General features: G+C 38.4%; 5 protein-coding genes across 7 annotated transcripts; 3 read left to right on the top strand and 2 right to left on the bottom strand.

The window, feature by feature from the left end:
• The first annotated feature begins 3,386 nt into the window (after nt 1–3,386).
• On the top strand, nt 3,387–8,591 carry LOC130078579 (myb/SANT-like DNA-binding domain-containing protein 2). Its single transcript, XM_056244130.1, has 4 exons — nt 3,387–3,854; nt 4,803–5,058; nt 5,926–5,989; nt 7,231–8,591. Exons 1-4 carry the CDS (start codon nt 3,414–3,416, stop codon nt 8,093–8,095), a joined length of 1,626 nt encoding a protein of 541 aa, XP_056100105.1. The 5' UTR covers nt 3,387–3,413; the 3' UTR covers nt 8,096–8,591.
• A 6,614-nt stretch (nt 8,592–15,205) lies between these two features.
• esama (endothelial cell adhesion molecule a) lies at nt 15,206–69,315 on the top strand. 2 transcript variants are annotated; one of them, XM_056244124.1, is made up of 7 exons: nt 15,206–15,609; nt 59,606–59,748; nt 63,571–63,772; nt 64,028–64,183; nt 65,036–65,158; nt 65,970–66,099; nt 67,829–69,315. In XM_056244124.1, exons 1-7 carry the CDS (start codon nt 15,540–15,542, stop codon nt 68,280–68,282), a joined length of 1,278 nt encoding a protein of 425 aa, XP_056100099.1. In that variant the 5' UTR covers nt 15,206–15,539; the 3' UTR covers nt 68,283–69,315. The 2 variants fall into 2 exon arrangements, with proteins under 2 accessions (XP_056100099.1, XP_056100100.1); XM_056244125.1 differs by lacking the exon at nt 15,206–15,609 and adding an exon at nt 59,346–59,464.
• A 1,414-nt stretch (nt 69,316–70,729) lies between these two features.
• Nucleotides 70,730–80,584, bottom strand: fez1 (fasciculation and elongation protein zeta 1 (zygin I)). Of its 2 annotated transcripts, none has more exons than XM_056244133.1 (10): nt 80,296–80,584; nt 78,143–78,512; nt 76,553–76,604; nt 74,756–74,842; nt 74,265–74,430; nt 73,584–73,858; nt 72,761–72,841; nt 72,560–72,635; nt 72,298–72,363; nt 70,730–71,467 (listed from the first exon to the last, which is right to left on the bottom strand). In XM_056244133.1, the coding sequence occupies exons 2-10, from the start codon at nt 78,457–78,459 to the stop codon at nt 71,451–71,453; spliced, it is 1,137 nt and encodes a 378-aa protein (XP_056100108.1). In that variant the 5' UTR covers nt 78,460–78,512; nt 80,296–80,584; the 3' UTR covers nt 70,730–71,450. The 2 variants fall into 2 exon arrangements, with proteins under 2 accessions (XP_056100108.1, XP_056100107.1); XM_056244132.1 differs by having other exon boundaries at nt 76,553–76,652; nt 80,296–80,583.
• A 6,152-nt stretch (nt 80,585–86,736) lies between these two features.
• vps26bl (vacuolar protein sorting 26 homolog B, like) lies at nt 86,737–91,838 on the bottom strand. The gene is made up of 6 exons (XM_056244128.1): nt 91,376–91,838; nt 89,959–90,115; nt 89,646–89,810; nt 89,321–89,496; nt 87,497–87,639; nt 86,737–87,321 (listed from the first exon to the last, which is right to left on the bottom strand). Exons 1-6 carry the CDS (start codon nt 91,596–91,598, stop codon nt 87,187–87,189), a joined length of 999 nt encoding a protein of 332 aa, XP_056100103.1. The 5' UTR covers nt 91,599–91,838; the 3' UTR covers nt 86,737–87,186.
• A 1,287-nt stretch (nt 91,839–93,125) lies between these two features.
• foxo1b (forkhead box O1 b) lies at nt 93,126–121,202 on the top strand. The gene is made up of 3 exons (XM_056244129.1): nt 93,126–93,884; nt 119,036–119,227; nt 119,750–121,202. The coding sequence occupies exons 1-3, from the start codon at nt 93,330–93,332 to the stop codon at nt 120,899–120,901; spliced, it is 1,899 nt and encodes a 632-aa protein (XP_056100104.1). The 5' UTR covers nt 93,126–93,329; the 3' UTR covers nt 120,902–121,202.
• The last annotated feature ends 3,560 nt before the right edge of the window (nt 121,203–124,762 follow it).

The following is a 124,762-nucleotide window of genomic DNA, read 5'->3' on the forward strand; positions in this document are numbered from 1 at the left end:
TTTGAAGATGGCTGTAAAAAGCTCCAATCATTGACGACTCACTCATACAAAAAAGAGCGCAAGTATCTATCAGTATAGCTGGCAGAATTTCTGGATTCTGGAACGAAATGGAGATCCGAATCAACTCTCTTTATGTCAAGTAAAAGCTCTTGGGTTTTTAGGCTTGGTATGTCTTATAGGTGAAAGTATGGAAGGGCACTGCAGGAGGAATCTTGGCAGAGCACACTTTGTCGGACAAGTAGCACATCTGTGACCCTGTAGGGGGTCAGTCAGCACGGACACCCTGAAGATCCAAAATTGCTTCCTAGCAACCATCATGCCATGCAGAGGTTGTGTATGAAAACATCCTCACCTCCAAAACTAGCTAAAAAAAAAATCACAATTTGCACTAATTGACTGTGAATGCATGTGCGAATTTGTGTTCGTAGGGGATAAACGGAAATATCTCTGCCCATTAGACATTATGCAAATAAGCACTTTGGGCTTTATAAAATGCTAAGGAATTTTGTCTGCCAATCCTAAAAGCAATCTCTCAGACACAAATTCACTTAAATGCTTCCAGCATCTTTACTAAAATGCTAAATTATGAAATAATAATCATAATTATCTTCGCTTTCTCAACGCCCCTTAATGTGTCAGAGGGTCATTACAATTTCTCTCACATTCAGCCATTTAAAGGGCTTTCGTGACTTCGCTGATGATAAAAAAAAGTGCTTGATTTCACGAAGCCGTTGAGTTACTATGTGATCTGACTAAGAAGTGCTCCTCTTAATGTCGGCAAGACGTTTAGAAATGCCTCTAGAGCGAGTCTAATCAGAAGGCCATGCTTCTGATCATGAGCAAACATATCCATTCCCTCATTAAGCTGAAGGTATGGCAATGCATGGGCTGTGGGGTATAATATGCATATGCTAAGAGATTCCCATTTTAGATTTGCATTCACAAATATAATGTCCAGTTTTGTAGTACAAAGCCAATTTTTACAATACGAGGTTGCGGCTCTTTATTATTCATATTCATCATGGTTGAGGGATTCTTTATAATGCATCTTGATGAGAAATGAACACCTTAGGCTAAATCCATACACAATTGAATCATACGCATGGGTTTGCTCTTAATTTGTAAAATAATAGCAAATATTAGCTTAGGATTCTTTTATATTTTTGTAATAAAAAGTTATAAGGAAAACAAACTGATAGCTTTATCAGGATGTATGCAGCTACAGCTTAGTATTCAGGTTCCATCGCCATATGCTCATGAAAATCTTTGCATTAACATACTGGTACTTTTAGAAACTCAAGAGAAGACACAATCTTGTCATCTTTGGGTTTTTTAAAGGTTATACTGTCTCCTGACTCTACATCTAACCTTTAGCAGACATCAAACACAATGAAGTTGTCAGAAAACATTCAGATACGGATAGAAAATGGTGTCAGGACAGTTCACTATTCTTAGGACGGGTTATAACCTTTGACCTTAAATAGACTCTGTTAAATCACAGCTGTGAGGCTGCAACTCAGTTAAGCTATATTCCCTATAGGATGACATAGGTAAGATTTTTTTACCCAGCACAAATAAATAACTCGACAGTGTTAAGTGATTCATGCAGGCTTCTGTGGGTATAACAAATTTCTTCTCCAATACACATTTGTGGCTGCCAGAATCAAAACTTGTTAATGACAAACTACATTATACTGAATTAAACAGGACATAAAAAAGAAGATACCAGCAAAATAGGGAATCTAAAGCTGTTATTTTATGCGTAGCATTTTATTATAAAAGAAAAGAAAATGGTGTGATTACATGCATTATTTTATTAAAAACACAGGCAAAATGCATATTTGACAAACGTTTACTCATTTAATTATATTCCTTGTGGGTAAAACGCATCCAAGTAATAAAATTTGTCAACTCTGTTGTTGCCACTTTGACAAACTCTATCAGACGCAGTCTTACAGTCTATGGACGCAAGGCAGAATGAAACGATGAGCAACCCCGCCTAGTGGTCAGCAGTGGTACTATCGCTTGTAATATACAGGTAATGGAAAGTATAATAGACATATTGCAGCAAAGGAAAATACGCATCCCAAAAATGGGTAATTAATTGTAATATTTAAATAATAGTTAATGTTTTACATATATAATTATAATTTGTGTTAAATACAAAAGAGATTTTGCTGCTGCAACAGTTACACTGATGACATGGTAAATCTGAGTGACCTGCAAGACAGGTTAATCTCAGTGGTCAGTTTTTGAAACAGACATCACATTACAATGTCTTGAATAAATACAAATAGCCTACTGTGAACAAAAACTTTTTTGCCTCTTCTGTTACACAGGTCTACATCAATTATGTCGTAGATCAAATTGTCTATCAATGAATAGAGTAGTAGGCCTATACTCTTTTCTAGGCTATTTCAGAATCACTGTATCATGATACCATCGATATGATGGACAAAATTGTATTGTAGTTGCGAGTACACCTGCAGAGCCCTATGCGATTATTCTTGCCTCACTAAAATGTCGCAAATTGTCCTACTTTTTGGTGTTATGGAAATGGCCACCCTACCTGTCAAATTTATATTATTATTACATAACATCCGTGCTGTTGGTCAGAAAACAGTTTTCTTGTTCTTTTGATAGCACTTATTTAACAGTGTTAAAAATCAAGATATTTTAAATATTATATTGGTTAACTAACTTACATTTTTAAGGCCACCAACAGTGGCCTTAAACAGATTGAAAGCCCTGTCAGTCTGGAGTCTGGAACTTTAGAACAGACCGACAGAGTTTACTTTCCTTCTCAGAGCATTATGTAATCCAGTCCAGCTTCAGCCCAGGTTTTCAATTTCCAGCTACCGTAATGAAACAAGAGAAACACGACACGATGCGAATGATTTTGGGAGCAAAACACATGACTTAAACTTCAAACCTACATTATGCTACAAATAAAATACTCACTGCATTCCTTCCGTTTGCAAAAGGAAACACTGACGCTTCGACTTTCTTAAAATCTGCTAGCCTATTTGCAACAGCCAAATCGGCTTTCACTCCGTTCACAAGGAAGAACGGCGCGAACTTGGTCAAGCGCGGAGTGATACAAACGGCGATGCGTCCCAATGCGGGTATCTTTTGTATCAGCACTATTTAATATATATTTAATATTATTATTAATATTATACTTAAAAACAGTTACATTAATTCAAATTATACCTCCAAACTGTCTATATAAAAATATCCCTTTAATTACCTATAATATTTTGTATTTAATATTATTATTAGCTATAATGTAACATAAAGTATCAAGCAAACATGATAACGTTGAACTGTCATTATGAAGCTGTCAATCTCGCTTGGAATGAGCGCGCGTGCGCGCTTCCTCTCTGCCCCCTCCCCTTAGCAACAGAGGCAAGATGGCGGCCCCCAGTAACGCCGAGCGTTCTCCTGATATATCGGTGCCTCTGAAGATTCCCAAAACCGAGGTTCCTTCCCCAGAATCCGAGGATCTAAGTGACAGCAACCAATACCATTCCAACCCCTCCACCCCTAACAGATTCTCTCCTCTGAACGTCGGGGCTTCGCTGTCCGGGGGCGCAGGCCGGAGTGGATCGGCCTCTGCATCCAACAGCTTCACCGCTTGTCGAGGCATGTCGTGGACACCGTCCGAAACAAACGCGCTGATCGCCGTGTGGGGCAACGAGAGGCTGGCGGAGGCGCGGATGCAGCAGCTGGAGGTGGCCGGGACGGTGTTTTCTGGCAAGGCGCCGGGACCAGCGATGTACGAGCGGGTGTCCAGAGCGCTGTCAGAGCTGGGTTATGAAAGGACCCCATCCCAGTGTCGAGAGAGGATGAAGGTAAATAACACATCGAAACACATGGCTGTCACTCGGATATGCTCAGAAACGTGTTGTCATGTTTGTTTGGCAGTTTGTTTTTGTTACATAGTGCTTTGGTGAAGCTGTCAAAATCAAAACACTGTCTGTCTCCCCTCAGGGCAGGCAGGCTTATTAGACCGATGGCTGTCAGTTGTGAACATGGAGTTGTTGTCATGTGTATGGAAGATGGTCTCTGCTCCACAGAGCTTTGGTGAAGATGACAAAATGGCTGTGATTAGGGCATTCAACTTTAGAAATCACATAATATTCACATATAAGCACAAAAGCTTAATTGTCCGTACTGCCTGCTTCAGCATATACCTGTGAAATCACATATGCTACCCACCACAACATGAAAGTAATTTTCATCATATATATAATTTTACATTTAAATTAATCTTTTTTCTTTATTAATTTTGCATAGTAATATATTTCATATATATATATATATATATATATATATATATATATGTGTGTGTGTGTGTGTGTGTGTATATATATATATAAAGGTTGGTTTGAAATCAATATGATCAGGTTATTGTTACACCACACCAACTGAATAGCCTATGTCTGAATATGCATGTGTCCCTGCTATATAGTATGCAAAAAGCGGTATGTCAAATTTGTATGATGTCCGAGACTCTGAGTTAGTATCTAGTGTGCACATTTGTATTTCATAAGGCCATGCAAGCTGAGGTGCTATCAGATTTGAGAAGTTAATCAAGGAAATTGAGCGTGTCTTTTTAAGTGCGAGTCAGTGCTTTTTAAGGGTTTAAGTATTAGAAAGTAGTTATTCACGGTTTATAAGGAGCAAGTGCTTATTTGTTAGCCTATATATTCCTCAGAATCGGTTCAAATACAGTGTTCAATCTTCACGTATATTACTGCTTTTATAAACATGACCTTGATCCCTGTGGTCCTCTGCAGACACTTAGAAGGTGTTATAGCCGAGTGAAGGAGCATGGCATTGGGAAGAGGAAGAGCAGTTACTCCATCGAGCAGCTGGAGAAGGTGTTTGGGCAGGGCGGCTGGGATTCCCAAAGCTGTCAGCCTGTGCTGATCAACAGCAGCGGCCTCTACCAGGAGATGGAGTCAGACGGCAGTACTATGGAGGACTACTCTCAGGAGGACTGGTGCAATCAGGACCTTTCTGCGGCCTTCAATGAAGGAGACATAGAGACAGGTGAAAGCAATAATCTTTGAAGTGTAAATAAGTTTAAAGTCACAGATGTAATATCCTCTGTCTTTAAAAAGGAGATGGTTAAAAATCAAGGCAGGCAACCAAAAAGAGTCCTACTTGATTTCTGCTTCCACAGAATTCCTCATGAAGCTCCACTGATTTCCAGAAAATTGTATTACATATTTTTACATACAGTGTTCAAAACGTATTCTTTTTTTACTTTTATTACTTTTATTCAGCAAGTACACATTAAATTGATCAAAAGTGAATATTAAAATAATATTGAAGACTTTTACATTGTTACAAAAAATCGAATTAATATACTATTCTTTTTGAACTCTCTATTCATCAAAGAATCCTAAAAAATGCATCACGATTTTCACAAAACCATTGATAATAAAAAATGTGTCTTGAGCACCAAATCTACATATTAAAATGATTTCTGAAGGATCACGTGACACTGAAGACTGGAGTAAATGACTGATGAAAATTCAACTCAATAATTTCAACAATGAATTACATTTTAAAAATATATTAAAATAAACAGTTATTTTAAATTGCAATAATATTTCACAAAAGTACTGTATTTTTGATCAAATAAATACTATAGACGTCTTTCAAAAAGCCTAAATTATTAACAGTATTTATTATCAATATTACATATTTATTCATATATATGTGTAATATGAATGAACATTTTTGGATGTTTTTCTGCAATAAATTACTTCCACAGATTTCCAATTTTCTACTAAAATGTTATAAAAGTGTGCCATTTGGACCTAGTTATCAACCTGAATCTGTGAAAAAAATCTGATGCCACAAAAATGTGTATTTCTAATATCTCATATAATTCAATCTTGTCTTTCACAGACGAGAACCAGCTTCCAAAAACTAGAGTTCTTCAGATAAGACTGGAGCCATCTGAGCACACCCAGTAAGTTTGAACCAGTGTTCTATTTCCCAATATGTTTAAAGGTGCAGTGTGTGATTTTTAGCGACATCTAGCGGTTCGGTTGCGAGTTTGCACTAAGGGCTCAGCCCACTGCTCACCCCTCCCTTTCGAAGAAGCTACGGTGGCTAAAACGGGACAAACATATCGTCGTCTGAGACAGCAGAGAATAGCCAGAGTAAGCCAAGAGTGTGTAACATTGTCACTGTTTCTTTACCACAGTCCATTATAAACCACATCATGGATAAAGTTTACAAAGCCATAGTCAGGTGAGGATCAAGGGTCTTAATATATAATATAATAATAGTAATCAGCTGATTGTCTCACAAACGTAACCAGCACATTTCTCCCCACATAGCAAACCCATAATACAGCGAGGGAGAAGAACCACATGAAACTATGCAACTATATAGTTTTTCTAACAGGGTAGTAAAAGTTTAGCTGGCTAATATGAGCTGTTACTGTGGCTGAGCTGGTTAAAGCGTAAAGCCTTGTTTAAACTCGACGCTTCCGCATGATATGAGCCCAAAGGTGCGCACGGCAAAAATGACATGATTGTAACAGCGCGCGCCTCCGCATCCCTTAGACACCATTTACTACACACAATAGGCTTTTTTTCTCTGATTTTGAAAACTCTTCGCGATCAACTTAAAATGCTTCCAAGATCGACTTGTCGACCGCGATCGACGGGTTAGTGATCCCTGTAACATACTGTTTTACGGTCAATGACAAGAGTACTAATCAGCTGTCTCACGAACATAACCAGCACATTTATCCCCACATAGCAAAGCCATAACACAGCGAGGGAGAAGAACTAAGTTACATGAAACAGTCCAACTACATATTTACACCACTGACAAGGGAAAAGTCACTACTCACGGTGTTTATGGCTAGCTTCTAGGTTTCTGCGGCTTCTCTTTCAAGGTAGTGACGAAACGCGCTCTGTAACGCTGTTTGTTCGCGTTCGGCTACTGTAGAAACATGACGTCACAATATGTCGACCTTCATAGAAGGGGGTGCCCGCGGTTATGTAGATATAAATGTCTCATTCTAAGGTAATAAAAACATTACGGTTTATTAAATAAGTTCTTTATACACCACTGAAAACATAGTTATGGATGACATATTGCATTTCTGTTAATAGATACTCAATTTTTTTACACATTGCACCTTTAAATATTCCGAGTATTTCTCCTCACGTCCTCCTCTCCTTATGCTTTCTACAGACGCCAGGAAGTGATGCAGAACGTGATGCGTATCCTCGAGTCAGTAGAGGTCAAATGGGAGCACTTTCAGACATGGACTGACTTCTCTCGCCTCCACCTGTCCAATAAGCTGGCCATCTTCGGAGTGGGCTACAACACGCGGTGGCGAGAGGAGATCCGCTACCACTACGCGGAGATCAGCTCGCAGGTCCCTCTGGGAAAAAGACTACGGGAATACTTCAACCCTGAGAAGGTCGAGGGCAGGGTTATCATGACCAAGGTGCAGAAGATGAACTGGAAAAACGTGTATTATAAATTCCTCGACATCACTATCAGCGAAGCTCGCTGTTTGGAGCTGCACATGGAGGTGGACTGGATCCCGATCGCACAGACGAGAGCGGCAGGGTGCAGCAACAGCTCCCAGTACCTCCTGCCAGGGGGCATCCCAAAAACATACGGCCTGTACGCCATAGGCTACGAGGAGACCAGCGGGTCCAATTCGTCTAGCACAGAGGACAAGTCCTCATCCTCGCAGGAAGAGGAGGAGACGGACCATTGCGAGAGCGTAGAGAAGGACAAGAGGACATCAGCCAAAGTCACTTACTGTTACCTCGGCATTTCAGAGGAGAGGACGCTACAGCAATGTCTGTTCCAGCACTTTCAGACTTCAGGCAAACACTATGGACGAGGGGAGCCTTCAGCCATAACCAGGTTCCTGCAGGACAACTGCACCGGCCAGGCCAGGGAAAGCACCCTCTCTGGATTACACATCTACATTAAGTTTATCGAGGTGGAGCTGGACTTTCTCTCCGCCGGATCTTTATTGGAATGTTTAGAGACTGCGATCGGTTATTCGTTAAAGTTCAACAAGAAGAATGTGCTGTAACATTTGCCAATTAAGCTTTTTAAAGCCAGGAAATTGAAATATAGACTTGAACTCAAAGTATTTATGTGGTATGTCAGGCACAGTCTGTTCCGAAAGGAGCGGTAGTCTCCTTTGCAGTACCGTAATTGTCTTTATCAGGGAGCGTAAACGGGAGCAAACTGCCTTTATTTAAATCTCTCGAGCCATTGCAACAGAGATCCAAATGCAGGAACTGTCCGAAAAAAAGAATCCTCAACGAGAACTCTTAATTAATCTAAGTATAAAGTCTATCTACATAGAAGTATAAATACATATATATATATTTAAGAGTATATATTGATATTGTCAAGCATTCCAGCATTTTCAACTATAACATTCGAAGAATGTTTTTCATAAACCGTTTATCAATATTTGTTTTTTATTTGTGAGCTCACACAGTGTCTTTATGTATGATTGTTTCCAGGTCACAGTCTTGTTTACATGTTTGGAAGGACAAAAAATAAATTGATGAAATTAAGTGCTGTTCATTTACTTTTTTAGTCATTTTTTTCTCTTTTTTGTATGGTTTTTTTATTTATTCAAACCTTTCAAAATAACACAATAATGTTAATTGAATGTTAAATTCATCTTAAATTAGTTTTCTGCACCACATTTCGAGCACTTGATATGGTCTTTTTTGTGACCAGCAGGTGGTAGTAAAGATCTGTGAGTGGCTGAAAGAATAAGTGTCCATTAATGTCATTCTAGAATAGTGAATTATGTATTATAAATACTACTTATAGGGCCTAAGTAGTGCATGTCAAAGTACCTGTCAAACATTTGAAGTAAAGTGCTTTTTGTAATTCTTAAAACATGCAATACTTTAGTTCAATTTGACCCTGATGCAGTGAATTATACCCCAAATCAGGAGACAGTATCGTTCGTGTATTATTTAACATAATGTGTACTTTCTCTTTGTAATGCTGCTTGTGTAGTAAAGCTCTTTTATGGTGTTGCAAAGGTAGTTGGAGTGCTGGCGTTGGTCGAGCATGTGCTAAGAGAATCAATAATTCAAACACAAAGACTAATTTCCCTGCTTAGCCTGTCATATGAGATGAGTTTCTCCCTCGGCCAGGAAACAAAAACACTCCCAATGGAGGTTGCTACACTTTATCTAACCCCAAACATTTATTATTTGCTTTACTGATTGATTTATCTGGTTTAAAAATATTGGATGATGACTAAAATATATTTATTTCACCTTGTTCATAACACCTTTATCTCATGGGTATTTATTCAATCCTTGTGGTTTTTCCTTCAAATCTTTTTAAATCATTATTTAGCTTTTCAAACCGGAACCATTGATAACAGTGAACAAAATGTTCTAATATTACTTGTGTTCTTAAAAATAAAGTACAAAAGTCATGAGAATTACATCTATGAGAACCCTGGTGGGGAAAAAATATGCTAAGTGTACTTGCAGCCAGACTAATAATCAGTATACTTGAAGTGTACTATTTTGAAACAACTAATTTTGTACTAAGCATATTTTAGTTGTAATTAAATTGTAGTAAAGCATAACTTTAAGTGTATTTTTTTGTGTTTAAGTGAACAACTTCAAGGATAGCCTATTTAGTATAGGCTACTTTAATGCCTGTGTAGGACTGCTTGATTAGTGATATTAAAGTGAACTTTATTTGTGTTACAAGTAAATTTTCATTACGAGTGTCTTTGAAACATACAAGCAATATACCATAAGTTATTTATATATATTTTTTAATTTTATTTATTTTGTTTTCGACTTTAATTAGGGAAGGACAGTAGCTAGACAGGAAGTGAGGTGGGAGAGAGAGAGAGAGAGAGAGAGAGAGAGAGAGAGAGAGAGAGAGAGAGAGAGAGAGAGAGAGAGAGAGAGAGAGAGAGAGAGAGAGAGAGAGAGAGAGAGAGAGAGAGAGAGAGAGAGAGGAGGGATTGGACCAGGAAAGGTCCACGAGTAGCGACTCGAACTCAACTCGGGTCTCCCGAAGCACATGTCGCCGGTGCACTTGCCCACGAGGCTATCGTGGTGTGATATATTTGAGTCAAACTATAGGCTTCAATAACAAATGTACATTATTAGATAAATGAAACTTAGCTACTTTGTACAAAATACTATTGTATACTATAATGTACACTCACCTAAAGGATTATTAGGAACACCATATACTGTGTTTGACCCCCTTTCACCTTCAGAACTGCCTTAATTCTACGTGGCATTGATTTAACAAGGTGCTGAAAGCATTCTTTAGAAATGTTGGCCCATATTGATAGGATAGCATCTTGCAGTTGATGGAGATTTGTGGGATGCACATCCAGGGCACGAAGCTCCCGTTCCACCACATCCCAAAGATGCTCTATTGGGTTGAGATCTGGTGACTGTGTGGGGGCCATTTTAGTACAGTGAACTCATTAGCATGTTCAAGAAACCAATTTAAAATGATTCGAGCTTAAGTTTGTGACATGGTGCATTATCCTGCTGGAAGTAGCCATCAGATGATGGGTACATGGTGGCCATAAAGGGATGGACATGGTCAGAAACAAACGATGCCCAATTGGCACTAAGGGGACTAAAGTGTGCCAAGAAAACATCCCCCACACCATTACACCACCACCACCAGCCTGCACAGTGGTAACAAGGCATGATGGATCCATGTTCTCATTCTGTTTACGCCAAATTCTGACTCTACCATCTGAATGTCTCAACAGAAATCGAGACTCATCAGACCAGGCAACATTTTTCCAGTCTTCAACTGTCCAATTTTGGTGAGCTCTTGCAAACTGTAGCCTCTTTTCCCTATTTGTAGTGGAGATGAGTGGTACCCGGTGGGGTCTTCTGCTGTTGTAGCCCATCCGCCTCAAGGTTGTGCGTGTTGTGGCTTCACAAATGCTTTGCTGCATACCTCGGTTGTAACGAGTGGTTATTTCAGTCAAAGTTGCTCTTCTATCAGCTTGAATCAATCGGCCCATTCTCCTCTGACCTCTAGCATCAACAAGGCATTTTCGCCCACAGGACTGCCGCATACTGGATGTTTTTCCCTTTTCACACCATTCTTTGTAAACCCTAGAAATGGTTGTGCGTGAAAATCCCAGTAACTGAGCAGATTGTAAATACTCAGACCGGCCCGTCTGGCACCAACAACCATGCCACGCTCAAAATTGCTTAAATCACCTTTCTTTCCCATTCTGACATTCAGTTTGGAGTTCAGGAGATTGTCTTGACCAGGACCACACCCCTAAATGCATTGAAGCAACTGCCATGTGATTGGTTGATTAGATAATTGCAATATTGAGAAATTGAACAGGTGTTCCTAATAATCCTTTAGGTGAGTGTATTTTGAAAGTATACTTTCAATGCGTTGTTACAATGATAATTTCCAGCACACAGTTAAAATATACCAAAAATATATTTTTAATAAAGTGCAAATAAAACTAAAAAATAAGTGCATTTTAAAAAAATAAACTGAATTTTCACTTCAAGTATTTTTTTAAGTATATTTTTAGAAAATATACTAAAGTACAAATATTTTAAAGTGTGTTAAAAGCTGTATTATGAAAATAGGTAAAAGCATGATGCTAATAAACTTTTTAATATATTTAAAGATAGTACAATTTTTTTTAGTATATGTTGAGGTGTTTAAAGATGTGATTGGGCCAGCCCAGTGTCCATCAAGAAAAGAACCAATGGGCCGCTGATCTACGTTTTTCATGGGCCGGTCTGTCAAAAAAAAAAAAAAAAAAAAACTAACACTGACTTTTTTTGACCAATGCATTACACCGGCACTAACCCAGGGCCGCCAATTAAGCAAAAGAAAACAAAATGAATGGGCCGGTATGCCAGATTACCAGTCCAGGCCTGCTGTCAAGGTCCTTGAGTAGAAAGTTGTAACGTCAGTCAGGGGATAATTTTGGTTGCAGGGGTTGCATTTTGCAATGAAATAAATGAAAGTCGGGTTGACGTGAGAACCCGACGTCGGTTCGACGTCAAAACCTGACATGACGGTTTGACGTCAACCCGATTTTCATTTTCAACCACAATACAACATCTGTCCAACGTTGCAGATTAACGTCAATCTGACATTGGACATAAACCTGATTTTTAAATTCAACGTTGGGTTTGGTCTTCTAAATGCGAATTTTGTCATTGTTTTGGAGCACACTAGCTTATAGATAACAATAAGGCTAACATCTTCATACTAAAAGCCAAAAAACTTTTCATAGAGACTTTAAATAGGGCACTATTTGAGGGAACAGCCATTTGGGCGTCCTGAACCATTGTGGACGTTATTGCATTTATTCAATCTCACATTCAATCCCACTACTGGAACTGTGTTCTAGAAATAATTTTGATATTGATATGAGGGTGGATAGATTCAGAGGCATAAGGTAGCCTACTGTAAGTATTACATACAACAATGCAACAATAATAAAACAATGCATTGATGCTTCTGATACTTAAGTACTTCTGTACTTTTACTTAAAGCTGCAGTCCGCAATTTTTCCTCTTTGTCGCCATCTCTGTTAGAAATCTGCAATTGCAGTTATTCGCGGAATTATCAATAGTACTTCGACACGGCACAGCGCGGATGAACACAATGTTTGAGGAGAGTGTGCGGCTGTCAGGCCGGTGTGGATACAGTCATTCAGAATCACAGATTATTCTTTTTGGAAGTATGACCAACATAATAATTTTCATTTAATTTAACATCCACTTTTGTTCTGGTTCGGACACTGCAGTAAATCGCGCTGATTAAATCTAAAAATCACTTATCATATCACGCTAAACCATGCAAATTATACTTTGTTGTCAAATTGTTAATGTTAACAATGCCAGCATTGCGTGTCTACATGTAATGTCCTTCCGATATGTATCCTTATTTTCGCATGGGTCCTGCAGTCTCTTTTTTTCTGTAGCCACTCCGAAGTCCGAACGAAGTCTTTTGCATTTTACAGCGGGTGAATCTCTAGTTGTCACTGGTGATCGTCGTTTGAACCTTTCTGGATCCGCCATGAAATTGATGAGTTTAATTATATCAAGTGCTGTGAGAAAAGGCTATAAATCTCCACCTCCAACATCCTCACACGCAATATAGCCTACTAGCCGAGACTCCTCCTTTATGTGAGATGTGACGTAATGACGTAAAGACATGCTCAAATCTCCCGTGGAAATCCACCAGAGTTAAAAACATTATAACAAGCTTACCGCTTTGAATCGAGCTTTGAGGGCAAGCAGATAGTTTTGAACACTGGCTGGTTATGTATTTTCTCAAATATGTATTTTGGATCATTTTTAACCCAAAAAAAGCTACGGACTGCAGCTTTAAGTAAAAATCGGTCTTTACAACTTTTACTTGTAACGGAGTAATTTTTGACCAGTAGTATCTGTACTTTCACTCAAATAAGGAAGTTGTGTACTTTGTCCACCTCTCTCTCTCTCTCTCTCTCTCTGTGTGTGTGTGTGTGTGTGGAGAGAGAAAGAGGGAGACATAATAATTTTTCTTATTTATCCATCAGTTTCTGATTTAAACCTAGATTTTTATGTAGGTTCTCCTAGTATATACTATTATATTATATTATATTATAGAATAACAATAAAACTAATAATTATTCACAAATAAAATAAAGTTAAATTAACGAGTCACTATGCAAATTCATTCAGATTCATGTTCCCTATATAACTTTAAACAATGACGATAAAAAAATAGGAAACCAATTGTCAATTAAAATCCGTAATCCTCATGTTTTTTCATGCTTATCTCCTGGTTGTTTATGGGTGAGCTATGTATGTGGTCATAAATGATGATGATGGACCTTAATCACTGCAGCTCATGTTCACGTCATTATCTGTTCTATTTGCTTGTCTGGGAGCTGTGAGATGATTGTGGCTCTGAATTTGTTCTTGTGTGTAACTGTGTGACTAACAGCACTGACCTTTGGTCTGACGTAGGTTTTACAGCTCTGAATTGGTCAGTTTTGCCTTGGGAATGGCCAATAAGACCAATATCCTTTTGATCTGTTGTGTTTGTGTCTTTTTTAATAGTCGTTTATAGAATAAAAAAAAACGACCCTCTGTGTCAGGGCGTGTTATATTGTAGTTTAAACATCTGTTTATTCTATAATCCCATACACCCCAGCTCACCCTGTTCTTTGAATTTTGTCTGGATGCAGTTTGCCTGAGGTGCTCGAGCGCATTTAAGTTATTAGCTTTGACTGCAAAACCACATGATCGTGTCCGAGTGGCCCAGGGTGTAATCACAGAACTGAGCTCATCCGCCCCTAATAATCCAGCAGTCCGACTGCATCCACCTCAGCCCTGTTTCCATGGCAACACGCCATCCTAAAGAAACAGGAGTGAGGAGGTATTCACCTCCGAGGGCTGAGGCCACTGTACCGCCGTGACAAGCCCCACTCCCTGTCCTGTTGCATTATCATTTCAAGAGAAATGCACAACATTAGTGCTGCTGTCCCGTCTTACTGAACAACACTAGAGCAGCCTGAGTGTGTTTTTATTGGTCTTCGGTCTTTTAAAGAGTTAAATGAAACTTGGAAAGTCAACCTGGGTAACAGATACCATGTGGCATGAACTGTGACTGCAGTCATAGTCATATATTAACCATAAGTATATGTACATGAATTACTGATCTGTGAACATTATATAATGTTTTGATAATGACTTGTAGTGAAAGGGAAACGAAATAGTAATGAAAGTATTAAAGTGTTACCCGTATTAGTTTTTAAAAACACAATAAACATACTTATAATCATACATTAAATGGTATCATTAAATCTATCTATCTATCTATCTATCTATCTATCTATCTATCTATCTATCTATCTATCTATCTATCTATCTATCTATCTATCTATCTATCTATCTATCTATCTATCTATCTATCTATCTGTCTATCTATCTATCTATCTATCTATCTATCTATCTATCTATCTATCTATCTATCTATCTATCTATCTATCTATCTATCTGTCTGTCTGTTTTTTTTTTTTTTTTTTTTGCAGACTTCACCTGTAACAGAAGCGATGACGTGTCAGTGCACGCAGGGGGGGGGGCGTTGCGCGCGAGTGCAGGTGCATTCATCTCGGACTGAACTATACTGTGTTCACCGCACTCTCGTTGTTGGCTGTGTAGTGCGTAGAGAAACTCTCGCACTCTCTGAGAGAATTCACTGGGAAATACGCCGCGAAACAAACGGACACTTGTTCGGTCTCATACCACTGAATTCTGAGGAGTCAAAGATGATTTCTGCTAGGATTATGTAGTAGCGTCGGTCTTCTCACGGTGAACATCGTTGGTTCTGAGGAGAACACATAGTTTCAGGACACTTGAAAGAGTCCTAGTTCTTTGATTAGTTTGTAGATAACTGTTATCTACTTCACGCGCAGCAGTGAATACGGACGAGCGCGCGCAGAGCGGACACTCTTCACATGCTGAGCCATGGAGACGCTAACTGCAGCGAAACTTCACACCTGCCTGCCAATATTCACATTTCTCTGCTGTATTTCAGGTAGGCTGCTTCTAAACCACTATATTTACTATTTCTGTGTGCTTTGGTTATGTAAATACTTAATGTTTTCACGAACTGGGTAGTTCGGTTTCATTCAAGATGTTTCCAGAGTCCAACGATTAAAAAACAAAACAACTAAGTCAACATTACAAGTCAACAGTATGACTAATATATATTGTTAAAAAAAAAATCATGTTGCCTACATATTTTTTGGTTTTATTGGCTGTTTCCAGTCCAAATGTAAAAACTGTAAGCCATAAATTGATCAGCAATGTAGGTTATTAAAGGCGCCTGCTAGTTAAACTACACGTTAAAACAATGTTTATATATTATTTTATTTATGATTGTGTGTGTGTGTGTGTGTGTACCTTACTATATCTGGGGGACAAATTTGTACCCAGAAGTGACCAAAATCTCCAAAAACCTCTCTGGACATCCTCATTTGTAAATCTGGTATAAAAATAAAGTAATTAAAGTTTTTTTTTTTAAATGTATGTTGATATTTTTGTGTGATGGGTAGGCTATAGGGTTAGTGTAAGGGGATAGAGACAGTTAAGTAGGCTACAGTATAAAAACCATTACTTCTATTGAATCTCCAAGTAAATGTGTGTGTATTGTAATATTAATATAACATGTAATTAATATAGGCCTAATTAAAAAATGTCTTATTATTTTGCTTATTTTGTTATACTTGTTTAGTCTCTTTCCTCCCACTTGGTATTAAATGAACATAACACATAGCCATTAGGCTATGTGTTATGTTATATATGTGTTATATATTACTACCTGGTGTCGCACATATATAATGTGTTATTTATTACTACCTGGTGTCGCACATTAGTAAAGGTAAACCCTTGAGTCACATGCCCTTATAAAACACTGTTATCTAAACATTTCCATGAGTAGGCTAGTTTCATCCTGGGTGTGGTCATCTGCTGCTTACGGAATCATTTGACAAGCTGCTTTTCTGGGCAATAATGTCATTTTCCTTGAATTATTCTATGTGTGAAGTATAAACAATTGGCATTGTTTGGATCTGAGTGCCGTATGTAGTAATACTGTAGCAGTTGTAAGGAACAGGATCTGACTTATGGGAGTACTGAGATTACTTATCATTGTTTTCTCATGCAAACATGCACAGAGCCACACATTTTGCAGGTGCGTCCTCTTCTCTCCAGTGCCTGGAAATGAGGGACGTGGGTGAAAATGAAATGGGTTAACAGCTCGGTATTTCCTTGACTTGATTAGGAACAAAAAATGGACAAAACTTGATCAGTGTTGATCTGTGATGGAGGCAAGTGAGAAATAGTGAAATGACTTAATACTAATTGTCTGTAATACTGTAACCGCAGGAAAAGTTTGAACTGAATGTGAAATCTAGAGCTGCAGGTCTCACGTTTGTAGTGCAAACCAAGGATTTACTAAACCCTCTGGAATTAAATAGCTCAGAAAAATTCCATCGCCGGTTTCTGTGTTAAGCCCAGGTGGCAGGGATAAAATTAGTTCAGAAGAACATCATAAGTTACTGTAATCCTGCATTGCTTTGGTAGCGTGTACAAGTCAAAGCTTGGCTTTTGGTAAAAGCCCTTGTTGGCCTTTTGGCGACACTGGTAAGAACAAAGTAATTTCAGGGGTAATTCAAAAGGTTTCATTTGTCCTGTCTTTATGTTTAGATCTAGAAGAACAAAGCAACAACTCCAAGTTCCAACAGCAATGACTGCTGCTCTAGAATCTAACTGAAAACTTTGTTGATTTTAAGTGTCCGAAAAAGTATGTGGCCACTTAAGCCACACTTAAAATGTCTGAATGTCTTTGCATCAGATTACAAAATATCAGATTAAGTGGTATTTCTTTGAAGAAAGCTTTTTTTTTTTCAACTATCTGTTAGCCTAAATAAAAAAAAGATTGTCATGTTTAAAATGTTAAAAGAATAGATTTATTGTTTAAAATTAAGACAAAAAGTATTTGGACACTTTCATGTCCATAATTAATGCGACCATCTAAACCTGTATGAAATTTAGAGGGACTGACTTCATAAATCCACTAAAACTCACTTTAAGAAATAATTTTAAATATTTGAAAGTATCAGAAAAGTTGGTTCTTCTGAGAAATGCTTTAGCATCATTTGTTAGCAAATGCCATTTGGTTTGACAACACAGAAGCGTTGCGCTGTTACACCATGCGAAATCTCGAGGCCCAAGGAAATGAATAGTTGAATAAATTATTTATATTGGTTTGTTTGTTGCGCACAAAAAGTATTCTCGTTGCTTGATAAACTTAAGATTGAGCCACTGTAGTCACTTGGACTATTTTAACAATGTCTTTAACTTTTCTTGGCCGGCAAGTTTCGATCCCTTAGAAGCCTATGGAGGAGTGATCCAGCTCTCAGATTTAATCAAAAATATCTTAATTTGTGTTCCGAAGATGAACGAAAGTCTTACGGGGTTGGAACAACATCAGGGTGAGTAATTACTGACAGAATTTTCATTTTGGGGTGAACTATCCCTTTAAGTGTCCAAACACATTTTGGGCTCATTGCAGTTTTCATTTTTGCCATGTTTGTTAGGGTTTGAGATGTGGGTTGTGTTGTGTATCAGGATGTCCCATATACGGAAGCGAGAGGAGTCCCTCTCTCAGTGCTGTGTCCCCAGAGGAACGTGCTCAGTGCGGTATGGGGTCATGAGAAAACTAGTGGGCGACTTTCCCAACTCTCTTCTTGGCCTATTGACATTCTTGGAAATACACTTACACATAATGTGTAATGGCATCATAATCCATTTTTAAAAAGACATGCCACATCCTATTGGAGAAGTGGTTTCACTATATTTCGATGGCCCCTTTAATACATTCTGTTGGCTATATAAGCAATGTTGCACCTACATGTCTTCTAACTCTCATTAGAGTGTTAGTATAGTAGTAGACTGGTAGGGTTAGGGTTAGAATAAGCTACTTATAGTCAACAGAATGTTCAAAAGGGACCATCAAAATAAAGTGTTACCAGAGATGTTTTTACATCACAGAGCTTGTACAGTGATGATGTTGTAGAACAGTTGTACTTATTTATAGTAACTGCACCCACATAACGCAATTTGTCCTTTGATGTGCCATTGTATTATTGTGTTGACAAAGCACGATAAAGTAAGAATAAACATTCCACTATTACACACATAAATCTAGTTGTATAGAACTATGGTCAGTATAGAACCACAGTGGCCTAAATCTTTATTAAGAAAAATAAATAAATCAATATATTTGAGTGAATTATTATTATTTTTAAATTGGATAAGATCATATAGTCCTAGTGCAGCTCAGAACACCAATGTGTGTCTGTCCATTTATCATTCAATTTAACTTGACGTGGTGTTGTGGCAGGCTGTCGGGCCGATGTATCAGTTTAGATACTGAACTCATGCAGGGTGACGGTGTGTTGATGCTTTTACTCTGCTCTCTGTCTGGTCTAACAGGAATCTATGTAACAATTCATGACTTGAGACACTGAGGTCAGACGCAGAGACTCCTTCCTGTCATCTCTCAGACACAGATTATATAATAATGTATATTATAATAATATCTTAATGAGAGAAACAGAGTGTGATGCATTTCAGAGCCAACACCTATGTCTTATTCACTAGCAACTTACAGTCCAGTTTAACCAAGCCATGCATATTTAAATTAAGGCAAATTGCAATTTTTTGTAGTATCTTTGCACCATTTCCTAATTTGCATAATTCCTTTAGAGAACGTTGAAACAACACAGACAGCGCGTGCAAATGAATGTCAGCTGGTGCAATTAATTCTTGAAGTTCCATTGTGTCTTGTAAAGAAGACTTGCAAATCGTTATATGAAACCAATTAATTTAAATAATATTCATATTGGATATTGCATTCCTATTACCATAACAATATTGATTTTCTTTTGATAACTTAGCATCAAAACTATTGACATGAAACTAAATGAATCCTGAAAATCCAGTTAATACAACTCAGGCGAAGAGTAATCTTATTGAGCTAGCTGAGCGCCTGTAGAGGAAGTGACAGAGTAATTACCACTGCTGAAATCCAGTGTAATCTCATATGGCTGGTCAGGAATCATCCAGTCCTGAAATGCAGTGACAGCAACTTTCTGTCTGTCTGCCAGATCGTTCCTTTGTACCTGGAGTTCTCTGTTTGCACTGTCAGAAATGTTTTAACTTAAAACATTGACCTAATATGGTAGCATCTAAAATTGTATTCTAGTGAAAAATATTGTATTATCATAGAATATAGTACCTAGGACACAATCATTTTTAGGATTGTTTTTTTTTTATGTTGTGAGAATTGTTCTTTTTGCTGCAGAAGCCTTGTGCCAAATTCTAACCGTCATATAACCTCATACTTGACTGACTTGGAACGCTCTACAGCAGCTCCATGCACTTTTGACAACACTTCATGAGAGGGCTGCCCCCTAATAGTAGACCAAACTTTAATTAGTCAGTCGCAGAAAAGAAAAAAAAAATCTTCAGGAAGTCACACACAGTCTGTGACAGGCAGATAGTTAAAGGCAGGGTAGGCAGGTTTTTTCTAAAAAAAACTTTTTCCCAAATTTGTTTAAACTGTCTTTATATACCAATACATAATTAAAATGTAAGTACTCTGAAAAGGAGAGTATAAAAATCGACTGTCTGTAGTCCTCTCAGGGCTGCAATAAACACAGCTACTTATTCCATTCACTCCCACCCCCTCCCTTCTGGGCTCCTTCCAAAGCCACGCCCCCAAAACACATGAACGCGCGACGCGTTTACCAGTGCCGAGCAGAGAGGAGCGCAGTGCATGTAGTGACATTATGTCAGAATCACATGTAATAAAATACCTAACTTTATTATTATGCATATAAACAACTAACATGGCTGTTAGTACTCACTATCAAGCTAGCATATCGATACTGGTAAAGTTTAAAATATATATTGAGTTTGATTCGGTAACGAGCTAGTAACACAAGGCAAAGCTAAAAACAGGTTGCATTGATGCACGTTTTCCCGTTACCATCAGTTACACTGTGATGAAGGTGAATTTCGTGTAAGATTCATAACATATACGGTGTTTTGCATGTAAGAGCTTCCATGATGAAAGCACTGTTGGCTCTGATGAGGACTACACTCCGGAGACAAGTACCGCATCGTCGGCTCAAGGACAGGTCCGGGGTCGAGGGCGAAGCAGAATACTCTCTTCCTTTTTTTGCCTTGTTTGCCTTCGCTGACTGGATGCAGGTACTGGGAATTTTGACTGCTCTTTCTCTGCCATAATTGTGATTCTTCCTAGCTTCCGGCCGGTACGTGCCTCTTCCCCTCCTCGAGTCAAACGGGTGCGCGCATGTGGGCAGCTCCTGTAGCAGCAGGGGTGGTAGCCATGGTAGCGAGGGAGAGTGACAGTCGCCCAGCCAATCATTTCATTCGTTCCGAATGAAAATAAGTAGCTGTGTTTATTGCAGCCCTGAGAGGACTACAGACAGTCGAATTTTTTATGCTCTCCTTTTCAGAGTATTTACATTTTAATTATGTATTGGTATATAAAGACAGTTTAAACAAATTTGGGAAAAAGTTTTTTGGAAAAAACCTGCCTACCCTGCCTTTAACAAGGCCGGTTCTTGTGATAGTTACGTCCAGAAGGAAATCTGAACGTTCACCTACCAACAAACTTAACTTGTCTTAACATTTGAAACACTCAAGTAGTAGCCTAATGTAAGCCACTTTACATGGCTGCTTGCTCTAACGTTAACCTAGCTAAATGTGCGCTATGATTAGGCTCATATCCAAGTGTTCGAGTGTGGAAGCTAAATTAGTACCACGCTTTACTGCATGACATGTTTAACTTTGTTTTAAGATGTTCAGACAGTCTCCTTGCTGTTTTTCTGACACATTCATAATCATTACTTTTGCCGGTGCGCAGCGGCAAGCTTTATGTAAAGGCTTAAGTGCGTATTTTTCTGTAATGTAAAACAATGTTAGCAATGTTACATTCTTTCTCAGCCCTGAAAACCAATTTCTGATGCCTAATTAAATTAATATCATTAATGTTCGACTAGTTGACTAATGGCTTAAGTGAACGACTACTAGTCGACTATAAATCTTTAGTTGTGGGAAGCCGTAGAGACTGCAGATTGAGTGATCAAATGATTTCAAAAGAGTTTGCTGTTAACATGTTGTTAGAGTATCACACTTAGGGGTGCACGATATATCAGCCACCATATCGGTATTGGCCAATATATGTTCATTTTTAATGTTATCGTTATCGACCCGATAATAGAAATTTGGTCGATATATTAAAGCCTATAAATAAGGTATTATTTCCTTTAGCTGAGCCACTTCAGATGTGCTTTTTTTCACCATGGTGTTTCTGAATTGCTTAAAATTGGAATCACTTAAAAAAGCAAAATACTGTTAAGTGCAACATGCAAGTCTGTCATATATAGGCTACATAAAATTATAATGAGTATATATAGTTATACATATTATTGTGTGCTTGGGACATGGCTTTTAATGTTGAGACTTTTGTTTTTGTAATCAGGTTCTCAAAAATTATATAAAAATGTGGTTTTAAATGTATCGGCTATTATAACTGTTATCGGCTTTCAAATATAAAGTATTATCGGTATCGGGCAAAATTTTCATATCGGTGTATCCCTAATCACACTGTTATCTAAAAGGCACACCGCGGAACTTTTGGCCACTAGTGGCGCTCGACCAGTAACTTTCACGTCTAGCGTCCCTAGAGGCCACAAGCTCCGCAGCACTGTCGCAAAAGTCAACAAACAGTCAACCGGTCAGCCCATAGACAGTGGGTCAGCCTCCCATGTCTTTAGATTGTGTGCAGTGTTTGAGGCGGGCAGCCTTGCCGCGCTCGATTCCCTTACACTGCACACGTCTGCGGCGCATTACGGCTGCGACACGGCTACCGGAGCTGATCGCGGCCATTCTAGTCAATGCGTGTGTTTACACCGGCCGCGAAGCGGCGCGTTTCAGAAGCTTCCCAGAAGTGAGTTGGCACTGTGTGAAGGACGGAATAAAACCGTGTCGCAGCCGTAATGCGCCGCAGACGTGTGCAGTGTAAATGAGGGGTTATAGCAGTCTGCTGAGAGAGAGCGAGCGGGGCGAGCCCCGTGGGGCTTAGTGCTAACATGTCTGTGAGTGAATGTGGGCGCGGGACGGTGGGCACATTTCTACTGCACTAAAAACACCGTCGGCCTGAGCTGACTGTAACTTATGTGTGTTGGTTTCGTTTTACAGAAACCGTGGGACATGTTGTGTGTAGTGTTTGTGGGCACTGAGTCGTGGGCACGTTCACTACATTTAATGTACATTTGACATGAGTCGACTATTTGTGCGAGCCCTGCACTGTGGTGGGCATTTTATTACACTCATAACACCATCGGCTGTGGCCGGAATACCAGAAAATACTACACTACTTATATGATTTATCTGGGTCACCTTGGAAACGGCATTTGTGTGCAGGCAAGCGTCAGCATCGGTCGGGCACCCCTCCTCCTCCTGTAGCTCACGCCAGCGAGCGCTGGACCAATGGTGATCCTCGTCCTGGCTTTACATTTGTCACTATGCTTTTTCTTTTTTTTTTTGTGTCCTCTGACAAAACCTTTGCCTTCTTCCTTGTAGCTGTTGGTTCGGCCATGACGAAAACATACAGACGGCAATCAAACGCGAGTTGAGCACTCACGTCAGAATCTGAGGAAGTTGTGGGTGGTGGGGGAAGTGATGTATGCCGTAAAGCGGTTGAATTTTGTAGTTCTTTTTGTGCTCGGGTTCCTACCCGAAACCCGAAGTTACATAGTGCTAGTAAAAGCGATACAGACACCTTCAGGCTACGGCAGACGTGTCATTCAACCTATTGTAAGTCGATGTACCATCTCAATGGGTTTTGGTAATATATTATAAAGGTTGAAAAGTTCCACAGTGTGCCTTTAAGTAAAAACACATACACAAGCACTCACAAATATTGGGTAAAATAGTCAATTTAAAATACACTGAACTGATTTAATTTATACTTCTCGTTAATGAAAGAAATAATACATGTATTTATAATTATCATTTTTCTTGTTTCATTCGCCATCTTGGATTTATTCTTGTGTATTGCAATGCATTCTGGTATTGGCTTTACTGTAAATATCTGTCTGTCTAGCCAGAGACAGAGGGAGGACAATGAATATTATGGAGAGAGAGAAAGGAAGAAGTTAGAGAAGGAATAAGAAGTAAGCTGTCACTGAGGTTATGCCCACCTGTCATCCCATCAGCCATTAGAGGACAGAAAGCGATACTTTACAGCTCATCAGCACAATTTCTTCTCCTGCGGCAGGGTAAAGCCTCAACTTCATTGCTGTAAGAGGAAAAAAAACACCCTGCACACATTCATTTATAACCTTTGAGAACAGTCATCTTCACATATAATTACACACTCTTTCTTCAGACATGAACTGAAGGGTCCTAAACCGGTGTTTACATTCTGGTGACTATAACAATAATTTTGGCGCAGCTCTCATTATAAGCTGTAATTATAGACTCTCAGAGGGAGTGTTAGAATCACTGGCAAACACCAGTGTTTTGGAGTGCTAAGACTTCATTATGTTAATGACAGCTCAGAGGTAAAGACCCTCTGTCTCGCTGGTTTTATCCTCCCATCGGGCTTTCACAGACAAGACGCATACACTGTCAGAGCTGTTTCACAATCCTAACTAAAATGAACAATGATTTAATTAGCATTTTAATTCTCCATTCCACTTCATGTGGTTTCCATCTCCATTCCATGATTTACAGGAAAGATGTTACTGTAATTCAATCAAGGGTGCCAGGAGAATGGTTTGTTTCTGAATAACACATTTAGTTTAATCCAATGTGAGGTCCACAAATCTTTTTTTTTTTTTTTGGCCTCTAAAGTTGCAGTGACCGAATGGCCATTGCCCCACACAAGTAGTAATAGTTTAAATAGGGGGGATTGATCAGGGGGCCAAGCCTCAGGCACTGACCTCTTGTTTCATGCTCTTTCATTAGCAGTGTTAAGGGTTAAATGCTCCAAAATGAGCTTACTATGTTTAGATCTAAACCTTATTGTTTAGCAGCCACACATCTTGTGCCAAGTCAGAGCAAACACAAAGGGAAATGAAGAAAATGTGCTTTGTTGTGGGACAACAATCATGAATTTCATCAAAACACTGAAATGTCTTCAATAAAGAGACCAACTGTAACATTTTAATTTGTTTATTGGTATTGTGATTAAATTTCAGGCCGTTGCTGCTCAGCTCTCTGTGACCCTCATTGACATTTTGCGAGTGTGTTTCTTTCCTCATTAGTGACTGATCATTACTGTCATTGATTTTCTCCCTTAAATCCTTTAGTCATTAAGGTGGATCCTCTTTGGCTCATTACGGAGTTATTTTTGGCTGTCATTTGCTGAAGTTGTATTGTTTCGGTTTGAAAATGTTCGTATTTGCCTGCTAGCTGTATAGTAGGGCTGTTTCGATACTATAGTAATTCATAATTTTTAATTAAAATAAATACATATTTTTTAAATAAATAAAATGAATTATTATAAAAAAATATAATATAGATCATAATAATAACATTATATCTAACAAATAATATATCTAAAATTAAGACAGAAATGTATTATTGTTGTTGTAATGTAACTGCACTGTAAAAAATTAATGTTTTGTAGTAAGTATATTAATAATTTTACTTTACTAGTAAAATTACAATATTTATGTTTTATGGAGTGTGTCAAACCTGCTTTTTGAATTAAATTACAGCCTTACTACACTAAGCCATACAGTGATTTGGATTTTAGTTTGGTTGCCAAAGTAACTGCGCAAAACACAATGTTACAGATATTTTGTTATTAGTATAAGTGTATGTATAACACATGTACATACATACACATTTCTTATTCACACTGTGTCTTTGCGTTGATTATAATAGCAGTTCTAGTGTGGTTGCAGCACTTGCATACTGTGTATATTAAGTGTTGCACCATCTAAATTGGAAGCGAGTGACATCATCTAACGAATCAACAGGTGATTTTTTTTTTAGCACTGATTTGAGCCACAGAGAAATGTGAAACACGAAACACTCATTTGTGGATCAGACTTCTTAAAACTCTATTATTAGAAAAAGATGTTACTGAAATGTGTAAAAAATAATTAAAAAGCTCTGATTTGCCATTGCATTTATGTGCATTTCATTTCTTAATTGCCCAACAGTCTGCTGCCAATGCAAGACAATACAGATATTTGAATGTGCCCCTGCTTTTATTTCTTGAAATCTAAGCATATAGACTATTTCTATGATAATTTATGATAATTTTATCCTTCTAAGAAAGCCCTGGGGTGATGCTGCATCTCTGCGGTATATCGAGCTAATATCTCACTCACACACTGCTGCTCCCATCAGCTACATCAAGCATGTAGATTTGAAGCAGGGTAATGCAGTATGCATTAGTACATGCATGTCGATGTGTGCGTGTGCATTTGAGATGGTGTAGATAAATCTGTGCCCCAACATCATGTCTACGTTCAAAGTTGGGTCTCTATTTGACACCTCATCGCAATGTGGAAACATCTCCTATCCCAGAATGCTTTGCTCAATTCTGAAGTCTTGCAGTCTGTGAATTACAGCATGCCTGAGGACATCGGTATTCCATCCAGATCTGCTCCAGTAGATCCCCGCATTTTCAGTTAAGCCCAGGTTTTCGATTGTCACCAACCCGACTTTGCATCAAATTTAATCTTTTTATTTCCCCTGTATGTTGTAACGGGGACCTCTGAGCTCAGGCACAGATAATTTTCTCGATGTTCTGCCACCGCAATCTCTGGAGTACATTTTTTTTTCCACTTTATCTTTCCCCATCCATTTTGTTCCTAATTTATACAGGCAGCACTCCGTGCATCCCTCCATTCCCAGTTTGCTCTTGACATCTGTGGAAACACTTATGAAAATAATAACCCAGGGTCCCCCAACAGAGCGTCACTTTCAAAAAACACATTAAAGTGAATGAGAGAGATGTCCTGTTCTCACTCTGTGCCCAATCCATTTCTGGCAGTCCCTGTCATTAGCCATTCATTCCCACTCACCACTCAGAAATAATCAGTAAAGGAGGCGCACCAGGGAGTTCATCTTCTCCCCATCAGTGTAAAAATAGCCGGAGCTGTCAGGAGCAGGCCTGCTTTTCCCCTCCACTATTGATAATTCAGGCTCCTTATTACTGTGTGATACATAATTGAGCACTTGATGAAAACCTGTGAATGTTCATTTAAACAGTTTCACCTTTAAACCTGCTGCCTCTCACAACGACAGCCTTCGAGAGGTTCCGAATACTAATGAGATTGGGAATGATTGAGAGTGAAGTATTTCTCTTTGAGATTTATGGAATTCTTCCAAAGATAAAAATACCAATCTGCACACATTGTTCAGGAATGGTTTGAGGAACATGATGAAGAGATCAAGGTGTTGCCCTGTTCTCCAAATTCCCCAGATCTCAGTCCAATTGAGCATCTGTGGGATGTGCTGGACCAACAAGTTCGATCCACGGCGGTTCCACCTTGCAACCTACAGGACTTGAAGGACCTGCTGCTAATGTCTTGGTGCCGGTTACCACAGGACACATTCAGGGGTCTTTTAGAGTCCATACCTCGGTGGGTCGGAGCTGTTTTAGAAGCATGTGGAGGACCAACAGCATATTAGGCGGGTGGTCATAATGTTTTGGATCATCGGTGTATGTATAGTACTGAAATTATGTATCAGCTTATCTGGACTGCAGCTATCCATTTTTTAGTTACACAATAGCCAGATCTTGATAACTGCAAAATGAATCGTGAATTTTAATTGTTCATTACAGTCAAGAGGTCTAGTATAAAATTAAAACTGAATGCTGGCCGTCTTTTGGGGACAAATATTCTCAGGGGTCAGTGGGTAATTGAAAGAAGACTCTTTCTAGGATAAATGGATGTGTTGTAATACATCGAGCAGAGGATGTGAGGAAACACCAGCAGGCAATGACTGGATCAGAGAGTATTGAAGTGAGGTGCCTATTAAAAACAGAAAGATTCTGAGCGCCAGATTTGTCTGTTTAATCGAGCCTGCGAGGATTAGGGTTGGATTATTCAGGCATTGCGAAGAATCAGCAAATTGGCTAGTGGGTTTAATCCGAGAATGGGACACGCACAGAATAAGCACAGATACTGTTTGAGTGTGTGTGTGTGGAGGGAATACTCAATGAAATGTGTTCTAAAAATTTGACTAGCTGATATGACACATTTGGAAAACAATACTATTTTGTGACTTGTTTTATATGAAGCAGCTGTTGTGTCATTTATTGCACTTTGTATTCATTGAAGAATATCTTATCTTTTGGTATGCCTACATCTCAAGTTACTAATGAAAAGAGAAAATCAGAATGAGAAATTCCTTTATTGGTTAAGTATTAAAGGTCTTTACATTTCAGAAAACTGAGTTGGCTTTCTTGAACTTGAAATCAGCGTAAATGCAGGCTCAAGGTATTTACCATCAAAGCCAAGGTATCCTTTGCTTTTCCAAATCACCTTACTCAATATTAACCAACATCTTGTGCAGGTTGATATCTTGGAAGTGACATTGAAATCATTCTTCAAAGCTTTATAAAGACATGAAAGATTTGAAATGCACAGTTGCAGAGGATTACTACGCCGCCTTAGGATTGTGTACACGGTAGTACTTTGCATCTCACACATTTTAGCGTCACTGGAAATTTATATCAGTTTTGGAAAGACTATGCCTGGTTTTCTGGGATACACCTTCAGATTCACATTGTTCAGCATTCAGCTTTCGCAAATTAACTTGGAGATTAATTTTAACATTTTTCTTTTGAAGCTTCAATGTTTTGGCTGGGAATGATAGTTGCAGCTCTTTGAGTGATAGTTGCAGCTCTGTGAGTGATACAGCTGTCAAACCTGCACGCAGGTGATAAGTTGTGCGCCCATGAAGGAAGTTTGTCCCTCGAGTGAGGTTTCTATTTCTGGTGACAGAATTAAGGTAAATCTCATGACATTTAATTCTCATGACTGACTGAGCAGAGAACATCTGCAAAAAGTCTTAAAATGGAACATCTTAAGAATTATTTATTAATAAAGCAAAGCTGAGTATGGAACTTGCTTACTGAAGTTATTGGGGCACGGCACGTACGCAAGTTTGTCCTGCTTGTCTGATCAAATTGTCACAATCACAGATGAGAGAGAGAGCAAAAAGACTGTGGCGATCACCTTACATTTAGTCACTGTGGTTCAGATAGCAGCACTCTCAGCTCTTTCACATTAGGCAGACCTCCTTAAAATCATAACTTTAAAATCATAAAATTAACATTTGAAAACTAAAAGGATAGGAAAAGTATTACTATTAAGATATTGTGCAATACGCTGATTTCACGCAGCCGCCATTTTGAAATGGCTCCGGTGGGAAGAAAACCGGAAGTATCGCCTTTAATCATAGGAGAGTCGCGAATATGATGGCGTATTGTTGTGTTTAATATAGAAATTAGTTATTCTAAAAATGTACATACATTTCTTTCATACTTTAGACTATATACAGTGAAATTCATTTATAAATAATTTTTTTTAAATATATATAATTCAGAACGTAAAAAAAGAAGCAGGAACGAACTATAGACATATCCTATAGTGGATATTAACATCCAGTAGTGTAAATCGCGGCAGCAGCTTCAGGTTGGTAGTCCAAGGCATTGTTGTCTATCTGTACTTCCGGGGTTCTTCCCACCGAAGCCTCGCTTTCGATTTCAAAATGGCGGCTGCGTGAAATCAGCGTATTGTAGAGACTGGTCTGGCTGCAGTCTTGTTGTATGAATAGTGTTTTTTTGTTGCGTTTTTTGCAATTAAAAAATTATGCAATACAATTCATTGGCCAATAATCATAAAATGCCCCAATATTAGTTGATTAATCGACAGGTTGATGTATCTATTTATCAACTGATATTTCATGGTATTTTGTGTTTTGGTATTCCAGCTCTGTGTGTACTGTACCTCATTTTGTGTACATCTTGACAATATTGTTTAGCTGCTTGCCTTGACGTGCTGCTGAAAATTAATTTAAGTCTTTTAAAAGATGAGATGAAGGGCTGCTGTCCTCCTGGAACATCTCCCCAGAGACACACACACACACACACAATGCACCATAGTACTGTCATAATTACTCTGCTACTGATTAAAGGCATGCACTATATGATTGGTCAAAGTGTTTGCCATGTGGACCCTTTGGCCTGGAAATAATTGTGCTTTCTTCGAGCTTAGACCGATAATCCTAATAGGAAGAGGGTTTATGTGAGTGCTGATTGATTGACTAATCATCTTTTTTAAGAGTGAGTTCTAAACTCCCCTTTTTTTACTGCTAGTAATACAAAACAATGGCCTCTTAAGTAGCTGTATTACAGCAATAGTCTCTGCATTTCTATATTTTTAATGTTTTAAATTTTAATGCTATTTGTCTCAATAGTGTCACTTTTTTTTCTCAGATGCCCTGATTTATGATTTGAACACTAGTTTCTGCTCTCCCCTCCATAAAAAGTAATTACATGAAGTACTAATTTGCTTTTGCATTCGATATGCATCATTGCAGTCCCATTAGTAGCAAGTTTGTTTACCAAAAGAGAATCTGTTATAATGCTTAAATCTCTGTGTAAATGTCTCATATGTAATTAAAAAGCCATATAGGCAACCAATTTAATACTGGGTGGCCTATGTGGTTCTCCATAGTGAAACTGCATTTTTAATTTAAATTTTGTGGTCGAAGGTGTCTCACAAATAACCCAAAATAACATAGATATATTATTGATGTTTTTTTATTTTTTATTAAATGCCTATACAGTTGTCTGGTGACCCACAGATTTCCGTATCCGCATACGTATTTTCAAATACTAATGCCTTGTGGAGAGTTTTAGAGTTTAGTCTACCATATAGACCATTTCAAGGACGTAAGCATTAACAAACATGTTGGAATGCATGTCTGGTCCTGAAGCATTTCCGGTGGCAGCATTTTTTAAATCACGGATGTGTCAAAACAACCGCGTACTTCGAGGCTATTATAAATGGAACTGTTAAGGTATTTACAAAAACTGAAAATAAACAATGATGTGGAATTACTTTGAGGCGCAATCTTTTCACACAGAACACAGAACATTAAACGTTCATTTACCTGAAGTATCGTATCCAGATGACTATCATTACCTGGTTAATACTGCAAGAGATGCGGTAAAAGCATGTCGCAGTCTGGATGATTATCAATAACGTTCTTAGCGGAAAGGTTGGGAACATTTGATCAAAATATGTGGACGATATTTGTCTTGTTTTTGGTGAAGCTGAAGCAAGTCATTATGGTTTGTCGCCAAGGTGCCCGGGAAGGTCATTAGTTTACATTGCATTTGCATGGCTGGGTCAGTCTGTATCTAACTGTATGCTAGTAAACTCATTTCTATGTGCCATTATTACTAATTTCATACGTTTCAAAATGTGCGTGCTTAGGTTTGTTGCTAGGTTTTGTTAGGTTAATAACCCTGTATTAATCCTTTTAGATAAAAGTAGATAGTTGCAGATTAGTAAACATACAAACCCACTTTTTTTTTAGATTGATCCAAAACCAGTGGAAGACATTGACTTTTCCAAGCCAGTCAGACAAAGAGCACTTAAGAATAGAACATATAGATTATAGGTCCTTGAAGGTAAGGGAAACATTTGCAGAAACTTGATTAATGACAACATGCAAAATATGCACACACACACACACACACACACACACACAACATATATATATATAAATAAATATATCACATCACATCACACATCACCGGGCGGGCTTTTTAGGCGCGACGATATTTCTCCACAGTCCTCTTTCTTTTGACATGCTGGTCAGCTCTTCCTGCAGTCTTTCTTTATCTAGGTCTAGATGTTCGTAGTGCCGATAAACGTAATCCCTGTATGATATTCTTGGTCTACCCCGCCGGTTCGATGCGACTTCCGACTTGTAAAGAACATATATCTGCGCTGGTTCATTGTTTCCCATGCGAAGGCAGTGTCCGATGAACTGATGCTGCCTTCTCCTGATGATGTCACTAATTAGCTGTTGACCTGTCGTGCTGTATAGTTGTTCATTTGTCATGTGAGACTCTGCTTGGTTGATTCCCAGCATGATTCAGTAGCACTTTCTAGCAAAGATGTTTAGCTTTTCTTCAAGGGCTTGAGTGAGCGCCCATGATTCGCATCCGTAAAGAAGCACTGATATGCACGATGCATGGAATAGGCGCATCTTGAACTTTACATGCCTCTTGGGCGATCTCAAAATGGTCTTGAGTTTCGTGAATGCGACCCAAGCTAAAGCTATACGGTTGTTGACATCTTTTTCGGTCGACACTATGTATGATCCCAAGTACTTAAACTCGTCCGCGATTGCGATCGGTTTTCCATCAATTGACAGATTGGTCTTTATTTGGGATTTATCGTTTAGTTGGACTTGAACGTTTTTTTCAATGCTTATCTTGAGACCGACGGCAGATGCATTTTGCTGCATTACTGTTAGCTGTTGTTGTGCTCGGGTTGGATCATTCTCGAGAAGCGCTATGTCGTCTGCGAATGCGAGGTCATTGAGTATATATATACGCCCCAGACACACACAGTGGCAAGAAAAAGTATGTGAACCCTTTGGAATGAACAGGTTTTCCTCTCACATTCAACATTCACATGCCATCCAACTGTGCATCAAGCGCCTCCCGCCGATGTTTTGAATGGACTCGTCAACTAACCGTAAACGTCCAAGGAACAAACAAAGATGTCACTTTCTTAAACCAATGTTGAAATGGTCTGTAATGGCTAAAATATCTCTCAAAGGTTTGTATTACATTGAAGCCCTTTTATTCTGAGGAAAAGGGGTTTATATCTTGTAGTTGTGTGGAAAACGGTTCTCTTTAACATTCTTTGCAAAATAACATTATGTGATCTTAGTGTTTTCTTTTGAAATACAGGAAGGAAAAATGGAAAAGTAGAAGGAGGGTGGTAGAAAGACCAATAAATTATGGAAGAGACAACATTTAGGCCTTTCCTTTTTCTGACTCTCCACTTCCTCTTCGACCGCCTGGCACTCCCTGATAAGCTCCAGCATTCCCTCACCAGGCAATTCCACTGTTCCCAGATCACCTCGATAACGCCACCAAATAAATAAATACATTTCCCTGTCTTCTTAGTAATTCAGAAATTACTGCAGTGACTGAACCTGAGATACGCAAACTTCTCCAACAAGAAAACGCTGTCAGTCTGAATGATTGTGGCTTAAAAGTTGACTTTCCCAGCGGTGGTATGTGTAAAATGACTTTTATCTTGGGTTTTATATGAAAATTGTTTTCAGTAAGTCATTCTGGAATTCAAACGCTTTTCCAAGCCTGTTTTGCAGAATAAGATTTCCATCGTGATGGAAGAAGTCACAGCAGATTATCACGGTCACTGTTTGGAAGGTCTGCAATCTAATCTCCAATGTTTAAAGGGAAATGTTACTCTGTTACCCAGGCCTCCACCCATCCTTCCTGAAAAAAGATCCCTGCTGAAAAAGAGGCTTGTAAAGGAGCGCTTTGTTGGTATTCAGTAGCAGACGCTATTGTTTATTGTCCCCCGGGATGCGCTACAACAGTGTGTCGTTTTGCAGACACACATTGAATGCGCTCTGTAGGTGAAGAGATGGCAAAAACAGACATTACTATTGCAGGAAAATATTCTTTGACTGCGTCCTGGCAGATCATCTGTTCATAGAAATTACAAGTGAAGCTTTTGCTCTTCATTCAACATGGCTTGAAGATCTTACAACTCTGATCTACTTAACCTAACTAGCCTAGCTTCTTGAGACACTTGTTCATTGCTAATTGTGTCTGCTCTGTTTCAGATTGCTGAATTGCTTGACCATTTGTCTGGTCATTGCCTGTGTGGTGGTTATCTCAAATATTTGTGAAGGTTTTGCCTAAGGTATCTCACTTCTATTGCTTTGAAAGCTTGGATTGAGTGTAGAGCTGCTCACATCTAAAGACCGCTTTGAGCCGTGAGAAGATTAAAGGAGAGAGACGAGGCTTAGACACTGCTAGAGAAGACCAGCCCAATCTCAGAAAGTGCAAAAGGAGGGTGTTGTGAGGGAGATGGTAGGACATTCATAGACTTATCTCACCTCCAGTTAATCATCTTAAACAAAACACATAAAACCTATCCAAGGTACTCACGTTTTATGGTTCTGCAAGATCACAAAGACATTGTGATATTTATTCGAGGTCAGTCTCTTAGGGGTGTCCAGATTTCGGACAGGTGGTTTTTGAAGACAGATGGTGGCGCTCAGTGACCCCTGTCTGTCAGAGCAGATCAGAAACTAGCTTCACATTCTGTCGAAAGAGTTGATCCTTAAAAATGTATTGAGCTGTAGAACTCATGGGTTCCATTCGTTCCAACATTCCATTCCTCAATTTTTCTGGTCATAATTTAGAATTATGTTAAAAAATAATAAGTTATATAATGTAGGCTAACTAAATTTCCTTTTAAAATTTGCTCAAAATTCATTCAAAATATGTTTTCCATTTGATAAGTCTGTCAGTAAATTTTGGAACAAACGCTTCTGTTAATCAGCCCAGTGATCCTATTCTAAGTGATCTATTCTAATAGAATAATGTCAAAATGGCCAAATATCATCTGATTAATTCATCTGCTGTCCATTGCTATAAATTATACAGTATCAATACAATAGTTGTTGAAAGCCACATCATTTTCACTCATACAGGATTTCAAAAACGCTGATTAGACTTTTCCATACAAATGTGCAAATTTTGAATATGAAAGGTATTTTAAAAAGGCACTTACGTTTTTATGTTATTATTTGAAAGGCCTTTGTTAATCTGTCAGGGTTTGATTTTGGGCTACAGTCGTAATGTGGGCAGCAGAAGAATGTTTGCGTGAAATGTCACTGATGGCTGTAGAATGTGGCTGGTGTGTGATGTATATTATAGAAATACAAAATACAGTTTTGACGGTAAGGATTATCTATATATTTCTATTCACTCTCAATAGGCAGGTGTGTGGTTAATTTTGGACCCTGCTTATCTTTTAGTGCATGTGTTTGGGGTGTGTGAGAGGGATTTCTGGAACGGACTGCCTTTTGAGATTTCTAGATCAGACAGATCATTAACCCTGAACAGTCAGCTATAAGCCTTTTGGCTTATCTTGTCATCTTCTTAAAGGGGTCATATAATGCCATTTTTGTACAAGCTAATATGATTCTTTAGGGTCTAAATTAAAAGTTTGTAATATACTTTAATTAAAAATTCTCATTAGTATTGTAAGAAAACACTTATTTTACCTGGTAAAAAACAGCTCTGTTTTCAGCACGCCGTTTCAGTGTATATGACTTTAAATGATCATGAGCTTTGCTGACTCCGCCTCTCTGTTCTATGCGTACACCAGAGCCAGCTCTGGCGTACACTGTTTGTAACACAATAACACAATAACCATAACACGTTGTTCAGTATAAACGTGGGATTATGCATTATATTGAGAACGTCATACATAGAAAACATGCCGTAATGTACCCTGAGTGTAAACCTTAGACGCATTCATTGTGAAGCGTGCAGCTAGCGATTTACAAGGATTAATATAAAGTTTAATAAAATGTTACACTCACTTCAGTTCTTCTGGAGCAGCTGCAGGAACACGAATATCTGGTACCGATCCTTTTTTCAGGAGCAGCTTCTTAGCAAAACCAGCTTTATACCTCCTCGTTTATAAAGCAGTCTCGTGTGTGAAATGATTCGCGCAAACATGAGAGCATTGACGTTGCTCGTGGGGAATATTCCCTTCGAAAACAAACTCAGCCACTGCGCCTTCGGCTGTTCGGATTTAGGAACATTAAAATGACTGCTGTGTTCGTTATTACACCCAAGAACAGAACACCACAATCGCTTAGACGCCATTCTGCTCATAGACAGTGCTCCAGCATATCAACAATGACCGCGCCGGTCCGCGCGGACTATGATTGACAGCTAGCTCACGAGCGAGGGCGGGTCTGTGTTGAAACCCTTCTGTCAATCAACAATCGCGGGAGGGGCGTCCGAGCGTCTGACGTCACACGGTCGAACGGCTCGATTTGAGGCAGGGGAAAACATATAAGGAGATTAAAACAAAACCACTGGATGGATTTTTATCATTATATGATGGCTGTGTACAGACACTGCCAACACACATTTCAGTACAATCAACTTGTAAAAGTGCATGTACCATTATATGACCCCTTTAATTAGGGGTGCTCCGATCAGGATTTTTGGGGCCGATCACCGATCGCCGATTACTGGAAGCTGTATCACCTGATACCGATCACCGATTACAGGGTCTATTTGAAGACTTCTTTTTATCATGTAGCATTACTTATTAAACTATATTTAACAACAATGTACATTAAGTATTACATTTAAGAGAAGACCATGCATAATGAATTGACACCTGTGTATTTATTTGCAAGCAACATGTATTAACATAGCAGCTTGGTTATTGGGAGCAGCTTAGGGCTTGACATACAACTTTCCTGTAGAATATAAAATAAAATTAATAAAAGACATAACATCTGAGTCTTTAAATTTAGCTTTAGACTACTTTAAACTAAAAACAGCAACAAAAAAGGCTATAGCCAAAATAATGTTTTGAGTCAGTCAGTCATCAGTTTTTCTAATACACTTAAAGGACCACAGGTAGTAAAGTGCACAGCAACAAAAACAAAAACAAAAAAAAAACTAACAACTTCCATATCTGTATCTATAACTTTGCTTTTTTCTGGGATGCTTAGTCAGATTTTGTGGGCATTTAGAGAGGAAGAGAGAGGTAGAGAAACCTTTTGTGTGTGTGTGTGTGTGTGTGTGTGTGAAGAACCCTTGCAAAATTATTTTAAACAGATTAAGAAAGCCACCACTACTGGTCACATCTATGGTTAGATTGATTTTTTTTTAGATCCAGTGAAGTCTGTCCCACCATGTACCTAATATAACTAAATAAAACATCTTCAGTTAACTAGCAGATCATTCATTTAGTTCGCTATTAAATAAGAAATCTAGCGCTAAAATGTGTTTTTGAACTTAAGCTGCGCGCTCGTTGCCGCGGCGATCAGTGTCATGGATACAGTGCTCTGTGCCTCGCGCAGTCTTCACTCGGACGCGCGCTTCAATCTATCGCCGTTGCGGACTCCATTCATTCCGGTGTAATCACAAAAATAAAACACAAACGTATCCTTGCTTGATATAACTGTAACCGCTGATGAACATATACATTTTTGTCATTGGTTGTTGCGTTAAATCTTACCCAGATACAATAGTGCTATTTTCTGATTGGCTATTGTGTAGCTCGACGAACAACACCAGAGGAAACGCGCTTGATTCATGCCGGTTCCACAGTGAGAGCGGCGCGGCCAGAGTTTTGGCCGCTGCGGCATATTAAATATATTACAAATAGTTTTTCAGCGTGAGAAATACAATGTGTGGCGGGAGAGCGTGACAAAAGACCGAAATGAGTGACTGTCACGCTCAATGCTTTACACTTGAGAGCCCTGTTGTAGAATTGCCAGACCGATGAAGCAATTTTTACCAGGGCGTAAAAAAATTGTCTCGCGAGTTTTGCGTCATCTGATCGGCTTTTCTGGATCGGCCTTTATAGAGACCGCCGATCACACATCCCAAAGCAATTATCGGCCGATTATGTTCGGCGACCGATCAATCGGAGCACCCTTACCTTTAATTCACAGATTGAGTAATTAGTTTATTTGTCACACCTTCATCTGAAAAGCTTTAGATTATCTCATCTGTGTCATTATGAGAAACAGCCGTAGTTGAAGGGCGATAAGCATTTTATATGCCTATAAACACTGTTCATTTTTTATCTTGTCCTCTTATTTTTTCATTTTTCCATTTATGAACTATATTGGCATAAACTGAACATGATCCAACCTCACATGTAATTTGAATCTGGGTATGCTTCACAATCTACTACTTTCTCCCTGCGGCACAAACACCTTATTATATTCAATATTTACACTGGGAATTGAAGAAAATGTTGACCAAACACTCATAAATTCAGCAATAATGGTCAAATCCAATAGCCAAGACGAGTCAGAGTTAATTGTCGGTCCAGTGAACAAACACGCTATCTCATGCAGTTATCCCAAATGAGAATTGCAAAGTGACTTGAGACTTGAGGCGTGAAAGAGATGACATGCCGAGGTGCAACCGTGAGGCATGTTCTGCTGCATTTCTGTGCCTTCAGCAGTGTGTACTACACCGGCCAACTCTCTCTTAGCACTCCATCTCAATGGGAGGCAGGTAAATGCTTAGATGGTCCTGGTGGACCGCTGTGTCTGGGCATTTCTTGTTTTGAACTCATAGCTTCTCAAGGTCAGACTGTGCACTCAAGTGCAAATAGCTTTTCTATTGAATCCTTGCACCAGACAGCTCTTGACAAAAATCACACTGAGATGCAACCATCCAGCTTGCTGATGCATTTGCCTGAAGAGTGGAAGTGGGCTAGTATTTGGAGGGGAGGGGGTTAGCAATGAGGTCTAAAAACTAGGGCTGTGTGATTAATTGTAATTGATTTTTCATTTTCCCATTCCGTCCCGTGTACCTTCCTTTCCTTTACTGTGGTGTTCTTTCGTTCCTCCCCTAAAGCCCAAACTTGACAACCAAATCAGCTAAATAAGTGAGTGTTGTAAAATGCAGTCTACTGTTGCTAAACTGCGGGACGTGCTTGATATTAAACAGTGTTATTAAAAGCACATTAAGCCGCGAAAGATATACAGTTCCCTAGACAGCCTCCTGTGCGCGCGCTCCGAGATAGGGCAGAACGCGCATAAGCGATGTATACTGTGGGCTTCAGATTCTCGCCTAAATGGTCAAAATGCCGTTTTGTTAAGTATCCTCGTAAACACAGTCGGTTATGTCTTAAGTGTATGTAATTTGACTTTATTCAATTTCTGTTGTAGGGTATTACTTATCTGAATACCAGGAGTACATCTTCCTGAAAAACCTAAAGCACTGTTTATTTAATTTGTAATTTTGTTCTGTTGTATTTTTTTGTTGGTTTTGTTTGTAATTTAGTTTCTTTGTTTTTATTGTATTGCTAACTGTTTACTTGTAAGGAAAAAGTCTTCAAAACAGTTACAGAAGACATTAATTAACCTAGTATTAGTTTTTGCTGAAGTATTGATAATTGTGAAATTTTACTGACATTTAAAATGACTCGTATCATGAAATATCTCCCATCATATAATATCTTTGATAATATCTCCCACCAATAATCATGTTAAATAATCGTGATTATGATTGTTGCCATAATCAGGCAGCCGTACTAAAATCTGTAATTTATCTATTTCTTTTTATTATTATTTAATTTGTATGTTGTATTATGTATTAATCTTTTTAATTTGTATTTATTTTATATTTTTCATATCTTCTTATATTATTTTATTATATATATATATATATATATATATATATATATATATATATATATATATATATATATATATATATATATATATATATATATATATATATATATATATAGACCTGTCTGAGAGTCCTTGAAGTCAGTTATTTGAAAATCTGGATTTGTTACGTCTCTGCTGGGGAACACAGATTTCAGTCAATGTCAGGAATTATTTTGAAAAACACTTTGAAGTCAGGGCTGGATTTGGTTTTTGCTTTGAATTTGCTTTTATGAGATCAGCGCTGACTGAGTGTCATATTCAAAACCTGCTGGGTAACTCTTGATGAGCAAAATCCCCTGATCGAGAGGCGTATTTATCTCAATAACGGCTCCCCTCGAGCCCATAGCCTGGATCAAATTTATCTGGCAACACAACTAAAAGGATTATGACACAGGTAACATCCCGGTGTCATAATGCAATCACCTGAACTGGTATAAACATCACAATTATGATCCTAGATCAGCAGGCCTCTAATGAGATTTGTTACGCATTATGAATATCAAGCCCATAGCTGCGGTTAAGCTTTATCTGGGTCGTGGGTGTCTAGATCATGATTAACCCATGAGCAGCTTGATGGAAAATATTACATTTAGAGTCAGACCACCTGTCAGTGGCATGAAATAAAGATGACATCACTGCTGTTACACCTCTATGGCATCAGCTGTGAACTAAAGCTGGCTTTTTATGACATCAGGTACATTAGTGAAGCAATAATAACTGATATAAAAGATGTGAAATAAGTCTTCCTGCTGTTTCAACTTGAGTCGCTCCTTTCAGTTGGACGTTAAAGGGAATATTGCGGGTTTCTTTTAGCTGAATCCCTATATACACCATGACTAGGTTATATTTTAATATAATGTGCATTAAAGGGATAGTTCACCCAAAAATTAAATTTACCCCATGATTTACTCACCCTCAAGTCATCCTAGGTGTATACAACATTCTTCTTTCAGACAAATTATTTTAAAAAAAATGTCCTGGCTCTTCCAAGCTTTATAATGGCAGTGAATGGTCATTTTTGTTTTGAAGTCCATCAAAGTGCATCCATACATGATAAAAGTAATCCACATTGCTCTGAGGGGTTAATAAAGGCCATCTGAAGTGAAACCATGTGTTCATGTAAGAAAAATATCCATATTTAAAACTTTAAAACTAAAATAACTAGCTTCCAGCAGACGACCATACGCATACTACGCATACTACTTGCGCCACAAGAGTAAGAGTGACGTAGGATGTAGGAGTATCGTAAGTTTAGACGCCTCTCGCGGGTCAAACAAACAGGGCTGGGCAACAAACTCAAGCTCCTCCGACATTTCTCTTAAATAATTGTCATTTTAGACTTCTAATTCATGACTGGTGTTTTGTTTTGCTCTATCCTCTGCACTTCTGCGTTCGTCATTATGTTGTGCGTCAGGTTAAGTGTTACTTTTCCGCCATAAATCGATGCGTTCGACCGTCTGCCGGAAGCTAGTTATTTTAGTTGATAAAGTTTTAAATATGGATATTTTTCTTACACATCGCTTCACTTCAGAAAGCCTTTATTAACCCTCCAGAGCCGTGTAGATAACTTTTACTATGGATGGATGCACTTTTTTTGCACTTTTTCCGATTGTGTATGTCTGAAAGAAGAATGTCATATACACCTAGGGTGGCTTGAGGGTGAGTAAATCATGGGGTAATTTTCATTTTTGGGTGAACTTAACCCTTTAATAAACATTAAAAATATGTATACGCATATATGTACATATACACAAGTGTGTTTGTGCTTTACATTCATGCTATTTAACCATAAGTTTATTTGCTGGTCAATAGACATTAAGTTTTTGGGGGGATTTTCCTTTTGATAAAGAATAGCAGCATTATCTTTTGTGATTGTTTTCTTTTGTGTTTTTTTTTTGCTGGGACTTTGGGAGTTTTATCTGTGGCTGAAATTGTCCCTGCAGGAGTTTTGTCAAGGGTGGTGACACTCTGTAAATTGTTATTTTTTCCATAAACCGCTCGTTACTGTTCTCCCAGGGACTGTGTTTTCATAACTCGTTGTTTTCAAATGAAATAGTTTTGCTCTATTCTCATCGGCTATTTTTCTCTCTATTCAAGCGGGCACCAAACACACCAGCATTCACGCTGTGGATGTGCTGTTATATACACAGCTTGAGAGTTTGATCACAGACCCGACCTCAGCAGAAGGAAACGTGACCGGCCCCAGGATGTGCGTGCGTGCGTGCGTGTGTGTGCCGAGACGTGCCACAGGATCCACATCCTTTCCGCTTCTGTTTGTTTCTGTTGATCCATAGGTTAATCAGAACTCCTCTAATGCAGAAACGCAAAACAGAGATTAATTACGCCCAAACACAACATCGTGACCTGCTCTTCCTGCTCATGCTAATTTTTTTTGGCCTTTTAGCCTCCCATATCATGAGCTTTACAGATCAGTAATGGCCTTGTGTGTTTTTAACTCTGGGGTTGCAGTGGCGGATCAAGGCTGTATGTATTTTTGCGACCGAATCGCTAAACTGATGTGACACCGTGGGAACGTTAAGTCTTCTGAGAGTGTAATGTAATCCATCCGCCATAATGCTCGGCTGGTCTGGTGGTGCTGCTAAGTTTAGTGCAAATATTTTTTGGCTCAAAACTGACATTTTCAGCTATATATAAAAATAATTTTGAAGTAGCACTATGGCTACTTTGTTTTGGTGTTATGAAGATAAAGGACTGAAAAAGGGGCATAAAAAAAGCTGTATGTTTTCCTTTTTGATTGTATTTAGTCCAAGTGATTCTTTATTCAGCTCAACAAACATTTGTTTTATCGGTTCTCATGTCAAATTAAGATTAATGTCTCACTCAGCCTAACAGAGAACCTTTATCTACTGCTGTGGTCAAGCGTCTGACATTTGAAGAGCCGCCTTGAAATGCAAGTCTTAATCGAAGAGTCCGTAATGCTCCTCAAAATCAGTCCAATAAACTTCATCCATTCAAGAGTGAGCCGTATCTCTCTACTGATAGAAAGAATCACACTAGCTCTGCGGAGCGTAGAGATAAGGCCTTGGTCTCAATGATTTATCTGCACTATTTTCCATATGATTTAGAGGACTGGAGCTCTATGGTAATTACGTTGTCTTCACAGTTGGGTAATTAGTTTTTGAACATTCATCCTCAGCATGTGGCTTAATTATCAAATTAGTCATTTTTCTTAATTTTACTCATGTAAGGTTGACATATTTTGGCATACTTTGCTTGCTAGCTGTATTTCAGGAGACGTACACACACACACAGGCGTTGCATCGTCATTGATTTATTCATCATTTTGATTTATTTGATTTTTTTTTTTGTGTATAGAGGGAATGCATTAACGTCACTTCCCCGCCGGAACACGCCCCCCTCAGCGGGACTGAGTGGCAGAAGAGCTGCTGCGTGACTGGAGTTAATAGGGGAAACTGCGTTAACGCGAGTAAAACAAACTATTATCAGTTTAAACTAAAAGTTGGACTCGATATAGTGTTCCTTACAACTTATCAAAGATCCAGTGATCCATGGATATTGACATGCAGCCAGGAATCGTGTTTCCTGACATTTATATGTGCCTGATTTCGACGCCGGGGAAATAAATGAAGAAAATTTGCCTGTAAACGTTTTATACAATATAGATAGGTCTAAATCCGAGTGATTACTTACATTAATGTTATACTGTATATCATCATATCGTCCAGCCCTAAAACTTGTATAGTTTTTTGTCAGTGTTTATTTAAAAAGATCCAATTATGCAGAATATAGTCTGTTCTGTAGCTTTTTGCAGTCTGTAAAAATATACAGTACCTCAGATTTCTGGTCAAATCTAGTTGTACAGTCAATCGCAAAGCTCTTTCCCGTTTTAGATGTGTTTTGTGTGATTTTCACGGCGTTCACGCTGAAAACAAATTCTGCCGCTCAGTCTTTTTGCCACTTGTGGGCGTGACCGCATTCACTCCGGCCGACGGTGACGTCATGCGCATACCCTCTATTCCCATTTCCCTGTTGTTACATTTAGATTACCTTTGCCATCATCTAATGCTATTTATCAGTTGTCAGACGTAACATGAAATGTATATAAATTTAAGAAAATAGTGTTCAAAACTTTTTGTTTTGCTTGTTTTTTTTAAAAGTCTCTAATGCTCACATTGGATGCATTTATTTAATCAAAAATAAAGTAAAACATTTATATTGTGAAATATTACATTTCAAAACGACGGTTCTCTTACGAGAGTATCTCTCGTACTGCGTAATAGCTTTACGCTAGGGGAAAAACTCTTTTCCACGAGATATTGAAGCCAAAAATTATCCTTAATTTTTTATTAATGTAAAACGCTTTGCAGCAGCAAGCAGACATAGGCGAAACAGCTCGCGCGCCTATTGGTTGCTCTTGCGGCAAATGCAGCAGCCTATCGAGAGAGACTCTGCGTGACGTAATGACCAATGGGGGCAATTTGCGCCCATATCATCACGTCCCGCCAGAAAGGGCGTGGTCTCACCTTATAAATATGCTCGTTAGGCTGGTACAAGCTGATTTTCATCTCTTCAGCGACGCACACGCATCGCTGGATCCGGAGTGAGAAGCCGCGCCGTCGAAGCAAGCCTTTCAGCGGGACGAGCTCTGGAGTCGCTGGCCTCGCCGCCTTCAACTGCCGTACCTGCTGCGCTTTCCGGCGTTCTATATCCTTTTATACTCTGTGTATCTTTTACTCTGCTGATAGTGTTTGCTCGCTTACTTGACGCGACTCACACTTCTCTTAACAAAAGAGCTGCGTCTTTTTAAAGATGCCATCCTGTGGCTCGTGCCGCGCCCCGCTCAGCGACGGAGACCGTCACGTCATCTGTGTTTCCTGCCTGGGTGAGGATCACGCGGCCCTCGCGCTCGTTGACGGCGGATGCCCTCATTGCGAGCTTTTGCCTATGGTGACTCTGAGGACTCGCCTGGCATCATTCTCCGAGCCTTCACCACAGCCCGCCGTGGTGCCGCGCCGCAAGAAGCGCCGCGCCCAGCGCGCTCCCGAGCTTTCTCCAGCCCGCCAAAGCTCGCCGGTTCGCCCGCCAGCTTCGCCGGCTTCGCTCGAGTCGCTCACTGACGGACAACGGCCGCCGCCTGCCGCCGCGTCCGTCCACGAGTTCGACGAACCCACCGAGGCGTGTTCTCTTCTGGCATCCGATAGCGAGGATTGGGCGAGCTCCGTGGACCTCCCCTCCGCTAGCGTTTCCCGCCAGACCACTGGTAAGAGAACCGGCATTGAGACTGAGCTGATGCGTCTGCTCTCTCAAGCCGTGGAAAGCATCGGCCTCGATTGGGAGGCGCCCGCGCAACCGCCGCGCAACAGACTGGACGGACGCTTTCTCGGAAATGACGAGGCTCCGTCAAAGTCAAGGCCCGCGCCCTTCCTCCCGGAACTTCACGAGGAAGTGACTAAATCGTGGAACGATCCTTCTCCGCCAGGCTGCGTACCTCTGCCTCTGCTGCTTTCTCCTCGGTGGATGGCGCGAAGGACAGAGGGTACCTTTCCGTTCCTCCTGTGGAACCAGCTGTAGCGTCTCATCTCTGCCCGCCCTCCGCTGGACGGCGCGCTCACACGACGCTACCATCTAAAGCCTGCCGAGTGACGTCAGCCATGCACGGACGCGCTTACACCGCCGCCGGGCAAGCAGCTTCAGCGCTGCACACTATGGCTATCCTGCAGATCTTCCAGGCCGACCTTCTCCTTAAACTGGACGAGGAAGGACCCGAAGCGATCTGCGTGGCGGACCTGAGAAGCACTACAGACCTCGCTCTTCGCGCTGCTAAAGCCGCTGCACAGGCCATAGGACGGAATATGGCCTCTCTCACCGTGGCTGAGAGACACTTATGGCTGACGCTGTCCGAGATGACGGAAGCCGAGCGCTCTGTGTTTCTCGACGCGCCCATTTCACCAGCGGGCCTCTTCGGATCTGCCGTCCAAGATTTCTCGGACAGATTCATGGAGGTGCAAAAGACTTCGCAGGCTATGAAGCACTTCCTTCCGAAGCGCTCGAGCTCCGCTGCAGGCCGCTCAAAACAGCCGTCTGCTCGCAGTTCTCAGCCGCAGCCTGCACCGCCCGCCGCCGCCGCTTCACAGCGCCGCCACGCCCGAGACCAAAGACCGCGCTCTCGCTCTGCTGGACGCCGCCCCCCTCAGCGCGGGCCCCGGCCGAGGATTGAGATCAAGCCCGAGGCCTCAAAATCTTCCTAGCCATTCTAGGAAAGCGACGGTGTTCAGATCCCGCTGCGGCCGGATTTCCACCAAAACTTCTCGCTCGGTCAGTTCCAAGCATCGCGACTGTCCTAGTGTATTTCGCAGTGAGCCAGCCGGTGTCTCAGCCCGTTTGCCTGCGCACAAAAGCCTTTTTTACGGCTACCCAGATAAATCCAATAAAGAGTGCATTTTCTGGTGTTCCGGCCACGGCCGATGGTGTTATGAGTGTTGTAAGAATGCCCACCCAGTGCCCATTCCCTCACCCAGACACAGCCCGCCACGGTGCAGGGCTAGCACAAATAAAATCGACTCAGGTCGATTGTGCAAACAATGTAGTGAACGCGCCCATGTCACAATGCCCGCTCACACTGCATGCTGCGTGTCCCTTGGTTTCTGTAAAAACGAAACCAACACACATTCAGTCGGCTCTGACCGACAATGTTTTCAGTGTAATAAATGTGCCCGCAGTCCCGCGCCCACATTTTCTCACAGACACGCCGAATCCTACGGGATCTGCCCCGCTCACTTTTTCTGCACAGTCTGCCATAAAAAAGCTGAGCGCGGCCAGGCTGCCTGCTGTGATCAGCGCGCCCCCCGCCTCGAGCGCTGTAAACACGGTGTTGTGTTCCCAGTATACCAGGGCTCTCGAGCTGCCGTTTTGCCGCGACCAGAGCCCGGATTTCATTCTGCCTCTAGCTATTCACGCAGATGCGTGGTCAAAGCTTCCCGGGGTATCAGAATGGGTGCTGAACACTATAAAGAGAGGCTATTCGCTACAGTTCGTTATACGGCGCGTGTCGAAACTACGGTGAAAAACGAAGTGTCTCATCTACTTTGTGCCGAGATAGCGAAACTACTGAGCAAAGGGGCTATAGAACCTTTATCTCAGGCTCAGAGCGAAGGGGGCCTGGACAGCAGATATTTTCTGGTACCGAAAAAGGATGGGGGTCTCAGACCCATTTTAGATCTGCGACAGCTGAACAGAGTGCTTGTGAAACGCCAGTTCAGAATGCTTCCGACCAGGAAAATCCTCGCGCAAGTGCGCCACGGGGACTGGTTTATGTCAATAGATCTGAAAGACGCCTATTTCCAAATACAAATAGCGTCCCATCACAGGCGATTCTTGAGATTCGCCTTCGAGGGCCAGGCATATCAATACACAGTCCTGCAGTTCGGCCTGTCCCTAGCACCTCGTACATTTACAAAGTGCATGGACGCGGCGCTCGCACCCCTGAGACTTCAGGGCATGCGAGTCCTGAACTACTTGGACGATTGGCTGATTCTAGCTCGATCACGATCGGAGCTCATAGAACACAGGGCCGCATTACTCGAGCACCTCGAGGAGCTGGGCCTCAGTCAATTGGGCGAAGAGCTCACTGTCTCCCAGTCAGAAAATTTCCTTTCTGGGAACAGTGTTGGACTCGCTATCCATGACAGCACGCCTGTCACCAGAGCGCGGGCTAAATATTCAGCGCGTCGCGAAATCCTTCCGCCACGGCGCGATAGTTCCGCTCAAAAGGTTTCAGAAAATGCTGGGGCTGATGGCCTCAGCAGCCTCTGTACTCCAGTTGGGCTTGCTCCGCATGCGCCCACTGCAGATGTGGCTGAAAGCGCGGGTTCCACCCAGGGCATGGACAGCGGGTCTGTTTCGCCTCAGGGTCGACCTTCAGTGTGTTTCAGCTCTGGAACCTTGGAAAATAACCGACTGGTACCAGTCAGGTGTGAGTCTGGGGACCGCTTCGAGTGTGAAGGTGGTGTCTACGGACGCCTCCACCTCGGGGTGGGGAGCACTGCTCGAGGGCAGACCGCTAGCTGGCCTATGGTCAGAACGGGAAAAGCTCCTTCACATAAACTGCTTGGAGATGATAGCAGTCGACAAAGCGCTACGGCGTTTTTGTCCCCAGGTAACAGGCCACCACGTCTTGGTCCGGTCGGACAACATGTCAGTGGTGGCGTACATAAATCGCCAGGGCGGCGTCAGGTCACGAAACCTCCACAGGCTGACGGAACGTCTCCTGGTCTGGGCTCAGCACAACCTGCTCTCACTGAGAGCAGCGCACGTGCCTGGTCACCTGAATGTGGGACCAGACAGACTGTCCAGGAACAATGTTCCAGCAGGGGAATGGTCGCTGCACCCGCAGACGGTCCAGCTGCTGTGGAAAACGTTTGGCAGAGCGCAGGTGGACCTATTCGCGTCCCACGAAAACGCTCATTGCCCGGAGTTTTTCTCGAAAAGCAAGGACGCGCTGGCTCATGTTTGGCCCCGCTGCCCCCTATATGCTTTTCCTCCTGTCTCGCTCCTGCCTCAGGTGTTGGAACGAATCAGGGAGAACGGATGCCCAGTGCTGCACGTAGCTCCGCTCTGGACAAACCAGACGTGGTTCCCTGCCCTGATGCAGCTGACCAGCACTGCCCCATGGCTTGTACCATTGAGGAGAGACCTCCTCTCTCAGGCGGAGGGCTCGATTTGGCACCCTCGCCCGGAGCTTATGTGTCGAGCTCGTCTGTTTTCAGACAGACGGAGCAGCTTTTCGTTTTGTTTGGCGGGCGTTCCAAGGGACTTGCCGCCTCAAAACAGAGCCTATCCATAAGGATAGTGGATGCCATTGCGCTCGCTTACACTACAAAGGGCCTACAGTGCCCCTTGGGTGTCAGAGCGCACTCCACGAGAGGCGTGGCCTCTTCGTGGGCATGGTCGAGCGGGGTTTCCCTGCAAGATATCTGTACGGCCGCGGGCTGGGCCTCGCCGTCTACATTTATAAAATACTAAAACCTGGAGGTACCCGCCTTACAAGCTAAGCTTTTGGCGGCCTAAAATTCAGTGCGATCTGCCCCGCTGTGCGGCCCAGATGCTGAGTTTACTGCAGCCCCATGAGTGTTGACACACGTTTGGCCACCCAGATCAGGCTGAAAGCTTTCACCCTGGCTGCGCGTTTTATTGTCATATGATAGCCCCGCTGGGTGCTTTTTTATAGGGAATGATGCTTCCAGCCTCTCTTCCTCCACTCTATGTGAGTTTATGGTGATTATGCACTACATGAGCCCTGGGCTTCGGCCCTTGGGACTTTGGTGTTGGATCCCTGTACGCACGGCGTGTTGCATTGTGTTCCCCTAGCGTAAAGCTATTACGCAGTACGAGAGATACTCTCGTAAGAGAACGTACTCAGTTACTAACGTAACCTCGGTTCTCTCTAGAGAGGGAACGAGTACTGCGTATCTTGCCGTGCTTGGAATACGCTCTGGTTCGCTTCAGTGATGAAAACCAGCTTGTACCAGCCTAACGAGCATATATAAGGTGAGACCACGCCCTTTCTGGCGGGACGTGACGATATGGGCGCGAATTGCCCCCATTGGTCATTACGTCACGCAGAGTCTCTCTCGATAGGCTGCTGCATTTGCCGCAAGAGCAACCAATAGGCGCGCGAGCTGTTTCGCCTATGTCTGCTTGCTGCTGCAAAGCGTTTTACATTAATAAAAAATTAAGGATAATTTTTGGCTTCAATATCTCGTGGAAAAGAGTTTTTCCCCTAGCGTAAAGCTATTACGCAGTACTCGTTCCCTCTCTAGAGAGAACCGAGGTTACGTTAGTAACCGAGTACGTTTTCTATTTTAATATATTTTAAAATGCAATTTATTTCTTTGATGGCAAAGATGAATTTCAGTCTACGGTGTCACATGATCCTTCAGAACTCATTCTAATATGCTGATTTGGTGCTCAAGAAACATTTCTTATTATTCAGTGTTAAAAACCGTTAATATTTTTGTGAAAACTGCAATACATAGATGAATAAAAGGTTAAAAAGAACAGCATTTCTTTTAGATTTTTTTTTTGTAACATGTAAAATCTACTGTTGATTTTAATTTATTGAAAGTGTCCTGTGGTCATTTCGATCAATTTAATGTCAAGCACCACTGTGCCCCTTCGGGTGTCAATTAATACTGTACATTAACATGGGCTTTCTCATTTCACCTGTCAGTACTGGGTTTCTTATCACTCATTATGACAGCAGTGGTGTGATGTTAGATTAATACAGCATTAAACAGAGCTGATAGATGGCGTCTCTGAATCAGATTAAAGGCATGATGTTTGTCTCAGATGATCACATTTTGCGACTCCTGTAAAACACAGGGTAATCCCAGCACAATTCATCATGTTAATCCACTGTCTCCTGGACAGATTCCATCACCTGCCATCTCTTGGTATTGTACAGATTTGGCTCCCAGCTGTCAGTCAGTATGTTGAACTGATCAGATCTGGGCCATAGGAGTATCCTGAGCACAGCCATTGAAGCAGGAGGAGTCACAAGGGCTCATATTGAAGTTATTTCAGGATCTTAGATGGAGACGCAGCTGTGTGTTTGTGCGCTAGTATGTGTGTGTGACCTTACATACATGTGCTGTTGGAGTGTGTCCCAGTCTTTGTCTTATCTGGCCCAGCTCTCTTTCCTGTATCCCTGTTTTAACACAATGCACAGGAAACAGGAAAGAAGGAAACAGGAATACACTGGACTTAAGACTTCACTTTCCTGTGTTGTCCATATACTGTATGTCAGCGTCAGCCCAGTATTTCTCACCCAAGATGCAACAGCCATTATTTAAAGAACAAGCTAAACTGGTTTCGGATCAGCATACGAATTTTTGGGTCCTGGTCACATTTCACCATATACAGGTGAAATATATTTCATGAAGAATTATTTTTTAGGGCTGTTACCATTTTTTTTTCACGGTGCCATTTTTTTTCTTTTCTTTTTTCAAATAACAATTATTACAAAACAATTATTGTTTAAATGTGTGATTAAAATACAATCATTTGTTTTGATTTAAATCAGAATAAATTAAAGGCAGTACCAAACATTACAATGATGTTTCATAGTTAAACAATATGTATTAAACATAAATGTATAAATACATATAAAATGTTATAAAGATATGTTATATAATATATCTAAATATTAGTAAATATTATTATTTAAATATATTTTATTTATTTATTATATTTCTAAATGTATTTGTAAGCGCATCCCTCCCCCAAAAAACAATTATATTCTGTAACATATATACATAGCTACATAAGTTTTAGGGGGAATGTGCTTGTTGCCAATTAAGTAATTTGGAAATGTATTTTTTTATTTTTTTCTGGGCTGAAATATGACCAAGACAGGTTCTGGCAGGTTCTTTGCCGCTCCATTTCTCACCTATTCTGACTTGTAAGGCATTTTTTTCAGTTGTCTTTATGAAGTCAGACTTCTAGTCTCTGCCTGCCCATTTTTCACTATCCACATGAATCAGATTTCTCTCTGCACACTCATTACCGCTTCAATTAACCTTGAGCCACTCAGCTGCACTAAAGTCAATTGCAATCCTTTTCATCGGCACATCCACCCTCACGGCTCTCTCTTACATGCGCACACACACACAGATATTGTGGATAACACGCAATCTTACTTCTGCAATTAAACTATAATGGCTTACAAATATTTCTCAAATGAACCAAACAGTGTCACAGTTAGAACTGATAGAACTGATGCTCTCCGCTCTCGAGCATCGTCTGTAATTACTGAGAGAAAGAGGAAGAGAGTTGAAACGAGTCATGGGAATAAGACTTTTCTTGTCAGATAAGTAGTGTGTCAGAGGACAACCTTGCCTGGTGTCTCTATACATGAGTCAATGACAAATGAGGATGTTCAAGCTTTTAAAAGAAGAAATCTTTGTAAATTCTACAATATCTTAATTAAACTTTTTTACAAAAATTAGTGTAACCTAGTAAATGGTTTAATGGTTTTCTTGTCACGTGACCACAAAAGGGCTTCATTTCAAGGGCTTTATACCATTGCTCTGCTTTTTTTTAAATTAAACAATAATCAAATATGCAAAACCGCTAGACAGTTACACCACCTACAGTAGATGTTTTCCACTCTGCAGACCATTAATACCATTAATTATTATATCTTCTAATTGGGCAATTTTTCTATATTACTGAAATCATCAAATAGATTAAACATTTGTCTCTTTTCATTCTGTAAACAGACTTTTGACTGTAAACTAACTGCTAATAGCGTGTATCCTTTTGTCAGCATTTTAAAATTCTGTCCCTCAGATGGAGATTTGCCCTGAAGGCTCACAAATAAAATCCTCCCTACCACATTATGAAACCACATCATAAAAGTTTTATCAGTAGCATGAAGAAAGCCATCAGTCAATCTCTCAGATCTACAGTGTACTTGTGTACGTCTCCACCCCAGATATCAGTTCTCTGGTTGATCGTATCAAGGCTTTATAGTTGAGATTAGATTTGTCATTTTCAGTTGACTCATTTTGTCAGAGCATCTATAATAATTTTGGGTGTTAACTTGTCTTGCATGCAAAGGCCTTCGGTCTCAGATCTGACTGAAGACCCAGGGCAGGAATGCTTTAACATGAACTTTGCAGGATAGATAGACTTAAGACAGGAAGTTTTGGTCTCCGCCCAATGCTCTGCATCCACGCAAACTGTCAGATGCATCAAAGGCTTTTTCCAGACTCTTTATCAGAGCCTTGTGCCAACCTTTGAAAAATAAATAGGACAATTTGCGCTCTTCCTGCAATTAAAAGCATCAACCTCTGTCATGCACATAAGCGTACGCATGGGAACAAACTCATATTCTGTTGTGCTCGAACCGCCATGTTCTTGTCTTTGTGGAATCACTTCATCCATGATTCATGACTTTAATAATGTTCATAATGTGACCTATTTCAGAGTAAAACATGATGTTCATTGATACAATAATGTAGGGTGGGACTTGTGAAAAGTGTCCCTATATGACAGATTGTTGGAGGGGAGGGGTTTAAAATTAAGATGGCTTGTTCATGTCAACCATAAATTAAAGTCTGTTTGGATTAGTTTGGAAAGTCCATTGTTTGACTTTGGTTTTGCAAAGCACATTACCAAGAGTCTTGATTTGTGTCAGCGCAGCACTTTAGAATAATGGGGTTATCTCAGAAATTTTGTTTAGTTTTTTTAATGTGCGTAGGATATATATATATATATATATATATATATATATATATATATATATATATATATATATATATATATATATATATATATATATATACACGACATACATATACATATCTTAGAATCTCAGAATCAGCTAAATGTTCCACATTGAAACTTTAGGCTCAGCTGATGTTAAACAGGTGCAGTGCATAGAAATAATTATTAATAACCCAGCACTTGCGCATCACAGAAAAATTACAAGCAGTCACATTTGTTTGAGAGTCTCAGTACAAGTAATTGTATTAATATTTCTCTATATAATCTCAATATAACCTAAATGAGTTGGTAGATTAAATAGATATCTTAATTTTAGTTATTTGTTCATTTATGTATACTGCTGTACAAAAGTTTGGGACAATTTTTTAATGTTTGATCAAAAACTGTACAAACAGTAATATTATTATAATTCAAAATAACTGTTTTCTATAAAAAATTAAATGCATATGATTCCTGTGATGTCAAAACTGAATTTTCAGCATCATACTCCAATCTTCAGTGTCACATGACCCTTCAGAAATCATACTAATATGCTGATGTGGTGCTCAATTTCCTACATCCGTAACCATTGTTATTTGGTATTATCAATGTTGAAAACAGCTGCTTAATATTTTTGTGGAATCTGGGATACTTTTTTTTCAGGATTCTTTGAAACATTAATTAAAAATCTATTTTTTTTTTTTTTTGTAAAAGTGAAGAACTCTTTACTGTCACTTTTGATCAAATGAATACGTACTTAAATTATTTATTTCTTTTAAGAAAATCTTACTGACCTCAAACTTTTGAATGGTTTATAGTGTATGCTCTGCCATTTTAGTTGTATATTTATTTAATGTCTTAATGTCATTTTGTATGCATGTACATAATCGGTTTTGCTTAATTAAAAAATGCAGAACAAGTTAATATTTATAGAACAGCACTGTTTTTATCAGCTACAACAAAGATGCACAATTTCACGTTAATTCTACGTTTTAATGTACGACCTTATATGCGTGTTAACTGTTTCAATGTTTAGTGGCTGGGCATTACTGGTGTCTCCGACTTACTGGTTGAGTTTTTGGTTGATGACACCTCATTACCCCCCCAGCTGTGTGGCAGGAGTGAGATTAATTCAAGGCACATGGATGTTTCCATCTCTATTCTGACTTCATGCCACTCGATTACATATATTATTCAGATCAGACCCATGGGAATGATTTAAACAGATTTATAACACTCTTCTTCTCTTTACAGAGCTTCCCTCCATTATAAAGAGAATTTCCAAAAATGAAAAGTCCACATTCAATATTTGACTTTCTCTTTCTGCATGTTCTTCTCATTGCCCATACCTGTCCCTAGATCTTTCCTTCAAACAACCTGGGGTTCACAATCACAACACAGCAAACAAAAGCACATTTGCATCAGCAAAACATTTGTAGACACAGATTTTGAGGACTATAATGCCAGAAATCATTTGCAGGCTCATTAGGCTGATGGGAATGGGACTGTGCTGGAATGTCTTGTCATTAGGAGCTAAATCAGAAGATGCTGAAATGCTCGAAGAGTCAGGAAACAGGCTCTTTGCTTTTGTCCCTCTGTCATTCTCACAGTAAAACAGAAAAATCCCTCAAAACGTCTCTCGGAGGAGTCATTCATCATTGTTAAAATGACTAAACAACTAGTAGTGGACATTCACTTTGAGTTGGTCGTTGGTTTGCGCATGCACACACTAAACTCTCCCGTGTGACATCACATCCACAGTACTAATGCTTTCCTTCTGTGGCATGTAAAGGTCTTCATGTTTGTTTGAGGTTGTTCTTCCAATCACTGAGTTTAGTAGGATAATTTAAACACTGCTAAGATACTTATGTGGATCTGAGAGACTCTGTGTTCACGAGAGAGAGAAACACTCCAAAAAGTGCTCAGATTAATGAGAGTTGTTGATGCTGACACGGGCTCCCTACTGAACTACTTGTTTAATCTCTTATTCAGGCTTTAGTAGAGAGATCTAGAGATGAAGAAAAGACTTGGGAATGCTGGTTAATGCATCTAATGATTCAGAAGCTCTTCTTAGCTGATAAAACAGACACACTGAACACATAGATTGACTGCATGAGTCATTGTATCTGTCATATAATTCCTGAATCAAGGAATTCTAGTAGTGAAGTTCAAGAAACACCATATTATGTTTGTCTTTGTTCTTATTTGTAACTTAGCAAAAGAATACAAAGTAGAATGAATTTATTGAGTAGTATTTGCTGCCCTCTTTTGGTATCTAGACAGTAATACAGTTTGGTCAAATTCTTTCATGGAAAAAATAATCGAAAGAAATGATCTCTGTTGAAAAAATGTTGTTTTTGAGTCTCCTACAACAGGTTTACATGCATCAAAGGTCACCTCAAAAACGGTTTAATTTCCTCATAATATAGATTTGCACATCACCATATTTTCAATGATTCTCACAAGGGCGTAGGTTTGGTCTCAGCTTTGGTCTCAGCTTTGGTGGGGACATCCCTCCCCCTCGGTTTTTTAGCCAATCAAATAATGGTGTTTCTTGTACTGTCGTCCTGGCCGTCGGAATCGATCCAAATAGCAGCACTAGGAGTTCGCTAAAATATTGGTGGGGACAATTTTGTCATCTTAAAATATTGATTGGGTCTAGTACCTAGCGTCCCCCCCTAAACCTACGCCCATGGATTCTTAAACGACTCGTCAGATGAATCAATCTCTAAATCCCTCCTTTCCGTGACCTACTCTGCTCTGATTGGCCAGACAGCTCAGTCTGTTGTGATTGGTTTACCGCGCACAGCGCGTCGAAAACAAAAATGGCCAATGCCATAATATCAGCTCTGCTTGTCCTGAGGCTTCCTACACCGTAAATTAAACCGACTAACGAACAATGACGTCGATTGTACCATATCAATGCGAGCGCAAGTCCGAAGATGAAACATTGGAAGAACTATTCATTAAACCCGAACCTCCATCGCAAGGACAACTCGAGCAGGACGTTTCTCAGTGATATGCTAACGTTACTCAGTTTGCTTACCTCACCATCAGCATTAACAAGTGCATGTCCATCAACAAACCGATTATTTTACTTGCACTTATTTTATCGAGTATTTTTCTAATATATTGCGGTGAATACGTGGAAACTGTATCAATAACAGTGCATGTATGCAATGTATACATTAGCCGAGCTCTAGCGTGAATGACTGATGTAACATAAACGTTGGTAAAACAAATCTTGCTCCATGCTTAATCTTTCCTCAAAGTAGTGAGAACAACAGATAATCTGCATTAATAGACACAGTTTTAGGTAATAGTGGCCCACAACTGCTTTGCAGAAGTATTTCAGTAAGACCGTAATAACATGAGTTAGCCAGTTAGCAGGAGACCTACACAATATCAAACTCAAAACTAAGTATTTTGAACACTGTCTTTCAAGAGCAAGTGGTTTGCGTATCCTACATTTAACTCCGAGATTTGAGAAGCAGTCGTCAGTAAAATAAAGGGAACACCGCAAAAGTTTAGGATTATACTGCTGTGGTATCTTGGTAAAGATAAATTTTAACCACTGATTCTTCACATGCACGTCCTTGGGCAGTGAAAAAAAAACTGTCTTTAGCCAACGCTATCTCACGACCAATTCGTACGAATTTGTACGAATGATTAAAAGGTGGCTAATTCGTACGAATTCATACGAACTCACTCGTACGGATTCGTACGATTTGTCTAAACCCACGTGATGGGTAGGGGTCAGGGGTAGGTCATTCGTATGAATTCATATGAACTTGGAATTCGTAAAATATCAAGCGGCAACATTCTAATCTGAAAAATGAAGCCTACCCGGAAGTGCGAAAAACTGCAATACATCGAAAATCCGCTAGAGGGAGGTCCCAAAAGGGAGCAAATATCCATAGAGGGGTTTCACGACGCGTCATCAATCCGGAAGTCGGCCATTTTGGAGGCACAGAACGTAAATAATGCCACTGAACTGAATGGACTCGCAAATTTGGCTGATTATTGCTGCTGAAAAATGGTCGAGTTTTTGTCTGTACCAATCGGTCACATCGGGAAAAAACATGTCGAGTGCTATAGACTGTCAAAAGTTAAAGAGAAGAGTGCAAAAAACTGATGAAAGAAGGCGTTTGTGGTTGAGAGAGGTAGTACATCATCAGACAGGTGTAAATGAAGCGTTGACTATGGCTAAAATGTCGATTCACACTGTCAGTCCAAATCCAATTATCTTTGTATCAAATTGGAATCTGATCTAAAATGATGTCCACACTGTGTATCGCAACTGTTCAGATCCGACGTGTGTGTCCATGCATGTTATTTGGTAATATGGCAATGACTTCGCGTTGATGGAGGGGTTGCATTTGCAATATAATGTTAGATGTTGTCTTTTTTAAATGTTACAACATGGAAATGTGTATAGCCGCCGCGCTGGACTACTACGGCAGAACTAGGAGGCTGGTATGTAACGTTACTGCTTTTTTCCCACGCTCGTCTGCGCCGGTTTCAGAAATAATACTTTTCTGCTCGTCCGGCACTTTGCAACAACACAGCGAGCATTGTTTCGGCAGTGACTTTCAGCATGTTTCCTATAAATTACGTTTGCATTTTAAGACATACCACGCGAAATCCGATCGTTCAGACTGAGGCAGATGTCCTGATATGTGATTTGAATAGGATTTCAAACCACATATGGATGTAACTTGAAACGAATTTCATGTGCTTTTTTGGACTGACAATCTGAACGTATCTTATTTCGGGATAATAAATAGATGGAAGAATTGCAGTAATGTTACGTGCTAGAGAAGCTAACTCGTTCGGATCTTTAGCAGCTACCACATAATGTGACCACATAAAACATATTAACTTTAGTTTGTCAAAATGTTTCGCTCTGTCCTGCTTCCCAAGTCCTTCTCTATATGATTTCGCACCTACCACGTGTTTTTTCCGTGGTTTATTAGTGTAACAATGTGTTCAGTAGTACATGAACAGTGCAATCCATGCTGTTGTTTACATCCGAGTGCCTCCATAATGGCCGCGCATCCAGGTTACCACCCAGAACGTGACGTTGGTGAAACCCCTCTATAGACCGCATGTTAAAATGTCCGTTTTCACAGCATAAATTTATATGTTTACATGTTGGTCCCATGGACTTTTATTGTATTTTTGGATAGGTCCCGAGTGCCTGACAACTGTGAGGGGGGTGAATTTTTTTCTAACTCGGTAGTTTAGATCGTATTTAGATATAAAATGTATGACAAATAAGCGCGTGATTGACAGCTGATAACGGGCTGCGCCGAGTGGAATTCCTGAAATTTGACGCCTCGGCCATGATCTGACACAACACATCATACCACCTCTGTATCCTTTCTGAACATTTGTATTTGAAATATCGTAAGATTTTCCAAGAAGGCACCACCCATACCCCCCATAAACAGCCTCAAAACCGTTCTTCAGAAACTCTATGGGTGACGTCACAGACGCGTTGTCCATATTTTTTACAGTCTATGTAAAATATGTACGATTTAGAAAAAATCCTACAAATTCGTACGAGTCAGGTCGTATGAATTGTTACGAATTAGCCACTCGTACAAATTCGTACGAATTGGTCGTGAGATCGGGTTGCTTTAGCGTAGGCTTAGCGTAGGCTTCACATTGTAGAGCACAGGGTCTTCTCGACATGATGCTATCCAGTATCCACAGGAATCAGCTGCAGTGTTTGAGGGCGTTCAAGTTTTCCCTGGTGTCTGCGCGCGCAATAAGTTGGCGGGGCAATTAGCTAATGTTTCGTCTTGACGTCACGACGAAACGGCTTATGACTCGTTTGAAAAACGATTCATTTCATTGACTCAGTCGACTCTTACTTTTGAAAGACAATAACTTAATATACGGTGCCCTTTCAGATTTAAAACTTGGATGTTTTCATTCACTTAGAGCTATGTCACACACTACATGAAAGGTCATTTTCAAAAATCCATAATAGGAGCCCTTTAAGCATTTCTTCTAAGCTGCTTAGGGCTTAAAATGCTTTGTATGTAGCATTCAGATTATGGAAATTGTACTAGAAATTTGCACTATTGTTCAATTCAAAATGCTAGTGTTCTTGCTTGAAAATTATAAATAAACTTAAGGCAAGTAAACTTTTTATTTACAAATCTTGTTGATAGGAAATGATAAACTCTAATTGACTTAATTAAATGTGTTTTTGAATACATGAATACTCATCAAAAATATTTAATATACATTACTGTTGAAGTGTCTGGTCGGTGAGATTTTATGATGGATCGATGGCACCAAGTCTACACCAAACATGTGTGGTACATTGTCTTGATAATCAGCACACATCTTGTTGTCTGTCCTCTCTGTATGTTTGATTATAAATATTTTTAATTTGAAAAGTGATTCACAGTATAGTTGTATCCAGTTCACTGCCCTAAAATGACAGAGGGGTGAACTGGCATGGCCAGAAATCTTTTTTCCCCTTTTGACCTATAAAATGAAATGTTGATCAAGATTTACCATGAAAGCAGATTTATTCCTTTATACATTTATAATGCGATTAAATTTTTGATCCTGCACCATAGGCTAAATTTCTGAATTTGAACGCTATAAGCAACGGCTTTATTTGGAGAGGGTCAATGGAAGAAATCACACTATCTATCCTTGCTAGTTTGTAATCGGGCTAAAGACCAGCCCGCAAACATAAAGCAGAAGAAAATGTTAGAGAGACGAGCACAAACAGGATTCTCATTGAGGATTAGTGGTTTTACACTTAAGGGAGGGGAATTCGAGACAGCCTACACATAAGCCTAAAAAGAGATGCTCTGCAGTTGCATCACCCGTTTTTTGTGTTTTTTTTTTTAAAGTCCTAAATGACAAGAGGATTTTAGAAGCAGATTCTCTTTTATGAGTGTCTGTGTGTGGCGAGTATCTGTTTCTACGGGAGCTGAACTGAAGAGTCCTGGCCAAGCTGGCGGAACAGACCGACAACCAGGACAGCTGGATTCAGCTGGTTTACCTCCACTTGGGGGAGTGTAAGTCACTCCTGGATGTTTCCGAGCTTTTATTGGAGTTTCAAAGGAGTGCATCTGGACTTGTGGTCTGTCAACTAGGTTGAGTGTCAGTATTTTCGCAGGTTGTTAATCGATTTTTGCTTTCTGTTTTTTTCTTTCCAGGTGACCTGGCCCAACTTGTGCTGCCTTATAAAAACGTAGAAGTGATCCAAGGGAAGATGGTAGTGCTGCAGGCTTCTTTCACTGGTGCTGAGATACAGAAGAACACGGTCGTCTGGAACTACATGTCCACCAGCACAGAAATGGTGACTGTCTTTTGCTATATGTTGCTTTTCTTTGAATGAGTTGGCAGTGACAGCAGTGTCCTGCAGTTTGATATGTAAAACTTCTTCTAAAAATGTTTTATTTTTAAGATGATTTTTTTTAGTATACAAATTTTTTTTAATGTACTTTATTTTTATGTTAGTCATATTAATTGAGAGACTGCATGCAATATTAGTACGTAATACACATCAAATTGTCTCACTGCAGAACCACTGAAGTGAAAAACATTTTTATTTAAATGGTGACTTTTAAAAAATGATATATAAAAACCCTAAAATCTTGATGTTAAAATACATGGACATGTTATTTGTCACCTTTCCTAAAATAAAGGATAATTTCAAGAGTCATTCAAGAATTTATGACATATACAGTTATATACAGAATATATCTTGGTCAACCTGGTCAGCTGAGACTGTGAATTAAATGCAAATAAATTGTAGGTAAAATGGTCAAATAAGATGAACATAAGAAATAATAATGAAAAAAATAAGTAATACTTATAAACATTATTACTAAAACATTATTAACAGCATATACAATAATAATATAACATAACAAAATTAGGCAAGTAGGATTAAAAAACACCTGAGTTAGTGCAATGACTGAACACAGTAGATTAAGACAACAAGAAGTCAGTTAGTAGTAGTAATAACATGAGTTAAAGCATGACTTAAAGGACAAGTTCGGTATTTTACACTTAAAGCCCTGTTTCAAGATCGTTTCTGATGAAATAGAACGGTTAAGATAAAAATTTGGACACATGCTGCTGTCCCAAGAAATTTCGGTTTCTGTGGTTGCACCCCCCACCTCCACAATGGTTGCATAGGTGGACAAAACGCATTAAACTTTAGTTTACAAAGATGTTAAACTCACAGAGTGGTCAGGGGTGTTCACTGATATGCTCACACAAAAATCGCTGAAAAAGATGCTTTCCAACAGGTTTTATCATAGTTTTTGAACAACTCCATTTGACTTGACTTGCATGTGTCCAAATTTTAATCTTAACCATTCTATTTCATCAGAAATGATCTTGAAACAGGGCTTCAAGTGTAAAATAACGAACTTGTCCTTTAAGCTTGTCAAAGTAAAACTTACCCATATAATGTGCTTTAGTTACTAATAAACAATTAATGCTTATTATGGTAATAATTATAAGGTGGTTATTATTGAGGGATTTCTTAAGCTCTTTTTTTTAAAATAAATGAGAGACAATGTATTATTATAAAAGACTATAATATTCAATGAACTATGAAATATATCAATACTATATCATATATCAGTACTTGTTAGGGAAGTCTTTGTTATGATTTTATTATAAAACCGTAGGGAACAAAAGTGATATTCAGCCTAGGAAAACTGACATCTTCACCCTTTACTCAAATATTATCACAGATTTGTTAGATTTTGTAAGCATATTGCATAGTTGTGCTAGGAGTCAATTGTTTTGATTTGTGATAACGCAGTGAAACTAAATATTATGCGAACGTAATTTTTGGCCAGACTGTCACAGAGAAATTATGAACGCATGCAAAGACGAGATAACCACCAAAATATTAATAACTGAATATGTTAGTCAATATAGGATTTTTCCTGTGAGCTTTTTTTTTTCTATAGTAAAATATAACTTGTAGCTGTAGTTTGACTTTTTTGCCAAATAATTTTGTCAGATAAATAAATACCTTAACCAAGTTCAGTGTTTAAAAACAAATGTCCCCTTTGGACATCACTTTTGCCCACTACTGAGTAATGTAATGAGCTCAGTATCTTAGGTCATGTGCACATTGGCTGTTTTTAATCAGATTTCATAGTTTTATAAAAACAAATCTTCATAATGTGTTATAGATGGATTCTTTTGGAGTAGTTAAGAACATAACATGACATGCAGCTGATGGAATATAATGTCTGTCCCTGGTCACTCAGACTCTTGAGTTCCAGAGGTCAAGAGTGCACACAGAATAAATCCTGCTCCTCATTATCATACACACTCAAGTACTCGTGTGAACATGTTTCCAGTGCAGTACGGCGAGAGGATTCAGCAAAGATTTATAATGAAATCTGATAATGTTATGTCCATCCAAATTAGATTTCCAAATGGTATGGTATTGTGAGTGGGATCATTCCTTAGTTTTTGTGCAGATGCCAGAAAGTTTAGCACCATCTGTGCATGTTGTGATTTGGATTATGAATGGCTGAGACTTTATGGAAAAATATTGTGGACCGATTTTTAAAATAAAACATCAGAAGCTCTTAAAAATTATACACTTTTTAATAAATATATTTTTAATTCAGTTGAATCATTTTGAATGGATGCTCATATCACACTGTCATCGCAGAATTCCTTTGTGTTAACCATTCTGAAACTACAAGAAGTCATGTGGGTCATCACAGCAGACTACAACTCATATTGCCTTTGATTAAGTTCAGGCCATCTTACTTTAAGAGCTAGTATAATACTGAGATTGAAATGTCCACTCTTGGCAGCAATTCTCTTTCATTTTGGATTACATGGCATCTCATTAGAGAGTAAGAAACCGTATTATCTGCAGATTGTAAAATCCTCTATCCTGCATTTTCTTCAGTTGAGATTAACTCTGCTCACTGAAGGGTTATTCGGTTATGAATCTTTTAGACCTGTCCACTGAGAAATTCTGTCTCTGCCTCTAAAAGATTGATGATCTTACGTCACTCCATTTTTTTTATTGTACCTTTGTGCAGTGGTTTTGAAATTTACTGTAAATTTTTAAAAATTTGTCAAAAAATTTTGACATTAGTAATAGAATTGTCTTTTGTGTGTGTGTGTATAATTTATATTATTATTTATTTATTTATTAATACCTCCCATATATTTATATTTTATTAAAAGATATTTATATTTTCGATAATTATGATTTGTTATTGTAAGGACAAAGTGGGTGTTTTCAATAATTTTATGTTTTTGGAAGTGCTTATGCTCTTCAAGGCTGTATTTCTTTGAATAAAAATACAATAATATTGTTAAATATTATTAAAAATATTTATTTTTTATGTATTTTGTAGTGTATTTAATTCCTGTGATGGCAAAGCTGAATTTTCAGCATCATTCCTCCAGTCTTCAGTGACATACATTCTAATATACTCCGTTATTACCGGTGCTCAATTTATTATCAATATTGAAAAAGTTTTTGCTGCTTAAGATTTTTGTGGCTTAGAATTCTTTGAAAAGAAAGTTCAAAAGAACAAAATTTATTTGTTAAAAAAAATCTTTTGTAATATTATAAATGTCTTTTATTGACACTTTTGATCATTTTAATGCATCCTAAAAGTAATGGCGGATAAAAGTAATAATTTTTAGACTTTTTTTATTTTTTATTACTCTCCCCAACTTTTGTTTGGTAGTGTATCCCAGTTTAAAAAACAAAACAAAAACACTCACACACACAAAGTATTTATAAGAAATGTTTCTCGAGCAGCAAACCAGCATATTATAATGGTTTCTGAAGGATCATGTGACTGAAGACTGGAGTAATGATGCTGAAAAGTTTGTCATCACAAGAAAATAATACATTTTTAATATATTCAAATAGAAAAGTTTTTTTAAATTCTAAAAATATTTCAAAATATTGCCGTTTCTGTATTTTTTCATCTAATAAATGCCTTTATGAGCATAATGTTTCAAAAACATTAGATTAAATGCATTTCATGTAATTTATATATTAATACATGCATATTGTGAAAGATTCTCAGAATTGGCAGAATTGTTATCAACTGTTCATTCCTCATTTGTAATTATGATCCCTCTCAACCACCTCTTTGTCTTTCTTTAGATCATCTCATACGTCAGTGGAGAGTTAAGTCATAGCACTTCCCAGTTTGCAGGTCGAGTTGGTTTTGTCCATCAAATGCCCAACACCAACCTATCCCTGTTCATTAACAATACCAAAGCATCGGACTCAGGGAAGTACATGTGCCAGGTCATGATCCCTGGGGCCACAGGACCCACCGGAGAGCTAATGCTTAATGTTAAAGGTGAGTACTTGCTGCCACACTGTGGCGCACACATGCAAAGTCATAAAACACACAAGCCTATGCACATGTCAGATGCAGAAACATGTGCATCATCTAATCCTCTTTCAAATGTGTTCTGTGACACAGGCCACATATTCTTTTTTTCAAACACTTAATTCTGGAAGTGCAGCTTTTCACAGAAAGAGCATCTAAAAAATTATTTTACTCCACATTTAACATCACATCATTTAACATCACATCATGTCTCTTTTTCAGTTCCTCCTTCAGTGCCGGTGTGTCAAGTTAAAGAAAAGCCTGTTCTTAAAGGAAACATAACTCTGGCCTGTAACTCTAATGATGGTAAACCGTCCCCCAAATATAAGTGGACCAAGACGAGCCCTACCTCAGAAGTCTTTTTCTCTCCCGCACTAAGTGAGTCTATCTATGTAAGACACAAGAATATGTTTTACATAATGTATTAATTTCAATCTTCTTTCTAATAGCATATTGTGTCTCTACTTGGCAGTTTCACATTTCAACATGTTTCCCCAAAAAGGAAAAATCCCTAATGTCTTTCAATCACGTTTGACTGTATGTCTTTTGTGGAAAAGAGATGAATTTTTGAGGAATGTCCCAGTCACTAACAAAGAAAGCACCATAAATATATACTAAAAGTCATCTACGTGACTCTGGATCCATTCGCAACGGTTAACAGCTCACTTGGAGATAAGGTTATTCATGAATATTCACTTTATTTTGGTTGGTTTGACTATCGCATGACTTTGCAATACAGCACACGGGTCATTGACCACTTTTAGGATACTATGAAGGTGCTTTTTTTGAAGCTTGAGCTTCAGTGAAAAAAAGAATATAATTGAGTTTTATGAACTATTATATTAAAAATTATATTATATAAAAATATTATATTACACAAAATATTTCCTTTTGTGTTCCACGGAGGAAAGTAAGTCATGCGAGTTTTGAACTTTGAATAAATGAATAAATTATTTCAGTATTTTCATTTTGGACTAAACTAATCCTTTAAGCGTGATGGGGAAACAGTTTGGGCTGAGATTAAACCTTAAACAATCATAATTATATAATTCTCGAGGCGCTGGAATAAAATCCTTGGATATCTTGGATAAACATTCAGCTAGCAGGACTTTATCGGTTACTGTCACGCGATCTCTGTTTCAAATATTCGATTTTTTGGGACCTCTGGCTAAGTTATTTTTTGTAAAAATGCATTTCTGACTTTAACCTCACACTGTTGTGTTGTTGTAGATGAAACGGCAGGAACTTTAAAGCTGAACAATCTGAGCAGTAATATGTCAGGAAAATACGTGTGCACTTCATCCAACTCTGCAGGAGAGGAGACTTGTTACATCAACCTGGAGGTCATCACATGTATGTACTGATGTTTGGTCATTACATAAACTCGTTCAAAAGTTTGGGGGACATTTTTTTGGGGAACTTTTATTCAGCATTAAATTGATCAATCAAAAGTGGCAATAAATACATTTACATTAAAATGCCATTAACTTTCTATTCATTAAAGAAATGTGTTACGGCTTTCTCTAAAACGTTAAGTAGTGTAACCGGTCCTACTCGACCCACTTCAAGCGGGATTCGAACCAGAGTCTCCAGCGTGGTAGGCTGGCACGTTAACAAGGGGTCTTTAACATTAAAGAGTCAAGACCCCCACAGCCTCATGAGATCAACCTCACTCCCATCCAAGTCAACGGCACCAAATGTAGCCGGTCCGTGCTAACAAGGACGCTAAAGACTGCAGCCGCTAGCGCTCCTCTTGAGGCCAGGGGAGTGAGGTTTACACACACTGCTCTTACTGGTCTATGTTCGTTTCAGTAGCATGACTGTTTTCAACATTGACAATAATAAGAAATGTTTCTTTAGCACCTAATTTCTGAAGGTTCATGTGACACAAAGACTGAAAATTCAGCTTTGCCATCTCAGGAATAAATTACATTTTAGGTAAAACAGAAACAATACAATAGAAAACAGTTATTTTAAATTGTAATAATAGTTCACAGTATTACTGTATTTTTGAATAACAATTATTATTTTTTAAATAACAAAAGAACATAAGAGACTTCTTTCAAAAACATTAAAAAATAAATCGTATTGACCCCAAACTTTTGAATGGTAATGTATTTGTTTATTCTGTCTTTCATTAACTTAACCTGTTCTTTTTGTGCAGCAACTAATGCTGGGATGATCGCTGGTGTTACGGTTGGTTGTATTGTGGCTCTCATTCTGATCATTCTCTTCCTCTTCTTCATGTGGACAAGACGGAAAGAGACAGAGGAGGATTTGGCCAATGAAATCAAGTAAGATAATTATGATTTATTGCTTGATTGTTACGTATTAAAGTCTGCTCCCACAAACACTCACAACAAGCAATTGAATGCTACGGAGCCCCCCTAGTCCCACTTTGTCAAAAAAATTTATTATAACTATCTCGTGGCCTCAAGATAAGTAACTCGTGGCCTCAAGATAGTAACTCGTGGCCTCAAGATAGTAACTCGTGGCCTCAAGATAGTAAGATAGTATCTCGTGGCCTCAAGATAGTATCTCGTGGCCTCAAGATAGTATCTCGTGGCCTCAAGATAGTAACTCGTGGCCTCAAGATAGTAACTCGTGGCCTCAAGATAGTAACTCGTGGCCTCAAGATAGTATCTAGTGGCCTCAAGATAGTAACTCGTGGCCTCAAGATAGTAACTCGTGGCCTCAAGATAGTAACTCGTGGCCTCAAGATAGTAACTCGTGGCCTCAAGATAGTAACTCGTGGCCTCAAGATAGTAACTCGTGGCCTCAAGATAGTATCTCGTGGCCTCAAGATAGTAACTCGTGGCCTCAAGATAGTAACTCGTGGCCTCAAGATAGTAACTCGTGGCCTCAAGATAGTATCTTGTGGCCTCAAGATAGTAACTCGTGGCCTCAAGATAGTAACTCGTGGCCTCAAGATAGTAACTCGTGGCCTCAAGATAGTAACTCGTGGCCTCAAGATAGTATCTCGTGGCCTCAAGATAGTATCTCGTGGCCTCAAGATAGTATCTTATTGACAATAATTTTTTTGACAAAGTGGGACTAGGGGGGCTCCGTAGAATGCAGCAAAAAGTAGGAGTTTATTTTAGACAAAAAAGGGGACAATAACTAAAAAAAACAACAGGCCAACATAACAAATAGGAAACCTCTAACTTGGGTTATGCATCTTTCCTAAATCAAAGCAAAAAGCAAAATAAAACATGTTTTTACCTTCCTATTAGCTATTCGTAAACAGGAGAAAATGCGTTTTAAAATAAATTAGCACCCCACTCCCTACGAAGTTAGCACCCTTAAAAGTAGTACTTTTACGTGATTCAATACAATTACCAGTTTACACCGTTTTAACAATTCAACTCCCCACAAGGAGCGTAGTTAAATTGTGTCATCATTTACTCAGCCTCAAGTTGTTCCAAACCTGTATGAATTTCTTTATTCTGCTGAACACAAAGGAAGATATTTAGAAAAATGTCTGTAACCAAACAGTTGTGGGTCACCGTTGATTTCCATAATATGAAAAAAAAAAAATACTATGGAAGTCAATGGTTGGTTACTGAGATTCTTCAAAATATATTCTATTATTTATCTTCCACATAACAAAGAAATTCATACAGGTTTGGAACAACTTGAGGGTGAGTAAATGATGACAGAATGTTAATTTTAGGGTGAACTATCCCTTTAAGTAATCTTAGCGCATTGCACAAAGGCTGAAGGCACACAGTTAAATAGGCTTAGCAGGTTTCACAAATGCTAAGAGGGCACACACGTAAACATGTCTGAAGCAAGAGAGGGGAACTCAAAGAACGGATATCCTCACTCTGCCAAGCCACTCCAACCCGCTAGTATATTCAACCACACCTGTCGCACTCTGAGTGTGGAGAACGAGAAGAACACAAACACACGTGCCCACACATATACCCTCCCACACAACAGGGACATATGAGTAAAAACACCGGTACGTCCAAGAACATGATAATAACTTGTGTAGACACTAAGTGTTTTTGTGTGTTACAGGGAGGATGCTCAGGCGCCCAAACGCGTCTCATGGGCCAAGAGTGGCACTGGATCTGACATCATCTCTAAAAACGGCACCCTGTCCTCCATTCAGACCAGCTCTTACCCACGAGACCCGCACAATCACCACCATTACCCTCACTCCGACACTGCATCCATCACCACGGCCACTGGCAGCATAGCCGCCTACCGCGCACAGCCTCCGGCAGACGCCAACCTGGAGCGCACGTTGCCGGGCTACAACACCAACCCTACCCTGCCCCGCGGGCCATTGGGACCCCCTAGCACCAACGGAGGCTCCCATCATACCTCACTGCCCCGGACAGCCTCTGCTCAGCCTCAGATTCCACGTCCGCCAGTGCTGCCCACCACCGTAACTGCGGCCAATATCTCCCGCATGGGAGGGGTACCCATTATGGTGCCGGCGCAAAACCAGGCCGGCTCTCTGGTGTAAGACCAATCCCTTCTGCTGAAGAGAGAAGGAGGACCTCACATCTGCGGACCTACAAACTGAAGCACATTAAAAAGGATGGACTGGAACCAATAAGCTTTTTGCCTCTGTATGGAAACAGCATGGTGTAATTTTCTTTATTTACATTTTTTATTTTATTTTTTATATATAAGTAACGTAAACAAACAAATATAAAAATGCTCATTGTATTGTTTTATAAATTCATCGTTTTTTTACTGTTCAAAGTATTACTGAAAAGCCTCTCCTTTCTGTAAAGTGGAACTTGTTAAACGGTAAACAAAAAGACACTGAGATGTTTGCATTATTCGCATTTCTTTTCATGAAAAACATTTTATTTTTATGTTCTTGTTACTGTTTTGCTGATTGTTCTTTTGCAAACTAAAGATGCTAACTTGCCTTGATGAAAACAAATGAAAGGTCTATTCGACGTTATTTACAGACACTCCTCATTGATAATTACGTTTACACACGATCAATAGCATATGTTTCATAGCCGCATTGGTTAAAGAAAATGTCGAGGACCTCACTTAAAGTGGCATCATATTAAGTTGCAATATTTGCCTTTAAATGTTTTTTGGCCAAATATATTTCAAAACGAACCCGTGTTGTTATCTCTTAGAGATATATGGTAGCATTTTTCAATTTAGAAGTGTAAAATTTGGCGGTATCTTAATCTATATTGTGGTTTTGTACCCCATGATTCTATTTTACAACTTCGATAATGTATTGTATTGATGTAAACAATAATTAAAAACATTCATTCCTTTACCTTACTGTAAATAAGGTATTTATTTCTCATTCTAGGTCTGTGGTTATTTAATGGCAGCAAATAAGTTTATGATTTATCTGGTATACTGGATACAAAACCAAAGATTTCCTGTTCAGTGGTTGTAGATGTGGAAGTAAAAGGGGTTGTGAATGGCAGTTCATGTCAACTTTATAGGAGACAATGAATCACAATAGCGTGTCTGTAAATATGGCAAAATTCATGTTATATATATTTTTTAATTTACCACATAATTCATAAATGCTATTTAAAAACTGCTGTATTTTTCTTCTTTTTTTTCAAACAAAAACTTTTATGTACTCAACTGTGCAACTGACTGTTTTTCCAAGCACAAAATATTTTTTATTTAATTAGAAATGTTTTATTGCCTGTACCCATGTCAATATTTTTGTCATCTGCAGACTGGATAACCTCATTGTTCTGTAATATAGGACATATACCATCTATGGACATGAAAACACTTTGTATTCATATTTTGAATAAAAGAAACTGGCTGTAAAAATTCAGTCTAGCTGTTTATTTACAAGGAAATACGATATGTAGTAAAGTTATACGGTCATATATTTGTGTTGCAGTTCAAATGCCTATTTGTTTAATTGTTAATTAATTACCCGTTTAAAAGATATCTGTTAATGCTAAGAGGCTGTCTAATGCTAAAAAAACAAACAAAAAAGTGTCCTTTTAAAGATAAAAATGCACGACAAAAACAGTCATGCGCATTATTTTTCGCGCACTTTTCAACGAAAGCTTTTAAGGGAATGGTTAAGAACGAAGATTCAGTTGACTCTAAAAAGAAGACAGCGGAAGGTAAGATACTAGTGTTTTATGACATTTCTAGTGATACGTTATTAATAATATTTGGAAAATATAAAAAATTAGCACGTTATGTATTAAATAAGCTGCATTTTAGCAGGGTCAGTATTGCTAAGCTAACGTGACTGGCAGTAGATCTCCACAAATGTCAAGATGTTTACAAAAGTCAAGATGTTTACACGAGCAAAAAATAATTCTTGTTTTTATATTTTATCTGACATTTGATATATTTCAAATATGGTTCTAAACACTGTAGCTAATCATAATTTAAATTAAATGATCCAATTAACGTTATATAATGATTCAACAGACAAAAGTAAATGAACATCACGGTTTGTAATATATTAGGGAAAAAATCCTTTCATAAAGGTAAAATGCCCCTGAATATCAGTCCCAGGGGACTAAACACCGCTTAATAAATATAATGTAATATAAAGCAGATCTAGAAAAGTCACTCACACACCATGACTCTGGAAACTTTATTTTATTTTATTTTTTATAATGATGAACTTAGGCTAATGGTATTATCAACAGTTTTGATGTCACCTGTTTATTAGGGTTAACAAACCAACACTTGTAAGCATAATGTTTCACTAAAGGCCACATCAAAAATCCTCCTGTAATGCTGTTGTCAATACGCTTGTGCTTATGATTATCTGCGTATGACTGACCTCTAGTGAAATGTTGCGGTATTACAATGAATCAGTCATTCAGTTTTTTACAGGGTTTGACATTTATTGGAACTGTAACTCAGTCAGCAATACTTCAAATTCCTCCATGCCCCTTAGTAAATAAGAAATATATACATTAAAGAAGCACAAGTCATGAATGAAAGTTAAAGTTAATTAAAAAAAAAAGTTTTATTAGATAAATGGATCATCAAAGAAACCACATTATGTAGAACTATAATTAATTCATACATAGGATGAAAAAAAAAGAAAAGTCACAAGGTTTCTCCCTATAACTTGGCATTAATGTAGAACACTAAAACATGCTGTATCTTCAACCAACCTCTGCTGAAATGAAGCCACAATACTAAAACGGCAAAAAGCAGAATGTCTGGATGGATTATTTTCAAATATGCTCTCGAAATCAATGCATCTGCGCCTTCAGAAGATTGTGAATAATGCCCTTCTCATCATCACCTGTGTTCAGAACGGATGTGAATTATCAAGTAAAATGCCTTATGTTATGCATATCTTTCAAAAGGAAAATAGTACCTGATCGTAGAGTTAAACCGATTATAGGTCACCTGTTACGCTTACACGTTCCATATGGCTTTTGGCCTGAAGTAACGTACATAGTAGAAAACATGTAAAGCACCAGGCGCTGTGGTATGAACGTCGTGGATATGTGAATACAGGAAGGGCAGTGAGATGAGCAAGGTCAAAGGTCATTAGATAAGCAAGAGAAGGATGGTTAGATGTTCAGGGTCCCTCGCTGATACTGGGTAAGGGAGCTCATGCAGCTGGGCTGGAGAACTGAGAGAGGAGAAACGAAGACACCTGGCCTCTCCACAGTCTCACCAACAGCAGATCACGCTCAGGACTTTAGGTAGGACACAGAACTGCAGGATGGAGATATGATCAGGTATTAATGGGCTCAATGCTACTAAAAGTCTAGAATAAAATGTTCTTCATACAACATATATTTATTTATGAGAATATTTAGAGCTGGAGAACAGTATTACCCTGGGAATCCGTTTTTTGAATGAAATGCATTATTATCTCAAAAGTGCAATTTCTATTTCTTACACTGCCCGGCCCCAAAAAATAGGCAAATGATTAAGAGTCTATGATTGCATCACTATTGCAGTGATTATATGTTTCTAGCATGCTATGTTTTGGCAACAGTTCTTCAAACCATAATTGATGGAGTGTAGCTTTTCATTTCTTAAACAATCACGTAGGAAGACACATCATGGTCATTTTCCAGGAGGACAATGTCAAGATTTCTCAGGCTCAAATTGTGAAAGAATGGTTGGGAGGGAGCATGAAGAATCATTTTCACATTAACTGGCACCTCTGAGTTCAGACCTTTAAATTCATTGAAAGTCTTTGGGATGTGCCGGAGGAGACTTTACAGAGTGCTGGACTCTTGCATTGTCAATACAAGATCTTGACCAAAAATTGATGCACCTCTTGATGGAAATAAATGTGATGTTATTTCCATTGTTCCATATTCCATTTTTATATATAAAAATGGAATATTATAAATATACAAAATATCCATTTTGTATATTTATCTTTTGACCTATTTAAGAGTCACAGTTACTTTCTCTAAATTATCTTAATAAATAATAATACTACATAAATCACAATAAAAACCTCAAATACACCTCATGGAACAATAAAAAAAAATTATAATTCTGGAACAGTGAAAATATTTTAGATTTACCTTTTAATATATAGTCAGTCAGGAGGGTTGGGACCTTCTCACTGTCTTCTTTCATGGCGTACAGAACTGCAAAACAATATTATAGGCTATTTTATTTATGCAATTGGCAGATACTTTTATTCAAAGCCTTCAATGTACACATACATTTTTATCAGTTCAAGCTCAAACCCATGAGGTTGGCGTTGTAAGCGTCATACTGTTTGAGCTACAGAAGAGCCCTATATTATATAGTTGAATTATTAATGCAGTTCAGTACACTTACTTTTTGTGAGCATTTGCAAGTCATCGACAGATGGAGGAGTCACTTTTTTCTCATATGGGATGACTGTGTTTAGGTACTTTTGACCACACACAAGAAAAACACAGACACAGTTTACGATCAGATTTTATACCTGCATACAGTATATATGTTTAATCCAGCATAAATGTAATCCAGCACATTAACTGAAATGCTCATCCTCACCTGTTTTTCTGTCCCTGAGGTCCCAAAGGTCTGTCTGATCCCTGTCTGCAGGATGTTGGACAGACCCTCCATGCTGAAGCGCTGGAAAACATTCAAATTTAAAATACTTAGTACCAGATGTTTCTGTTTTCATACAGTACAGTGCAAGCTAGAGAAAAGATCTGGTAAGGATTTAAAACTATTAATTGTATTTCTATGGTTTTATATATATATATATAATTAAAAATAAAATATAAAGAATGTATTATAAATATTAAAAATATATTTTTTAAATTAATAATATCAGCCATTTATCAGTTATCAGTCATAAAATAAAAATATTTATCAGTTTATAATAATGGACAAAAAAAAGTATTTCTTTACACACTACTTTCTTTTTCTATACCCAGTTTCGACAAAAACAACAACAACCTTTCACTTTTATTGGCTAAAATCCCAGGCTTCCGTGTTCAGGAAAATGGTGCATGCATAGTATATTCAATTTGAGATTCACAATTTGCCACATTTACTAACTCTAGTCTCTGTGTACAAAATGACTAAAATGATCATTCCAAATCCATCCCTGTGAGAACATGGATGTTGAGGACACAGAGATGCAGTTACTTGCATGATGTAATGGAATCACAGCTGCATTACAGTAAGAGGAAGCTAGTATTGCCTTCACAGCTCATACTGCAGGGGAATGCTTCCTCTGCTCGTCCAGTAAGTGCTAAGTGCAGCTAAAGAGTGATGGGCTGGGATCTATTAACCATAGAGAGAGAGATGTCTGTGTCTGGAGACTGGATGGAGGTAAACATCATGCATCTACTTTCAACACACTTACCTTCGCAGGCATGCTCCCAATCTTCTCGGAGCGGGTAGATCCTTGTAGACTCATGGCCTTGTCCTTACGCCTGCGCTTGCTCAGCTCCCTTTGCTCCTTCTGTCTGTTCTGGACCTCCATTAGAGCTGTGATGAAGGTGTTCTTCACCTCTTTCTCGAACTCCAGCTCGTCCCTCCGGGCCAGCTGAGTTACCAGTTCCTCCGAATACTCTCGTATTGCCGCCTCCACCCGACACAAGATGTCAAGCAGCGCCGAGCTCGGCATCAGCCTCAGACCTGCATGACAAACGGCATAATAACATCCAGTTTCAAAAGCGAGCAACACTTGACATTCACACTGTGAGAGTGACTAATGATGGGCTTTGACTTAATATTTCTTTAGTGTTGCTTTCAGTCGACATGGGCTATTTTTCATTCACTTTTGTTCACTATTTTCTCAATAGACATCTGTTTTTTATTCCTGACCTTGATCTAGTAATATAAAGGTACTTCTCATAATAATGATTTTTGCTGATGAACCTCACGCTGTTGCTTGTATTTTAACCATAAAGATAAACATAATCTGTTACCTGTCCATTTAGATACCAACTAAATTTAAAGCAGTATTAGTACGTTTTATTCCATCTTAATGTATAGTTTCATCTGAAGAATGTATTTATTAATTGCAGGTTTATCTGGGCACCTTCATAAGAGCAGTTGTTGTTGGAGGCCTGAGACAGCATGCGGATCTCCTCCAGTAGGGAGGGGTTGCTTTGAGAGGAAGAGACCCCGATATCATCGTCCTCCTCTTCCTCTGTCTCTCCAGGATCTGGTGAGTTTTCCATCATCTCCACAATCTCCTCAATCACCTGGTGAGGGAATAAATGACAGATTTCAGTGGACGTTTTGAGGACACAAGTAGAACTGTAGTTTTGAATTTAAGCTTTGTACGCAATGAATAAATGCAATCCCATAAATAGCACACTTGATTTTAAATCTGGCAAAGCTTTAAAACTAGGCTACTGGTCAAGTGTAAACCTGCCCGATGTAAACAAACCCTCAAACACAGTATTAGGCTAAATTTATCACTCACAAAATGCTGGCACACTAATTTATTTACCTTTTGAAGCATTAATTAATATTTTTTGGGTTTTTTTTTTTACCAGTGCAACACATCTGTTTAGTTAGGCTCACCTGATCAGCTGTAATTAGAGGTTCTTCACGCAGACAATTGGCATTTTCATTCTTCTCGTTCATCTCATCCTCATCTTTTTCATGTATCTTTAAAGTCAAGACAATGAAATATTTCACAACATGTTTAGGAGCATCAGCAGTATCAATAGGACAAGATGGTAGAGAGTAATGGCTCCATATAGTTCCATTACACTCATTGGTAATGCGCTGAGGAGAGTGCTTTTAAATGTAGCTTATAGAATGCTTGATAGCTCTTCTGGTCCACATTGATGTACAACAAAAACCTGACTTCTCATCTACTGTACTAAAACTAAAACTAATCAAAAGCTAATATTATTAGATTACCCAGAGTCATCTGACCAATTGCATTTGTTGGTAATTAATTAGCATAATATTTATGAAGACTGTAACTGTGTCATCATGATGACAGAATATATAAGAAAATACGTAAATGTCTGCCAGTCAGGCATGGAGACTTCTGTAAGATTTTTTTGTGATGTAGAAACTGTTTATTGCTAAGCTTGTGACAGGCTGAATGTCAGAGAAAGTAGATCAGGTTAGGTTTTTGGCAGCCAGTGACTGTATTTGCTGTCCATTTGGCATAAACATACCACACCCTGAATCGAGAGGGCAAAGCTGTACTCTCACATAGTGCTGCAGTCATTTGCTCTGAGGAAATAAATGCTTTTTCCATTAAGGAGAATGATATTATTTCAAGAAGGGTTTTTCGTTGGCCAGTGCTTCAATGGTAATTGCTTTGCAACTAAATTCAGTTCCAATAATATAATATAGTTAATATTATTATTAAAGTACCCTAACAACAATTTGTACTGATATTATTAACATAACAATAATAATATCAAAAAAATATAGCTAGTGTAAGTATTAAAGGGGCTATATGCAGATTAGAATTAGAAACCCTTGTTTTTAGCAACACCAGTGGCCGTTAAGTGAACTGCAGCCAGCAACTTATTGCTGGTGCTCTTAACATAAAAGAGACTGAACGTAATTCAATGCCTTGATATACTTACGGCAAAGTTCTTTTTCGTTCTTTACTTAGAAGTAAAAAAGATGTTGCTTCGATATACTGTTAACGAACATCCAGACGTCATCCATGCTGCTGAGAGCGACGTTTATATGAATATGTACTGTAAATATGTGGTACGCACTTTCCTCTCAATAACAAAATAAACACACAACAAAAATGACAGAGGTGAGAAAGCAGCAGTTAAGAAAGAATTGAATCATATTGATGTGGATATGTTTGGACCAGTTCTGCAATTCATCGGCATCATGTCGACAGATGAGGTAACATTACACTGTTATGATAGTTTGATTAAAAAGTATATTTGAGAATATATGTAGCTCTTTCGATATTATCCTGAACATTGTATAAGCTGTTGTCTCATGTGTCATAGAACATAAGAGAGGCTCTCGGGAACGCGTGTAAAGTTCACATCCTTTTGATTTTCCCGGCAAAAGCGTCCTAAGTCCTTCACATAAAATCAGTCGACAGGCTTTCATAAACAACCTAGGTCAGGGAAGGTCTTGTTTTTTAAGTTTTGTTACTAGCTGTTTACACATTGTCAATTATTAATGCATAAAAATACTTACATATAGCCCATTTAAAAGAAAAGGTTGTGCCTGCATTGGTAAATAATTTGTTGTCCATAACATTTTATTGTACTATAGATGTAAAGTATAGTCATGTCCAATAGCACTAATCTATACAGTAACCCTGCAGGAAATAAAAATTGTCAAAAGCATGAAAGTTATCAGAGCAGAGCAGATGTTTACCTCTTGATCTGAGAGGTTGCCATTCAGTGTTTCTGAGGCGGGGTCATCCCAGCTGGACACAGAGGAGGGGATGTAGTTGTCAGTCAGAGCATCCCACACACTACAAAGACACATGCATGGACATTTATATACACAATGTTCCAACCGACACACAGTGAATATGAAACAAATGAGACATTCATTCTCAGAATTATGAATAATACATTCTTTAACAATGACTTTAATAAGAAATTCCACATATATGTATTAATCATGATTTGTTAGCACTGGGAATGTAGAGACAGATCCAATGTACAGCATTCATTTTATATGCATTTGTGCACAACAGTGATGCTACAACATGTTTAAGATGCTCTTTAAGTAGCTGGTTTCCATGTTTATATAACCAGGCTAGTGACAATGCTTTCTTTCTCCTTTCTTTCTTTTCTCTTTTCTGTCTATTCATCCACATGCCGAAATTACTCTCCACACTTTCTTTGTGCCTCTGTCTAGTCATCCAGGGAACAAGTGGCCATTCAAAGTGTGCTGATCTCTGAGGGCATACAGACACAAGCCTACCAGCCTCCATTCCAGCCCTGCAACAACACCAAACTGGTACAGACTCATCGTCTACCCATATGTCATTGTCTGAAGGAGTTTCTGTTTACTGTCTGAAGATCTGTAAAAGCAACATCTTATCTAGAATATTTACCAACCGCGAGTTAAAAAAAAGGAATTGCAGCAGGCTTATTTCTATAATTTGTCAGATGCACAGCCACAGGCTGAATTCTAGCGCAAGGACAGATTTGTGTCTGAATTCAAGCCAAGAACAAAAGCCATGGGCAATGAGAACACATCACAGCGGGAAACGCAGAAAATAACATGCTAACAAATCATAAATCAACAACATATTTACAGCACAAACTAAGAGTGTTATGAGCAAGATGCTCAAATACTGGAAATCCCAAAGACATACTCGTTTTTATCTCTTAAAATGCTACAGATTGAAAAAAAGCATCCAAAAAATTACATTTGAAGCAAATGCACAACTGTAAAGCTGTTGTAATGCTCTTTTTTATTTCCTTCCAATATTTATGTATATTTTTGCCATTAGAGTCTCAATCAGTGATGATGTTTTGACTGTTTTTTAAATGCATGTGCGCTATATTTAGACCAAGAGATTTTTTTGTCCTGTTTTGCGAGATGCAGATTTGATGGCAAAGAGAGGATGGGGACAGGCTGCCAGCACAGGCAAGTCAGGACAAACAAAAGCACTGAGGCGTGTAAAAATTTGCTGAATAATTCACGGCCAAACCATGGACACATGCGCACAGGCAGGCGCTGGTGATGGACAAAGGGTGTTTTTTATAAAGTTTGATTGACAGGGCAGTTGGCAAAGAGACATGTCCTCACTTTGATTGGCAGAGAGAGCCAACTGGATGGGCATATTTATCAGCACAGTGATAACAGTATCCATACATGTATTTGGTGATACTTAATGGTGCAAAAACGTGAAGCCAATTGCATCAAACTGCACAATTAATTAATTATTCTACCTACATGCATTTATGTTATATATTCTGGAAGTGGAACAGAAAATATCTTGCTTACTCTTCATCTTGAAGCCTCTCCTCATCCTCCTCGGCGTGAGATTGGTTCCGTACGGGTGCCAGGCCTTCTGTCTTGGTGTTGTAATTATGGAAGCACACATTCAGCTTCTCGTCAAATTCATTGACCAGGTCCTCCATGGACTTGAAGCTCATCATCTCGGAGAAGTTCTCTAACTCTGAGAAGTCTTCACGGCACAGCGGGGCCAGGGGAATTGTTTTGTGAGGCCGGCATGGAGGATGCTCTGATTCCAGCTCCTCCATCTTGCAGGGCCGCAGATCCTCGAATTCCTCATCCAGGCACACCAGAGGGGCCTCCATCCTGATGCCCTCTTGATCGCACAGTCACGTGGAGGTCGGCACTGCAACAATCCCTGATTAAAAATATAATAAACGTCAATATGTCATTCAACATCTCAAATCACCGTCTAAAATTTAAAACGCTGAATGTGAAATATTTCAAATCGTTTTTCACTTATCTTAAACAGCTAAAACTGTATTTGATTATGAAGCTATATAACAGTGGCTTCCTCCGAGTCAAGAACATTTTATACGGCTTATTTAACTATGAACATTTAGACTTATGTAATTTTTCTCAGATGACATCTCGTTAAATGAATTTCTTTCTCTTCCACTAAGCAAGCATGGGGCACGAATGACTGCATTTCGCTCAAGCAGAGTGAAAGTAATTGTGTTTAATTTGCATGGCGGTTGATTCAGCAGAACCTCTGGGATTTTTCCCAATGAATTCCTGGTCTGTGAGGCAGCCGAAGTCAAACAGCAATTATAGCTACTGCTCATTCAAATTCACTTTCTCGAACAAATATAATTTAAAAAATGCTAAAGTATGTACAGTAGCTTTTTTTCTGCAGTCATTAGTTCCTTATAATACACTATATCTATTTAAAATATTAACATTTAGTTTTAGCAAATTAAATATTACAATATGAGTGTTTTTAGGCAAAAGCTAATTTTGCCCAAAACAGATGCTATTGCATTCTCTTCAAGTCAAGATGACTTGAATGAAGATTCACTCTTCATTGGAATGAACAAATTCGGTCTGAGAGTAATTATAACATTAGTTCATGCGTCCTTTTTCACCCTGTGATCTGACAGTTCCCATGAATGAGCTCGAAAGGCTTTATCAGGCTTAACGTCAAAGCTAAAAGACTGCAGGATAAAAATCCATTTAAAACAGGCTTGCATAAGCTTTTACCACAACATCACATTAGTCAGCAATGCGATATTATTTTACTCTAGTGTGTATGTGTCTGTCTGTCAGAATTAAGGTCGTGACCTTTTCCACTTTCTAGTTTTTGGCTACCCATTGATTTGTTTTTCCGCCACCCATAATACTGTGCCTATGGGCACAACCAGTTAAAAAAAACCTTAACATCCAAATCCAATGACCAAAGCACAGAGGTAATTCAATGTTACAGTGATAAACTGCAGGCCCTTATTCACAATTCCTGGGGAAGGGGGGTGGAATTGAGCAGGAGTGTAAATAGCATATTGACCTCAAATCAATCGATGGAACACAAACTATGGCAATGGAATAAAACACTTTTGCTGTGCGACCTCCATTGAGGATGACGTGATCTAAATGTGCATTACATTCGTATTTATCATCGTGCTGATAAATGCAAGAGATATTTCTCAAATGCACTACTTAGAGGATACATTTGGATTACAGAATGAATTTGTGAGTGTTAACAGTGCTTGCGGCAGGTGTGACCTATGTTGTGAAAAATGAATATACCACGTCACAAGATAAGATTAATTGATGAGCCATGATGAGAAGAAATATGGCGGATCACATCATAAAGCATGGCAGAGAAAAAAATACAACATCCCATTGTAACGGTTGTAGATGAAGAAATGTTCAACATTTCTTTAGGTCACATGGATTTGAAAATATTTGTGATTATCCAAATGGAGGAAGAATATTCAAATTGTGCAATTTTAAAATTAAAAATAATAATTATAATATTTTTTCCTACAAATCTGTACAGAATGAAAATGGAAAAAAAATAAAGGGATGGATGCATAACGGATGGAGATCAAGGTTACCCCATGTCCCAGAGGGAATAACGGGAAAACAATGGCGGGATAGAGACGGAGTGATGGAGGAGAGAGAGAGAGGGAGGAACAAATTACCTGCAAAAGAATCTCTTCTTGTATATCTGGGTAGAAAGAGCCCCAGCTATTCCAATATAGTCAGAGCGAAAACACCATCAGCAAATCCTGGTCGGGATGAAACAACACCGGACACATTCATTCCCATCACTCACACGCAAGCACTGTGTCGTGATGGCCGCTCAGCACACTGTTCTAGTCCACAGCGTCTTGTCTAAGCCAGCCGAGGCGCCGAGTGTTGTTTTCTGATCATTAAGCAGCAGCCGTCCTCTCCTGTTCCACGGAGCCTGCGCATTGCTACGGCAACTGACGGAATCATCTCCTCGCCACCCCTCCCCCTTCTGCTCTTCTCCTCATGCACCTCACTCTCTCCGCCCCCTACCCCTCCCGCTCCCTTTCTCTCGATCTGCTGTAAGCCAAATCCTTCCATATTCATGAGGAAGGAAAAAAACAGAGGTAATGGAGAGAAGCTGTAGTGGGGCTTTATTCACACCTTGAACTCGCTTGTCATCAGACACATCAGGGGTCTCTTGGCAGGATCCCCCTCTCATTACCCCTCAAAGCACGCTCAAGGGATTTTCAATGAGAAAGCTGTGCTAACAAGATGCACGCCGGCTCCTTGCTGTCATTCATTCCTATTGAGATTAAAGATAGAATTGTGGCAAGATTACAGTATATTAATAATGTTGCAGGGTCATATAGTGTAGCATAGTGGGGTCCAAAAGACTGAGAGAACTGCTGGAAATGCTTCTATATTGTATTTTTTATATATATAATTTATAACTTTAAGTGAAAAGTTAAAATTAACATACTATCAAATGTCACAAATTTGATTTTTTAATTTCTGTCATGATGACCATGTTTGGCATGGTAATGGATATGACAATGTTGATGTTTGGTCTTGGCAGAATAGATCTCCTACACTCCTGCTACTGCAGAGCAAGTTCAGGGTTTTCTACTGCCGATACATAGTAGACACACTGCTGTGAGCAAGTAAAACATGCTGCTGATGTTGCTGCTGCTATACTATATAGCATGAATTACCCATAGCAGATCTATACAGGTGGAGCTGGGGAGGGGGTTTCTGAAAGTGTGCTGTAACTGCTACAGCAAATGCTGAACAAGTATTTGAAGGTTGAGCAGTTTCATGACAGAACTTTGTATTAGTGACAGAATTGTAAAGGTTTTTATTCATTTTAAGTCAACATTTCTTTGTTTAAATAAGGATGCGCATTATATCAGTAAAATATTGGTTATTGCCGTTTTGTGCCTTTAATTGTGCACAAATTTGCTTGTAACAATTCAAATAATATATTTTAGTTTTTACTTTTAGTGTTTTATTTGTAATTTATTTAGACAAAATAGAATTTTAATAATCTGCAATTTATCAGTTATCAAACATAACACAAAAATAATTATTGACATCTGTAATGGCCAATTTGTGTGTGTGCATTTAGCATGCTCATTTCCCTTAATTTTAGATTTAGATTAACTCTTCCGTCATCTACACATCTTATTCTTTAAAAACACTAATTTCTTAATAGTACTTTTAAATGTAATATTTTGTCATCTCAAAATGAAATGAGTATCCATTTTTTAAATGTACATTATTAGTGATGATACCCACATTTGCTTGTAGCAATTAAAATAAAAAAGTTATTTTTAGTTTTTTATATGTAACTTATATTTTGTAAAGTAGAATTTTTATAATCTGCATTTATCAGTTATCAAACATACCATGAAAATAATTGGCATCTGTTTTGTCCTCTATTGTATTTTAATTGATGCATCCTATTTAAATTTTTCAAAATCTTAAAACTTTCCATTTTCCTGGTCTATATTAGATATTTAATCACAGATTGCCAATGTGGTCTCAGACTTTTGGACCCCAATATTTGTCAAACTCTGTAGGCCATCCAGTGAATCAGAGAGACAGAAATGCAGCAAAGACTGTGATTTATTGGACCTGATGGGGCATAAAGAGCCAGTTTAGTTTAGTCATCGTATTGCCCATCCGCCCTCTACGTCACACACACCTCCTATGTGTTATCCCACTCTCCCTGCTGCCCTTAATCCTTCACGGCTCTTAATCGGCATCTCAGCCTTTAAAAAGACCCATACAGTTAGAGACGCTATCCTGCGTGCATGTGTCTGCATGCATACAAGCTGCTCAAAATTGGTTTGCCATATTCCAGGGATTAGCATCTGATTTTGTGGATTACGGACAATGCTTTCACAGTTTTGAGCAGATGACTGTGGGAAACAACAAGAGTGTGGCACACGCTGCATTAATAGAGCTTAGACATCACAGGATGTCCAGTCCTTATATAGTAAAGCTTCCTTTCCATGTGGCCAGATTTACTCAGAAATGTGTTTCTGTGCTTGAAGCTGCGTGACTAAAATACAAATACAAGTGTACTTGCATTATTACTACTGGCTGCTTGAAATGGTTAATAATTCTATCATGCTTTCATATATTATATTTGATACGGTTGGATTCATTTGTTGGCTGTATGCATGTGGCACTGCTTTGTCTAATAGACTTCAAACCATGTGAGTCCATTAGTGGTTAATATGAAGGAGGAGAGAGCAGAAAGTAACAGTAGTGGGTCTTTATGAATATTCTGCAAAGCTCAAAGACAAATATGACATCATCTCATATGGGAGTGTCAATCATTGTCTAATGTATTCAATAACTACAAAACACTTAGATCATAAAACAATCTATTTTTTTTATCATCAAAGCTGCATGGTTTCGATGCAAAAACCATCTCAAAACATCATTCAAAGCCCCTTCCACTTGCCAAACCAAAAACAGGGATGTCTTTCTTTAAAAAAAAACAACAACTCACAATCATGTTTATTTAAAAAAATATGGTCACAGATTATCTTATTCCTCATGTTAAAAGTTCACTCTCCATCCTTATTACATTAGCTGCAATTAAAAAAAGAAACACACACAATGACCTGATTTCCTGTGCAAGACTCCCCCTGCTCACACAGATGCAACTCTCCTCCACAATAGTCAAAAGATTCGGAATGACGGAGGCCCCATCGCTATGGTAACCGGGTTTGTGCAGCTGAGCATTGCGCTTGGAGCGGTTGCTGTGGTTGTTGGTGAAGGATTGGAACTGGCCCATTAGCTCCACGCCTCCAAACACTGAAGGCCTAAGAGGTCTGAATAATTTGGCCACTTAATTTAACGAGCTAAGATGTTGTTTCAGCTGGCATTTACTATTTATGCTGTGATAGTGAACTATGCTGCCCAAATTAACCTCCAGTTCTTTTGTAGGGCAAGACGGTACTGTCACCTTTGACAAAAAATCAGTAAACTAAAATAAATTGCCATTGACATATTCATAAAAATTCTATAATTTATTAAAGGTTTGATGATAATATTAATTTATCGTTATTATTAGCAGTAATAGCAATAATAATTATTTATTGATATTATTTAGTGCTGTCAAATCGATTAATTGCAATTAATCACATCTAACATAAAAGTTTGTAAATTTATATACATATATATACACATACATACACATGTGACAGTATATACATACCACATATATGTGTGTATATATATTTTTTTTTTTACAAAAAAATATGTTTGATGCAATTAATTGCGATTAATCGACGACAGCACTAGTATTATTTCAACCGAAACCTTTATTTATTTTTTAGAAATTAGATCGAATTTTCCTCATTTTTGCTTACAAGGAACAAAACAGCCTCCCTGAGGAATACGTCTGCTGCACGGCTACTCTATATATTGTGTGACAGATTCAGTTCAGGATTTGAACACAAAAGCTTGTTATTTCTCCTCAGGCCTCATTAGAGTGTATGGGCTTGAATTCTGCAGATGTAGAGAAAGAGGACATCAGCTATGATCAATACTCATCCAGGTTTCTCTTCTCTGCTTCAGAATTCACTTGGAAAACACAGCTGTCAGCACCACAGCCAGACGATCAATAACATAATCTCCTCAAAGCCAGAGCACTGTTGAAAACTCATCGGCTAGAGGATCTTCCTTTATACTTGTCAAGTTACAATAAATTGTAACTTGTCATTACAATTTAAAAGAACTGTTTTCTCTTTGAATTTATTTTAAAATGTAATATATTCCTGTCCTATGATGGCAAAGCTGAATCATCACTCCAGTCTTCAGTGTCACATGATCCTTCAGAAATCATTCTAAAATGCTTATCTGGTACTGCAAGAAACATTTCTTATTATTAAGAAGTTGTGCTGCTTAACTGCTTTTTACAGAAACCATGATACATTGATTAATTAAAAAATGTGGCCAGTCAAATATATACGTTTTAATGCTTTTCTCATCAAAATGGCTATAAAGTGCCGACTAGTCAAATGAGGCGTGAGTCTGCCCTCTAGGGGTTATCAAGTGCCACTGCTGACTAATTTGAACCATTTAGATACCCAAATTACCCTCAAAACGAGTTATTTTCCCCATATATAAGACCATTAGACAGTTTCCTTTTACACACCTTATTTTCCCTAACTGAGTGCCATTGCTGGTGAAATGAGGACACGTGACACACTAGAAGATTCTGAGGGAAAAGAGCGTTGTTTTTTTTTTTTTTTTTTTTTGAGGAATCAGTAAAAACAAATTTCATATACAGCACAAGTACTGAAAGAGCATAGATCACGTGTGTTCTGCACTCCTGTTTGACATCTAGCGCAGATCTAGAATCTTCTAGAATCCCTTTTGTAAACTCTGCTAGTACCTTAGAGTGATTTCTAAATCATATACTTACAATTCTGTAAATATATACTGTACATACATAATATTAATATAGAAATATGGTTATCTAATGCCGTTTTAAGCAGCACTTTTTTGCACAATGATAAATGTAAAGAAAGTTAGGAAACAATTAATTCTTGGTTCCTTCTTTGTTTTGAAAGGATACACAGTGCTAATTTTTAAATCATATACATGAAGTCAGTAAACACAGTCTGGCACAGAGCCATGAGTATTCAGCAAAGAGATGCTTTAGATTTGTGAAACAGACAGCAGAGGTATCACTTACTGTACACATCAGTGACGGGCCTTGTCATCTTTTCGTTTGACACCAAAAGCAAGGGTTCTTTTCATGCCATATATATATATATATAAAAAAAGGCATTTTAGCAAACAATATTCCAAGCCTATTGTGTTTTATCAATGTCACAATCATTTTTCAGATCTAGATCTCAGTTTATATTCATTCCCTGACACAAGGATCTTTTATTTTCTTACTTTAGTGAATGGAAGTACTAACAAAAGACCAATATTGTGAATTTGCAGTCTCAAAGAAGGCAGCTCATCATGAGATGATTCATCCTGGTTTTTCGGACGGATAAACACCCCCAACGGTCCTAACATGACAAGAAATAATCACAACAGTGAGAGCCACTAACAAAGCACTGCTCTGAAAGGCAGCCGTAATAAACCTTGGTCAGGTTAGAAGCCATATTAAATTTAACGCAGGTGAAAACGAGGCTGTGAGGGATAGATTTACAGTCTTTACAATTGCACGCACTGTCTAAAGGTATTAGATCAAGACATTTTGTCAGCCGAACAATCGGATTGATATTAAACAACTGTACAATTCATTGAACTCACTGTAATTCTATCCCTCGCAGCCTGTTTTCATTGCTGTCAAAAATTAAATATGGCACTTCCCTGACTGAGGTCTATGGGCCTGCAGTTTCAAAATGGGTGTGCAATCACTTCCAGGACAAGTGTTAATGCTTCTGCTTCATCCTGATCACTTTATCAGCATTTGCTAAGTTGCACTGGTATGGTCAAAGATTGCAGGTCATATATTGGTTAGTAAAAGGTTAGAGCAATGACGTAATATGAGAGCTGATCTCCAGTGTTGGTAAGAAAAAAAAAAGAAAAAAAATGAGAACAAAATAAGACTTCTAGATTTCTGAATTCTAGAAATTATTCACTGACAGGAATTAAAGAACATTAAACGTCAAAACAGCCTGTGACAACGTAGTAACACTTTAAAATATGGTTGTTCAATAGTTAACCTTATTGTAAAGTGTTACCCAAGAAATTTCAACCAACAACGTCAAACATTTTGGTTTCCCATAACCAAACCACAACAGCAATAATACTGAATTCAATTTCATTTTTTTTCCCTACATTTTAAAACATGGCAAGGAGCTGTCAATACAAACCAGCAGACTTTAAAATAAAATGCAGGTGCATTTCAGTTCAGCTACATACTTGTAGGGAAATTAATTTGGTTTGTTAGTTGAATCTAAACAGAAATGTGTGATTAATTTGAGGCTGATATGGAGTTTAGGGTTCCTCCTGAGACACTAAAATTACATTGGCAAAAACCCTGAAGTGCTTATAATTTATCTTCGGGAATGGAAACAAAACGTAAAAAGGCATGTATTGGTAAGCATACTGTATATTAAAAAAAATCACTAAAATTATGAATTAGTTGCAATGTATATGTTATGAAAGAAGAAATCTACAATAACAAAACATTCAATACAGAATTTTAAAAAGGCTGGTAAAGGAAGATAGAGATGGAATGTGTTTGTGTCGTCTAGATGGACTGCTGAAATGCTTCAATTAAATATACGGTCAATAAATCAATTAATTCCAGGGTGGCGGACAAAAAAAGTAAACAATCTCAGAGGAACTGCCAGGAAGAATTTGTAAATATCAAATCATGTTTTTTGGAATCAGTGTTTTTGCTTTTCCACATTCATCCCTTTTTTAAAAGCTACTTAAGAACTTGTTGATCATAAACTGTAATGTTTAGGAATGCGAAATATCATGTTTACGTTGCTCAATCTATTTTGGGAGCACACGCCTTCTTTAAATCCATGCACACACACTCTCTCTAACACATACACACATGAGATGATTAGCTGACATGGTTAGGTTTAGTTGCTGTCCTCTTTAGCTTGAGAGAGTGCTTTCTCTGAGCTTGCCGAGCCCTCGAAGCGCTGGGAGGCGATGGCAGCCTGATGGGACATGCTCTTCCTCACAATGTCTCCCTTCCTCCATAGTGTAATCTCCTATGAATCCACAAAGGATGATTAATAAATAACACAAAATAGATCATGTTCTAAACAATTAATGATTATTTCACCATTGCTAGGGAAACAAGTATGAATCCTTAAACACAAAATGCATAACTTGTGGAATTGTTTTCGTATTTAGTTTCCTATTTTTCATTTATTTAACACCAACCTGTTGTTTGAAGTAACGTCGCTCTTCTTCATCAATGAGTACGAGATTCAGGTAATAACGAACAGAGAATTTCTTATTAATGTCCCTCATGGTGGGCGTCATCTCGTACCCAGCCAGAAAAAGACGGATGGGGATGGATTCACCTAAAGCCATTAAAGATCAAATTCAAATTCAGTATACTTTATTTCAAGTCAGTTGTAAACATGCTTCACATTAAAGGTGCAGTAAGCGGTTCCTGAGAAACACTTGATATTTGAAATCAACCCAATCAAACACACCCCTCCTTTCATTGCTCCGCCCCCAAAATGCACAAACACGCAATGCAAGAGTGGATGTCCTTCATCATAGTTGAAGTGAAACAAAATAACAACGAAAAGATCCAAAAAATGAACAGAGTGCACAAAAGTATATACAAGCACAAGTAGCTCCAGACAAACAATGACACTCTAAACTGTCCTGTTTCTATAGCTAACATTACAACAACAGCATATCTTGGCAAAACCAATGTTACTCACGTATGGAGCAGAAACAGCGCAGCCTCTGCATCCGTTTTCAGGCCTTCCCGCCTACGACGCTCCAGTGCTGGAAAGCTTTTCTAATTTTATTGTGGGTCCTAAAGCTCTTGCCTAATCATAGCCCTTCTTTTCCCCATGATATTCCTCTGACCTTTTCTTTTTTTGTAATGTCTCTCTTTCTACAGTCTTTCTTAAAATCTCCCTCACTCTCCTCCCCCCATCATGAGTGTAAATGCCCCCTACTGCTGATTGGCTACAAGTGTGTTGTGGTGCTCAGTCTGATCCACTTTCAGCAGCGTTTATCAGAAATTGCTTACTGCACATTTGATCCAGTAGAAACTTCATCTTTATAAATTTAAGTTACCATCAGGGGGTGTTAAAGGAAAAGTTTACCCAAAAATAAAAATGATCCCATAATGTACTCACCCTCAAGCCATTCTAGGTGTATATGACTTCCTTTTTTCAGCCAAACACAATCGGAGTTATATTTAATAGTATCCTGGCTCTTCCCAGTTTTGTAATGGCATTGAATAGTGCCTGAGTTTTTGAAGCTTCAAAAAGCACATCCATCCAACATAAAAGCAATCCATACAACTCCAGTGGGTTAAAGGGATAGTTCACCCAAAAATTCTGTCATCATTTACTCACCCTCAAGTTGTTCCAAACCTATATACATTTCTTTGTTCTGCTAAACACAAAGGAAGATATTTTGAAGTATATGGGTAACCAAATTTTTGTTTTTTTCATATTTATTTTTTTCTATACCATGGAAGGCAATGGTGCTCCACAATTGTTTGGTTACCCATAATCTTCAAAATACATTATTTTGTGTTCAGTAGAACAAAGAAATGTATACAGATTTTGGAACAACTTGAGGGTGAGTAAATAATGACAGAATTTTCATTTTTGGGTGAAATATCCCTTTAAAAAATGCCTTCTGAAGCCAAGCCATGAGTTTTTGTAAGAAAAAAACTCTCTCATGAACACGCATACGACCACTGCTGGAAGCCAGTGATTATAGTTTATAAAGTTTTAAATATGGAGATTTTCCTTACAAAAACCAATCGCTTCACTTCAGAAGGCCTTTATTAAGCCCTTGGAGTTGTATGGATTAATTTTTTGATGGATGAATGCTCTTTTTGGAGCTTCAAAAGCTTGGGCACTATTCAATGCCATTACAAAACTGGGAAGAGCCAGGATATTATTTAATATAACTCTGATTGTGTTTGGCTGAAAGAAGAAAGTCATATACTCATAGGATCGCAAATAAAAATGTGTGTGATCTATTACTTTAAGAATTGTTTCATACCTCGGACAGGTGCTCCATCCATAATCTCGTATTTTGCAATGGTGTCATTTTCATGGTACACATTTGGCCCTGTCCCTGTTGTCTCCCGTTTAATAATATCAATTTCCATGTGTTTGATCTTAATTCGCACCAATAGGAAATAGATCTTCCCCACAATCACATCTTTGAGATGATACCTGCCATTTTCAAGATTTTTAGGAGGGGAAAAAACAGGGGAAAATGCAAAAAAAATATGACAAATATGAATTTTATTGAACTATTTTAACATTTACAAATCATCTAAGACATAAAAACCTCCCATCCTCTGGCTGTTTTTCAGACTTACTTCGACTTGTTGTACTCAAACTCAATGTGCAGACAGTCCTCAATTCCCACTTCCATCTTTATGGAGGAGTTGAGTTCTGGATATGTACTGAGTGTGTGCACTACGATGTCCATCTCTTTGCAGATGTCATTCAGTCTCCTGCTGATGGTTGCCCGCAGGAAATAGCTGAGGGAAAAAATGAGAGTTTATAATAAAATCATTTAAAAAAAATATATATATATATATAAAGTCTATCAAATAAATGTACAACATATTGTTGTGTGAGCTCACATACACAATCTTTACTGAACTACACAATGACAGGAACACATACCGTAGTTTTACATTCTGGCCTGTGTAAGACTCGTACGGTTTCTCCACATGTGTGAACTCAAAATCAAAGGTCTGAGATTGAGCCATTTCTCCAGGCCGAGCTAAATCCTTTACCAGAGAGACAAACTCATGATGGTTTCCTCTGTCATAGTACAATTCTACAAGGAAAATTAACAAGACACCGGAGAGAAAATGTGATAATAAATTAGCATATTTTGTTTGTGCATTCTGTTTATTCTTTCAAATTAGAACAATTCTTTAATGGTTTGAGTTTGTTTGGTTTGGAACAACATGAGGGTGAGCAAATGTTTGGGTGAATTAACCCTTTTAAATACAATAAATATAAGGATGTATAAATATCTGGGAAAACATTTGACATTTTCTATACATCCAGGAAACTTAACATTTCTTTGTGATGCTTCAAGGGTATATACTGTATGGCTTTAAATAGAGTGTTAAATTAGAACAAGGAGTAACAATCATGGTTTAGGGAAACTGTTCATTACTGAAAATAAAAACAGGATCCATTGCTTGTGGCAAGCATCCAGAGGTGTGGTTTCTATACCGCCTTTTTTACTAGAGATAGGAAGTCGACTCACTTCGGAGAATCGGTTCTTTTGAACAATCAGATTCAAAGAACAGGCTAAAAAGCAATTAAATGATTATGAGTAGCACATATTGCTGCCCATAATGGGTTTTAATTATAAGGGTTTTTCTTTATTTTGTATTTAGCGATGAATACAACAATAGTTCCCATTTCAATTTGTTGTATTCATGATTCAGCTAATATTGTGCTATTTATTTAGAACCTAAATATAATTTGCAAATACATTAAATAAAACTAAATTTCATTTACTTTTCTTAGCTGAAAAGTGTTAATACAATTTATTTAACTATTTAATTGTAACATTTCTGGTTTTTGGCTATTAAACATCTATTCGCCTCAACGGTTCTCGATTAATTACGGAAAATGCCTAAACAGGACGGTTCTCGGATCAACAGGTCGGTGAGCAACGAGTTGTTGGATGAATGCAGAATAGCATACTAGTGTTTAATCTTTTCCTTTAGAATAAAGATATCGAGGAGCGATCTCAGAACGATTCGGTCCGAATCGTGAAGGAATCATTAAGACCTGTTTTGTGAACCGGTTCGTTCGATTCACTGAAAATATTCATCTCGAAAGAACGATTCGATCACGAATCAACTTTCGTTAATGTGTCATATGTCACGAGACAAGGTTTTTGTAATTTGACACTTCAGCATTTCTAATGCTTCAGTCTGAATCCCCTTTATAAAACTTACATGTAAAAAAAAAAACATGCAAACAAACACAGATGTAAATGTTGTATTGAGCGGTAACATTACAGCACATTCGTTACGTCATCAAGCATCGCTCGTTCATATTACGTTGCACTTACCGATTTGCCCGATAAATTCTATTTTGATCCCTTGATGCTCGAGCCTCTTCCCTGGGTTTTTCAGGGTTACATTGACTTTCCCAGAGACTGTCTCCCCGTCGTAAAACAGAAAGTATTTGTCCTTTTTCCCGTCCTCTGTTTTGTGCTCGGCCTTTTTTCTCGTCTCGGCATCATTTAAAACTACGTCAATTTCAGCACTTTGTCCGAAACTGAAGAAGCTCATCCCGACACCTTGTGCTGGACTGGAATCCTTTTGTATTCTAACACCTGGTCCAATTCCACATCAATACAATTGCGTCCTCTTTACAGCTAGCTGCTTTATCTTCTGCAATGCATGTACGCTTATAATATACTGTTTAAAATTCAATTTTGCTAACTCTTCATATGGCTCCTGTATTACTACCTGCGATGGATTTTCAGCAATGTACAAACAGACACAGGCTTCAGAAATGATTTTACTTCCGGGATAGTCCACGTAAATATTTTTTTCAAAATAAAGGTCTTATAGAGACTATTGAAATCAAATGTAACATATCGAATTGAATTTATCAAAGGGCAATTGTACGACTGATTAATTGTATTGAGAATTTAAATGCTTTTAGTTTTTTTAATAATTTGTTGCACACAAAATGTTATTTAATAACTTATGTTATATTTAAAACTTGGTGTCACTGCCATGTAGTTATTGTCTCCCTCTAGTGAGTAACTTTGATAGGCTCTGCATGAGCACCGGTTACACACACACACACACACACACACACACACACATATATATTTGACTTTGCCACATGTATGCTTCGTTGAAAACATAAAGTATCTTATTACAAATATAGGAAGTCCAACAAGATACACTATAGACTGTTTGACAGGCGAATAAGTGCCAAATGGTTTATAAATCTCACTGCACTCTGCCTTTTAAATCTTGATGAAAGGACCGCTTTCAAAGCCTATTAACAAAATATATTAAACTGGTGATTATTTGATATTATAAAACTAAAAAAGTGAATGGAAAGCTAAACTGTGGTCAAATTCTTTCATGGCAGTCATAATCCTCTGTAAATCATGTTTAACTGAAATTTAGGAAAAGCCATTTTAACATTTATTTTCTTTAAAACTAGTATCTATTTGTGTTACTAGTAGGCTACATACTTTAATTAAAAGTAAATAATCCAATTCTGACTAGTATCTTTTTCAATTTCACTAACAACTATATTATTCCAATATCTATTCAGTTAGTCTCTAGAACTTATTTATTTGATTGGCTACTAGTACTTATTCCTTTGCCGATAATGACAAGTATCTATCCCACTGTTACTGTTAATGAATTGCTCATTTTTGCCACTGAATCATATGAGGATCTATTGCTCAGATATCAACTATTCACTAGTGAAATAAGAAATGTTTCTATTAACAACTGGGATAGATACGATATATCTGGAATGGATACATAATGACTAACTAGTCACTAGAAATAAGTACATCTAATGAACATATGCTATAGTTATAGCCTAGTGAAATTGAAAATAGATACTGTCACTATTGAATAACTCTTAATAAGAGTAACATAAAATAGATAGTACTTTGTAGAAACAGCCTGCCACAGGGATAAACTGGAGTAGCGTGGGTTATGCAAACGTAATCTCTGTTTACCTTTTGAATACGCGCTTGTGATTGGCTGACGCGGCTCTCACTCCCGCTGTGGGCGTGGCCAGGTCACTCTACTCTAAAACGCGCTGCTCCCTGAAAGCGCTTCATAACAGTCATTTCATTTAAAACCGCGCTAGGCATGGTACGATTCACACATCGCTGAGTTATACAGTGCTATCAGACACAGGGCTTCATTGTCAGTCAGATATGATCATGTGCGATTGTTAGTGTTAGCAAACTAGACAAAATCTTCACTGCACTTATCATCTGTTTAAGGACAGTCAGCTGACTTGGATTTGATTTTGGGATGGCAGAAGCGCAGCAACAGCTGGTTGACATCGACCCGGATTTCGAGCCTCTCTCCCGTCCGCGCTCATGCACCTGGCCTCTGCACCGACCGGAATTCAGCGAGCCGGGGAGCTCGAACACGTCCTCCCCGGCACCGTCCGTCAAGCAGGAGCAAGGTATCGTGGACTTTATTAACAGCCTAAGTTTACTAGAAGAGACCGAGGACTACCAGGAGGAGAAACCCGTCCTTTTGAACGACTTCCACTGCCAGGACACCTGCGTTCATCCCCAGCAACAGCATCCCCAGCAGCCGAATCCCCAGCTGACGCACCCGCAACAGGTGCCGCCGCTCCCCGCCCCTGCCAGCAGCTCCAGCCCTGCAGCGGCCCAGAGGAAGAGCAGCTCGTCTCGTAGGAACGCGTGGGGGAATATGTCATACGCTGATCTCATCACCAAGGCGATCGAGAGCTCCCCCGAGAAGCGGCTCACCCTGTCTCAGATCTACGAGTGGATGGTGAAGAGCGTGCCTTACTTCAAAGATAAGGGCGACAGCAACAGCTCAGCCGGCTGGAAGGTAATGGCTCACCGAGGCCAAGCAGAAACGTGATTAAAAGTAGCATTGGATGCTCATATGTGCATAAGTACAGAATACTTGATTTAAACACACACTCGCATCTATACAACTATTTTGTAGACCGAAAGCATCCCTTTGATGTGAAGTGTCCATTAAAGTATTACATTTTATTAATGATAAGATCGTCAACTCAAAGCATGAACCATTTAAAGTGTGTTTCAAAGTAATTGAAGGGATTCAATTATAGCCTATGTATTGATTATCATTTCATGTATAAATCTAACAAGATTATTATTCATTTAATTTTTTTGAAAGTGTATTTCAGCTGACTTATGCAATTGGTTTTACCTTAATTTAAATATTTTTTTTGACAGAGGTCCTGGGTGGGCCTGACCAAAATAACCCATGCAACCACCCACAACTGTCTGGCCCGCCTTATATTTTAGAGGCTTTGTTTGGTGAATTTAATTGAGTTAAATCTTTTTGACTTGACTGTGAATGTTTTTTGACTAGCTAATTAAGGTGTTACCACATGAAACCCATGTTTAGGTAACTTTTTTTTCCAATGTAGGCCCCTAAAAAATGTTTAGTGTAGTATATGACTAACAATTAGCCCTCAAATGCGTAGTTGTGGATTCCCTCTCAGAGCAAATAAATGACATGCGGTTTGTTATGGAATGTGAGGCTCGAAAAAGAGCTCACAGTGTTCAGAAGAATGCATAACATCCCAGTATCAGCTGCACATGATGCCAGTTCAGTTAAATCGTTGTTTAATTTCCTTGACCGAAAAGCTTGTGGTTTGTCTTTCTGCCGTCAACCTGACGTACATAGAGGGTTAAATGATAAATCTTACAAATTGCACGCGCTCATGTAAAAAAAAAAAAAAATCACCCTCATGTTGTTCCAAACTCCATATGACCTTTTCTGTTGTTTCTGTGAAACACAAATATAGAACATTTGTTTTTCATGCTGGTACTGAAGCTTACAAGCTTAAAAAAATATGCAAAACCACCATTAAAAAGTATCATAAACACGAAAAGAGTGGCCATTAAAGTATTTAAAGTGTATACTTTTTGTGAGTACATATTTTGTGCGAACTGTCCCTTTAATTTAGTAATTTATCTAGTAATGTGAGGAGGGACTGTGGTCATTTTCATTGGTTGTAACTCATGTGACCTATTGTACTAGGCTAGCACTCATGCAGAGGTATATAGTAAGTTTGGGGATGTGACGACACATTTTTAAAGCTTCTCTTTAAGGTGCCTGATAACTATTTTGAGTCCAAGAGGGCTGCCATGAGTGAGGTGGAGCAAACAGAGAGTGGTTTCAGTGTTGAAAGAGTCTTTGTCAACCTGTCATTTATCTCTAGAGCACTTGTTCCTGTCTCTGATTCACCCCTCCATACAAGCCACTTTTGTTTCTTTGCTTGTTCTGTGCGTAAATGGAAATACAAATCCTTACCGTCACACATGTCAGGGCCTCCTCCCATCACTGAGCTAAAAATACCGGCAGGATTACCTGTCATTACAGGGAGACACAATTACCTGAAAGGTGTGGTCCGCCCCCCTCCTCACCGCCATTGGCTCTACACGCCATGGCAAAACATTGTCTGGGCTCATCCACCTGTGTGACATCATAGTTTCAGCATTCCAGTCACTCATTGGATGTTTGTACTGTTGGACTGTTCTTTATCATCATAGTGTGTACATACCTGAGACTGGAAAAGTTTTCTGCTTCCTCTCCCAGTAGATTCCCGTCTGCGACGGTCCCATTAACATAGTAAAACCTGAACACCAAAATAAGGGGTTTGCTGTTGCTTTTATTACTCTGTCATATGATTATACTTTTTTTTTTTTTTTTTGCTGGCCCAGTCAGGACATTAGTTTAGATATGTATGGAAGCTTATTTCCACCACAGAATAAAACATTTAAAAAGATAATTGCGACTTTTTATCTCACAATTGCGAGTTTACATCTCGAAATTCTGACTTTATTTCTCAGAATTGCGTGATATAAAGTCGCAATTGCGAGATTCTAAACTCAGAATTGCGAGAAATACTAAACTTTCAATTCTGACTTTCAATTGATATCAATTGCGTGATACAGGTCGCAATTGCGAGATTCTAAACTCACAATTGTGAGAAATAAACGTTCAATTCTGACTTTTTTCTCAGAATTGCTTTCTTGCAATTCTGACTTTATTACACGCAATTGGGAGATATAAAGTCAGAATTGTGAGATATAAACTCGCAATTGCAAGAAAAAAAAGTCAGAATTGAAAGTTTATATCTCGCAGTTCTGAGAAATAAAGTCAGAATTGCGAGATGAGTTTATTTCTCACAATTGCAAGTTTATATCTCACAATTCTGACTTTATAACATGCAGTTGCGACTTTGTATCATGCATTTCTGAGATAAAAAGTCAGAATTGCGAGATTACCTTTTTTTTATTCTGTGGCGGAAACAAGCTTCCATAAACAGATGCTTGCCAGACAAATTATTCTTGCAATTGGGATAAAACGTCATCTTTGTTTGTCAGTTGGATACCATGGTGACATTTAAATCAGAATCATTTGCAACAAGAAAAAAATAAGTTTGAAAGACATTAAAGCTGCATCTGACAATGTAAATGTATATTGACAAATATAAGCTAGAACTGTATGCAAACTGATCTCTTTTGTTCAGTATTTTTTTGTTCAAGCCAAGCCATGAATTTGAATGTAAAAGCTAGGTCAAGGAGATTGAAGTGAAAATACTCCAGTCCCCTGCAGTTCAAATGTCTCCGGGTTTAAAGGTCATGCCACCAAATTTGTGGAGCATGTCATGGGAGTCCATGTTCATACCCTCAAAGTCAAAGTGAAATAATGAGAATAGTGTTTAGACTCATTTTATGAGGTTCTGGCACACAGTACAGTATGCTGTTTCTTAACTCTCTTGTGTCTTTAAACATGCATACCATTGTTAGTCAAATGCACATGCACATACAGGTAGAATTCAATGTGGGTCAGTTTTGTACCTCCCAAGTGCCCTCATAACCACCATTACTTTAAAAATGGCATGTATTTTCTATTTCGCAGCCTTAGCAGTCTGCACCCAGAGCTAGAGATGTATTTATGTGTCTGTGGTATAGTGATACTATCTTGTGTGCACTGCAGACCTACTGTAGCTCGTCTTTTTGTAATTGAAAACATGCTTTACCATTCATAACATTTTTCTTTCACTTGTCATTTTTACCATTCAATTCCGTTCATAATGTCATTAACAGCTCTAAGAGTTACTCTTCCGAATTAATAAATGAACTCATGTGGTTTTCATTAAGTTATTTTAGAAAAAACATGCTTTTCTCATTCTCACTTCCCCCTCTTTCTCAGGCTTTTAAAAAGGTTTAACTCTGAGCCCTATTTACAGCACACGAACCCAGTTACCTCTAACATCCTTTGAAGTTTACCATAGGTCTTTCACCTTTCCCACTAACACACACACACACACACACACACGCATGCACAAACATGCAAGCTATACATTTGTACGATAGTGTTTCCAGGCCATTTCAAGGCATACACAATATTTGTTCAAGCTTATCTTGAGCAGATACTAATTTCTATTCTCGTTTGTCGGTCAGTAAGTTTCGCCTGTAGGCTTACTAGGCACTGATTCTCCAAAACTAGTCACTTTTGACCTGTTTGTGGATTCAAAGTGTGCATTACCTAGTTTTAAAATCAAAATTCAAGAATTTTACATTTCAGTTCTACAGTTTGTGAAACTCTGGGACAGATTCTTAGAATTGATCTGATAGATAAATGGCAGTACTTGCAGGTGAAGTGTGCAGAGGTTGAAGTTTGTGGTTTGTAGATGATACCTGCTCTACATGGGTAGTGCGTAATTAGCATTGTGCAAGGTGCAGCAAGATTGAGGAACATTCTGCTCTTTTTTTCACACACACTCAAATTGAAAGAGAGAAAGGAAAGGGTGGAAAGGGTTCAAAATGAAATGAAAGCACATGCAGCGCTGATTGTACCACAGACGCATGAAAGACTTCATCGCTGTGGCTTGGTGCAGACTTTGGCTCTGTGTGTATGTGGCTTTTAATCTAGAGCTACATCGGTGTGCATGCATGGGACAGTAGCGTGACAAAAAAGTTACACGTGAAAACCCTCTGAACTCATCAGATATCAGGAAAAAAGTCCCCAAACTGAAATGTCAAATGACGACAACCGGATGTCTGCGTCAAAGGTGTGATGCAGAAAAAGTGTGCTATGCAGTCACCTTGAACAATTGAGAAGTTATTAAATTCTGTACTTTCAGTGTTGGCACCAAAAATAATAATGAATAATGGGGGATTTAATACATTGACAGAATTGTTGTATTGGAGTAGCATTGGACAAATTTATTGGTAATGATTTGGATTGAATTAAAGTTTAAATTAAAGGGACATTTAGGTGAAATTAAGCTGATTTATTTGAATGGGTTTTCGTAGGTGAGATCACATTTGTAGTGGAAAACTGAATTTGAATTGAAATGATTTTTCATTGAATTGCACTGAGGTGTAGCATTCCTGCAGGTAAGAAAGAAGCATGGAAGCCTACAGCGTCCTTTGTGATGAAGACACAGAAATAGGTACTGTATGAGATAGACAGGAATTTACCCTTTAGCTTGCCAGAGACATTCCTAAAAAAAACTTGTTTGCGCTTGCTACGGAAAGACATATGCATTTTAGCTGGAAGCATTCCCTGGACTTATCTGAGCTGAAGTCATGCCAACTTTCGATAATTATTCTAGAAAGCAAGACAATAAGGCATTTGTGTTATGTCAGAGCCATACCACAAGAAATCACACCAAAGACCTCTCACTGCGCTTTTTCTTACCACAAAAGACCAAACAACAACAAGTCTCTCAACCTCTTTTTAGGACAAATTATTTTTGGAAAGCAATTAATTCATTCGGAGAATGAGTTCAGAGATAATTTCTATATGAAAAGTTAGTTTATATTTCCATTTCGTCTTGACACATTGTACTTTTATATTTTTTTCTTGTTTTATTTATTTAACAAGTTTAAAATAATAATTCATATTTTTGAAAGAAGTCTCTTAAGCTGACCAAGGTTGCATTTATTTGATCAAACATGCAGTAAAATTGTGAAATATCATTACAATTTAACAGACCTGTTTTCTATTTTAATTTATTTAAAAATGTGATTTATTCCTGTGATGACAAAGCTGAATTTTCAGCGTCATCCAGTCTTCAGAGTCACATAAATAGATATATTTAATAACAATATAAATGTCTTTACTGTCACGTTTGATCAGTTTAATTGCTAAATAAAAGTATTATATATATATATATTTTATTATAAATATATTATATTGCCCCAAACTTTTGAATGGTAGTGCATCACAGTTTCCATAAAAATATTAAGCAGCAAAAACTGTTTTCAAGATTGATCAAAATAAGGACCATTATTAAAAATTGAGCAGCAAATCAGCATATTAGAATGAGTTCTGAAGGATTGTGTGACATTAAAGACGATGCTGAGCTTTGCCATCACAGGAATAAATTACATTTTAAAATATATTAAAATAGAAAACTTAAAATATATATATACACACACACACACACTGTGCATATATATGTGTCTGTGTGTGTGTGTAATGTTCTTTTTTATTTGATTTTTTTAATGTGTTATAGACAAATATATAAAAACACTGTGCGAAGATTGTTCAGTACAGCTGTGTAGTCATTCAAAGTGTGTGTCTTCAAAAGGTCAACAACATCCAGACAGTGGTAAACCTCCACATCTTGTTTCCAGCTCCTGTCAGTCATATAGAAGAACGCAACGTATTGGCGTCATGTCTATAGTGTTGGAGGTACCATGGGAGGTCTGAATTGTTGTTAAAGCACAGCTACGCCCTCCAGAGTATATATATGCTCTGTGTTCCCATTTCTGTCTAAAAATTCTCACACATAGGACTCTGCCTAAATCCAAGAGAGTTCAGAGGCATGTAGGGTCACTAAAGGGCAGCTGAGGGTATTTTGTAGGCCCCACTGTGCTCCAGCCTTACTGCACAATCACAGGAGGTGACAACAACTCTCCAGCATTGAGGAGAGAAGGAGGAGGAGGAATAGAAGGGGAAGGGGGTTACTAGGGAAAAGCGTCAAACATCCTCCATTCCTGAGCACTGCGCTCATTTCCATCTTCGCGTGTTCCTTAAAGCATTTCCTCTGCGTTCCATGTGTTTACAGAGGGACATCAGTGAAGTTGGCTTGAACCTCTTAATTTTCTTGTTTGTATTTGTAACATCAACATTGTGCCATGTTTCTGATGCCAAACATCCATGTTGTCATGCTTAACAGTCATTTGGAACTCCCCCAAATGACTGTTAAGGAACCCCCCCCCCCCCCTGTCCCTGTGTGTGTTTCACTTTTAAAAGCACTAAGACATCAGAAAGAATGTGAGATCGTTGATTCAACATTAATTGCTGACATTGAAACTAATTCAATGTTAAATCAATGATTTAGCAGGAATTGATTTTATCCTTAAAGATTTGATTGGATCATCATGGGTGTGATTATTCAGAATGTTTCCTATTGTGTTTCATAGAAGAAAATCAAATGGGTTTGAAATGACTTAAGGATGATCATTTTTCATTTTTCGAACCTAAAAATATTTTAAAAGCATTGTTTTCTATATGACTCGAAACTTTCCTGTCCCTCTGAATTTCTCCAAGAGTTGTCCAGTGCTGCTGTATCCGTGTCTCTCTGTTACAGAGATGCAGTATCTTGAAAGCCGCTCTCTCTGAGAAAACACTGATGAATGACTTCCCCTGTTTTATTTTCTACCACTAATCATTCTCAGCATTGATTAGACTTCTGAGTCCATGTCCTTCCTGTGTATGTTCAGAGAATGCCTGCACAAAATGTTTCCATTTTCATAAATAGGGGATTATTAGTGGAAATATTAGTTGTTTACCTAAAGTTTGTATTTCTTTTCCTTGTGGAGACATACAGGGATGTGAATATACATTATGCATATTTGAAATTATTTATATTATATTTTTAAAATAATATTATATAAAAAAAATACAAAATACAATTGTATGGGCAGTTAGAATTGTTAGGGATGTATGTATACTGTATATATATACATTTTTTGATCCTGCCTACTATCTTATCATATCTGCCCCAAAGGGATCTCATTAAAACCATGGCTAAATCAAACATGACCCTTTTCTCTTCCCTCTGTGAGAGCAGTGATATCCTTTTCCTTTAATGTAAAACTTCTGCCGCTACTGAAGCTTTGTCATGTTGAGGCCAGTGGCTCTTTTGGAACCTTTGGCTTGAGGTTATTTTTGCACTTTCCTGTAAAAACAGTGCACACGTCTACCACAATGAGTGATGATGCGTTTCCTGCTGAGTGGCTGGAAAATAGCGACATTCCCTCCCCTGAAACACACACACAGAGACACAGGCACACTCACCCTGGCCAGGGAGACGGGGGGCACCAGAGTTTGACATCAGAACTCGTCGTCAGCCTGTCTGGTTTATTCCAGAATACAGACTTGACTCTGCTGTACAGTATGAAGCAGTTTTGCCATACTCTAAAAGCACATGGAAATTGATGATAATGCTAACTCCCACTGAATCAAATTTTCTAAAACTCAAAAATGAGTCTGGAAAAAAATTAGGTCGAACGTCATGTTTTTAATGGTCAATGCGTAGGCCTGCACAGATTTCTGTGTGCTTTCTTCTTTGCTTTTTTTGCACTGATTGAGCTGAGAGTCATACACGCTTATTGGTCGCTGAACTCGTTATCAGATTAACTACAATATTTACTAACTGAAGAGAAGAGATGGAGGATGAATAGATTTTTGTGAATGATGTGCATGTGATGTTCTGTGGAGATTTTTCTGAGAGAAACAATATTCTTCTTGAGGTAATGTAGGATCAGACTTGATTTATCCATGGGATTTGATTAAATCATGAATGGTAGGCAGCGATATGATTGGTTATAATTACTTTTCCCCACCCACTCGGCCTTGGTCACATCAGCAGAAAAGGGAAGTTGTTTTAAGTGCCCGGAAAACTAAATAATTGAAAAATTTAGTTATCGAATTTATGTGAAATCTGGGATATCGCAAACAATGGGGAATAGAAACCAAAGATTGGTAATCATATCTGTAAAAGTCCTTACCTGATCATTCGTAGAAGCTCTTTAAAAACGGGTCACTTTATATTTCAAGTTGTCTTTACATAAAACGTGTTTGGTATTGGGGTGGAGAACGAGAGACAGAGGGACAGGAGGAGTGTTATTCTTTACACCGTCTCACAATAACACACACGCCCCTGCAGGCCTCTGGGGGCCATTTGATGGAGGGGGCTCCGCATCCTGTAACACACACATGTACACGTGCAAACGCGCACTCATAACATAAACACAAACGCACACACCCACAAAGACACTTTTGCTCCCATATACATGCACACAAAGGCCAGGTGCTTGTCTTCAGAGGGTGTTCCCTCAGAAGGGGGTCCCTGTGCTCCGTTTCTTGCTTTCTTTCTCTCTCAGGGGAGTGGATACCGGTGGGCAGAAAGACCCATAATGCTTGGCGCCTTACTGGAAGTATGTGTTTTTCTCAGTGGCTTGTGACATGAAGCGTTACCACACGTGCAGTATGCCAACTGACACCGGCACGGCTTAACATACGTCTCTCTTTTCTCAAGATTGACATACCATTGAGTGGCAAAAAAAGCCTACATCTGAATTTCTCAAAAGCATTTTTCATTCACCGTGAGGGTTAGAGGAAGTAAGTGGGCATTTGTTGATGTGGGAAAGCTGTGATAAAGAGATGTATGTGTGTGAGAGAGTGTTTGAGCACTCTTTTTCTGTTTGCGGGAAAAAAGCTAGAGATGAAAAGAGTGTAGATAAGGCATGCTCACATGACCTTGGCCTGGCTGTGTATGTCCATTCCTCTTCCTCTTCAAAAATGTGATGTCACTTCCTGTAAATATCCTTGGCTTAAAGATTTTTTTATTGAACTGTTGCCTACACACACACACACATATGCTACATTTCAAAAGTTTGAAGTTGGTAAGATTCTTTGAAAGAGGTCTCTTATGCTAACCAAGGCTGCTTTTATTTGATCAAAAAATTTAAATATTATTATTACAAACTATTAAAAACTATTTTTTTATTTTAAAAATGTAATTTATTCCTAAAAAAATATTAAAATAAATAATTGCTAATTATTATTTTTTGTTTAAATTAATACAATTTCACTGTTTTATTGTATTTTTTATCAAGCCTTGGTGAGCATAAGAGACTTCTTTTAAAGAATCTTACCGACTCTTTTGAAACTTTTGAAATGTAGTTTAGTATTTGAGCAAGTTATTATTACTACAATCAAAATACGTTAAAAATCAGAGTGAACCCCAAATATGCATAAGCAAAAATGTAAAGTGATTGTTCACCCCAAAATTAAAACTGCCGAACAAAACATTTGAGACATTCTTTAAAAATATCATCTTTAATGTTACACAAAAGAACAAAATGATGGCAGAATTTTCATTTTAGAGTAAACTGTGACTACAGTAATTAAGCATCATGTGTGTGTACCTACTTAACTATATTTTGGGGACAAATTTGTACCCAGAAGTGACCAAAAACTCCCTTTAGGGACGTTCCCATTTGTAAATCTGGTATAAAAATAAAGTAATTAAAGGCTTTTTAAAATGTAAATATGCTGAAAGTTTTCTGTTATGGGTAGGTTTAGGGGTATAGGGTTAGTGGAAGAGGATAAAATGTAGTTTGTACAGTATAAAAACCATTACGTCTATGGAATGTCTCCATTTAGATAGCTAAGTAAACGCGTGTGTGTGTGTGTGTACAGGTTTATATTACACAAGGAAAAATAACCTACATTGTCGGGACCAGCCAGCCAGCGGTCCCGAGTATGTGTGTGTGTTTTGACTTGGAGTGGTACAGTGCAGGGGGTCTCTGTGTGTGTGACACTGGTATGTGAAGCATGCTGGCTCTTTGTATTACGTTAAGTATGGTTTACTGTAATTACTCCTCCCTGGGCCCCAATGTATGCATGCAACCCTGGAAGCTATATTAAAGTTAGCGAAATGGATTGTTTACCCAAAAATGAAAATTCATATTCTTAGCCTTGTTATTTTAAATCCGCATGACTTTCTTTCTTCAGTGGAGCACAAAAGGAGTTGTTTTCCAGAATGTCCATGCGCTCTTTTTCCATACAATGTAAGTAAATGGATATTAGGACTGTTGAGCTACAAAAAAATGTCAGCTCACTTATCTTCACTGTGCATTCAAGCATATATTCTATAGATTGTATAATTTCAAGATTTAAAGAATAAACAGAATGGTGTGACTTTAGATTTGTAAAAGTATTCTACATAAGACACTAGCAGAAAGCGAAAACAGCAGAAGGACTGAATGAAAATGCAAATGTACTCTCTAGCAGTAGGTGCCGCTTATGGAACAACAGCGATTTCGTTTTCTTGTTTACCGCTGTACACAAAGCAGCACTACGCTTATGAACACTACTTTATTAGACATTATAAGGGGTTAGAGGAAAAGAAAATGACATTGAAACTTTTCTGAAAACAGTCAGTTCCCTTCAGAGATACAGTAATATAAACCCCCACCCTAAATTCAATATGTACATATGTCTTCGAGCATCGTAAACAATGAGCTTGTTCAGTATCTGCTAGCGGGTCTGCTCTCCTCTTTGCGTCTGTCTTCAGTGTGCTCCATCTCTGACCTACAGTATGTTAACGTCCTGTTTACAGACTTTGTAATATTTCCACACAAATGGCAGTTTGTGGAGTTTGTGCGCAAGTCCAGAATAGAGATTGGCCAAAATAAAACTAGCAAAACCTGGTCGATATCGATTTTTGGCCGTTCGACTGATGCATCTCTCTTTTGGTGCGCAGAAAAGAGCTGCATGAACATTCTGCAAAATTTCTATAAAAAAAAAAAAACTACGAAAGTCACACAGGTTTGGAGCAACATGAGGGTTAGAAAATGATGGCAGAATGTTCATTTTAGGCTGAACAAGTACTGTAGATCTCAGACCTTTAGTACCTTGACTAGTACAAACCATCTTTGTTTCTGTGCATGTTTTAAGGACAATATGCCAAATCTCTTTGTAGACTCAGTCTTTCCATTTAACCCAGAGTCAAAGGTGAGAGAAAGTAAAAGAAATTGAAAAGACTTGAAAGGGCGAATGAACAGTCAAGCTCATTTAGAGAGTGACAGAGTTCATGTCGGGTCAGCCTGTTATTAGAGCAGTATGAAAAAAGAAGCCTCAGCAGGTTGCTCTGGTTTCAGTCCTGAAGTGTCAACTAGTCCCTACCTGTGAAGGCCTCCCTCCCATCCCTTACCTCTCTACAGATAAAGCGTTGTCGGGATAGTTCCAGTTCACGTGGCTACGCCAAAGCGATACAAATTCTGTTATTATAAATTTTAAGGCCAGACAAGTAGTTTGTTGAGGGTTGGTTTTTTAGGGAAGGACTACATGCCTGCGCACATATATTCAAACGCGCATACCTGTGGAGTGGGCTCTTAATACGCGTGTGCCCGCCATCGGCGTTCTCACGGTTTAATAAAAACAAAACAAAACGAATGGTTGTTGCAAAGGAAGTGAATCAATCAAAACTAACTTTATCTGGAAAATAACTTTATTCTAGCTGCTATAAAACCAAAACAATCTCTGTTACTTTAATTTCCTATTATCACTGTAAAGCCGCTTTGGAACAATCCTTTGTTAAAAGCGCCATATAAATGAAGATGACTTGACTTGACTTGACTTTCACGGCCCTCAAAACACATTCTTTCAAAGGCATATAATTCATTTGAAATGTCACAGTGTGATCTATAATAGAAAATGAAAAGGTGGCATTTGTAAACCAATCAGCCAATCATTTCACTCAAGAGAAGAGCTGAATCACTTAAACGGGCGTGTGTGAGAGAGAGAGAGTGTGTTTCATTTCAATTTTTTCTCTTACATGCTTTTTAGTTGTCTCTGCCTTTCCTGCCCCTCCCTGGAGCGACCACATGAAATGATAAAACGACAGATCTGAGTTCAACCCAGGTGTTTGCGCTTGTGTGTGATTTAGTTCGTCGTAAAGGTGGGACTGGATTAGTTGGGTGGGGTGTGGAAAGCAGTTAGAAAAGCATGATAAACCTCAGCGGGTGTCGAGATGACTGTGACCTCCTACCCTCTTTGTCCCTGTATACATGTGTGCGAACATGTTGGTGGGAAATATATGTGTGTAACCACACAAAACACCTCACAGGCAGGTAAGACCACAAATGAGATATTTCAGTTGTTTATCCTCTCCTCGGTTGATTCTCCTGGAGAGCGAAGGGAGACTTTTGAAAAATCTCACGTTTCTTCTCAGATTTACCAACATTTGCAATCAAAAGTCAGAGATTCAAACATTGCTAATCAAGTATGCCAAGATTAGCTGGTAAATCTGGTGGTTGACCTAGGAAGTATTGCTAGTTATGCTAGATAAGAAGCCTGGTTGGATAACCAGCATCCAAAACAGACTGTCCAAATTAGTTACTATACCCTACCGTTCAAAGGTTTGCTGTCTTTTTTTTTTTTTTTTAAGAAATTTATACTTTCAGCAAAGATGCATTAAATTGACAGTAAAGGCATTTATAATGTTACAAAATATTTCCATTTAAAATAAAAACTGTTCTGTCATGGCAACTCTCGGGAGATTGGTATGGAAATAGAGATTGGCATTGGAATGGAAATGGCAATGTTAATGTATTTGGTCTTGGCTGAATAGATCTGCTATGCTGGTGTAGAGCAAGAGACTTGCTACTGCAAATACATTCATAGACACTGCTGTGAGCATGTAAGACATGGTGCTGCTGCTGCACATGTATCATACATAAATTACCCGTCGCAGATATATACAGGTGGAGCTAGGGAAGGAGGAGGGTTCTGAAAGCATGCTGCAGACTGATAACAGCAAACAATGCCAAGTATTTGGTTGTTTGATCAGCAAGCTCATTGGCCGCTGATGCAACCGCAACCAATCAGCTGTGATATGTAGATAATTACATGATTGCTACCAAATAAGGTACAGACATATCAGCCTGCACCATCTAGAGTTTTTTCCTAAAAAAATGTCTCATGGTTGCAACCAAAATATTAAGCAGCACAACTGTTTTCAACATTAATAATGCAAAATGTTTTTAAGCAGCAAATCATCATTAATAAAAGATCATGTGGCACTGAAGACTGGAGTAATTATGCTGGAAATTCAGCTTTCCCATTACGTAAAAAAATTACATTTTAAAATATATTCAAATAAATCAACAGTTATTTTAAATTGCAATAATATTTCACAATATTACTGTTTTTACCTTATTTTTTATCAAGTAAATACAGCCTTGGTGAGCTTCAGAGACTTCTTTCAAAGACATTCATTAAACACAAATATTTTAGGAGTAATATCCGAGACAAACCTGATACTGTCATAACTGATAACTCCAACAAGTCTGTAAAAGAACAACCTCTAAGTAATAAAAAGTTTCTTTGGGCAGGATTAAAGGGTTCAAAGTGCTAAACGTCTTAGATTTATTTGAAACTACAGTTAATCAGTCATTTTTCACAATCAGACGACTTAGAATTGTTGCTTAGAGCTGCAAAAACGTAATTTACTCATTACGGTGACTGATTGATAAACACTGCAATCAGGGACTCTCTTCACATGTCAGATAACACAAAGAAGCGGTTCCTCTTATCAAAGGTAACTTCCTGTTTGGCGCTGAGTCTCATCGGTCCATCATAGGGTCGGTCTTTGTATCATTTATAAGGGCATTTTAGTCCCCAAAGGTCCCGTTGGCGGCCCCTGTTTGGGTCTGGTCTGTGCCCGTGCGGAGCCCTGTGGTCTGGCAGAGCGAGAGGGCAGACGGGGCTCCTATCAGCTTCACGCAGCTTTTCCTGAACGGATGGGCCAAGGAGGGTGATGGGCCCTCTCTGTAACTGCACATGTGGGGCTTTAAGTTTTTCTCTTTGTCCCCTTCTCCCTCCCCATCTCTGTTTCACTCACTCAAAATAACTCCGTTGCCAGTACGCATAATACAAACATTTACACTCACCTTTGCATGTTTTCTGAGTACTAACCAAAAAAGAAAGAAAAGAAAACAAGCAAGATTTTGAACAAGCAAGATTAGGGCTCTTTGCAGGGTATGTGTTTATCCCTAACGTTAAGCATGAGCAGTATTGTGCTATTCTTTACAGTATCAGGCAGATTACAGTTCTCAGCACGCATGAAACCACGTGTGTGTGTGTTCACATATATCTCATTGAGTTCATCATCTCGTCTTTTCCTGTCCCTTCTCTCTGCAACCACATGAAATGAAGGTAAAGTGCAGCCCTGCATGTTTAATGTAGCTGAAGATTTCTTTAGAAGTGCAGGTGCTTTTGTTACTCCAGTGAGAATATACTCTAGATTACATACTGTTTTTCTGTAGTATTGAGAAAATACCTAAACGTCACTCACTGAAAGGTCTGAAATCTGTTTGTGGTCTGATATTGGATTCAGTTTATGTTTATAGTTTAATTCATTTATTGTAAGTATCAGTTTAATTATAATTTGTATTTTATATTCTTAATTATAGTAGTTTTTCATTAGATATAAATCATTTTAAATATATAGATAGTCTATACTATATAGTTTTATATTTGTACTTTTATAGTTTTTAAATATTTGATTTATAATGAAATTGTATTTTTTTAACTTAACTAAAACTAAAACACAATGTAACTAGATGTTTGCTTGTTTTTGAAGAAAATTTTAATAGTATTCACCCATGCAAAACACCACCTACAGTATGGTGGGTTGTTACTTACAGCATGTGGTTGCTTTAATTGGTTTTAAGTAGTACTGTATGGTTTCTAGGGTGTTCTGGGTGGTTGCTAGGTCCAAGTCAAAGAGATCACCTCCATGGTCCCTCCTTCAATGTAAGTCACCTCCCCTCAAAAAGCTGCTTGATTTGAGGCACCAATTATGTCTGTAGCATAAACCGTACAAGGCATGTTACACGTCATTGTTTAATACCGAACAGGTTTATGAAAAAGTAAATGAAGAGATCATTTTATTCCTATTCTACAAACTCTGAGAGCAATGCTGCATGCATGTGTACAGTACACTAATGTCTGTGTGTATTTGCGTAAATAGGAGAGTAAAATAACTAACCTTGAGTTTTTCATTCATAACAAGTTCAGTGACACGCAAATGTATTTATTCTCTTCTTTTTCACTTCAGTGCTAAATATTTACAATGAAGGAGAGAGAGAGAGATAAAGCGGATGTGCGCAGGAGGAAGTGGTTAGCCCATTGAAGTCTCTTGTCACGGCTTATCTCTGAGGACCTCTCGCCATTCTCTGTTGAACTTGTGCATTCCACTTGTGTTTATCTCCTCCCACTGAAATCTCGCCCACTGACACTCTTGTCCAGATCAGTACTTGGGAAAAGCACTTTGTCACATATTTTAGTCATTTGAGGGGTAAAAATCTAGATAAACTAGTTGGCCTTATTAGTTGTTGGATGACTATTTTATCTAGATTTGTTTTTTTTGACTAATTCCTAGATACCAGACATAATGAGCCTTGGTGCACACATGGAACCTGCAGGTTTGAGTTTGGCCTGCATCTTGTGCTGAGCTGATCCCACCTCATCTCTTCCCTCAAATAATTTCCTTTCTCAATTGAGAAAGTAAAATGATATTTCTTTCAAACTGTTCGTTTACTGCTTTGTGTGCATATGGCAAGGAGGGAGGTGTAGTATTATGTTTGTTTGTGAACACCAGGCACTCGTCTGTCAGATCGCACCTGGTCTTTGGAAGCGCTGCTTGTTTACTTGGACTGGCGTTCGTTGTCAAGATGTCATGCCTGACTGGCTGCAGTCAAACAGCTGTGCAGGAGTTGTCCAATCCACTGGCGCCACTGTTTCAATGTGTTCTCAGTAGAGCATTTTACACCATGTCTACACTGCAAGTGCATTGCCCGAGCTAGAGCTTTCCCGTTATTAACATAACAAAGCAAGTGCATAACATATTGTGAGTGTATTGTGTCTCTTCAGACCCAAATACTGATGAAAAAGTGTCCATATCTATATCTCAAAATCAAGATATTCTTTATATCTCACACAGGCAACTTCATCTCTTACAATTGGGGCATTATATTTCTTAATTATGACTTTAAGTCTTACAGTGTTATTTAATATATCATAGTTGCAACTTTATAGCTCACAGTGAATTAATAGCTGTGTCCCAATTCAGAGGCTGCATGTACAGTAATATATATATAAGTAGTTCAAATGTCAAATTACATCTTAATGCATTTTTAAATAGTTTAAACTCTTTATTATGTACTGAAATGGACCACGGTGAACATATTTAGACATGTAGTGAACCCTGTTTTTGTTTTCAGACAGTTGAATATAACTTTCAGAAAAGTCCAGTACAAACGTTACTGCTGTTCGTCAATGTTAGATGGCGACAAGAGCAATCCTCAGTAGGCTAGTCCAAACTTCACGACCTTTGAGGGCGTAGCCTCTGAATTTGAACACAGCTAATGTCTCACAATGTGACTTAAAATCACACAGTTCTGACTTTATTGATCACACAGTTCTGACTTTATTGATCACAATTTACTAAGTCTCACAATGTGATTTAATATCTCATAGTTGTGACTTTGGGCCTGATTTACTAAACGTGGCAAATTGGCATGAGAGCGCAATTCCAAAAAAGTGCCAATGGGAGTGGAAAGTTCTGGGGTGCGTTTCCCAAAGCCAACTATGGTCGCAAGTTCCGTCGTTACCAATAGAGTTCAATGGAAATTACGATCATAGTTGGCCAACGATGTTTTTGGGAAACGCACCCCTGGGTGCGATCTACTGATGACACGCAAATTAAAGAACACAGATGCAGCCGGATCATTAATGACCAATGCAATCTACCAAAAGCAGCGCAAATTAGCATCTGTTTTAAGACATGCTTATTTTGGCCTCTCTAAATTGACTAGCATAAACCTTAGTAAATCACCTTGCGTGATTCATTTAAATAATCTCCTCCCATATATTTTTGGTCTAAAAGGGAAACTCCAACAAATGCAGAAGGTCAGCTGCAAAAATAACTGTGCCCATGCCTCTTCAGTGCTAATTTTTCACTGCGTGTCTTTTGTAAATCCTGACAGTAGGTTTTTTTTTTACGCCAAAAGAGGGTTTGTGCTGGCGCAAGTTGTTAGTAAATCTGGCCATTTATCTCATAAATTGTGACTTAATGTCTCACATAGTTATTTAAAATCTCATAGTTGCGACTTTTTCATAATAATGAATTGATATCTCACAATGTGACTTTATATCTCACAGTTGAGACTTAACATCTCGTAATTGTGAGCAGGTTGACTTTATAATCCTCAATTTGATTTTCTTATTATAAACTTTATCTCACAATTACCCATTTCATTTTTTACTCCAAGGCAGAAATGAATTGGTTTTACTTAATTACTTATTTGGTTTCTAATGAAGTGATCAGTTTGAAATCTTTGTTCTCTTTGAACACTTGTGAGAGTGAGTTGGTTTGGTTATGTTGTGAAGGTGATGGCTGATTAATAATGTCTGCTTGTTATTGAGTGGCAGTCAGTGTGTGTGCTGTCTGGGGTGTCAGACAGGATGCAGATGGGGTATCTCGGACTTGTTTATAAATCCCTCAGGAGATCTGACGTGCACACACACGTGCACACACAGATACACACACTTAAACACATTGACCACTTAAGCACGGCTTATTGGCACCTATCACTTCAGAAATAGCTCTGAGGGATAGAATAGAAATGTGTTTTTCACACATGCACACACCATTACAGTATCACACACACTTATTTGCCACTGCACCTGGTACTACAAGCAAATTTGCTTCTGTTTACCAATTTGCCGAATACTGACCTGCAATGAATTCCCTCTCTTTAAAATTACATTTACTGAATGTGCCAGAAAACTGATATTTATTTATTTATTTTTTTATTTTTTTATTTTTTTATTTTTATCTGATAATGGCTAGAAAACTGGATTGGTTTTAGATTTGATGTCCCGGATTTAGTTTATATTTATTGTTTAATAAATAAATAAATTATTCATTTATGAATTATTTATAATTATTATTAATATTGTCACATATGTCATTTTATAGTTTAATTAATTAACATTGAACTCGATTTATATTTCTATTAATTAATTAATAATAATAATTATCAGTTTAATTATAATTATTTTTCATCTTAATTATATTTAATTAAAGCTCCAGTCCATAACTTTTTTGCGTTAAAAATTATCCAAAATAAATTAAACTTATTAATTTGATGGCGGATCCAGAAAGGTTCAAACGACAATCATCAGTGACAACTAGAGATTCACCCGCTGTAAAATGCAAAAGACTTTGGACTGAGAGTTTGGAAAAAGAGACTGCAACCGGCCCATGCGAAAACAAGGATAAATATCGGAAGGGCATTAAATGTAGTCACGCAATGCTGATGTTGTTAACATTAACAATTTTAGAACAAAGTATAATTTGCACGGTTTGACGTGATATGATTATTGATCATTATTGTTAGCTTTAATCAGCGTGATTTACTGCAATGTTTTTTTCAGTTAGTTGGTCAGAAGAACAGAAGTGGATGTTACTTGCTTGTTCAGATGACATTTTAGGGTGAAAATTCTTATGTTGGTCATACTTCCAAAAAGTATAATCTGTGATTCTGAATGCCAGTATTCACACCGGCGCGGCGACTGACAGCTGCACACTTTCCTCAAAACATTTAATTCCGCGAATGACTGCAACTGCAGATTTCGAACAGAGATGCGGACAAAGAGGAAAAACTGCGAACTGCAGCTTTAATGTGTTGTCGTTTTTAATTAAATTAATTTTATTTAAAATATATAAAAATGTATCGATTAAAATATATTAAATGTTTCGTGTATTTAAATATAAATATTTAATATTTTTATTTGAATAAAAAATAACTATAACAGAATGTAATTTGAGTGGCATTTGCCAATGCAAATTTTTCGTGATGATGGCTGCATTTCATGGCGATGCTTCGATGTTGTTTTAATTTATTCATCGTGGAATTCATTCTGCCTGATAAACCTGTAACAGCCTGAAATAAGATGAGTTTCAGTTTGCACAAACCTGAGCACACTTCCCACCCATCTGTGTAGAAATTGGTGCATTGGTCCATGTTTTTTCGTCTCATACGTCAGTTGACTCAAATCTTACCTAAAGGGGATTTTAATGCACACTTTTCTTTATGGTCTCAGATGAGTTGGGGATATCCCAGATCTGAGTCCAAAGGTCATCGTGTAGCCTTCAAATAGCTTGCATACCTGTGATAAGAGGGGTAGAGAGAGGTGAAGGCCCCACACCACATATAGAAGTCACTTTTGCTGATCCCAGACCAGAGCTAGGCGCCACAGAAACTGCTAATTTTTTTTTTCACACGGACTGTGGAGGGGAAATTTGATACATCTATAGAAAAAGGTTGAATTCACCCAAAATTAAAATTCTTTCATTATTCCAACAGTAATCCATATGACTTGTGCACTATTTTTCAAATATTTGAAGCTATAAAGTAGATCTGTGTGGGGAACAAAATGAAATGAAATTCATTTTTGATAATTTGCCTTAACTCTCATTTGTGAGCATTTAAACAGGATTCACATCCTTGAAACAGCTGAATTGACACATCAATGTGTCTGTTTTTGAATGTTTGTAGAAATCTAAAGAGCCTTTTTCTGATTTCTGGGGGAGCAGATATCATGCAGATGTGGCTATTACTCATTTCCTGTACTGTCAATTATAAAGCTGACCTCAGATCAGTAGTCAAAGACCTAAGATCTATTTTAAGGGAATTGAGAAAATAAACAACCATACCTGAACCCGTTACTGTTCGGGCATCAGCGTCATTTTGTTCTTTTTGAACAAGTGCTCTTCAGTTAGATTAGAAAACTGTGACACCTTCCTCGTCACATTCCTGTAGTGACTCACATCCTGCCATGTGCTAAGTGTGTGCACATGTGCTCTGAATGTGATCTGCTAATACGACTTGATGAATTTATGCATGAGTACACTGGAACATGCACAAAATTCTTTCTTTCTTTCTTTCTTTCTTTCTTTCTTTCTTTCTTTCTTTCTTTCTTTCTTTCTTTCTTTCTTTCTTTCTTTCTTTCTTTCTTTCTTTCTTTCTTTCTTTCTTTTATAGGAAAGTTCTTCAATTTAAAGTTCTTAAATCCAATTTAAAAGCACTTTAAAATCCCTAATAATTTAATAACACTGTTTAATGTAATCTTAACAAATCTCAAAAGGAATATTCCTATTGTGTTTTGCTGTAGGTAGTATGCCATACGGAACCGTTGCCACTGAACCTACTTTAACGAAGACAGCGGGGCTCGACAGCCTTAGTCAAGCGGGTTGGCGCGTATGGTTGGGTTGTGGAGAGATTGTGAGATTGTGGTTAGGTCACATGTGAACTACGAGGAAGGAGCAACCTCAGCAGCAGGAGGGATGTAGAGGTCAGTAAGCTGGGCTGAGTTGAGTGGGGGACGAAGGGGGGTGACTCTGGGACGCCAGAGTCACTGTCGAGCCCTCTTTAGGTGTCGTGGGCTAGTTGACGAACCACTGAGGACGGAAGGTGCCCACTTGAAGACCCTAGAGATGTCCCCTACTCGGCTCAATCCAGATGGTTGTCGTGCTGGTCCACTGGGGAGACCACACTGTAGTTGCAGCCGTCGTGTGTGCTGACGCGCCAAGTACACTACACCCATTAATGCCGGACAGAAGGAGATTCACATCACCATATGGAAGGAAGCGTAAATGGATGGAGAAGCATAGTTTACTGTAAAGCTACGTCTTAGTTTGTGCGAAAGCCGAGTACAAATCAGCATGAAGTTTTAACATCTACTCTCGTGTAATGGAAATCATTTCATACTGTACATTATAGTGTTTGAATGTTTATATAGCATTTAACATTTATTTTAATTTGTAGTGTTTTTTTTATTTTTTATTTAAAGTAAAAAGTAATTTAATTTTAATTCATTTTAATAGACAAATGGTATCGAATTTTTATATCGGCCCTTTTAATGATTTCAGTCTGAACATAATTATCATCTATCAGTATCAGACAAAATTTTAATATCCATATCCCTATTTTTGTGATATCCCTGTGTCTGTCAGTCTTTCTCTCCCTCTCTCTCTCATTCTCCGGGTGGAGCGAGGCTGTGCTGTGGGGGTTCTGTTACAGTGTAGACAGACGCCAGACAGCCCCATACGTTATTACTCTCACTGGGTCTCTTAGCACTACTGGAGAGCCTGTCCTCCTCTACACACAGGCACAGACACACACAGCGAACTCATCGACCCCATCCCTCTCAGCAGGAAAACATTCCCGCTGCCCCGCCTTTACCTCAACACACTCCTCCTGACTCAATCCCTACACCCTGCCTCTGTCTCAACCCCTTTACTTTCCATACTGGTAGTGGTACCTCTCTTTCTCATTTTATCTCTATTCCCCCAGCTCTTCCTTTTCCTCTCACTCAGCATCCTATCCGCGACTCTTTTTTTTCTCCCCCTCTTCCTAGCAGGGCCAGTTAAACAGGTCAGTTGACCTCTAGTAATTACTTGAGCGTTCATGATCCAGACAGAAGATCCAGACTGTGTGTTTTGCATTCACTCTGTTCAAATCCATGCAGTCCACCCTCTTCTCAGATTCTGTGATGTGGAAGCTGTGTTTCCCTTAACTTGACCTCTAAGGTCATGACCTTCAGTATCAAAGGTTGGAGGTGACCTCCTGCTGACCTCCCTCTGTGGCTTGAGCCTCTGCTTTCCCTCTTCCTACCAATCTACTTCCTGCTACACAGGAAACAGGACTGTTGATCCCGCCAGTACCCGCCACTTGATTTGGTCACATCCTGTACGACATTCTTCAATAAAATATTTTACTTAAAATGTACTAATACATCAGGTATAATAACAATCTACTTCGCATGGGCCAGTACAGTCAAACTGCTTCAACTGTTAAGTACTGATCTTTCCACAAAGACTTAGTCCCTTTGAATGTTTTAATGACGCATAATCAATAAGAATATAGCCAGAAACTCTTTATTTAAGATAGAGGTAGCAGTTACAATTACCTGCTCAGTGTTCTTATTTCCCTTCTTTTCTGTTTTCTCTTGTGTACTTGATTACTTGAATTATACTAAGGCAGGCCTTGTATTTATTTTAATTTTTTTGAAAAAGGATTATAATGTTGGATTATGATGGATGATAGCACATATTTACTTTTAGATCCGATACAAAGTACCAAGACGCAGATACCTCTATTAAGTGTACTTATTTTTTTCTATTTGGGCGGATAAATTGAGTAATTATAGCCATTTATCATCATTTTAATTTTTAATATTTATTCAGCTCAGGTTTATTGGAAAAATGTGCCTGTGGCGACATTTCTGCAAAATTATATTATGTTGCACGGTATGGGTGTGTTCACAGACTTCACACTTGGCATGTTTGCTTTGATTAAAACTAACCCTGGTGTGACCGCTCTGTTAGTGCGGTTCATTTGAATAAGTGTGAATGCTGCCACCCGAAACCTGGTGCGCACCAAACAAGCGGACCAAGACCCCTGAAAAGACGGGTCTCGTTCCGCTTCCAAACGAACTCTGGTGCGTTTCAACTGAAATATGTACGTAACATGGACCAAAGACATGTTAAGTAAACAAGAACAGGAAGATGAGACCCTAAAAAGGACAAAATGCTTATGCACACCTGTTTTTTTCTCGTCATAGTCGTGATGTTGCTCCTTTACACATTGTATATGCTCTTCATGAGTTCTCAGCTGGTCAAAATACTATCATATGTAGGCTACGCACATACAACGAACGCATTTATCCCAGCACACAGCATTGTTTTGGATGTTTGGTAAGTTCCATCTTATTCCATCGCAATGCGTCATAAAAGCTGACCAATCAGGTTGTGAACATATTCCTTTAGGTTCTGTGATAAAAAAAATAAAAAATCTAAACACTAAGCGGACCAGAACTAAATGTTTTTTGTTCTTTTGGTCCGAACCAAGCGAACCGGACTACAGGTGTGAACACACCCTATTACTATCCGATCAGTGCTGCTAATAGGGTTAATGCTCTATTGTGGTAAAAAAATAACGTACCACCTACTCTAAACCCTACCCTAAACCGAACCAATAGTCTTAACAAAAGCAAATGTGAGATAAAAACACATTTGCTGAAGCAACCATACCATTTAAGCTCCACATTGCAAGTGCAGTGCTGTACCAGGTTAGCCTGGTTAAAACCAGACCATTCTCAGTTGTAACTGAGTTATGGTCTGGCAAAGCGTCATATCATTCCAGAGGGGCGTCACCAACGGACGTCGCGGGTAGACCTAAAACCAATCAGAGCGATGAAGGAGATGAAGAGAAACATCTCCGAGTGTTGTTCTTTGCTCGGTTTTTAACAAAAAGGAAACGTTCAAATCGCTCAAAACAGACGCGATTCGAACGAGTGATGTTCGACGGATGCGGCATCCATCTTTGTAATGTAGGCTACAAAATCTGCTTCAAAATCCCAGCGCTGTCGTCATCGTGTAAAGCCCGCCCCAACGTTTCTGATTGGTGCCTCGATTTCGACGGATTGGAAATGGCCTTGAAATGAGCTCTGCCAGACTAACTTTCAGAGCAAATCTAAATTTGCCGGAAGTTGTCTGGGTTTTCCCAGGCTAGTACCAGGTGAGCTACCAAGCAAGTTTACAACATTAGAAAAGCCACACAAACAGAGTTGGTTATGTGATGCAAGTGTCAAAATGTATTAGTTTATTAATCTTACACTATGGTAAAAGTATTTTGAGTTTACAAATTTTTGTGCAAGGAACCGTGCGAAAATTACTTTTTATTAATCGATAATCTCCCTCTGTAATCATAATTTGAAAAGTTGCTAGTGTTTTACTGCCTCTAGCGTTCACGTCTGCTGGAAACTGCAGAGAATTATGTTTAGGTATATTTTTGGAGGTTTGCAAAAATGTTGGTAGAGTAGAGGCAAGTTTTTTTCAATAAGCCTAGATTGGCTTTATTAGGCCTGAACTGCAAATTATCAGACTTATTTTTTTCATCATTTATTAATTACAAAACATGATCAATTTGAATCAAACTTTTCATTTTAAAACTTTAATTATTATGATGGCATGGGATCATCAAAGTACCGCACAAAACATTTTATCAATTGCAGTTACAATATTGAGTTCGTCATACCACCCTGCATCCTCAAAACCTGAAGATCTGTTCATCTCTACTCAACGAGCAGTTCAGGCCTGAAAGATGGCCCTTCATTTCAAAGCTATCAATGATAAGAGTTAAGCTATCAAAATTATTTGAAGCTTTTAAATAGGCTAGTCTCTCTTCCTGTTTCTTAGTAGGTGTAGGTCTAGTCAGGGTATGAATGAAAAAAACAAAGAAGACAAAATATCATTAGCGCAGGATATGTGTGTGTCTCCAAAAAGGACATGACTAATAAAAAATTTCCTCTGCCAGCTAAATGGCAATTCCTCTACTTTATCGCAAGGCTCTGAAAAGAATGTTTGTACCTACAGTTGTGGTCAGAATTATTGGCACCCCTGGTAAATATGATCAAAGATGGCTGTAAAAATAAATCTGCTTTTTTTTTAATCTTTCATTCAAAACATTTTAATTAAATCTGTGATTGGGTGCGTGTGAATTGGTAACAGATAACAAGATTGATATCTGTCATTCTTCAAGTTTTATCAATGCATTAAACCTTTGACCTCAAAACCTTTGACAAAAACACACACAAACACTCTCACGTCAATTTGTCTGTCAAAATATTGGCTTTTGTCAATCAAAAGTCACTTCTTTTATCTGGAAAATCTGACTGGTTTAAGGCGTTTCATTTTGTCTTAAAACACAAAGCAAGATTTAATGACATTGGTTGATTGCAGGTCATTTCCACTTATCTTGATTAGTTTTCAGTCAGACATCTATACTCAAGATATTCATGTTCCCATCTCGTTCTCTCTCTCCTCCTGACAGAACTCAATCAGACACAATCTGTCCCTGCACAGTCGTTTCATTCGCGTCCAAAATGAAGGAACAGGGAAGAGCTCATGGTGGATGCTGAACCCTGAGGGGGGAAAGAGTGGCAAGTCTCCACGCCGGAGGGCCACTTCCATGGACAACAACAGCAAGTTCACCAAGAGCCGTGGACGAGCTGCCAAGAAAAAGGTCAGTTGAGAAGAAAACAATCTCTGCTCACTCACTCAGTGCAGATTCTCTGTGTGCTAAAATATGAATGTGCTGGTTTAAACTACTGCATGCATAACTAAACATGAAATTTCTGTAATCAGCTATTTATTCAGTTATTCAGATGTACAGTTTATATTCTCAAATAAAAAAGTCTTGTCTTTTGATTGCAACAATTTTGTCTTCACTGGATGTGAGAGTCACTTTGCAATGCCTTAACTGAATTGTTCACATTTTAATCGATGAAACGGTCAACTCTTTATTAGATACTTTACTATATTACTATTCCCAAACATTTTAAACTCAATTGTATCTAATCAAGTTCAGTTTAAAATAATGTGTGGCCTCAAACTCAAATCTTGTGTTGGTGAACACTTTGAGATGATAAATAGTTGTGCCACTTCCAGTGTAGACACGGCGAAAGAGTGACTTTAGTAATATATATCTGTGCAGTAAATTATGTGATACAGTTGGTTTTCATGGTTTCTTGTTTTGCGTCTGTAGATGTCATTGCAGGGTGGTCTGGATGGTGGCTCTAACAGTCCTGGTTCTCAGTACCCAAAATGGCTCGGCAGCCCCAACTCTCACAGCAATGACGACTTTGAACCCTGGACCACCTTTCGTACTCGCGCGAGCTCTGACGCCAGCACGCTCAGTGGCCGTCGCTCGCCTACCTTCCTACCTGAGGAGGACGAACCCGGCGAGGTCCACATCGGGTACCCAGGGACCAAACTGGGTGGGCCTCTCCCCAGCCTGTCCGAAGTAGCGGGTCACCACGGTTCTGACAACGTGATGATGAACGATCTCTTAGACAACCTCAACCTCATCTCACCCAAAAATAACACCCAGGGCAGCCAAGATGCCCAGACTGCGCTGTCCTCGCCCATGATGCAGGGAAGCCCTGGATACCCGTCCTACAACTCCCCCAATATGGGTCCTCAGCCCCAGGTCCAGCAGGATTACCGGAAGTGCCTGTACGGACAGGGCAGGGTGGGCGGACTGAGTCCCATCGCCATACCGACTTTATCAGACAGTAAACCAGGAGGCTATGGACCCTTTGTTAGTCAGTACACCTGTGCTGCAGGGATGCTCAAAGAGCTGCTGACCGCAGATGCCGATCCGAGAGGGAACCTGATGCAGTCTTTAGAGTCAGTGGTTTCTGGTGAAGGACGACGGGTTCTACCCAGCTATGCTAGTCAGGGACAAATGGGACAGGGCAAAATGATTGTACATCCTCACCTGCACGCGCACCCACGATCGCTTCACCAGTTGCCCTCGCCAACAATGGGCATGAACGGCTGTGCCCTGTTGCCCCACGGTCATCCTCTTCGCCTCGGTAACATGAAGCCTCAACCACACCTGCCTCATCACGTTCAGCTGGGAAGAGGCGGAGTTGAGGCCGGGATGCCGAGTTACACCAACGGCAACGGTTTTCACAGGCTCGGACCGGTTCATCACCACCATCACAGCCACCCAGAGCGGCTACCCAGTGACTTGGACGACATGTCGATCGAACAGCTGGAGTGTGACGTAGAAACCGTCCTTCATGACACGCTCATGGATGGCGATGCTCTGGACTTCAACTTCGACCCCATGTGTCAACAGAATTTCCCGCACGGGGTCAAGACCAACACGCATAGCTGGGTATCTGGATAAACGTGTTAATTCATTCAAACACATACACATTAGCTGTTTTTGAGTTATAATATGATTTAAACATAGCAAATGTGTGTGAATATATGTGTAAATATGTCATAGACATATAGCAGGTCAATTGACAGTTGACTAAAGCAGACTGAATGCTGTCGGTCATACCCAAAGGCTACACGAACAGAGATTTGTTACTTTTTTTCCTTTCCATCTGCAATGACTCAATAATTAAAAGTGTAAAATAAAATAATTACAAGTAAAAAATAATATGAAAGTTGCAATTAAAAAAAACTGATTTTTTTTTTTTTACACTTTTTTAAGCATAAACATGTGGGATCCCATCTTAGCACGATTGTATTTACGGTAATTGCGACAATCTTGCTATTGTGACTTTATTTCTCACAAATGCGACCTAATTTCTCTTAGTTGTGATTGTATATGTCACAATTCCGATTTTATTTCTCCCAATTCTGAATTTATTTCTCATAACTGCATCTAAATATATTGCAGTTCTGATTTTATTTTTCCCAATTCAAAATTGCAACCCCCCCAAAATTCTGCATTTATTTCTCAGAATTGCAACTATATATCTCATAAAAGAGAAAAAAATGACTGACGTGTCATTTTAGTCTTTATTACCATATTCTCTCTCTGAAGTGTGTGCATACACCTCATGAACCGTTTACCTCAGCCAGAACTTCTGCAGCCTATCAGCAGATGCCAGTGAATGGTCACTAGTATTTACTGATTTACAGTACATTGTTTCAGTAGACTCCATGATTGTCGAGAATCATCATAACCTGCTTTTGGTTAGTCAGAGTGTAAATACTGAAGCTGGCTAATCATAAATGGTCACATCAAACACTCAGATTCACATGGCTTTTTTGTATACTTTTGTCTAGTAGTTGGTCTCAGTTTGGCAATGTAGGTCACTAAAATGAATTCAGGGCAGAAGTTTGTCATGTCAACTGGAGTGCTGTGTAATGTCTGGTATAGTGCACATTACAGTAATCATTGTCATTTCAGGGTGCTGAATAAATGCGTTTTGTACAGAGATGTATATTTTTGTTGTACCATTGGGATGGTAAATGAAATGTTTATATTTGTACACTTTTAAGCTTCTTACTGGTCAATCTGAATGCTCTTCGAAGACCCCTCCCAGCCTTTAAATGTCAAAAAAAGATTCTTTATTGTGGCCTTGGTTGCTGTTTATATAATATAGTTTTTCTCAAACTGCTGGATGAATTCTTTCACTGTATAAAATAATTTGTACCTTGTGCCTTCCCCTCTTACAAACTGGCTTTTAGGACAGGTGTGTGATGATTTTTCTTCAATTTCTGAATTTAAAATCATGTGTATATATATATACATAAAATATATATATATATATATATACATACACACACACACACACTTAAAAAAATAGTATAATCATCCTGAGATGATCGCAAAGAGTCTTAAAAGGCCATTGATTTTTTTTTTTTTTTATATAAACTAAAGTATAACCCCAAGAAAACTTCATGATATTCATGATTAAAAAAATTTTATGTTAATTAATCATTTTTAACATTATGTTTGAAAACATGTTTCTTATAATAATTAAGTTTCTTCTTTTCTGGATATATTTAGAGTAAACGAATCCTTGAACTTTGGAATGGAACATTGAAATCGCCATTTCTTGGCACAAGATTCTTTTTATTTTTTTATCATCTTAGATATTTATTTGTATATTTATCATTGACTTGTTCATCATAATGGCAAAATTGAACAAATCTAAAATTAGCTATGCTAAGATTCTAGAATCCTCAGTGAAGGTTACCGGAGGTCACATTTAATTTAGACTAATTTTGTGTCTGTCTGAGGGTGTCAGGCTAAAGGCCTCCTTAAAATGTTTCTCAATTTATGTATTTGACAGAAATTCTATGATAATTTAATGTAATTTAAGACTTTTCTATGTGTTCTTCTGTCGTACACACATTCGATGTATCTGTACATCTACAAAATATTTAATGCTTTGAGATTTTCAACATGTGAGAGATTTTCTATCCAAACAGTGAGACCATGAAGGGTTGTAAATTATAAAGAATATTTTAAACATATATATTTTTAACAGATATAATACAACTATCTGCATTTTATAGCAATTTTAATTTACTTTAAGTATTAAAAGTATGCTTTTGTTTGTTTGTCTTTGTTATTTGATCATACCTGTATATGTTTTTAAGTATCACTGACAGTGAGTTTTTTTTTTTTTTTTTTTCTTTGTTTGGATCTTTTAACATGTAAATAGCTTTGACTTTGTCTTATTTAATAATCACAAATGTCATTTGTTTTGACTCTAATTTCTTATTATGAATTTGTCTAAAATGTGTTAGTGAAGTTTTTTCGTATTTGCTGCTTCTAATGTTGTTGTCTGACGTGACCTAATTGAGATGGGGAGATGTGTTCCCACTGTAGCCGATTGTACATTAGAAACATACAGTACACTCATCGGACAGTCCTTGTCAGAACCACATGCTTTTTTTAGACTAGTTCTACATGGAAGTGCCTGATCATATTGCAATGTAATTAAACAGCGATGAAAATTGATTTTCAGTTAACAAAAGGAAAATTGCAGCTGTTATATGAAGCCATAATTGTATATAAAGGTATGAATATATGAAAAAATTCATTAAGAATCTGTTTTTTGTTTGTGTATTACTAGTATGAGTTTGAGTGTGTATAAGTGTGTCTGATATTAATTCACGTAACAGTGTCCTCACAGGAAATGGGCTAATAGCTAATCTGCGTCTGTAAATCTAGATGTAGGCCTATGTTAACAGTATCAGTGCTTTCAAGGCATAGTAAAGTTTTAGGTACACTTTAACCAATTTAACCAACAATTTAGGTACACTTACTGGCAATTTTTGTCAAGTTTTTACAATTGTACTGTAAAAAGGCTTGGTTTTTACTTTTAGTTTACAGTATTGTAATACAAAAATTACTGTTAACAAATAACATCATACTGTATTTCTACAGTTCATATGTATGAAGGTATCCAGCATGCAATGCACCATGAATAGATTATGCTGTATAGAGTTTTTTTTTTATAGGCCTACTGAAATTGCTCACTTTTAGCAGTTTGTGTTGGTATATTTTGTTCAGAGATGATATGTTTCTATATTTATAGCGTAGCAGTTGGTATTGTGAAAGATCCATCTACAAATTATGTATTTACATAAGTCTTCATGCTTAAATAATGCTAATGTAAAATATATTCATATCCATGCTAAGAATAGTTTGACTAACTTAAAATCAGTCAATTAGCTTATTTTATATTCTAGCTTGTCATCTTTTTAACAAATGTTTGCATTTGTCACCTTATGACTTTGCTAGATTAGAAATATATAGAAGTTCGACGATTCCGAGCAAATGGAACAGCAATCACCATTACAACAATTACAGTGGTAAACAATTACATTTCTTACAGTGGACTGGTTAAAGACAACTTTATCATTTGAATTCGCAGTAAAACAAGAGCAGTAAATTACTGTGATGTTAGCATCATTCTGCAGTTGATTCACAATAATTTGTAAGAATGACCCAGGCCAGCATCCATTAACGTCACAGTCAACTTATTACTAGGCTACAGTAATTTATTGAAAAATAATAGCCTTTAATCCTGTAAATTCCTTGCATTTTTTAGTGTACTATAGCAGATTGTTATATTAATATTACATAGACTGATATGCGTGACTGAATCGTTCTTTTGTGTCGGAACTTAGATGAATCGGTTGACAGTTGACAAAACCAGGACAAAACAAGTCTGAACGATTTGTTCACAAATCATTTGATCCGGTTCTCGAGTCAGTCAAACAACCCGAAGAT

This window comes from Rhinichthys klamathensis, unplaced genomic scaffold (assembly GCF_029890125.1).
Source record: "Rhinichthys klamathensis goyatoka isolate OS25496 unplaced genomic scaffold, OSU_Roscu_1.1 h1tg000925l_1, whole genome shotgun sequence".
NCBI lineage: Eukaryota > Metazoa > Chordata > Actinopteri > Cypriniformes > Leuciscidae > Rhinichthys > Rhinichthys klamathensis.

Bases quoted from the DNA above. Each gene is read 5' to 3' on its own strand.
- LOC130078579 (XM_056244130.1), top strand. From the start codon at position 3,414: ATGGCGGCCCCCAGTAACGCCGAGCGTTCTCCTGATATATCGGTGCCT. The intron at 3,855-4,802 runs GTAAATAACACA...GGTCCTCTGCAG, and splicing joins AGTGTCGAGAGAGGATGAAG to ACACTTAGAAGGTGTTATAG. The intron at 5,990-7,230 runs GTAAGTTTGAAC...TGCTTTCTACAG, and splicing joins GAGCCATCTGAGCACACCCA to ACGCCAGGAAGTGATGCAGA.
- esama (XM_056244124.1), top strand. From the start codon at position 15,540: ATGGAGACGCTAACTGCAGCGAAACTTCACACCTGCCTGCCAATATTC. The intron at 15,610-59,605 runs GTAGGCTGCTTC...TTTTCTTTCCAG, and splicing joins ATTTCTCTGCTGTATTTCAG to GTGACCTGGCCCAACTTGTG. The intron at 64,184-65,035 runs GTGAGTCTATCT...GTGTTGTTGTAG, and splicing joins CTTTTTCTCTCCCGCACTAA to ATGAAACGGCAGGAACTTTA.
- fez1 (XM_056244132.1), bottom strand. From the start codon at position 78,459: ATGGAGGCCCCTCTGGTGTGCCTGGATGAGGAATTCGAGGATCTGCGG. The intron at 76,653-78,142 runs GTAAGCAAGATA...GTGTCTTTGTAG, and splicing joins GAGAGGCTTCAAGATGAAGA to TGTGTGGGATGCTCTGACTG. The intron at 72,842-73,583 runs GTAAGTGTGTTG...AATGTTTTCCAG, and splicing joins TTGGGAGCATGCCTGCGAAG to CGCTTCAGCATGGAGGGTCT.
- vps26bl (XM_056244128.1), bottom strand. From the start codon at position 91,598: ATGAGCTTCTTCAGTTTCGGACAAAGTGCTGAAATTGACGTAGTTTTA. The intron at 90,116-91,375 runs GTAAGTGCAACG...TTTTCCTTGTAG, and splicing joins AGAATTTATCGGGCAAATCG to AATTGTACTATGACAGAGGA. The intron at 89,811-89,958 runs GTATGTGTTCCT...TTTTTCCCTCAG, and splicing joins GGCCAGAATGTAAAACTACG to CTATTTCCTGCGGGCAACCA.
- foxo1b (XM_056244129.1), top strand. From the start codon at position 93,330: ATGGCAGAAGCGCAGCAACAGCTGGTTGACATCGACCCGGATTTCGAG. The intron at 93,885-119,035 runs GTAATGGCTCAC...TCCTCCTGACAG, and splicing joins ACAGCTCAGCCGGCTGGAAG to AACTCAATCAGACACAATCT. The intron at 119,228-119,749 runs GTCAGTTGAGAA...TTGCGTCTGTAG, and splicing joins GACGAGCTGCCAAGAAAAAG to ATGTCATTGCAGGGTGGTCT.